Source organism: Carcharhinus amblyrhynchos, chromosome 3 (assembly GCF_965287045.1).
Source record: "Carcharhinus amblyrhynchos chromosome 3, sCarAmb.v2.hapA, whole genome shotgun sequence".
NCBI classification, from domain to species: domain Eukaryota; kingdom Metazoa; phylum Chordata; class Chondrichthyes; order Carcharhiniformes; family Carcharhinidae; genus Carcharhinus; species Carcharhinus amblyrhynchos.
The window spans coordinates 84735015-84879193 of record NC_137326.1 but is presented as its reverse complement, the minus strand read 5'-3'; the positions used below and the strand labels follow the sequence as shown (position 1 = coordinate 84879193).

The following is a 144179-nucleotide window of genomic DNA, read 5'->3' as shown; positions in this document are numbered from 1 at the left end:
GTCAGTAACGCAACCAGCAACCCAGTGACTGTCGACTTAAGTAACAGAGCTAATCCCAATGGTGAGAAATTGGAAAATAATCTGTACCGTACTACTGCAACAACTCTTTCCTTCACATGAATTCAGCTGAGAACATGGAAAGATGAGTGAATTAATTTATATCTGTCCTGAATACAACTGCAAAATCTGTCCTTCTCTCTGTGGGGGTTTCAGGGAATGTTCATCTCACTGAAAAATGTATCTAACTAGTGGAATAATGAAGGAAAACCCAGCCTGTTATTGCCTCATTCACAAATCCTTCAGGTCTTACTGATTAGTCCCCATGTTAAAGTTTGTACTAATTATCTTCTAAAATGATCAAGTACAATATGACAATAACATAGTTCATAGATCCATTCAGAACTGATATTTAAACATGTTTCTTCCCATTAAATGTCATGTAGTTCATTTTTTGAGCTGTTTGTGTGTGGTGTCAATCTTCAAGATGTTAATGAGAATTGATAGGTTAGACAGAGAACAATTCTTTCTGCTGGTTGGGGAATTTAGGAATGAATGACATTCCATAAAAATTAGAGCCATCCTTTCCAGTTCAGAAGTTCAGAAACGCTTTACACACAAAGAATGGTGGTTGTTTTGAATTGTTGGTTGAAAACATTCTGCAACCAAAAGATATGAAGAGATGTGGGACAAATGTGGATATATAGAATAAGATCACAGATAGGCTAGGGTCTCATTTAATGGTGGAACAGGATCAAAGGGCCTATTCCTGTTCCTGTGTCGTCATAATTTCAAAACTCAAATTTCATTTGAAGCAGAAATTTAAACTGTTCAAAGTATATCAAATTGAATTAGTAGCTCAGAGAGAATTCACTTACCCTGATTCAGAGCAATGCGCTGATGACATTGCTCAACAATCTTTCTACAAACCATTTTGTTCAATACAATTCAGGTGCAAAGGGATGGCCTATGAACTGTTTGATATGTAATTTTATGACCGTGAATTGAACCCAACTTCAAAAACATTTGCCTGAATTATTTAATCTAATTTTATCCATAATGCCTCACAAGTCAGTTTATCTGGTCTATGAAATGTAAATTGACAGACCTATATGGGATATATTGTAATAGACAGAAAATTCAGACCCTTTCCCTTTTCCATAGTTGAATTGTGGTTTTACAAAGGTTTCAGTACAAGGTTCTGTCGGTGTTACTGTGTCTTAGCTGTGAATCTTCCCTCCTCTTCTGGCTGGCATAGTTTCTGTGTATTATAGACAGTTTCTATTTTCATATCACCAGGCCATCGTTGGACTTATTCTAACCAGTGTTCAACCTGTCCTCACAATTTTTAGCACATTCCTTGAGAAAGCAGCTAGGGAATAGTTTGCAAGTAGTGACAAGAATACTCTTTAGTCCCTGGATAGAGGGATATGGTGCATGCCTTTCTCTTGCTCTAGTTTATCCTATCTTTTTCCCTCAGTCTTGGCTGAGGCCCTCACTAAAAGATTAGAACTCTGCCTCTCTTAAATGCTGCCTGCCTTTTTTACATTGCAGAGCTGGTTTTGCTGAGCAAGAGCAGAAACCTCCCCTGTGGTGGGGATCCCAGCACTGCGCCCGTTTCCTGCCACCCCCACCCCCCGAATCCCACATGAAGATATTTTTACATCTCAGCACTAAGGAATGTTCCAATAATTTCCTCTGCTCAGCCATGAATTAAGGTGGTTTTTTGCTTCACCTATCCTCTGTGTCTCTCACCCTGCTTGGCAGCTCTGGATTTATTGTGAGCAATGCAATGGGCGATCACGCAGTGATTTTGTAGAAAGTATGGTGTGATTTCTTTTTCCGAGACATAATGTTGTGTATTAATAAAATGAAATGCAATGGGTATTGAGTTTATCCATTTTGATAAGGTACCATGCAGGAAAGAAAATGAAGGCAAATTGAATTAAAAGCTGGTAGCTCAGATATCAAGTTGTACAAAGAACACAGAATGAAAAGTCATGTTAATATATTTTTCAAACTGAAGGATCAATCCATTTACAATGGAGAGCTCCATGTCAACAGTTGAAGACAAGGAAAAAAAATAAGGAAAACGGTTACGTTTTAAAAATGGAAGTCAAATTGACAAAACTACTTTTTAAAGAGAAAACAAATGGCTCCTAGGTATATAATATGTGATAAATGCAAATTACTGTGGATGTTGGAATTTGAAACAAAAACAAAAAATGCTGGAAAATCTCAGCAGGTCTGACAGCATCTGTGGAGAGAGAATAGAGCCAATGTTTCTAGTCTGGGTGATTCATCATCAGAGCTGATCTGGCAGAGTAAAGTCAGAGCTCTTGACGAAGGTTCAACCTGATTTAAAACATTGACTCTATTCTCTCTCCACAGATGCTGTTAGAATTGCTGAGATTTTGCAACTTTCGTGTTTTTGTATTATCAATATGGGTAAAGGACACATAAACAAATGGGATAATTTAAATCACTGTTCGGACCAAGATTAGAATACTGAATCAGTTTGTGCACCTTGCTTTAGGAAAGGTGACAAGGGGGCTGATTTGGCAAAGAAAAAGTGAAAATTATGATGGATTTCGATGTGAAATCAGGAATAAGTATTTCCACTCAACAGTAGACACATGTATTTATCATCAATAGTAAAGTCAGAGACTAGAAGATTTATTTTTATGCAGTGGGTGTGTAATGATGTGGATTTCCTCACCAGAAACAGTGGTGAGAACAGAATGCATAAAAAATTTAAAAGAGAAGTGATTGGAAAGAAACATGTAGAAAAGTGTAACGAGAATATAGTTCTTGAAGTATGAGCTGGACTGTCACCTTCCATTTCATAAAATTCTGTTAATTTATTTTAGGTGAAAGAAAAAATTTGGTGCTGCTGATTCCTGTGGTGACAACAATTTTGGTTTTAATCGTTGTGTACCTTTACACGGTTCATTGTAAAACAGTAAGTATTACATTTCAAATCAGCATAAAAACCAGAACAAACCTACAGACACTGCTGAACAGTGATCTGTTCCTTCATTATCTGACACTTTTGGAGACAAACTGGATGCTTTTACTTGAAGAATGTTTATCAATTAAAAGAGCGATAGCATTTATCAACCGATTGAAAAAAAAAGGAAGAGATTATTAAGTTGGGAATGTTTTATCTCAGCAATATTCTAATACATATCGTGGAATTCTACCACCTCACCTGCCATTGGATTAGAGTAGGCAAAGAGCGGACAATGGAAATGTCCGTGAACCGCGGGTGGGAACTACTGATCTCACTTGAGTGAGGCCGTAAAATCCCACCTATAATTTCTAACAATACAGAGCATTAAACCACACCATTGAATTTAGGCATTTTAAAATAACTAGTTTAAACTTAATGGTTCTGGCTGAAATGACCTGATGTAATGTACTTCTGCTTAGATGCATCATGTCTCTGACAACTTGTCGGCGTTTTGCTCTTTGGTCAACAGAATTAGGTGCAGCCCTGATCAAATCACAGTGGGCTGTTCATTGTATTTATGGAGCATTCCTGCCTTGTAAACATATTCATTGATGTTCGTTACATGTTTTTCAGATAAACTGATAGAATGGCCAACCAGCAACAATGTTCTACTGTGAATTTTTTGTTCATCTCCTACAATTCACTCAGTGGAGTGAATATATATTATACTTATTGTGGGAAGTGTTTGATGAGCAGTTTGCAGTCCTGTTGAGTTATCAGTAGCTTTCTGCATTATTGCAACATAAGTGCTCAAGAATTTCAGATAGAAAATTGCTAATTAATTTCATATGATAGTTAGCAACAAGTGTCATCAAGTTCATAGAAGTTTCATTGAAGCTGTACAGTGCAGAAAGAGGCAGTTTAGTTTGCATTGACTCTTCAAAAGAGCATCCCACCTAGGACCCACGCTCCACCCTATCTCAGTAACCCCACGCATTTACCATAGTTAATCCACCGAACCTACACACCTTTGGACACTAAGGGGCAATTTAGCATGGCCAATCCATCTAACCTGCGCATCTTTGGACTGTTGGAGAAAACCAGAGAATGTGCAACACCCAAGGCTGAAATTCAACCTGGATCCTTGGCGTTGTGAGGCAGCAGTGCTGACCACTGATGCAGAATTTCAGCGAAATTATAACACACACACACACCATTTGTCCAAACAAAGCTTTCCAATGTTTCTGCTGCAAACAGATCTCCTCCCACACAACTTCATTTCCCCTTCCTGATGTAAGCATGTATTTCTTCCTCCATTATTCCCCTTAAATGTATTTCTTTCTCCATCATTCCCCTTAAATGTGTCAGTACCATTGTCAACAGCAAGTTTCACATTCTCACTCCCAAGTAATTCAAAATTTCCATTTGGCTTCTTATTAAGCTACTGTTGAGATCAGAGGCCCCAAAGTATATTATGAAATTAGACTAGACCCCAACGATTTGTTATTTTGTCATTAATGTGAGGATAAGGCACTTCAGTCCAGGCACAAATCTACTGATACACTTGAAAGTTTTTATCAAAACAAACTTTATTGAACAATACAGTTTAACTATAATGAATGAATTAACATTTACCAGTTGAACAACACTTAACGTGACAAGATATAGTTCTTAACTTCTAACCTATTTCTGAGTTCTAATTCAGGCTTACAAGAAACAGGATAACAATACATTTCTTCAAGGCAGAGCATCATCATACCGCCTTGTGGTAGATTTATTTTCATTTGATGATTATTCTAATTTAATACCAGAAATACAAGTTTGTTACAAGTTTGGGTCTGTCATTGATAGATAGTACTTTACATATTTGTATTTTCTTTCAGAAGGACTCAACCTGCAACAGGAAACATGCACTTGAAACTAACATCAATGATCGTCTGTTCCAACCATAGTGCCATAAATGTGATTCTCATTTCTGAACTCTCTTAAATTTTCCATAATCATCATTATTGTATTGATTTATTTTGCTTTTCTGGCTTTGTATTTTTTTACGACTGTTTTGTTACTTTTAATTAAAGCACTGCTTGATGGCAGAATGGTAAGCATTACTCCCTCAATGCCAGGGACCCGTGTTCGATTCCGGCCTCGCATGACTGCATGGGGTTTACATGTTCTTCCCATGTCTGTGGGTTTCCTTCAGTGCTCTGGGTTCCTCCCACAGCCCAAAGATGTGCAGCTTATGTTGATTGGCCATGCTAAATTGCCTCTTAGTGTCCCAAGATATGTAAGTTAGGGGGATTAGTGGCTAAATATGTGGGTTATAGGAAAGGGTCTGGGTAAAATGCTCTATCAGAGAATCAGTGCGGTCTCAATGGGCTGAATGACTGCCTTCAGCATGGTAGGATTCAATGATAACACGGGCTGGTATTCACCCAAAAAAGCTCTTAGTCCCCAACTTCTGGGAAAATGGCAGTAAATAACACTAGTTTTCTTAGCATGATTCCTACAATGAATCTCCAATACTCCGTGCATCACAGAGTGCCTAGCATGATTCACCCTGGAAATCTGGAGGTAGGGCCTATTTGTGCCTGGGAGACTGGCAGCATAGCTGTTAGCAGGCCATTGTGCATTAGCCGATGGCCAGCCCTGACCGGCCCTCACTCCCTCCCCCACGAATCGTATTGTAGAATGGCAGCGGCCACTCACCACCAACAATGGACCCTGTCCCCAGTATGGCCCAGGCCTCTCAGCACTTCCTCCTGCCTGGTGGGAAATTGGCGCAGAGCTGATTATTCTGAAAAAAAGGGCCCGGCTGACTCTCAATCTGCCGGACTCCAGTCGCTAAAGGCCCCCAGCTGTCAACTCCCGGCCTGCTGCAGTATTCAAGCAGCACAACAGCTGGGAGAATCACAACCATGACAAACTGCAGTGGTTTCATTGTTATCAGTAGATTCTTAATTGTAAATTTTTTTTATGAATTCAAATTCCATCATCTGCTGTGGTGGGATTTGGACCCAGCTTCCCAGGACATTAGTTGAGTTTCTGGATTAATAGTCTAGCAATAATACCACTCTGCCATCACCATCATTAACTTGGAAGTGTGGAGTGTCTAGCCACAGTTTGCCGGTTAGTTCATATTCTCAAATCACAAAATTAAATACGTTTAATGTGTAAAGTTTAGTTGTAATTGTGTTTATTTATCAATGATTGGCTGCAGCTTGACCAGATGTCAAATATAAAACAAACACTTTAAACCTTTTAGATACTGAAACCTCAACATCACAATTCATTTGAAAATACTTTAAAACATTCCCCCAGGTGTATCTAGTTTAGATGGTTTGGACCAAAGTCCAAAGATTTACAACACTTGAGTCACGATTTATCTCTAATTCAAAAAGTGGCGGTAATATCCTTCATTTTGGGCGCAGAGTTCACCTGTAGAAACTGCTGCTTGTGAAGCTCCAGCCCAGTCTGAGTTCAATCAGATGGAAATGGGAAAGTAGGTGAGTGTGTGGAGATTGGGAAACAGCTCCTGGACAGGAGGGAACCGATCCCCTCAAACACGAGCTGGTGAGTTTGAACAGACAGTAGTGAATGTGTCTGAATTCAGCCTGACCGTCACTGAGACATTGCTCAGTTGCTGCTAATCACTGATTGTTCAAAGTTTCCACAAAGGAGCTGACACACAACAACTATTGGGAGGAGAGAATTTCAGGAAAAGATTCAGGGGCGTTTTTATGTTAAATCTGATTTCTTATATATGGGAGAGGTGGTGATAGTTGGAGGGATGGAAATTGTGTATGGGAGGAATGGGGTGGAGGGGCGGGGGGGTGGCGGTTGGCTATGATGGTGAATGAGGGAAGGGATCTTAAAATATCTGCATTGATGGCAGTGCCAGCATGCCAGGAGTGGGGTCTGAGTGAGGCTATGCAAGGGTAATAGGGCTGGATTCATTGGCCTGTTTCACAGCCAATTTTAGCTTAAGCAGGTATCATGATAGGCACAGTCTCGGAGGGCCGAAGGGCCTGTTCCTGTGCTGTACTCTTCTTTATTCTTTGTCACAGATAGGCCAGTATTTCATTTAATAGTAGAATAGGAACAAGGGCCTACTCCTGTTCCTGTGCCACCATAATTTCAAAACTACAATTTCATTTAAGGCAGAAATTTAAACTGTTCAAAGTATATCAAATGGAATTAGTAGCTCAGAGAACAAAGAGATAATTCACTTACAGAGCAATGTGCTGTTAACATTGCCTAACAATCTTTCTACAGACCATTTTGTTTAATCTCAATTCAGGTGCAAAGGTATAGTCCGTGAACCTTTTGATGTGTAATTTTATGAGCATGCATTACACCCAAGTTCAAAAACATTTGTCTGAATTATTTAATCTAATTTTATCTTTAATGCCTCACAAGTCAGTTTATCTGGTCTATGGAAGGTAAATTAACAAACATATATGGGATATATTGTAATAGACAGAAAATTCAAACACCTTTCCCTTTTCCAGAGTTGCACTGAAACAAAGGTTTCAGTGCAAGGTCCTGTTGGTGTTACTGAACTTTAGCAATGACTCTTCCCTCCACTTGTGGGCAGCTTGGTAGCACAATGATTAGCGGTGCTGCTTCAAAGTGCTAGGAACCTGGGTTTGATTCCTGGCTTGGATCACTGTCTGTATGGAGTTTGCACATTCTCCCCATGTCTGCATGGGTTTCCTCTGGGTGCTCCAATTTCCTCCCACATTCTAAAAGAAGTGCTGGTTAGGTGCATTAACCCAAACAGGTGCCGGACTGTGGCGACAAGAGGAATTTCACAGTAACTTCATTGCAGTGCTAATGTAAGTGTTACTTGTGACTAATCAATACATTTTTAATTTCTGTGCATTATACACAGTTTCTGATTAGGTAGTTTCTGTACCAGGCCATCTTTGGACTTATTTTTAACCAATATTCAGCCTGTTCTCACAATTTATAGCACCTTCCTTGAGAAGGCAGCCAGGCAATAGTTCTCAAGAAGACCCTTTAGTACTTGCATGTTCTCCTCATGTCTGTGTGGGTTTCCTCTGAGTGCTACGGTTTCCTCCCACACTCCAAAGATGTGCAGGTTAGGTTGATTGGCCATGCTAAAAAATATAACTAACCCTTAGTGTCAGGAGATTAGAATGGTACACACATGGGGTTACAGGGATAGGGCCTGGTGGGACTGTTGCTGATGCAGACTCAATGGGCTGAATGGTCTCCTTCTGCACTGTAGGGATTTACAAAAGAAAACAGGAAGAGATTATTAAGTCTGGAATGTTTTTTTTCCCTGCAATGGTCTGATACACAATTCCGAACCTCACAGAGCACTAAATCACACCATTGAATTCCAGCATTTAAAGTAACTAGATTTAGCCTTAATGGTTCTGGCTGAAATGACCTATACTTTTGCTTAGATGTATCATGTCCCTTACAAACCTGTCAACGTTTCACTTTCCAACCTGCAGAATTAGGTGCAGCACTGGTCTAATCACAGTGGGGGATTCATTGTATTTGTGGAGCATTCCTGCCTTGTAAACATAGTCATTGATGTTGGTCACGTGTTTTTTAGATTAACTGAATGAATGGCCATCCAGCAACAGCGCTCTAGTGTGTCATTTGTTGTTCATCTCCTACAATTTGTAATGAATATAAATTATACTTTTTGTGGGAAGTGTTTGATGAGCAGTTTGCAGTCCTGTTGAGTTATCAGTAGCTTTCTGCATTATTGCAACATAAATGGTCAAGGATTCAGGTGGAAAATTGCTAATTAATTCCATATGACAATTAGCAACAAGTGTCACCGGCTTCATTAGAAGCTTCATAGAATCCCTACAGTGCGGAAACAGGCCATCCAGCCCATCTAGTCTCCACCGACTTTCCGATAAAGCATCCAAGACACGCCCTCCCCTTCACCCTATCCCAGTAATCCCATGCATTTATCATGGCTAATCCACCTAATACACATCTTGGGACTGTGGGAGGAAACCGGAACACCCGGAGGAAACTCACGCAAACACGGGGAGGATGTGCAAACTCCACAGAAACTGTCACCCAAGGCCAGAATTGAACCCAGATCCCTGGCTTCATGAGGCAGCAGTGCCATCCAAAGAAGGAGGTCATTTGGCCCATCATTTTCTGACCTCACTGTGCCTGGTGCAGATTGTGTTGATTCTAATAAATAATGTGCGGGCCTAAAACTCGGTTCCACGCGAGGCACCAAATTGTTTGCAATTGTCCCAGTTCCTTTCTACTGGCGCAAATCAGATCATGCCCAGAAAGCCACAATGCTGATTAGCATGAGATTGACTGGATTTCAATCTCATTAGTGAGTTCAGCAAGTGATCGTTCCCCGCTCCTGGGATGTTCCAGTAGGATATTACAAGGACACAATTCATTACTGGTCTCTTCAAGTGTAGTTCAGGGGCAACAGGGTGAATGAGGAGGAGAGTACCACTTAGCACCAACCTCCAGAATGCAAGCTTGTGGGTCAGCTGTTGCCATGTTGCTGAGTGGGATGGGGGCCCGGCAGTAGGGTGGGGCTTGTCTCGCGAACATTCTCCCTTACCTTAACCACCTTGCTGGCCGAGGTTCTCCCCAGCGAGATCGCAGCTAGTCTCCACCAGTGGAGAACAGATGTGATGGTCTCACTGGGAGGATCGGAGGCCATTGAAGCCCCCTGGTGGTGGGGGCAGGGCTGAGCAGTGCCCATGGCACAATGCCGGACTGGCAGTGCCTACTTGGCACTATGGCACTGCCCACTGGGCAACCTTGCACTGAACATTAGGCACTATTACTATCCCAGGGCAATGCCAACGGGGTAGGACCTGAGTTGGGGCGGAGATTCAGGGTGGACCTATGACAGCCCCACAGAGTGAAAGGGGACACCACTGCCAGGGTGAGAAGGAATGGGAACTCTGCCAGCATTGATGATTGGCAGGGGTGGGGAGGGCGGGGGAGAGGGGGGAAATCTCTGCAGAAGGGGTGGTAAGTGGGGAGGGAGAGAGGGAACACTGAAGGAGGGAGGCGATCGGCAGGAGTTGGTGGGAGGGAAGGGAACGCTACAGAAGCGGTGTTGATCAGGGTGGGAGGAAGGGAATACTGAAGGGGGGACAATGTCTGTGAGATGGGTGGGGAGCGAGCGGCAGATCAGTACAGGATGCAATTGAAGGGATCATATGGAGTTTCTCATAGTGAGGAGGAAGATGTTCTATAATAATGAAACAAATGCTCATTACTTGAATCTGCTGCTCAGATAACCTAAACTTTTACAGGCTATCTGTTCAAGGAAACAAAATTTAATTGTTGGAAATGAGGAATTTTGCAGTTGAATTAGGAGCTCAAAGTTCCAGTTCCATGTCCAAAACCAGCATTAAATGAAAAATATTTCTGATAATTTATTGTTTAGGTAAAATTTAAAATGCATCTCTGGGGAAGATTCTTTTTAAATCTATTTAATCAACTATTTGAGATGTTTAGTTTTATATTGAATGAAATATTTATTGTCTGACTTCTTTCCAACTGAATTATGCGCTTGTAAACATTCTCTCCCTCGGATGTTTTTTCTCTATAAACCTGGTGATTACTTATTCAATAAACACATTGAGGTGAATTTTCCCATTCTGCTTGCCATGGGAATCAAAGCGGGTGAAGGGCGGACCATGGAAAAGTCCATTGATCTCGGGCAGAATTTTCTGGTTTCGGAGTGAGCCCGGCTGGAAACTCACACCCATTTTTGATGCAGTCCCTATTAGATTTGATATTGATGTGATACTTCTGGTTCGCAAATGATATAGCTTGTGACTTTTACATTACTCTTCCCATTTTAATAATAAAAGTTGCAATACAGTATAGTTAGAAATAAATTATGGAGGTACAGAGTAATCCTTTGCAAAAGAATAGCATTCTTGTATTTGTTAAATGGCAAGAATAGACTTTACTATTAATCACTGATGCTTCCATGCAAACAGCAGAGAATGAAGGTGCAAATTAAGTTATTGTCATATAGTGACTGTGGAGAGAGATTTCTAACCAACCAGTAAGATTTCTGGGCAGAATTCAGTCTTTTAGAAGACAAATGATCAGTAAAGATTTAAATAATTCATAAAACAGCAAACACAAACTGTTTTACAGATATGTGAATGCAATAAGACAATCAAAGTAGGTTATGATTTCATAACATATATGTTGATAGTTTATGATATTTTAACATATTTCAAATGCATCATTCACTTTGGTCAAAGCTAGGTTACCGAAAGGCATGATGGTAGAAGTCAATAGTTTTAAAGCCAAAGGTCTGGGAACCAGTTAGTCAGCAGTAGTCTTGTCAGGAAGATTCCTAAAAGGGAAGATACATTGCAACAATAATGAATAGATGCATTCATTGTCCAGGCACAAGGATCAATATACCCATGGACATGGGAACACATGTCTATTCAACTTGGCAGTGAACCAGTGGGAACGTCCACTTTGACCTTACAGTAGAGTCTGCCATTACCAGGTAACAAGGAAATAGTCAGAGCCAAGGAGGTGCCACATCCGAACTCGAAGGATGAATAAAATATCACCATGCTATTAAATATTGGTTGTCTGAAGTACTTGACAGAGATTAGTATTGATGCATGACTACAGAATTAAATTGATTTTAAGTTAATGACAGCTGGAATTATTCATTAGAAAAAAGTATAATTGATCTGAATTTGACTGTACTTCAGATCTTTCAGAGAGATTCTGTCATTCTATTCCCAGAGCTAGATTTAATCCTCCATGAGCCTCTGGTCAGCTGTATGTTTGTTCTGTCTTATTTGTTCAATAAATTTTGTTCCGTTTTTGCACAGAGATATTTGCCTTGTGAGTTTTGAATTGTCTGAGTTAAGACACAATTGGCCACCTTCAAATTTCCCCACAACAGTGACCAATTGGGCCAGTTTTGCTGAATTCACTGACAATCCAAACATTCCCAATTTGGGTATGATACCCTTCTTTGGGTTCTACTTTGCTTGTATCAGCACACACTTTCCCAAGATTACTTTGTGATTATTGCTGCATAAATACAATGGGGGCAAATCTTTTACCAGATGGGCAAAGCAAGAAGTGGTTTTCTTCCAGGATTATGTCAAATCTGCCTTGAGGAAATGTTGGAGGGGATTTTGTTGCCAATGTTTGCCATGGGCACAAACAACAACACGGGTGCAAAATCCAGTGAGAGTAGGGAAATGAGGTCTCACTGCCAGGCTGGGTGAGGGGGCGATGGATGTAAGGGCAAGCCCAGGCAGTGCACTGGCATGTCCTGGCATGATTGGCTCCTCACTGTGTACCAGCCTTTATCTGCTCTGGACTTCACATACACTCTGTGCACTCCCATGAAAATCTCAACATCACCCATTATCAAGCTCTTCAGGAGCTCCTCAATCACCTTAATGTCTTTACCAGAACTTGGAAGGGATCATGATCCTGCCCTGCCCCCATTCTAACAAAGGGTCATCCAGGCTCGAAACATTGGCTCTATTCTCTCTCCATTGATGCTGTCAAACTGCTGAGATTTTCCAGCATTTTCTGTTATTGTGACCAGTATTTTCCATCCTGACTTACTTTGATATCACCCCTGGCTGTACCTGAAAGTTCAGCCCTACATTAGCAACAGGAAACAGATAGACTTACAATCAGCTCCAGGTCTCACTTGAAGAAGATCACTTACATTGATATTAAATTATCAATAATCTATCTGCACGGCAGGTTAATTCCAGATCTAATAAAGCAAACACTTCAACAAATCATTTCAGAAAAACAAGAATATTGATTCAACCTCCAACATTGAAAACGACAATTCATTTTAAGCTATTTTAACAAATGTGCCTTTTTCACTGCGTATGGACAAATGCCAGTCAGCTATTGAAATGAAGCCCTGCAAAAAATAAACCTCCAAACAATGCCAAGCTCCACCTTGAACCACATCATGTTTAGGACAGGTACTTTTCATTTACTGAAGGCAAGTTTAAGAAAAGAAGTTGCTGATTGTTGAGTTCCTTAACAGTAGCAATGATACAAGGCAGATTTTTACACAGCGTAGTGGTGCCTGGAACTCATTCCCAGAGGAGATAGTGGAAGCAGATACGGTAGTGACTTTTAAGGGGCATCTTGACAAATGCATCGATAGAATGGGAGTAGAGGGATATGGTCCCCGGAAGGGTAGGGCATTTTAGTTAAGTCGGGCAGCATGTTTGGTGCAGGCTTGGAGGGCCTGTGCTGTAATTTTCTTTGTTCTTTGTTCTTTGATATACAATTGGATGAAAATGGGAAAGTAGATGAGTGTGTGGAGATTGGGAAGCAGCTCTTGGAGAGGAGGGAACCAATCCCCTCAAACATGAGCGGGTGAGTTTGAACAAACAGTAATGAATGTGTCTGAATTCAGCTTGACTGTCACTGAGACATTGGCTCAGTCACTGCCATTCAGCATTACGGTGGCTCTGCTGCCTCACAGTGCCAGAGACCCAGGTTCAATTCTGGTCTTGGGTCACTATCTGTGTGAAGGTTGCACTTTCTTCCTGTGTCTGTATGAGTTTCCTCTGATCTTCCTCTGCACTGCATTGGAGTGCAAGTCTTGATTTGTGTTCTCCTGGCCTGGGCTGGGACTTGTAGCCAGAACCTCATGATTCAGAGACAAGGGGTGGGATTTTCTGGCCACGCTTGCCCCGAAGCCAGGAAATCCCACCCAAGATTAACAGACCTTTCAATGGTCTGTCCCTCGCTTGCTACAATTCGCATAATGGGCGTAACATGAAAATTCACCCCGAGAGCTTTACCAACTGACCCATGACTTAGAAATGCAGCTTTTCAGCAGCCCTTAATTTGACTGTGGTTTGTACACAAAGGAGTTAAAACTAAGCTGCATTTGTTCAGTTTTCTATGTGGCTGCATGTCAGAGGGAAAAAGCAAATCATTTTCAAACATGAACAGACTGGATTTTGCACTCAACAGTGCAGCAGCAGCATTCACGTTTGACAAGTAAAACCACTTACAAATATCAAGCAATCCCAGCAAGTTAACATATAGGTACTGCAAGCAAAGAGGAAGGAAAATAATACGTTGTCCTCTTTTGAAAATGAGTTAGGTGTGAAAGGAATGAAGTTTTGCTTCAATTGGACTGGACTTTGGTGAGATCATATCTGGAATACAATGCGCTGTTTTGTGGTGTTGTGCCTGCCGCACAGTCTGTTTGAACTCTTATATGGTAGACAAATAACTGCGAGTAGACGCCTTACTAGTACAACCAATATTTATTTAAACCCACACAATGAATAACGACCTATCCGACTGACCGTAAGTTATCTTACAGAAAATACTAGAATTCAAGTCCAATACAAGACCTTGACTTAACTTCGTGTGACTGGCAAGTACCCAAGCAGATGTTGGCCTTTATCTGTGTGTCGGTCTCGGTAGTCATCTGTGTAGTCTGGTTCTTTGATCTGGTCTGACACTCTGGCTCTGGTCTTCCTTCCTTCCTTCTTGGGATTGGTGGCTCTCCTCGTGCTGGTCGTCACTGGTGATGGTCACCGCTGATGTAGCCCATTCATGGGGTCACAGAGAGAGAGAGATTCCTGGTTGCATAGCACCCTTTATACCCTGTTGGGGTTTCATGCCTCTTTTTGGCCATTGCCAATCAATTGATCAGGACCTGATCCCCCTGATCGACAAGAGTCCAATCAGGTGATACCAAACCGATCTCTGGGTGTGTCCCCAATGGCCATGTCTGTAGATGCTAGAGGCACAGTGCTCTTATGTCTGATACATAACGCAGAGTGACCAGAAAGTCTCTTTCATCCTGGAGATGACTCATATCCTGTTTATTCACTCATCAGGATTACTGCCTGTTTGTCTCTATCTTTAAACTGCAGCCTGTCATTTTAGTTCTTGCCCAATTGTCCCAGAGTGCTTTACAAATCGTTATTTACATGGCCTGTTTGGCCACAGTGGACAAACTTGGTGCAATGAAATGTTCATTCTATTTGAGTCCTGGGATGACAGGGATTTCTGCAAATAATGATTTAGCAAAATGAACCTATGTTTCCTGGGATTTTGAAGAATAAGAGATTATCACTTTTGAAATACATCAAATTCTTCAAGGGTTTGTTCGGGTACAATGAGATACTGCTCCCCCTTGCTGGAGAATATATTCTTAGGCTATTGAGGCTGAAATGAGGAGAAATGTCTACAATCAGAAGGTTGTGAATATTTAAAATTCTCTAATGCAGAGAGCTATGGATGTTCAGTTATTGAATATATTCAAGGCTAAATTGATAAATTTTTGGACATTAAGGAAAATCAAAGGGGAAGGAAAATGGCATTGTGAGGGAAAATCAATCTTGATCCTTTGAATAGTGGAGCAGTTTTGAGGGGCTGTATGGCCTGCTCCTGCTATTCATTTTGTTCTCAGACAGGAAATTTATAATGGCAGTTGAAGTATTTATGAGGTTGGAGTGGGCAAATATATGAATGCGGAAGGAGCTCCACAAAGTGTGGTTGGGATCAATAGCGTGAATCCATTTAAAGAGAAATTAGATAAGTAGGTGAAAGAGAAAGAAATCGAAGGTAATGTTGATAGGCTTAAATAAAGTAAGCTGAGCAGAGGGTCACGTGGAGTATATAAACTTGCATGAAGCAGTGAACTGCAAGGCCTGTTTTTGCACTGTAAATATTGTGTCCCACAATCAAATAACTGATCTGCTGTGCTGTTGCTCCCAAATATCCAGGACTGGGAATTTACAGAAGATGAACCTCTGCTTCAAAGCTGTCAAAAGGATTGTTGTGTGGGTGTTATATTTCTAGAATTTCATCAGTATTTGCTCCATGGTCAATCTCGTGTCGTAAAGTTCACAGCTATTGAGCAGGTGGCAACACAGATGGTGAGCTTGGCCATAGTACAGTGGGACCAAATCTCAGAAGTGCTCCCACTGCCGCCATATAGATTTTCTTGTCCTAACTGTAAAATGGAGTAAAATTCCATTTTAACCTAAGAACTATTAGGAAGGAATTTTAAAACTCACTGGATAACCATCATTCCAAATTCACACTGCAGGACCTTGTGATAGGAACAATGAAAATTAACGGTGATCTTCACTGCAATTGGTACCGCATAATGTTTGGCTTACTATATTTCCAAGATTTTGTGGATGTTAGTATATCTGCGTTTCATTCTTTTTGGTGAGAGTGCACCCCCCTATGCATTTTTTTTTATTCATACCCCATTTCCAGTCCAAATGTATGTCTGGCAAATATTCAATCCCTCGACCAATATCACCAAAAGCAGATTATCTGGACATTAGCCCATTTCTGTTTGTAGGATCTTACTCTTCTAATTTGCAGCTGTTTTTCTTTGTTGAATTGTTTTTCAAACGCTCTTAATTTGTAAATTCTTGGAAGATGATATGTCAGTGCAAGCTAAAAGCAAAATACTGCTGCTGCCGGGATCTGAAACAAAAGCAGAAAATGCTGGAAAATCTCAGCAGGTCTGACAGCGACTGTGGGGAGAGAATAGAGCCAACGTTTCGAGTCTAGATGACCCTTTGTCAGAGTTAAGAGCAAAGAAAATGTGTAGAGGATCATCCTCTGCCAACTCCAACATGATACAACTACTCAATACATCTTCCCCCCACCCCCACTGTCAGCATTCCGCAGGACCATCATCTCCAGGACACCCTGGTTCATTCCCCCATCACACCCAACACCTCACACCCTGCCCACGACACATTCCCATGAAACCATAGAAGGTGCAATACTTGCCTCTTTACCTCCTCCTTGCTCAGCATCCAGGTTAAGTTAAAAGTGAGAAAGAAGGATGATAAAATGGGTGAATAAGATGAAATAAAATAATTGGGAATGGGGTGAAGGTGGAGGAGAAAGTTCATGCCCTGAAATTGTTGAACCCAAAATTCAGTCCAGAAGGCTGTGAAGTACCCAATCGGAAAATGAGGTGCTGTTTCTCCAGTTTGCGTTAGGATTTGCTGGAACATTGAAAATGGCCAAAGATGGACATGTGGACAGGAGAGCAGGGTGGTGTGTTGAAGTGATAAGTGACAGGAAGGTCTGGGTCCCGCTTGCAGATGGACCAAAGGTGTTCAGCAAAGCTAATGATTATTTTTTAAACTGTGTATTAAGTAAACTTTGGATCAAAAACTTTGATTAGAATCGGTAATGAATACACATATTTGCAGTGGCTTAATATTTGGAATTCCCCTAAAAAAAAATTTGTTTAATTACTAATGCCTCACTGAATCTTTTCTATTGATTTCCAGGCAGGATTAGCAAAATTTCAACTTATCTGTGGAAAACTGGAGATGTTACCATAACTATAGAACTACCTTGATAAGGGTCAATGACAGAAAGGAAACAGCGATTGTTTTGTTCACCAACAGCTTGCTCAATTTTAAATTACTCTGTAGCCTAATGCAGCGGTCTCCAAACTTTTCAGTACAAGGGCCACATTGTATATTTTACACATTTTCATGGGCCAAAGAAAAAAATTAGCGTTATAATTTATTTTTAGTCAGGGGGAACGAGGCAATAATGGATAGGAACCACAGTCATGTGGAGATCCCAGAGCCTAGGGGGGAATGGGTGGGTTACTGTTAGGAAGGGGAAAAAGAAGAGGAATCATGGTCCAAAGACTACCCCAGAGATAGTCTCCCAAAATATCAGGAGTAAGGCGACAACTGAGGTAGAAAGGGCAAGAGAGGAAGACCAGAATGCCTCAGAGGGAAGGAAGGGGGCTGGATGTGAGATAGTGGTGGGGACGGGAGGGTTAAAGGAATTGATAGGCGGTTCTGTGGGCAAAAGCGGGACTCCAGGATGGTGGTCTGCCTCCCTGGAGCAGGGGTACAGGATGTGTTGGAGAGGGTAGAGGGAATCTTGAAGGGCCAAGGGACCCAGGCTGCTGTAATTATGCACATAGGAGAGAAGGACGTAGGAAGGATGAGCAGGGGGGATATACGTAGGCAGTTCAGGGAGTTGGGGGCCAGGCTGAAGTGCAGGGCCTCCAGGGTGGCATTCTCTGGGCTGCTGCCAGTGCCCACTAATAGCAGGGCTAAAAATAATGAGATCCTACAGCTGAATGCGTGGCTGAAGGATTGGTGCAGGACAGAGGATTTTACTTTTGTAGACCATTGGGAAGTCTTTGTGAGGGAAGGGCACCTGTACAAGTGGGGTGGGGAACATTTGAATGGGAAGGGCACAAATATTTTAGCTGGGAGGTTAGCTGGAGTGTTTCGGCAGGGTTTAAACTAATATGGAGGGGGGGTGGGGAGGAGACAGACAGCTCAGTAGGCACTGGGATTGGGAGCGAGTTGGGTGAGAGGGTAAGTCTAGATGATAGGAAAATCTCCCAGGAGAAGGAGGATCCGAGTGGGTCTGTAGGTCTTCAGTGCGTCTGTTTTAATGCGAGGAGTGTGACGGGTAAAACAGATGAACTTAAGGCCTTAATGTTCGCGAGGAATTTAGATGTGGTGGCAGTGACGGAGACGTGGTTAAAGGAAGGGCAGGACTGGCAGCTAAATATTCCTGGGTATAAGTGTTTTAGGCATGACAGGGGAGGGTCGAAAAGAGGAGGGGGAGTGGCGCTGTTAGTTAGGGAGCACATCACAGCAGTACAGAGGGAGGATAATATAGAGGGGTTAGGAATTGAGTCTCTGTGGGTGGAGTTGAGGAATAGGAAGGGAGCGATTACTATGCTAGGGGTGTACTACAGACTGCCCGACAGCCCGCGGGCAGTGGAAGAGGGTATATGTAGAGACATTTTAGATAAGTGTAGGAAGAACAGGGTTGTTGTAGTGGGAGATTTTAATCTCCCTGGGGTGGATTGGAAGGTGCCTAGAGCTGGGGGTTCAGACGGGGAGGAACTCGTAAGATGTGTATTGGAAGGATCCTTGGAGCAGTATGTAGATAGCCCGACTAGAGAGAGGGCTATACTGGATTTAGTTCTGGGAAATGAGCCGGGTCAGGTGGTTGAGGTTGCAGGAGGCTAATGTGGCTAATAGTGACCACAACTCTGTCTACTTTAGGATACTAATGGAAAAAGATGAGTGCTGTCCTAAGGGGAGGGTGCTAAATTGGGGGAAGGCTAGATACAGCCGGATTAGGCAGGAGCTCAGGGATACAGACTGGGATAGGCTGTTGGAGGGCAAGACCACGTTAGGCATGTGGGAGTCTTTCAAGGGAAAACTGAAATGAGTGCAGGAAAAGCATGTGCCGGTTAAGAGGAAGGATGGGAAAGGTAGGATTAGAGAGCCATGGATTACTAGAGATATTGAGGACTTGGTCAGGAAGAAACGAGAGGCGTATGTTAGGTCTAAGCAACTGGGAGCGGAGAGAGCGGTGGAGGAATACAGAGAGGGTAGGAGGGATCTCAAAAGGGGAAGTAAGAGGGCAAAAAGGGGGCATGAAATGGCTTTGGCGGGTAGGATTAAGGAAAATCCAAAGGCGTTTTACTCCTATGTTAGGAACAAAAGGGTGGCTAGGGGAAAAATCAGTCCCCTCAGGGACAGAGGAGGGGAATTGTGCTTAGAGTCCAAGGGAATGGGGGAGATCCTGAATGAATACTTTGCATCGGTATTCACGAAGGAGAGGGGCTTGATGTCTGGTACAGTCTTCAAGGGAGCTGTAGACCAATTGAAAGAACTATCCATTACGAGGGAAGAAGTGTTAGGGCTTTTAGGTAGCATTAAAACTGATAAATCTCTGGGGCCCGATGGCATTTATCCTAGGCTGCTTAGGGAGGCGAGAGATGAAATTGCTGGGCCTCTGACGCAAATCTTTGTCCCTTCTTTGGACACAGGTGAGGTCCCAGAGGACTGGAGGATAGTGAACATGGTACCGTTGTTTAAAAAGGGTAGGAGGGATAACCCTAGTAACTATAGGCCAGTGAGTTTGATGTCAGTGGTAGACAAATTGATGAAGAGGATTCTTAGGGATAGGATGTATGAGCACTTAGAGCATTGCGATCTGATTAGGGATACGCAGCATGGCTTTGTACGAATCTGGTAGAATTTTTTGAGGAGGTGACAAAAACGGTCGACGAAGGATGAGCCATTGATGTCATCTATATGGATTTCAGTAAGGCATTTGACAAAGTCCCTCATGGTAGGTTGGCTGCAAAGATTAAGGCTCATGGGACACAAGGCCAGGAATCTAGATGGATTGATAACTGGCTTGCCAAAAGGAGACAGAGAGTAGTAGTGGAAGGGTCCTTTTCTAGCTGGAGGTCTGTCACTAGTGGTGTGCCGCAGGGCTCAGTACTGGGACCTCTTCTTTTTGTAGTATATATAAATGACTTGGAAGAGGGAGTAAGTGGTGTGATCAGCAAATTTGCAGATGACACTAAGATGGCTGGATTGGCGGGCAGTAAGGAGCAGTGTCTGGCAATACAACGGGATATAGATAGGCTGGTATATTGGGGTTTAATCCTGATAAATGTGAGGTGATGCATCTTGGCTGGAATAATGTAGGGGGGAGTTATATGATAAAGGGTAAACCCATAAAGAGTATAGAAATGCAGCGGGACCTGGGGGTGCAAGTGCACAAGTCTTTGAAGGTGACAGTACAAGTGGAGAAGGTTGTGAAGAAAGCTTATGGTATGTTAGCCTTTATAGGAAGGGGTATAGAGTATAAGAGCTGGAGTCTAATGTTGCAGTTGTATAGAACGTTGATTAGGCCGCATTTGGAGTACTGCGTCCAGTTCTGGTTGCCTTACTACTGGAAGGACGTGGAGACTCTGGAGAGAGTGCAGAGGAGGTTTACCAGGGCGTTGCCTGGTATGGAAGGACTGGGTTATGAGGAAAGATTAAGCAAATTGGGGCTGTTTTCCCTTGAAAGACGGTGACTGAGGGGGGATGTAATAGAGGTAATTAAGATTATGAAGGGTATAGATAGAGTAAACAGTGGTAAGCTATTTCCTATGTTAGAGACACACAGTACAAGGGGCCACGGGCTTAGGGTGAGGGGGGAGAGGTATAACATGGATATGAGAGGGAGGTTTTTCACACAGAGGGTAGTGGGGGTATGGAATGCTCTGCCAAGCAAGGTGGTGGAGGCAGGCATGCTGGAGTTGTTTAAGAGTTACTTAGACAGGCACATGAGTGGGTTGGAGATGGGAGGATATAGGAGATGGTTTTAAATAAGGTTCATTAGCATTGGGACATCCCTGGTAATGTATAAGGATGAGGAATGATACTAATGTTTTTCTCTTTTAATCTACAGGTTTTAAGTCGGTCCGCCTTGTTGTCCAACGAGGGGCATACACGCGATGGGTCGTACTAGGGCTGCTCTTGGATGTTCGAGAGTAGCCTAGTGCTTCATGTCATTAGTGTGCGCTTAAACTGGACCAGATGCTGGGCAACACAACAGCTCAGTGACTGTCACTGTTTGCTGTGCAGACACATGGATTTGGGCCAGTGTCTGTGGGAGTTTGCGCATTCTCCCCGTGCTTGCGTGGGTTTTCTCCGGGTGCTCCGGTTTCCTCCCACACCCCAAAGATGTGCTATTAGGCTGATTGGAGGTAATAAATTGTCCCTAAATTAGTTTCCCTCAATGGGGATGGCCATAAAACAATAGATAAGGGTCATGGGTGGAGGGGGGATTGGTAATGTTAAAATAGCAGCGCGGGCTCGTTGGGCCGAAGGGCCTGTTTCCCGGGCTGTTTTTGTTCTTTGTTCTTTATATATGAATGAATAAAATTCAAATGAATGAATAAGTTTTATTTGGATCTTTTTTGTAATCAGCATGATATGAATCAGAACAAAAGAGAAATGTGACAATTCCAAAGAAACAATGCCGTGCTTACACTGAGAAATGATATATAATATATAATGGTCACAGCCATTAAAGGGATCCTGACACAGGATTGTGGCAGCTGCAACAGAATTCCTTCCTGTAGGCTGAGGGGTGGGGACTGAAAGTTTTAATTTGGAAATCGCCTGACTCATTGGAGCGGCAGCAGCAGGTGAGAACTTGCTTTTAAATGCGGCTGATAGTAAATTACTTGGGATCACTGCCAAGGTGGAAATAACATTGAATCCATCTGTCCCATTCTCTACACCAAGCATTTATGAAAGGACTGATATTTTAATTCTCTTTGTCTCACAGATGGGTGAGGGAATGGAGCCTGCAGTTGCTGAGGAATCATGATGTGGAGATGCCGGCGTTGGACTGGAGTAACACAGTAAGAAGTCTCACAACACCAGGTTAAAGTCCAATAGGTTTATTTGGTAGCAAAAGCCACTAGCTTTCAGAACGCTTGCTGCTCCTTCGTCAGGTTAGTGGGAGTTCGATTCACAAACAGGGCAAATAAAGGCACACACTCAGTTTACAAAATAATAATCAAGTCTGAAAGGTACAGGCAATGTGAGTAGAGAGAGCATTAAGCAAGGGTTAAAAACACATGTATTGTCTCCAGACAGGACAGTTAGTGAGATTTTGCAAGTGCAGGCAAGTCGTGGGGTTACTGATAGTGCGACATGAACCCAAGATCCCAGTTGAGACCGTCCTCATGTGTGCGGAACTTGGCTACCAATCTCTGCTCAGCGACTCTGAGATCAGCTACTCTTCAGAAGCCTATTGCTTGCTGCAGAAGCCTGGAGTTTAACATGCCCGAAAGCCTGCCAGGGGAGGTAGTGTGCACGTGCAGGCCTCTGACACTACACATGGAGAAAGGCCTACGGGGAGGGTGGAGGGGCCTAAGGGGAGGGATAGGGCCTGAAGGGAGCGATGATCGGCTGAGGGGGGATATATTAAATTGTTAATACATTGTGAGTCCTGGACGCAGTTGTCTGGGCTCACTTGCCTTAACATCCTTGATGGTGGAGGTCCTGACAGGCAAGGATCACATATGGTCTCCACAAGACTTCGTAAGACTACCACCTCTTTCTCTCTCTCTCTCTTTCAACAAGATTAAAAATAGCAAATAAATATTAAAGCCAGTCTTCTGCCATTCCCGGGCACAAGGCTGATTATGTCGGCAGAACTGGGCTGGTAACATCACAAGAGGCAAGAAACCAGATGCAAATTCAATTTTTTACCTCTCATGAGATCTTATTGGCTCTCCATACCATTTGACCAGCATGGCCAGCTGATAAGATTGGCCTTATGAGAAAGATGCATGATTGTTGGCTAAGGGAGCTAATGATCTTATCAAATTGAAATAAAAGTTTTCCAATGCTGTTGCAAAGATTAGTAGTGACCCAGAATCATAGAATCCCTACAGTGCTGAAGGAAGCCATTCAGCCCATCGAATCTACACAACCACAATCCCACGCTGGCTCCATTCCCATAACCCACATTTATCCCATGACTTAGATTCAGAACCAAACTCTGGAAGAAAAGGAGTGAGTGACTGTAACAAATATCGTATTGAAATAACATTCTTAACTTTACAACTATTGAATTACCATTAATGATTAAAAGAAAATGAAGGAAAGATAACTTTATTAAAAAGAAAGATATGAAGAAAAAACATTTCATATATATATACACAGATAGAAAGAAACTGAGAAAGATAATTTTGCATTGATACCATACATACTTTATTTCAAATACGCACAAGTTCCCACTATCTTATAAATGTTAAGTCTTAATTGATCTGTTCGAGACAGCTCCCTAAAATGGTGAAATTCTCCTTCGTTCACACATCACCCAAGTCTCTGAATAACTTTGCACGGGTATGAGTACTTCAGCCAGTCATTCCATTGATGACTCTTCCTATCATAAAGCAGGATTCTCCAGCCTGGCATGCCCCACTCTCACTGCCAACGAGAACAGAGACCTTGGCGTTCAGCCAAATCGCCATTCTCAGTGGTGGGACTAGAAAATCCCAGACGCCGGTAGGATTTTCCCATCCCATTGCAGTGAATGGAGATTAGGCTGGGCTTGTTGCAATGGGAACATGGTGTAAACGGCCAATAACAATGTGCCCCAAGAAAGCAATTCCACAATTAATTGTATCACAACTGATTAGATGGTTAGTTATTTGATTGATTCAAAACACTATCGCTTTTAGTTTTATATTAAGATTGTCAAGGTAACTTTAAGTATTCAATACAATCTTTAAATCAAAAGCAAAGCAGAAATGAAATGGAAGAGTACAAAATTTCAACAATGAATGGTGCCAGCCTCAGGTCTACAATACGTCTAGTCTACTAAAATTCCCTAGATTCTGAAAAGGTCCCAGTGGATTGGAAAAAGATCCAATATTGTTTCATAAATGTGAAATCTAATTTATTTGACTAATTCATTAGCATTCTTTGAGAATGTAGCAAGCAAGGTGGATAAAAGGGGAACTAGTAGATGTATTTTGATTAGCAAAAGTATTCAATAAGGTACCATGCTTTTTAAATTAATTTACAGAGTGTGGGCTTCACTGGTTGGGGCAACATTTATTGCTCATCCTGAGTTGCCCTTTTGAAGATAGTGTTGTGTTGCTTTTGAACCATAGGAGTAGGCCATCTAGCCCCTCGAGCCTGCCCCGCCATTCAATAAGATCATGGCTGATCTGTCGTGTCTCAGTTCCACATTCCCGCCCTCTCCCCATAACCCTTAATCCCTCTGCCTATCAAAAACCTATCAACCCGCGTCTTAAAAATATTTAGCGAGGCAGCCTCCACCACTTCAACGGGCAGAGAATTCCAGAGATTCACCACCCTTTGAGTGAAGAAGTTCCTCCTCAACTCCGTTCTAAACCGCCCCCCCTTTACCTTGAGGCTGTGCCCTCTAGTCCTACTGTCCTTTCTGAGCGGGAAGAGCTTCTCCACCTCTATCCTATCCATCCCATTCATCATCTTATATGTCTCAAAGAGATCTCCCCTCATTCTTCTAAACTCTAACGAGTACAAGCCTAGTTTATTCAGCCTCTCCTCATAGTTCAACCCCCTCAACTCCGGTATCAGCCTAGTAAACCTCCTCTGCACTCCCTCCAAGGCCAAAATATCCTTGCGTAAGTGCAGCGACCAAAACTGCACACAGTACTCCAGCTGCGGCCTCACCAGTGCCCTGTACAGCTGCAGCAAGACCTCCCTACTTTTATATTCAATCCCCCTCGCAATGAAGGCCAGCATCCCATTAGCCTTCCTGACCACCTGCTGCACCTGCAGGCTGGGTTTTTGCGACTCATGCACAAGGACCCCGAGGTCCCTCTGCACCATCGCCTGCTGCAGTTTTTCGCCACGTAAGTAATAATCCTTCCTACCATTATTCCTACCAAAGTGGACAACTTCACACTTGCCAACATTAAATTCCATTTGCCAGTTCCTGGCCCATTCACCACTGCAGTCTCTGACATGTAGGTGCATGCACAGCACTGTTAGGGAGGAAATTCCAGGATTTTGACTCAGCATTAGTGAAGGAATGACGATACATTTCTATGTCAAGATGGTGGGTGACTTGGAGGGGAATGGCCAGGTAGTGGTGTGCCCAGGTATCTTCTGCTCTTGTCCCTCAAATGATAGTCGCCATGGGTTTGGGAAGATGCATGAAATAAGAATTCATGGTGCTGGGGATGATATACTTGTATGGATAGAAGATTTGATAATTAACTAACAGGAAACAAAAAGTTGGGCAAAAGCATTATTTTCAGGCCAGCAAACTGTTATCTGTGGAGTGCTGCAAGGATCAGTGCTGTGATTCACTATTTACATTAGTGACTTGGAGAAAGGGACCAACCATATTATCTTTAGATTTGCTAATGATACAAAGATAGGTAGGAAAGCAACTTGTGAAAATGATAGAAAGCATCTGCAAGGGGATACAGATAGGTTAAATGAGTGGGCGAACATTTGGCAGATGGTGCATAATGTGGGAAAATGTGCGACTATCTACTTCGGTGGAAAGAATCAAAAAGCAAAATATTATTTAAATGAAGACAAATTGCAGAATACTGTAGTACAGAGGGATCTTGATGCCCTTGTACATGAATTACAAGAGGTTAACACGCAGGTATAGCAAGAAATTGGGAAGGCAAATGGAATAGTATCCTTAAGTGCAAGGGGAATGGAATATAAATTAGGGAAGCCACACTACACCTCGAGGACTGTGTACAGTTTTGGTTTCCTCAAGGAAAGATGGTAATTACACCAGAGTGCTAAGAAAAATTTGGCAGGAAATTACTGAGGCACTGAATCATTAAGAGGAACTCATTAAGTATTGATGAAATATCAAAAGATAACAAAAAGATTCATCTGGCGTTCATATTCAAAAACAATGACAAAAACAAGCACAGCTAATTACATACCTAATAGTCTCCCTTTCAATCCATGTAAAATTTCATAATTCGTAAATAAAAATCTCAAAGGTCATCTGTACAATTCAAATCCAGTGAACTGCAGACAGCATGGATTCTGGATGGAAAGACTTAACCTCCTTGAATTCCTTCAGCATGGCTCTCAAATGGATTATGGTAATCCCAATTACATGATGCATCTCAAATTTCAAAGGTTTTTGACAATGTTCCAAATAAAGGCGAGTAAAAACATTCAAGGAGAAATATAGGGTACTGATATGTGTTATTGTGATATCAATATGTGATATTGATGTGAAACTGATTGAAGGTTGGGAAAGAATGAACTCTCGTTAGAGGAGCTATGTTAGAATTATGAGGGGGGGAGTTGGGTAAAGGGGGAATAGACATTGCGTGGTGGGGACGCAAAGAGACTCAAGTGCAGAACCTGTGGGCTCAGTAATGGGAACATTATTATTGCTGACTTACATAAGTGACCAGGAGATAGAAAAAGAACCCAGGTTTGATTCCCAACTTGGGTCACTGTCCGTGCGGAGTCTGCACATTCTCCCCATGTCTGTGTGGGTTTCCTCCAGTGCTCTGGTTTCCTCCACAGTCTGAAAGGTGTGCTGGTTAGGTGCATTGGACATGTTAAATTCTTGCTCAGTGTACCAAAACAGGCACCAGAATGTGATGACTCGGAGATTTTCATGCTAACTTCATTATAGTGCTAATGTAAGCCTACTTGTGGCACTAATAAACAAAGAAATAAAACTGAATGTACCAGGTGAGGTGGGAAGATGAAACCTGAGAAGGAAATATAAGAATTCCAGACAGTGGATTATAATGTATGAGTAGGCAGAAGAACCACTCCCAAAAAATAGTTTTTGTTAATTAGCACTTAAGTGTTCACTTTTCCACCTACAACAGTGACTGAAGAACTACGAGTTGGTGAACATTATATAAATGTAAGTCCCTTTTCTAAAACCCATTTTTAAGAAATAGTTGAATCTTGCACAGCGAAGTGAAGCATTAGGGTCAGCGATTAAAATGTGATGTTAAACATACCTTGTTTGGAATTAATGCAGTACCTTTGCAATGGCAAACGCTGACTTTTAACTGTGAATTTCTCTTAATGTGTACAAAAACACACAGGTTAGATGCTTTTATTCTTTTTGTCATGAAATTAGAGGTTTAGAATCTCTGAACTTCTTTGTGAGTTGCTGTTTAGAATTAGAGACAAATTGGTACTTTCTTACATTGGGAGTAAACTACAATATGGTGAATTTTGAGCAGACTCAGACTCTTGCTGCCATCAGACTTTTGAATGCTCTCCCCTTCTATTAAGTTAATCTTTCTCTACACCCAGCTATAAATGTAACACTGCATTCTGCACCCATTCCTTTCCTTCTCCCTGCGTGTTCTACGAACGATATGATTTGCCTGTGTAACATGCAAGATACAATACTTTTCACTGTGTACTAATACATGTGACAATAATAAATCAAATCAAATCAAACAATCTGTCACTCAAAAAGAGGAAGAGTGTGTCTGAAACTGAATATTGAGTCACAAAGTAATTCCTGTTTTTGGAAAGTGACTCCTTCCAGTTACTCCTCGCTTCAGGTAAATGGGAGGGAGGAGCAGGGATAAGAGGGAGAATGGATAAATACGGAACCTGGGAAGGTGGGTGAGTGAAAGGGAGATCGAGATGGATTGTTGAGAAATGAAAGGGGGATGAATGTGTGTTAGAGAGTGAGGGGAGAGGGGTTGGGTGCAGAAAAACCTTTGATGATAATATGCTTTAGGTATTAATTGGCGTAGATCAGCAGAGAATTTTTCAGGTGAAGGGACAAAAATGAACATTTTTTCTACTTTTGACTTGATGGTGGATAATACATGCGGAAAATAAAAGCAATAAACGCAGAAAATCCTGGAAATATTCAACAGCCCAAGAACTGGAGTGTGTTATCAACTATTTCAATCACCTTTTGGTTTTATGTTTTAAGCTTCATTTCTGCTTTATTTTTGTTTTGGCTGGTTCCCATTTAAGGGGCTACCCTTCTTGCTTTGTCCTTCAGTTTATTTAGTTTAGTTTAATTGGTTAACCTAAAGGAATGACAGCATCTATGGAGAGAAACAGGCAGCATTTCTGTGATCCCATGACTTGTATCGCAGTGGCAGAGATGATTCATCACTGGAGAGTGACACGTCTTCCTGATCCTGCCACTGTCAATGGACTGTGTTACCTCTACCAATGGGAAACCCGCTGTGCTGTTTCGCCGTCAGCAGGATGGGAAGATTTTGCCAGTGAGAATGGATGGAAAACTTTGACCCAAATTAATGGGCCAGATTTTACCATTGCGTTGCGCCCATTTTCAGGCACGAAAACTTGGTAAAGTTAGGTGTGAGGCAAATAGTGCGATCCGCACCCACCTCCATGCCGGTTCCCTCTTTACCAAGGCCTGAAAATGGCAGCAATCTGGACTGTGCCCGAAACAGGCACAACGGCCATTAAAATGTATTTGTATGCATTTAAATTGACTTAATGTGCTGCACACCCAATCTTACTGGCACTTCCCCCTTTACCACTGCGTTCATCCATCCAAAATCGGCATGAAATAGACATGCTCTACAAAAGTCTGATTTGGGCGCTCTGCTGCCACTCTGCTTGAGATCAGTGAGGAGGGAGGGGAGTCGACTGCCACCTGCCTGGGATCGGAGGGGAAAGGTGGGGAGGGACCCACAATCTGCCTGGATAGCAGGAGGGGGTGGGGGGACAAGGGGGTCAGTAATGATGTGGGGCTGGGGCAATGTCTCTGGTGGCCAGAGTGAGGCATTATCCGGCCCAGGAGGGATGTGGCAGGGGAGCTGCATTCTATCTTTTCTTTCGTCTGCACATGCGTAGTTGGAGGTGTCAATCAGAGCTGCAGGGTTTGGGTGCGTTAAGCCCCAACCACAGGCTTGTGCAGCATGATTCGGAATTGCTGATATTTTTTCAGGCAGAGTGCATATGGGGGTGCCTGAGAACAGATCTAAAAGTTGAATCTGAAACACTCCCAATTTGAAGTCCACCCAGCACTTAGAATCAAAATGGCAAACTGGGGCTCTGTGTTTCAGGTTGAAACGGCTTTTCATCGGAACTGATTTCAGTTTCCAGCATCTGTAATATTTTGCTTTTGTATGAGCAAAATTTCCTCTCCAAAGATCTCCCGAGTAAAATCAATAATTTAACTCTAAATAAAATGGGAGCCTATGTATGGCAAAATTCCACTAAAAATATCCCTAGGGAAAGATAGTGTAGTGTGGGAAGACTATTGTGGTGTTTATTAAGGTACTGAATCATGAGGAGGGAGTCACTGGGCATTGATGAAATATCAGAAGACTTGAAACTAATTAATGCTGTGTTTGTATTCAAATGTGGTGACAGAAACAGGCACAGTTAGTTATGTGCCCAAGTCTCTCTTTCACTCCACATAAAATTTTAAAATTGTTCAAAAAATAAACTTGAAGACTATCTGTATAAGAATAATTGAATTAACAGCAGAAAGCACAGATTCAGAATTGGAAGATCCTGACTACGTAACTTCCTTAAATTCTTTAAGCATAGCAGTCTAATTGGATTGTAGTAAGGCAAAATATATAGGCCAGGATTTTCCAGCTTTTTACACCACACCAGGGCTGCCAGTAAAAACAGAGAATTTGGGCTCAGTCGAATCTCCATTCACTGCAGCGGGACTGGAGAATCCCAGCTGCAGGCAAGGTCAGAGAATCAGGCCCATGACATACCTCAACCTCCAAAAGGGCTTCTGACATAGTTACACATCAACACTATTAATTAACTTCAATAAATTGAATAGAAAGTAAACTGTGGAATTGATAAGAAACTGGTGAAGATTAGGAGGTTATAAGTACTCATTGCAGGAGCTATGTTACAGTGGGAAGGAACAGAGGGCACAATGTGAGATACGTCAATTCTGGGGCTATTAGTATTGCTGATTTACATAAATGATCTATGAACAGAAACATGAAGAAATGTGACCAAATTTGCCAGAGGACTGGAGAATTGAATATGTTACATATTTTTTCAAAAGAAGCAAGAACAATCACAAGCCAGTCAGTTTAACCTTGGTGGTAGGAAAGTTTATAGATATGCTTGGTGGGATTTTCCAGCTGGTCCAGCTGGCTCCCCCACCACAGACCCCCAGAGAGAAGGGTGCGAACAACAAGAAACCCTGTGGACAGTGGCAGGACTGGAAGATCTTGCCACTAGCCAATTGTGCGCCGCCTCTGCTATCACTGCAATACATGACATAGGAGTGGGGGTGCAGAAAGTCATGCCCGTTATTACAGGACAGAGCAGATGGAGAGAAAAGTTCCTATTGGCAAAAGGGTTGAAAGCCTGAGGACAATGATTTAAAGTAATTGGCAAAAGGACCAATAGCCATATGAGGAGAGACTTTTTTAAATAATGGATGGTTAGGGTCTAGACTGCACTACTTGAGAGTACGGGTAATGCAGATTCAGTCGTGGCTTTCAGAAGGAAATTGGATCTTTATTAGAAAAAAAAATAATGCCAAGCTACTGGCCACAGATGGGGAAGTGGATCAAACTGATTTAGCACTTGCAGAGAGCTGGTAGTTCACGATGGGCCATATGGCCTCCTGGGCTTTAATCATAGAATCCTGACAGTGCAGAAGGAGGCCATTTGGCCCATCAAGCCTGTACCATTTACCATTTACCCTGTTAATTCCTCTAAACTACGCATCCCAGGACACTAAGAGGCAATTTAGCATAGCCAATCCACTTAACCCACGTATTTTTGGACTGTGGGAGGAAACAAGAGCACTGGAGGAAACCCACGCAGACATTGGAGACAGTGCAGACTCCACATAGACAATGACCCAATCTCGGAATCAAACCCAGATCCTGGAGCTGTGAGACAGCTGCTGTAACCACTATAGCACGATGCCACCCAATTCAATGGTTCTATGATGAATGGAACATCTTTTGAAAACCCTTTTCCTCAGCTATTAAATCTCTGCTGCACCTTATGTTTCAAATGGTTTTAAATAGATTATCGTCACAATACACAATCTTGGACCAGATTCCCTGGCATCCCCTCAGTGCGTTTCTTGGCAGTGGAAAGCTACACATTGTTTGCTGCAGCAGGATCTTCTGGTCCCATCGTTGTCAATTGGAATACCCTACATTGCTGCCAAACCTATAGGAGGGGGTATGCCAGCGAATCCTGCCAGCGTGAACGAAAGGAGAATTCTGGCCCTTGATTCAGACTTAATTGAGCAAACTAATTGACTTTAAATAATTAGTGATTTGCATAGATAGGTATATCATTTAGTCATTACATTTATATTTGTTCATTACATATTGATTGATTCATTCCCTATTTTAGTCTGAGCAACTTTGGTGTCTAATTGGATCCTTTGATCTCTTTGACTATTCCAAATGACTCAGTGGTTTGAACATTCCAACCTTATGAATAGGCTGACAAATAAATATTTTAAATCAATAAGAGCATGGGAAATAAGAGTAGACCAGGTCATTCAATTCCTCGAGGCTGCATTGCCATTCAATAAGATATATGTTGCTTTTTCTATTTCATCTCCACTTCCCTGTTTTATCTCCATATCCCAAACATTTCTCATTGTCAATCTTGAATATACCAATAACTGAGTATCTACAGTCCTCTAGGGTAAATAATTCAAAGATTCACAAACTCCAATATGATAAATTTCTCCTGTCAGTCCTAAATGATAATCCCTTATTCTGAGACTGCTGCCCTTTATTTCTGCACTCTCCAGTGAGGGGAAACAGTCACTGAAAGCTCATGAGAGGGTAGGACATAAGAATTTTTCACATTTCAAGTGAGAATACATAATTCTTTTAAACTCCAAATTAAACCTTGTCTGTTCAATCTCTTCTCATAGGACAACTCCATCATCACAGGACCCAATACAGTGAACCTTTGCTGCACTCCTTCTATGGTAAGTATATCTTTATTTAGGTCCAGAGACCAAAACTCTGTACAATTTTGGAGGGAGACCAAAACGATCAACTATCTGCCACAATGCTGCTGACAGATATCCAGGGTTGGCAAGAACAGAAATTTAGAATAAATAAATGTCTGCTTAGAGGCTGGCACAAAGGTAGCAATATAGTTCAGTGAAATGCAGCAGAAGAGCTCCCTTTACCTGACTATGAACCACCATCATTTGAAACGCATTTGTTACAAACTTCACAACATGGTCATGTTTTAAAATCTTTCCTTTAACTGAAGGTGAAACAGAATATTCTAGATAGAAGGTTGGTGCTCACACCAAACCTTTGCAAGATGACAGATCCATGTGACCTGCTTGCCATAGGGAAAGAAACCCAAACAAAGACATTTAGAGTATCAAACAAAAGCATTCACACTGTGACAGAGAAAAAGGGGACAATTGCTCTTTTGGAGACATGCAGAGAGATGCAAAAGAAGCTTCAACTGTGAAAAGCAAAGAAAATGCTGTTTTCATGTTAGCGACCAAGCAGGATGGTGGTAAGAGTTATTTTTGCTTGAAAAGTAGACATAAAAGGTGCCACCAAGGAATGAGGAGTCGCTGAAGTGGTTCTTGCTGTGGAGGTCAGTTCTAGAATAGTCAGAGTGAGGTAAATCATTTTTAAAGAATATTGGATGACTTGACCTTTCATGTCTGGGAGACTGAGTCTACTGGAAATGTGGATATAACTTGGGACTTAATCTATATTTCCACACATCCTCCAGGAGTGCAGTGCAGTTAACAGCAAAGGGACCAGTAAGATGCATCTTGATTATGTTAATAAGTTAATGCAGAAGTACCTTTTCTTTAGTCGGTGTATTATTTGCCTATTAAGTAATGTTTGATATGTGTTGATTTCAGATTATTTGTTACAGTAAAAGTGTTAGTTATGAAATTTTATCCAAAAGTTGTTCATGTCAGTTGCTGGGAACTTCATCTATTTTAAAGAGCTATCAAGTTCTTTGGCGATCTTAACAGTATTAATGTGGATTTATTTTTTAGTTAGTCAAACACCTGAAATACCTGAAATTCAAACTCACCATATCAAACCAAGCTGCTGAGAACATACATATGTATAGTTTCTGTTTTCATGACATTAGGTTCACAGGCTTCAACCTCATAGTGTGGACTTTGGGCAGGATTTTCCAGTCGCACCCACCCTGAGACCAGAAATTCCTATCCGAGAACTATAGTCCTATAAATGGTCCGTCAATTTTCCCATCCTGCCCATGACAATTCCCACAGTGGGCAGTATTGAAAAATTCACCTCTTCATTTCCCAAAGTTTAGGAACTTAGATGGAAGTTGTGATAGTCAAGGCACAAGTTCCTCAATTATTTTTAGCAGTACAAGAAAACACTAATAAATTGAAACAAGCTTCCAGTTGTTTCTTCAACCAGAACTGACCAATTTTCTTTAGATTTTTGTGACACAGTGGCATAGTAGTATTGTAACTGGACCTGCAATCCAGGGAAAATCCCACCATGGCAGATTGTAAGTTCAACTCAATAAAACCTGGAATTTAAGTCCAATGACTGTGAGATCATTTTTGATTATTGCAAAACACTTTAGAGAAGGAAACGTCCTTACTTGGTCTGGCCAACCTGTCACTCCAGATCCATAGTGTGGTTGACTCAAGAAAATTAGGGATGGGCAACAAATGCTGGCCCACTCAGCAACATCCATGTCTCATCAATGAATAAGAAAAACCTTCACTCTGGTACAGATATTGGTTGGCATTATCTCCATAACTAAATAGAATTATTTGCATTGAACACTGGGATCAAATTCTAGGAGTGCTTCCACATCATCAGACTTCAGGATTCTGAATAGAATAAAAGCATCATTTTATTTGAATAATTAAAGAATGAAACATACCAAAATGACCATTGTTCTATGTTCACAAAGAAGGACATAGTGACTGGAATGATGAAAATCAATTATGAGTTTTCATAGCAATTGGCTAGCGCTTTGTGGATCAGTTAATACACCTTGGTCACAATTTCATTTGTATCTGTAACTCTGAGTGTACTACTTTTCCATTGAAATTCCATTTCCAAATATAATCCCCAATATTTTTCCCTCATTACAATAGGAAAAACAGACTATTTTGTCACGATCACATTGAGCTGTGAAATCTTGCTGTGTGAAAATTGTCTGCATTTCTACATTACAACAGTGACTAAATTTCACAAGTCCTTCAATTATTTTTATTTATTCAAGGGATGGGAGCTTCACTGGTTAGGCTAGCATTTATTGTCCATCTTTAATTGCCTTTGGGAAGGTGGCGGTGAGCTGCCTTTTTTGAACTGTTGCAGTCCAGTTGGTAGTTGGTGCTGGGTGGAAGGTGAGGTGGGAGGGGAGGGGGTCGTCGGTCAGCAGGTGAGTCACTCGCTGCACGATTCCTAACCTCTGATCTATTCTTGTAGCCATAGTATTGAACTGGCTAACCCAGTTCAGTATCTGGTCAATGGCAACCACCCAGGATGTTGGTTATGAAAGATTAAATGATGGAAGTGACATTGAATATCAAAGGTCAATGATTAAATTATCTCTTGGTGGAAATGGTCATTGCCTGGCACTTGTGTGATGTGGAAGTTAACTTGTCACTTGTCAGCCCAAGCCTGAATATTCTCCAGGGCTTTCTGCATTTGGACATGGACTGCATCCGTATCCAAGGAGCCGCAACTGGTGCCCATCGACAAATAACCCCTTTTTCTGACCTCATGCTGGAAGGAAGGTCATTAATGAAGCAGTTGAAGATGATTGGGCATAGGAAATTACCCAGCGGAAATCTTGAGGTAATGTCCCGGAGCTGGGATGACTGATCTCCAACAACCAAAACCATCTTCCTTTGTGCTAAGTATGACTCCAGCCAGCTATAAGGTGGGTTGGGTAGGATCATGGTTAACAACCCTCAGACACTGAGGATACAACATGAAAAGAGAATGAATTGGGAGGCATAAATGTGCTATAAAAATGCAAATCTCACTTTATTCATGTTTAGGTAGCTGATCACTGCTCAAATAGTCTGCTGAGAATATTGCCTTGTCAGGATACTTTTCTCTCTCCTTTAGGATCAGCCAATCTTTTCGAAGAAAAAAGAAAAGGGGCATTTGGTGCAGTACGTACAATGACATTTTCAAATTCATTTCATGTTCACATCTTCAAACTTGCCTCAGGTAATACATGTTAATGATAGCCACCTTTTCTTTGTGTTCAGTTCAGGGAGAAGGGGTTGAATTCTCCACACTTTTCCCACTCCCATTTTAACTGTAACAGGATTTTTCTGAAAAGGATGTGCTTGAGAATTCATTGAGCATTGAATGTGCTGGGATCATGAAAGGCACAATCAGCCAGATTTTCTTGAGTTTCGCAAAGAAAGACGTTAGTTTTATTATGGTTAACTCAATCTAACTAAAACAGTAAAATACGATCCGAATTTTATGCATACGCTTTACACAAGCAAACTAACAGATTACAGAATGGGGAAGAATAGATTAATCAAATTAAGAGTCCAGATAAATAAAAAGGGTATATGTCTCATGGAGTTTAGTGACTTGACTGGCTTCAGGATGAATTTTGTGTTCCAGATGGTTTCCATGCCCATGTAGTTTAATGGTATGGCCAGCTGATTTGGTTGTTCTTCTGAAGACAGTAGTTTGGAGTTAATTTCCTTCAACATGTCTCTGTCTGCATCAGGGACATCTCAGGTGGTCATGGTGATCTCAGGCAAACAAGGTTCAAAAACCTGCAAGCTGGTTGGAGCAAGAGGGAGGAAGAATGAACTACAAAATGGTCTGGTCGTGTCAGCCATCTCAGCTGCTTGCCCTCCTATTGCAGAGAAAGCAGAAGCTTAAACACACACAGGGAAATCTTGTATAACTAATTTGTTAGAGTTCATTAAAGGTGCTCTGAACAAAGAACCAATGGGTATACGGTACATAGATTTTCAAAGATCATTTGATAAGGTACCTCATCAAATGTTGCTGCAGAAAATAAATACTCATGGTGTAGAGATAACGTATTGACATAGATAGAAGAATGACTAGCTAATAGCGTGTGGAGATGCCAGCTTTGGTCTGGGGTAAACACAGTAAGAAGTCTCACAACACCAGGTTAAAGTCCAACAGGTTTATTTGGTAGTAAACGCCACTAGCTTTAGGAATTTACTATTCCTTCGTCAGGTGGATGGGAGTTCCGATCACAAACAAAGCATATAACGACACAAACTCAATTTACATGAATAATGGTTGCAATGTGAGTCTTTACAGCTAATCAAGTCTTAAAGGTACAGACAATGTGAGCGGAGAGCATTAAGCACACGTTAAAAAGATGTGTACTGTTTCCAGAAAGGACAGTTAGTGAGATTTTGCAAGCACAGTGGGTAACAAATAGTGTGACATGAGCCCAAGATCCCAGTTGAGGCCATCCTCATGTGTGTGGAACATGGCTATCAGTCTCTGCTCAGTGACTCTGCACTGTCATGTGTCGTGAAGGCTGCCTTGAAGAACGTTTACCGGAAGATCATAGGCTGAAAGTCCATGACCACTGAAGTGTTCCCCAATAAGAAGAGAACACTCTTGCCTGGTGATTGTTGAGCAGTATTTATTCATCCATTGTTGTAGCATCTGCATGGTCTCCCCAATGTACCATGCCTTGGGACATCCTTTCCTGCAGCGTATCAGGTAGACAACATTGGCCGAGTTGCAACAGTATGTACCGTGCACCTGGTGGATGGTGTTCTCACGTGAGATAATGGTATCCGTGTTGATGATCCGGCATGTCTTGCAGAGGTTGCTGTGGTAGGGTTGTGTGGTGCCATGGTCACTATTCTCCTGAAGTAGTTTGCTGCAGACAATGGTCTGTTTGAGGTTGTGTGGTTGTTTGAAAGCAAGAAGTGGGAGTGTAGGGATGGCCTTGGCAAGATGTTTCTCTTCATCGATGACATGTTGAAGGCTCCAGAGAAGATGTCATAGCCTCTCTGCTCGAGGGAAGTATTGGACGACGAAGGGTACCCTGTCCACCATGTCCCGTGTTTGTCTTCTGACATGGTCGGTGCGGTTTTTGGCTGTGGCACAGCAGAACTGTCAATCGATGAGTCGAGTGTCATATCCTGTTCTTACGTGGGCATCTTTCAGCATCTGGATTTTTCTGTTGCAATTCATCTCATTTAAGAACATAAGAACATAAGAAATAGGAGCAGGAGTAGTCCAACTAGCCCTTCGAGCCTGCCCCGCCATTCAATAAGATCATGGCTGATCTGTCGTGGCTCAGTTCCACATTCCTGCCATCTCCCCATAACCCTTAATCCCCTCTCTTATCAAAAACCCATCAACCCGCGTCTTAAAAATATTTAGCGAGGTAGCCTCTACCAATTCAACGGGCAAAGAATTCCAGAGATTCACCACCCTTTGAGTGAAGAAGTTCCTCCTCAACTCCATTCTAAACCGCCCCCCCCTTTATCTTGAGGCTGTGCCCCCTAGTCCTACTATCTTTTCTGAGCGAGAAGAGTCTCTCCACCTCTATCCTATCCATCCCATTCATCATCTTATATGTCTCAATGAGATCTCCCCTCATTCTTCTAAACTCTAACGAGTACAAGCCTAATTTATTCAGCCTCTCCTCATAGCTCAACCCCCTCAACTCCGGCATCAGCCTAGTAAACCTCCTCCGCACTCCCTCCAAGGCCAAAATATCCTTGCGTAAGTACGGCGCCCAAAACTGCACACAGTACTCCAGCTGCGGCCTCACCAATGCCCTATACAGCCGCAGCAAGACCTCCCTACTTTTATATTCAATCCCCCTCGCGATGAAGGCCAGCATCCCATTCGCCTTCCTGACCACCTGCTGCACCTGCAAGCTGGGTTTTTGCGACTCATGCACAAGGACCCCGAGGTCCCTCTGCACCGTCGCCTGCTGCAGTTTTTCACCACGTAAGTAATAATCCTTCCTACCATTATTCCTACCAAAGTGGACCACCTCGCACTTGCCAACATTAAATTCCATTTGCCATTTCCTGGCCCATTCGCCCAGCCTATCTAGATCCTTCTGTAGACTCTCCACACCCTCCGCACAATTTGCCGTTCTACCAATCTTGGTGTCATCAGCAAATTTCGACACCCTACACTCGGTTCCCTCCTCCAGATCATCTATATAAATGGTAAATAGCTGAGGCCCCAGCACCGACCCCTGGGGCACTCCACTAGTCACCATCTGCCAATCCGAATAGCACCCATTGACCCCCACTCTCTGCCTCCTATTTGACAACCAGTCCTCTATCCACGCTAACACCCTACCCCCAACTCCATGCCCCCTGACCTTCTGCAATAACCTCTTGTGAGGTACCTTGTCAAACGCCTTCCGAAAATCAAGAAAGACCACATCCACCGGCTCTCCTCTATCCACCGCCCTAGACACATCCTCATAGAACTCCAGTAAATTTGTCAGACACAACTTCCCTTTAACGAAACCGTGCTGCGTCTGCTCTATCAAGCAGTTCTCCTCAAGATGCCTCGCTATTTCCTCCTTGATGACGGATTCTAACATTTTACCTACAACAGACGTTAAACTAACAGGCCTATAATTCCCTGCCTTTTGCCAGGCACCCTTCAGATCCTGTATATACAGAGGACTTGTCCATAGGTAATGGCTTCTTTAACGTGTTTAGGGTGGAAGCTGGAGAAGTGGAGCATCATGACGTTGTCCGTGGTCTTGTGGTACAGTGAGGTGCAGAGGTGACCGTCCTTAATGGAGGTGCGTGTGTCCAAGAATGTAACCAATTCCGAGTGTAGTCCATGGTGAGTCTGATGGTGGGATGGAACTTGTTGATGTCATCATATAGTTGTTTCAGTGATTGGGGACTAAATTCACACCTCAATATGCCAACATCTTCATGCACAGGTTCAAACAAGAATTCTTCACAGCACAGGACCTTCAGCCGATGCCATACACTAGATACATCGATGACATTTTCTTCCTTTGGACTCATGGTGAACAGTACTGTACCGCAAGCCCACAGAAAACCTCACGATGCTCCACTTCTCCAGCTTCCACCCTAAACATGTTAAAGAAGTCATCCCCTTTGGGCAAGTCCTCTGTATACACAGAATCTGCTCAGATGAGGAGGACAGCAACAGACACTTCCAGATGCTGGAAGATGCCCTCATAAGAACAGGATATGACGCTAGAGTCATCGATCGACAGTTCCAAATCATACAGCCAAAAAGTCCCCAGGACCGGATGGAATGCATCCGAGAGTTCTGAAAGAAGTGGCGGAGGTGATAGTGGATGCCTTGGTGGTTATTTTCCAGATGTCGCTGGATTCCGGGGAAGTGCCGGAAGATTGGAAAACGGCTAATGTTACGCCGTTGTTTAAGAAGGGTGCCAGGCAAAAGGCAGGGAATTATAGGCCGGTTAGTTTAACGTCTGTTGTAGGTAAAATGTTAGAATCTGTCATCAAGGAGGAAATAGTGAGGCATCTTGAGGGGAATTGCTTGATAGAGCAGACGCAGCATGGTTTCGTTAAGGGGAAGTCATGTCTGACAAATTTATTGGAGTTCTATGAGGATGTGTCTAGGGCGGTGGATAGAGGAGAGCCGGTGGATGTGGTCTTTCTTGATTTTCAGAAGGCATTTGACAAGGTACCTCACAAGAAGTTATTGCAGAAGGTAAGGGGGCATGGAGTTGGGGGTAGGGTGTTAGCGTGGATAGAGGATTGGTTGTCAAATAGGAGGCAGAGAGTGGGGGTCAATGGGTGCTATTCGGATTGGCGGTTGGTGACTAGTGGAGTGCCCCAGGGGTCGGTGCTGGGGCCTCAGCTATTTACCATTTATATAGATGATCTGGAGGAGGGAACCGAGTGTATGGTGTCGAAATTTGCTGATGACACCAAGATTGGTGGAACGGCAAATTGCGCGGAGGGTGTGGAGAGTCTGCAGAAGGATCTAGATAGGCTGGGCGAATGGGCCAGGAACTGGCAAATGGAATTTAATGTTGGCAAGTGCGAGGTGGTCCACTTTGGTAGGAATAAGGTAGGAAGGATTATTACTTACGTGGAGAAAAACTGCAGCAGGCGACGGTGCAGAGGGACCTCAGGGTCCTTGTGCATGAGTCGCAAAAACCCAGCCTGCAGGTGCAGCAGGTGGTCAGGAAGGCTAATGGGATGCTGGCCTTCATAGCGAGGGAGATTGAATATAAAAGTAGGGAGGTCTTGCTGCAGCTGTATAGGGCATTGGTGAGGCCGCAGCTGGAGTACTGTGTGCAGTTTTGGGCGCCGTACTTACGCAAGGATATTTTGGCCTTGGAGGGAGTGCAGAGAAGGTTTACTCGGCTGATGCCGGAGTTGAGGGGGTTGAGCTATGAGGAGAGGCTGAATAAACTAGGCTTGTACTCATTAGAGTTTAGAAGAATGAGGGGAGATCTCATTGAGACGTATAAGATGATGAATGGGATGGATAGAATAGAGGTGGAGAGACTCTTCCCGCTCAGAAAGGACAGTAGGACTAGGGGGCACAGCCTCAAGATAAAGGGGGGGCGGTTTAGAACGGAGTTGAGGAGGAACTTCTTCACTCAAAGGGTGGTGAATCTCTGGAAGTCTCTGCCCGTTGAGGTGGTGGAGGCTACCTCGCTAAATATTTTTAAGACGCGGGTTGATGGGTTTTTGATAAGAGAGGGGATTAAGGGTTATGGGGAGAGGGCGGGAATGTGGAACTAAGCCACGACAGATCAGCCATGATTTTATTGAATGGCGGGGCAGGCTCGAAGGGCTGGATGGCCTACTCCTGCTCCTATTTCTTATGTTCTTATGTAAAAACCGCACTGACCTCCTCAGAAGACAAACATGGGACACGGTGGACAGAATACCCTTCGTCGTCCAGTACTTCCCCAGAGCGGAGAAGCTACGACATCTTCTCCGGAGTTTCAACATCTCATTGATGAAGACGAACATCTCGCCAAAGCCATCCCTACACCCCACTTCTTGCTTTCAAACAACCATTCAGCCTCATTGTCTGCAGCAAACTCAAAATGTTAAAATGGGTGGTATGGGCATGTAGGGCCGAAGGGCCTGTTTCCTGTGCTGTGTTGTTCTTTGTTCTTTGTTCCTTGTTCAAACTACCCAGCCTTCAGGAGAACAGTGACCACAACACCACACAACCCTGCCACAGCAACCTCTGCAAGACATGCTGGATCATCGGCACGGATGCCATCATCTCACGTGAGAGCACCATCCACCAGGTATACGGTACATACTCTTGCAATTCGGCCAACGTTGTCTACCTGATACGCTGCAGGAAAGGATGTCGCGAGGCATGGTACATTGGGGAGACCATGCAGATGCTACGACAATGGATGAATGAACACTGCTCAACAATCACCAGGTAAGACTGTTCTCTTCCTGTTGAGGAACATGTCAGCAGTCACGGGCATTTGGCCTCTGATCTTTGGGTAAGCGTTCTCCAAGGCGGCCTTCACAACACACGACAGAGTCACTGAGCAGAGACTGATAGCCATGTTCCGCACACATGAGGACAGCCTCACCTGGGATCTTGGGTTCATGTCACACTATCTGTCATTCCCTGGGCTTGCAAAATCTCACTAACTTTCCTGTCTGGAAACAATGCATACCTTTTTAACCTGTGTTTAATGCACTCTCCATTCACATTGTCTGTACCTTTAAGACTTGACTAGCTGTAAAGACTCACATTGCAATCATTATTCATATAAATTGAGTTTGTGTCATTATATGCCCTGTTTATGATCAAAGCTCCCAACCACCTGATGAAGGAAGAGCCAGTTCTGAAAGCGAGTGGCGTTTGTTATAAATAAACTGTTGGGCTTTAACCTGGTGTTGTGAGACTTCTTACTGTAGCTAACAGGAAACAGGAGCATAAATGGGTCATTTTCTGGTTCACATAATATGATGAGTGGTGTGCAACAGAAATCAGCGCTGGGACCTCAATTTACATTAATGATTTGGATGAAGGGACCCATCGTATGGTTGCCAAATTTGCTGATAAGACGTCTCATGAAGACACAAAGATAGATAGGAGAGTAATTTGTGAAGAGAAGCTACAGAAGGATATGGATGGTTTGGATAACTGGGCAAGATCTGACAAATGTAGATGTAACATTGACTTTGCAATGTGTGTAACCTCTCTATCCATAAGAACACATCCACTTAGCTAAACCTGAAGAATATAGGTGCTGAATAGAAAGACAGAGGGTCAGAAATCTTCCCCACTCACAATTGCCAGGGCATTATCGTCAGAATTGAAATTGTGGAATTAATGTAGTTGACCAGTACAGAATTTCAGACTCCATTAACCAGTGAACCCCTTGGTTAAATTGATAGATTACTAAATCTGTCACAGGGGATTGAGGTTTTTCCTAACTTCTTATCTTTTGATATTTTGTCTTGAAGAAAGCTCAACTATGAGAAAGATCCCAGATGCCTACCTTTCATTCCACCCTCACTCATTATGAGTCAATGCATTTTATTATTTTAAAACCAGCAAAAAAAAATGATGTTCACAATTTATGTTTGTGTTTTCCAGCATTTCATATATTTGTAGTGTGTGGAGAAGCATTACTTGCCAAATCTGACACCATCACTAATGCCCATGCAGGAGACCAGGTCTTGTTCCCAATAGAGCATCAAGACACTGATCAATATGACGTAACATTTAAAATGAAATTTCCGGTGCCCTTTAAGATTTTTACATGGAAATCCAATAATCCAGTGAAGCTGCACATTGTCCACCCACTGTATCAACACAGAGTTGGAATCTATGGCGGTTTTGTGATGCTGAATGATGTACACGTTAATGACACTGGGGATTATGAAATACACATCAACTACTATGGGACAGAACTGAAAAATCGTGATGAAAGTTTTTTCCGAATACAAGTTTTTGGTTAGTACTGGAAATTCTGTTAATTTTGAGGTTGTAGTAACATTGAAACATTACACAATGTTTTGTTTTGAAGTTTGAAAGAACTCATGATGTAAATTGGTTTGATTGTTCGCAAATAGTTTCTCTATTAAAAACTAGATCAATTACTTCACTTAATAGCAGTAATTCAGTATGGACATTTGCACCAATTTATGATTTGCAACGTACTTAAAAAAATTAGGTCATCATTAATGTCCCGCTGATCCACTGATCTAAATAGGTTCCGCCACAGACAAATCCGGCCAGATTTCAGTTTACTCACGCAAAGCTAGCAAATGCTGATACAACCACCAAGCAAATCTGAATGAGGCCTATAGCATGTGAAAACAGTTTGCTAAAAGTTATAGCTAGTTGATGATAGTAGGGCAGTACAGTGGTTAGCACTGCTGCCTCACAGCTCCAGGGACGTGTGTTCAATTCCCAGCCTGAGTGACTCTGCAGAGTTTGCACGTCCTTCTCGTGTCTGCGTGGGTTTCCTCCAGGTGCTCCGGTTCCACCCCCACACTTCAAAGATGTGTGGGATAGATTGATTGGCCATGCTAAATTGCCCCTTAGTATTCCGAGATGTGTGGGTTAGATGGATCAGTGTGGTAAATATGTGGGTTTATGGGACCTAGGTGAGATTGTTGTTGGTGCAGACTCAATGGGCCGAATGGCCTCCTTCTGCACTGTAGGGTTTTTGTGATTCTGTGATGAGCTGCCAAAGAGTCAAAGTCTATAACTGTTAAAAAAAATACACATGACCCTCAGCCTTTACCAGGTAAACATGTTGAAATAATCTTGTCTAAGAGGAAGTGGAATGTAGAAAACATTGAAAATGAAAATATTTCACTTCATTTTGTTTTGTTCTATAAATATTTTCCATCTCTTTCCCAAAACTGCTGCTTGAACATTACCTAAGTTGATAATTTTACCATCTCATGTTTTATCATTTGGTTCCTTTCCCTCTCATTGGAACAATCTACTCATAGGGAATTTCCTCTGGTAAACTCCCAATCAATTGCCATTACTATCAGAATTTTGATGGAGTTCTGCATATGTAAATGAAGTTTATATCTGCCAAAGTCGGCTGTGGAGTGGGAGAAGCTCAAGAAAACTCCTTGGGCATTTAACAATCTTGGTGGCATGTTCTCAACAGATCCATTGCCTCTTGCATAAAGCATCAGTTGGATGCATTTGTAAATTCCAAAACCATGAATGAGTTAATGTCTAGGTGTCTGTTAAGGTGGAATTTCAAGCTATAACATGACTCCACTTAAAACACAAAATAAAACGCCTTGCATTTGTGTTTTCGTTAATCATCGTCTCAGCAATGTCTCACAGAGCAACATACAACATTAATTAAAGTGTAATGACTATGTTGTGTACTTTAATTATTGTCTATTTATTGCAGAGCCAGTTTCCCAGCCTGTCACAGCGATTCTTGGTAACTGTGTGAGTTCACTAGATATCACTTTGAACTGCTCTGTCTCCAAAGGAACAAATTATTTGATTCACTGGGAAAAGCTGTCTTTCTCTGGAGTTCTCAGTGAGACACATAACGTGACAGTGCTTGTGATAGACTGTGTTACTGAAGAGGAGCAACATGTGTATAGATGCATAGCAGAGAACCCAGTCAGTAATGCAACCAGCGACCTGGTGACTGTCAGCCTGTGTAACAAGATCAATTCCAATGGTGAGAAATTGCAAAAATGACCTACACTATGACAGCAACTTTACTTATGGTTTTCCTTCAAAGGAATTAAGCTGAGAATGTGTGGTTATGACGTTATGATGCATACATGCCTTGATATCCATGGCTACAAAATCTGCCTGCTTCTATAGTTGGCAGGCACAACAATACCTTGCATTATATAGCACCGTAAACACTATAACACACCACTGCCTGACTTTAGGACAAATGTTGAGGATGCAGAGAGGGTTCATTCAGGATTAACAATGATGAAAACAGGAATAAGAACTTATAATAATGAAAAGAGACAAGGGAATCTGGAGCTATTTTCTTTAGAATAAAAAATGCTAGAGGAGAATTTCACAATAAAGTTCACAACTATGATGGGCTTTAGGAAGAAATATTCCCACTCATCAGCAATGGAATAAATTTATCATGAACAGAGTAAAGGCAGGGGTTAGAAGATTTTTTAATGGTATGCATTTTCAACATGTGGAATGCTTCACCAGAAACATGGGTGAATGCAAAATCTAGAAAGGCTTTTAAAAGAGTAGATGAATGTTAGAACAATAAGGAGACGAGGAGAGGGCAGGGATATGGATTAAGTGGATTGTTCTAACAAAGCCAGCATTTACAATGATTAGTTGGATTGTATACTCCTGTTTTGTTAAATATATTTTAGGTAAAAGAAACAGTTTGATGGTCCTGGTCTCTGTGGTGATGACAGTTCTGGTTTTAACTATTGCGTACCTTTGGAAAACTCCCTGTGCTAAGAAGTGGTAAGTGCTACCATTCAAATTAACATGAAACCCTTGAAAAATGCAAAGATGCTTCACTGTGTGGTACTACTTGTAAAGAAACTGGAGATGTAATTCATAAACGTAATTACAACAAAAAGTGATGAGAACACTTATTGACTGATTAAAATAAGACATGAAGAGGTTATCATGTCAGGAATGTTTTTTTCTTACAGCAAATGATCTGATACTCAATTCCTAATTATACAGAGCTTTTAGGTCCCACATTTGAATTCTGACAATGTTTTTTGAAAAAAAACTACAGAGGTGTAAATTTTATAGCCTTGTTCACCCTAAAACTGTAAAGTCTTGCCCAAGGTCAACGGACATATCCATGGTCTGCCCTTCACCCGCTGCAATTCCTGTGGTGGGCAGGACAGTAAAATTCTGGCCTGATTAAACTTAGTGCTTGTGCTTGTGCTTACCCCAGTTCAAAGCCCGCACCTCCACATCATGGCTAATTAAACTTAACAGCTCTGGCAGCAATGATCTGATGTTAGCTTTCTAAAATGTGAATCATAGCTCTTACAAACAAATCTCTGTGATTTGCTTTCTGATTATTGCAATTAAGCGTAGTCTTAGTCTGATTATTCACTGTATTTCTGGAAGACTCCTGCCTTAGTCAGAGACATGACAAGATAGCTTTATTCAGGAAAAATAAGTTAACCTAATTCATTGTTAACACTGAAATTATTAAGAAATCATCACTTCATACAATAAGTAAATGTATAAAAAATGTCTGCAAGGAGTTAGTTTCACTTTTTTAATTAGACGAAAAAGAAGAAAAATCCTACAGTGCAGAAGGAGGCCATTCAGCCCATCAAACCTGTACCACCACAATCCCACCCAGGCCCTATTTCCATATCCCCGTGCATTTACCCTAGCTAGTCCCCCTGACACCAAAGGACAATTTAGCATGGTCAATCCACCTAACCTGCACATCTTTGGAGTGTGGGATGAAACTGGAGCACCCGGAGGAAACCCACGCTGACACAGGGAGAATGTACAAACTCCATATAGACAGCGACCCAAGTCGGGAATTATCAGGGTTGTTCCGGTTAAAATCAAATAAGTTCCACAAGTGGTGCTTAAATGTTAATAATAAGGTTTCCTCTAGTGTTAAAACTTCAATTTCATTAAGATAATCATTAATCAAATGAGTATGTAATTCTTGCTGTTCAACAAATTCTGGAAACCAAAACACCAATCCAGAAAGCTCAAGATCCTCTTGTTTTATATTCTTAGTTCCATCAATGATACAGCATCAAAAATCATCACACATGCATTAACACAGTTAAGGCGAAGCAATGTAAATGGGAAATTGTGTGGAAACTTAGATCTCTTCACATTCAGTGTGGACTGATGCTGCACACAGATTTGGGGTACAGACTCTTCACCGTAGAATTCCTACAGTGTAGAAGTTATCAAGTCTGCACATAATCTCTGAAGTAACATCCTACCCAGGCCCACCCCTACCATCTCACCTTATCCCCAAAACCTCATGCATTTGTCATGGCTAATCCACCTAACCCACACACCTTTGAAAACTAAGGGGCATATCAGCATGACCAATCCACATCTTTGGAGGAAACCAGTGCACCAGGAGGAAATACAGGGAGAAAGTGTAAATTCCACACAGTCACCCAACGCCAGAGTCAAACACAGGTCCCCAGTGCTGTGAGGCAGCAGTGCTAACCACTGTGCCACTAGCTGCTATGGACAGCTGTTATCAACACAAAACAACAAAGACAGATATATATCAGACATTAGTCTATTTTCAGAGATTATATAAACAAGATACTCAATAGACCAAATTGTCAGTTGTGACAAGATACTAAATTTCATACTACTGAGACTTATTTATTCCCTTCAAATGGATATGAAGTTGATTAAACAGTGGACGGGCAGATAAGCTGCTTTAAAATACAGTCAATAGATTAAAAGCACAAAAGTAATTCATTGTTGACAGATTATAGCTGTGATTTTACATTTCAAATTAAACTACACAAAAATGTCACAATTTGCAATCAAAACTAAGACTGATATTCAGGATAAGTATATGGGTATGGCCAGGAATAGTATCATTATACCTGAGTTACAATTTTGTAAGGCACATTTTATTCCTTTTCTGGTTCAAAGACTAGAGTAAAAAGTCTGACAACACCAGGTTTTAGTCCAACCTATTTATTTGATAATATACTCACTAGCTTTCGGGGTTACCCCCTTCGTCAGGTGAATGGAGAGTTCTGGCCTCAGACAGAGCATATAAAGCACAGACAGTTTAGAGATTACTGATTAAAATGCGAATCCTTACACCTAACCTGCTGTTCAAGACCTGAGGTGGCTGATAATGTGAGTGGAAGGAGCACTGATCACAGTTTAAAGAGATGTGTATTGTCTCCAGACAGTACAGTAAGTGAGGTTTTGCAAACCCAGGCAAGTCATGGGGGTTACAGATAGTGCGACATGAACCCAAGATCTGTAACCCCCATGACTTGCCTGGGTTTGCAAAACCTCACTTACTGTACTGTCTGGAGACAATACACATCTCTTTAAACTGTGATCAGTGCCCCTTCCACTCACATTATCAGCCACCTCAGGTCTTGAACAGCAGGTTAGGTGTAAGGATTCGCATTTTAATCAGTAATCTCTAAACTGTCTGTGCTTTATATGCTCTGTCTGAGGCCAGAACTCTCCATTCACCTGACGAAGGGGGTAACCCCGAAAGCTAGTGAGTATATTATCAAATAAATAGGTTGGACTAAAACCTGGTGTTGTCAGACTTTTTACTGTGTTTACGCCAGTCCAACGCCGGCATACCCACATCAAAGACTAGAGCCATGGGGAATATTAAACTAGCGTGTCACAAAGGATGCAGTGGCTAACTGGAGGTCAATTCAGGCAAATGAGGTGGTATAAAAAGGGAGAACAATACATTTTCCTACTGGCTGTTGGAAAAGGAATAGTTTGGTGTCATCCTGACTAAATCAGACCAACTGGTTCTTTATGTCAATCAAGCCTGTGCAGTGTTAGTCTAGAAGAATTTGAGTAACAAGCTAGTTCTTCATCATTACCTAAGAGGCAGCAAAGAAGATTTAACTATTGAGGATTTTACCAAACATTAAAATGGAATGAGTAGTTTGAAAACTTAAATTTCTTAGGAATTGCATTTTATGATGAAGATGTTTAAAGTAATTAAAATACAAAGAAAGCAGTTAATATCCTAATGATAAGATTGGTTATTCCACAGATGTAGCATTTCTAGAATACATTAAAAATGAGTGATTTTCAATTCTTAATTTTTATCTTGCAGAACACCCTTTTTGGGGGAAGTTTGAAGGTGGCCAATTACGTCTTAACTTAGACAATTCAAAACTCACAAGGCAAATATCTCTGTGCAAAGCTGTAACAAAATGTATTTTACAAATAAAACATAGCAAACAGACATATGTACAGCCAACTGGAGACTCCAAAGGGTTAAATAACTCTGGGAATAAAACGACAAAACTTCTCCAAAAGATCTGATGTACAGAGTCAAACACAGATCAATTATAGTTTTTTTCTAATCAATAATTGCCCCTTTCATTTGCTTAAAATCGATTTCATTTGGCAGTCATACATCAATACAAATCTCTATCAAGTACCTCAGCTAACCGTATGATACTTAGTACCATGGTGATATCCTTTTCGTCCAACAAGTCTGGACGTTGCTTCCCTTCTTGGTTTTAACTATTTCCCTGTTGACTAGTAATGGCAGATGCTAATATAAGGTCAAAGTGGACATTCTCACTGGTGCACTGCCAAGTTGAATAGACATGTGTTCCTGCATCCAGGGGCATATCTATCCTTATGTCTGGGCAGTGAATGCACCTATGCATTAATGTTGCAACACATGTTCCCTCATAGAAATTCTCCCAATATGACTACTGCCAACTATCCAGTTCACAGACCTCTGGGTTCAAACTATTGACATTTACCACCACGTCTTTCAGTAACTTTGCATGGCTAAAGTGAACAATACATTTAAAATATCATAAAATATCAGCATATATGTTTTGATTCTCTTACTGCTTTCAGATATGTGTAAACTGTGTTATCTTGTCTTAAGAATCATCTAACTCTTTACTGATCTTCTGTCCTCTGAAAGACTGTATACTATAAATCTTATTCTCTGGTTAGAAATCCCATTCTTCATGCTGAAATTTGGAATAGGAAATATCCATTTGAAATTAAATGAATGATGGCATGTCCCAACATGAGCTGCATAAATAGAGTTATTTATGGAGGATTCCTGCTAAATTTTTAATGTTGTTTCATAAATGTTTTAATCTGCTGTTAATATGCGACTATTGTTTTGACTTGTTCCTTTAAAGGCACATTGCATTGTTGCTCACAAACAATTTTGTGGATCAGCAATTATGCATGAATTCCCATGACCAAAAACAGCAGGAAATCCCTGCCTTTGACAAAAAAACTACTTTTGTTACTTTGTCTTACTGTGTAAGACATGTGTTAGGTACATGACCTTTTTTTTTACACATTAGATATTTAATCTTATGTTCATGGGCTATTTTTTTCACAATTTAAATATATTTTCATTTAAATGGAATAAAGAGCCAGTCTCCTTTTTTACTAAAGTATGGGCTTGTAAATCATTCTCTGATAACTTTTTCTTATAAAGAGTGGATATTTATAAGAGCTGTACATTTATTTTCATTTGAACCTATGACTATTGGAGTTGATTTAATAAGAGATACTGATATAGGTTTTAACTTTTCCTTTACTCTTCCCATTTTACTAATCAAACTTACAACATAAGCATCAGCTATTGAATAACCCATGGTTAAAAAAAGAGTTTCTATTTGTGTTCAATGCTTTCACGCAGACAATGGAGACCAGGAAAGGAGGGATGACTTAAATTACTGCTAAAGCAACCAATTAGCCAGTTTTGGTGAATTTGGAGACAGTGTCAAGAAATTGATATTTAAAGTTTGGTTTTACTCTGGCTTGCACACAGTCAACATCAAGCCAGTGTAGTTTAATGCTGAATTCTTGCACACTAACTCATCACATGCCTTGGTCTTAGAATCACTCTCAATCTCGACAAGGGGAAAAGAACATATAGCCTTAAGGCAATGATGCAAGACATCAAGATTAAACAATTACAGGGACAGATCTATCCAACTCCCTCACAATTAAAATGGTCATCTCCATTCTCTAAATTCAAAGCCCTATTGTGCAAAGAAAAACATGTATTAAAACATTCAGATAAAAGCAAAATACTGCAGATACTGGAAGCTGAAACAAAACCAGAAAATACTGGAAAATCTCATCAGGCCTGACAGCATCTATGAGGAGGGAATAGAGCTAATGTTTTGAGTCTAGATGACCCTTTGTTAGAACTGGCAAAAAGACTCGAAACATTGAACTTAAGAAGATAAGAACTAGAAGCAGGGGGAAGCCGTCTAGCCTCTTGAGCCTGCTCTGCCACTCAATAACATCATGGCTGATCTTTTCATGGACACAACTCCACTTACCCGCCCACCATAATCCTTAATTCCTTTGCTGTTCAAAAATTTATCTATCCTTGCCTTAAAAACATTCATTGAGGTCACCTCAACTGCTTCACTGGGCAGAGAATTCCAAATTCACAGTCCTTTGTGGGAAGAAGTTCCTCCTCAATTCAGTCCTAAATCTGCTTCTCCTTATTTTGAGGCTCTGCCCCCTAGTTCTAGTTTCACCTGCCAATGGAAACAACTTCCCTGCTTCAATCTTATCTATTCCCTTCATAATCATATACGTTTCAATAAGATCGTCCCTCATTCTTCTGAATTCCAATGAGTATAGCCCCAGTCTACTCAGTCTGTCCTCATAAGCCAACCCTCTCAACTCCGGAATCAATCTAGTGAATCTCCTCTGCACTCCCTCCAGTGCCAATATATCCTTGGAGACCAAAACTGTACACTGTGCTTCAGGTGTGGCGTCACCAGCACTTTATACAGCTGCAGCATGACCTCACTGTTTTTAAACTCCATCCCTCTAGCAATAAAGGGGCAAAATTCCATTTGCCTTCTCAATTACCTCTTAATTGGCTCTGTTCTCTTCCCACAGATGCTGTCAGGCCTGCTGAGATTTTCCAGCATTTTTTGTTTTTGTATTAAAATCTTCAGCCTTGTGCATTAAATTAGTGCAGTTTAAAGGAAGTCTCTACATTTCACACTATGTGACTATTGTTGATTTTGTAGGTTTAGAATTAAGTTCTGCAATTAGTTTCTGTAACGTTGCAGTGCTCGCAAATTTTAATGTCTGATAGTTGAATGCATTGCATTATCCACACCGATCACTTCCAACCACTGATGTGTATTTTTGTATTTTATATGTAACTTTATGTAATTGCTATAACTTTTATGTTTTACAAAACTATTTCAAGTTCAGTTGACTTATACCAGGGACTGACAGATACAATAAAAACATCTATAACAAAGCAGTCGTCTCAGCATTGATAAATGCCTGTTTTAATGAAGTCCTGATCGCTGCCCGCCCTGTGACTTCCGAAATGCTGGCTCTCTGCCCCCACCTTCCCACAGCCCGATCGCTGCCCCCCCCCCCCGACAATTCCAAGGCCCAACCCTGAGCACCCCCCCACTTCTCAGCCCACCCCGATATCCAACCCACCTCCACTGATGTCGCCCAACAATTACTCCTTCAAGTCATGAACCCCCCCCTACAGTGTTGACCTCCCCCCAGAGGTCTGACCACTGCACCTCCACAGCACGTCCCGATTGCTGGCCTCCCTCCTTACCCCACCTATCCCTGTACAGAATGGCAGTGGGAACCCCCACCCTTATCAATCGCGCCATAGGCCCCGACCCCATCAGGCCCTACCCCCCATTTGTTCCACCCCCTTGGCACTGCCCCATGTGCGATGGACAGTGCCACGTTGCCCCCTGGGTATTGGCACTTTGCCTTGAGCAGTACCGGGGATTCATGCTGGTACTGCCAGGGTGCCAATGCCCAGGGGCACACCTCACTACCTGACCCTCTGCGGGGGCCCAAATTACTCCCCCCCCCCCACCACCACTTCACTCCAGAGGAGTCGGGCTGCTAGGTCACGTTTGTGGGGAGCTATTCTAAACCTCACTGAAGTGAACTACTCCGGCGGTGGGAGAGATGCTTGTGGGCTCAGAGGCTTCAGTCCTGGTCTCGCTAATTGTATTTAAATCACATTGAATGACCATTTAAATGTACTTTGCGCCTCCCCACCGATTTCCAGTGTGGAGCAGGCGCCGCCGGAAATCCAGCGCTGGGAGATGCTAACAGGGTATGAACGTGCACGCAAACCCCACAAATTGCCTGCCATGGATTCTCCTGGAGTCTCTTCCGCTTTGCTTAAAACGTTAATGCAGTGGGATGAAGGAATCACCTCCTACATGTCTAAATTCTCTAATAGTGGTTATGTGTGCCTCTATGCAAACAGTATATTTCAGGCACTTTGTAACTCTTCTGTATGCTGTTCACTCTGATCTTATCTGCCCTGATCTGCTGGTCCTTCATCCCAAGCCATTCTGAATTGGCCCTTATATATTCCCCATTTTGGCCCTCGGCTTTCCGAGACCAGGCCACTAAATGATGTTTTCAAATTAGTATTCTCAACTCCCGGAGAATTATTTGGCATCAGGGATGCTCCTTTCTCCACATGGACTGCCATTATCATTGCCGCACACTGTGTGGATTTGAGTGTTTGTGCACAGTAGCATTTGAACATTTGCAAGGAATGCTAAGATAACAATGTAAAAGAACATGATCCCTTGTACGATTGATGTTCCCAGGGTACCTCGTCAAACTGAAGTCCAACTCTAGACAGTCGATGATAACTTCTCAATCTCCTTTTTGATGTGATCACCCGAGTTAGTTATGGACTCTGAATTATCAGGTGTGTATGTACAGCACTCTGACCCAATCAAGGCACATGTCCCCCCTTTGGCTGCCAGAACAAAGTCTAGTGCCGTACGATGTTGGGCTACCACGGTGCGTATAGCAACCATCTCATCATTGATTTTAGCAAGGACAGAGGATGTATCACTGGCAACCTTTTTCAAGACTGAGACCATGTTAGTGCTTTCTTGTGCCAACCTCCCGATCCCACACTAGGGACACATGATGGCAAAGAAGCGCTCCACTCCCATAATGGCACATTGGCATTTCGCCAGAGAGGGAATATGGGGAAAATGATAAATTATGGGACTACCTATCCAAAGTAACATGATCCCTTCCACCTGGCAGGGAGCCAAGGGTATGCCTTATTGCTGCAAATCTAATACATGCCATTAAGAGTCGGGTATGTGATATTCCCATTGAAGCAATAGGAAACATTACAAAACTGATCATCAGTTGGTCAGATTCACAAAGTTGTGACATTCACTTATGCTTAAGTCACTTGCAAGGCCATCTCTACTTTCAGCTCACAATATCCCCTTTTCTTTTGGTACCATTTGCTTCAGGGTGAAGCTGGGAGCTGGGTTTGATGTGTTAAAGATGGGCGTATACCTCTGCTTGCTACACAGCCTGCCAGTGCAGGGTGTATTGCAGTAAAATTTAATCCTTCCGTAAGCGCTGGTGTAACCTGATGTCGCTTTACTAGGGTCCCTAAAGGACTGGGCAAGTTGGTCCCACTATATTAATTTGGACCGTGGCAAGGGTACTGGTCGCAAGGATATTCCTCCCTCAGTATTTGTGGGGACATACGGGTGGAGTGTAGTCCCTGTTGAAATTACAGTTGTGTTCATCCAGAAGCAGATGGACAAGAAGAAGTTAAAGACTGGGTCCTTAGGTTTATCAGGAGATAAATGATTCAGAGAGCCAGGTTTGTATTTTAGGGTCAGGAACTGAGCAGTTAGCTACAATATTGCAACAGCAGAGGAGATCTAAAATCCAGGATTCTCTGGCCATTCATGCCCAGCTGCCATTGCCAGAGAGAACTGAGAATTTAGCATTCAGCCAAATCTCTGTTCACTGCCGTGGGACTGGAGAATCCCAGCTGCGGGCAAGAGAATCCAGCCCCTAGTTTGTATGCAAAGGTGGCCTCAGTTGTGGTATAGTAGCTCAGGCAGGAGCTCATAGAAAGTAAAAGGACAAATGAGGAACTTGCTCAGGAGCTGTGATGCTTTAAGGGAAACAGTCAAGCAGCATCACAAAGGAGCTTGTCACTCCCATTTGCCCTATTTTACAATTTTGATTCTAAGTGCTGGGAGGACTTGAAACTGGGAGTGTTTTAGATCCAACTTTTAGATCCGTTCTTTAGCGCCTCCATATGCACTCTGCCTGCAAAAACATCAGCGATATCTGAATCGCACTGCACAAGTTTGTCAGTGGGGCTTAACACACCTAAAACCCTGCAGCTCCGATCGGCGCCTCCAAGTGCGCATGCGCAGAAAAAAGATTGATAGAATGCTGCTTCATTGCCACATCCCTCCCAGGCCGGATAATGTCCCCCCCCGACCCCCACAGATATTGCCCCACTCCCATAACATTACTGACCGCCTTATCCCGCCATCCCCTCTGCCACCCAGACCAATCATGGGCCTCTCCCCCTTTTCCCCCCACTGATCTCAGGCAGAGTGGCAGCTGACCCCCCTTCCCCCCATTGATCTCAAGCAGAGTGGCAGCGGATCCCCCTTTAACCCTGACTGATCACAGGCAGAGTGATCCACCTTCCCCCTTCCCCGCACTGATCACAGGCAGAGTGGCAGCAGGCTCCCCTTTCACCACCCCCCCACCCATCGATCTCAAGCAGAGAGCTGTCAGACCCACCTCCACCCCTCCTGCCCACTGATCTCAAGCAGATAGCCATCAGACGCTCGGTACTTGCATCCTCACTAACCCCTCACTGAAGAAGTGCCCAAAATGGACTTATGTGGAGCATGTCAGTTTCATGCAGATTCCAGATGGGCGAACACTGTGGTAAAAGGTGAAGTGCCAGTAAAGTTGGGCATCCAGTCCATTAAGTCACTTTAAATGTATGCAAACGCATTTTCGGGCCTTGGTATAAGGGGAACTGATGTGGAGGCAGTTAGCTACAATATTGCAACAGCAGAGATCTAAAAACCCAAGTTTTCGTGCCCAAAAACAGGCACAAAGCGATGGTAAAATCGGGCCCCCTGTGTGGGCCAGACCATGTAAGGGGGGCAGATTTTCTTCCCTAAAGAACGTTAGTGAACCAAATGGGTTTTTACAACAATCGCTGATAGTTGTCATGGTCACCATGACCGAGACTAACTTTATATTGCTAAATTTAAATTCCACCAGTTACCATGGTGGGATTTGAACCAGTGTCCTCAGAGCCTCGGCCTCTAAATTGCTGGTCCAGTGACACTATCACTATACCACCATCTCCCCCTTGGGGAAATGTACAAAGGCTATTTTGTCAACTGAAACAATTTCACCTGTTGAGTCTTCCAACCTGATAGATAAGATTAAAATTTCAGATTTTAAATTCTGTCCATTCACTTCCTTAAAAACTCTACACCAAAAAAATTATTTCACTGCCATTCCGAGTGGCCAATTGCTGGTCCTATGGAAAGATTCTTTAGATTGCTTACTGTCCTAGTTGCTATTCTTGCTCTCATAAATTGATTAAATTTATCTGACAAAAGTTAGAGAATGAAGTTAAATACTTCTGCATAAAATAGGGCCAGAACTATTAAGCAGAAGAATGTCCTCAACGTTCTTTCAGCATGACAGTTATTGAAACTCATCATAGCACAAATCTGTTTCCAGTTCTTCATTCTGAATATGTGTGGGCAACATCAGTATGAAATATAGACATTTCTATACTAGAATACTGCTCAGTGTGTTTCTCTTACATCGCTGGAGTGTCTGGAAATAACCTATATTTTCCATTTGCATTACTTGTCTCAAGCCATGCATGCAGCATTTCGAGACACTGTGGAAAATTAACCAGGTGTATCCAATGTATAAAAAGCAGGACAAATCCATTTCAGACAATTAAAGCCTGATTCATCGGTCTACTGAGACTTAGCAGCAAGCTGATAGAATGTGTCATTGTTAGTGCTATCAAGTAACGTTTACTGCTAATCTGCTCACTAATGTTCAGTTTGGGTTCTGTCAGGACTAACTATTCCAGATTCATTACAACCTTGGTTCAAATGTGGACAAAACAGCTGAATTCCAGGGGTCATATCAGGGAGCCTAACAAAATTGAAGTCAATGAGAGTCGTGTAAAATACTCCACTGCTTGCAGTCAGACTTAGCTCGAAAGTAGATAGTTGTGATTGTTGGGACTCATAAGAACATAAGAAATAGGAGCAGGAGTAGGCCATCTAGCCCTTCGAGCCTGCCCCGCCATTCAATAAGATCATGGCTGATCTGTCGTGGCTCATTTCCACATTCCTGCCCTCTCCCCATAACCCTTAATCCCCTCTCTTATCAAAAACCCATCAACCCGCGTCTTAAAAATATTTAGCGAGGCAGCCTCCACCACTTCAACGGGCAGAGAATTCCAGAGATTCACCACCCTTTGAGTGAAGAAGTTCTTCCTCAACTCCGTTCTAAACCGCCCCCCCCTTTATCTTGATGCTGTGCCCCCTAGTCCTACTATCCTTTCTGAGCGGGAAGACTCTCTCCACCTCTATCCTATCCATCCCATTCATCATCTTATACGTCTCAATGAGATCTCCCCTCATTCTTCTAAACTCTAATGAGTACAAGCCTAGTTTATTCAGCATCTCCTCATAGCTCAACCCCCTCAACTCCGGCATCAGCCGAGTAAACCTCCTCTGCACTCCCTCCAAGGCCAAAATATCCTTGCGTAAGTACGGCGCCCAAAACTGCACACAGTACTCCAGCTGCGGCCTCACCAATGCCCTATACAGCCGCAGCAAGACCTCCCTACTTTTATATTCAATCCCCCTCGCGATGAAGGCCAGCATCCCATTCGCCTTCCTGACCACCTGCTGCACCTGCAAGCTGGGTTTTTGCGACTCATGCACAAGGACCCCAAGGTCCCTCTGCACCGTCGCCTGCTGCAGTTTTTCGCCCCGTAAGTAATAATCCTTCCTACCATTATTCCTACCAAAGTGGACCACCTCGCACTTGCCAACATTAAATTCCATTTGCCATTTCCTGGCCCATTCGCCCAGCCTATCTAGATCCTTCTGTAGACTCTCCACACCCTCCGCACAATTTGCCGTTCCACCAATCTTGGTGTCATCAGCAAATTTCGACACCCTATACTCGGTTCCCTCCTCCAGATCATCTATATAAATGGTAAATAGCTGAGGCCCCAGCACCGACCCCTGAGGCACTCCACTAGTCACCATCCGCCAATCCGAATAGCACCCATTGACCCCCACTCTCTGCCTCCTATTTGACAACCAATCCTCTATCCACGCTAACACCCTACCCCCAACTCCATGTCCCCTGACCTTCTGCAATAACCTCTTGTGAGGTACCTTGTCAAACGCCTTCTGAAAATCAAGAAACACCACATCCACCGGCTCTCCTCTATCCACCGCCCTAGACACATCCTCATAGAACTCCAGTAAATTTGTCAGACACGACTTCCCTTTAACGAAACCGTGCTGTGTCTGCTCTATCAAGCAATTCCTCTCAAGATGCCTCGCTATTTCCTCCTTGATGACGGATTCTAACATTTTACCTACAACAGACGTTAAACTAACCGGCCTATAATTCCCTGCCTTTTGCCTGGCATCCTACTTAAACAACGGCGTAACATTAGCCGCTTTCCAATCTTCTGGCACTTCCCCGGAATCCAGCGACGTCTGGAAAATAACCACCAAGGCATCCACTATCACCTCCGCCATTTCTTTCAGAACCCTCGGATGCATTCCATCCGGTCCTGGCGACTTGTCCACAATCAGCCCCCTCCAGTCTGTCGAGCACCACCTCTCTAGTAACAGTAATGTCATTAAGACCCTCCAATCCTACTACCTTTCCATCTCTAACACCCGGCAAATTATTCACGTCCTCCTCCGTGAAGACAGAAACAAAAAAGTTATTCAGGACCTCAGCCATATCCCCATCCCCTACCACTAAGTCCCCCTTCTCATCCTCTAAGGGACCAACGTTCACCCTAGCCAGCCTCTTCCTTTTTATATATTTATAAAAACTCTTGCTATCCTTTTTTATATTAAGCGCTAGCCCAGCTTCATAGTTTCTCCTAACCCTCTTTATCAACTTCTTTGTCTATCTTTGTTGACATTTAAACCTCTCCCAATCCTCTTCTCGCCCACTACTCTTAGCTACTCTAAATGCCTCCACTTTTAATTTAACACTTTCCTTCACCTCCTTCGTTATCCACGGCTTATTACCTCTCCTCCTACTGTCCTTTTTGACCATCGGAATAAATTTCTGCTGAGCACCAAGAAAGATCTCCTTAAAGATCCTCCACTGCTCCTCAGCAGACCTACATTCCAACGCGCTCCCCCAGTCCACATTCGCCAATTCTTCTCTCATCCTACCGTACTCCCCTCTGTTCAAACAAAGGACGCGCGTCCGGGAACCCACTTTCTCCTCCTCCATCTGCACCAGAAACTCCACCATACAATGATCACTCTCCCCAAGAGGATCCTTCACCGCAAGGTCATCTCAGCTCCAGAACATCAGTGCAGGAGTTCCTCAGGGTAGTGTCCTAGGGCCAACTATTTTCAGCTGCTTCATCAAGCACCTCCCACTATCATAAGGTGAGGATGTTTGCCAATATTTGCAATGTTCAGCCCTATTCACAACTCCTCAGATACTGAAACAGTCCATATCCATATGCAACAAGTCCTAAACAACATTCAGATTTGGGCTGATAAATGGCACGTAACATTCACACCACATAACTACCAGGAAATGACCACTTTTCACAAGAGAGAAACAAACCATCTCCCCTTGAAATTCATTAGCATTACCATCACTGAATCTCCCACTATCAAGCATCCTAGGTATTACCATTGATCAGAAACTTAACTGGACCAGCCAGGTAAATACTATGGCTACAAAATCAGCCAGAGACTTAGGAAGGAATTTTCCCATCCTGCCACCATGAAAATTGTAGTGGGTGGGACATAGATCATGCAAATGTCCTTTGGCCTTGGGAAAGGTTTTCCAGTCTTGAAAGGGTTGTAACTGGAAAATCCCACCCTTAGAATTCTGTGGCAAGCAACTCACTTCTGGACCATTACATGCAGGTTTCTTTCTAAGTCACACATTGCCCTCACTGATATCCCACTTCTTTCATTGTCATTAGGTCAAAGTTTTGGAACACCTTCCCTAAAAGCTCTGTGGCTGTACTGACACTACAAGAAGTGCAGCAACTAAAGGAGGTAGCTCACCACCAACTTCTCAATGATAACCAAGTTTGAGCTAAAAAATGCTTACATTCCATGGACAAAGAAGAAAACAATCTGTTAATGATAGGCAATGCTAGAAAGATTCTTATCATGGTGACAGCAACAAGCTCAACATGTTCCAGAGGATGATAAAACAATTTAAGACCTGAATGAAAAACAAATTTCAACATTTTTTGTTTTAGTTCAATGAAAACAGCTATTTTCTTTAATTTTTTTTGCTGTACTTACAGGCTGGATTTACAGTAGTTTAATTGTTTGTTCCTCATTCCTTTCTCCTCAAGCCCTCCACTTATTCTTAGAATTAATCTGATGATATTTTTCCTTTTACCTCATGTAGTGAGTTTTATTGTGCTGCTAGGGATGGGAGCGATGTAGCACTCTGTCAGGAGCTCTACCTCAGTTAAATCTCTGTCAACCAACACCATGAACAGGTAATTATTTATCATGGTTCAGCTTGACTAATTGGGAGGCATTGGTCATAGCAGTGTCAACGTGCTTGCTGTTCTTGTTGCTCAATAAAGGCAGCTAACTTCTCCTTTCTTATTTCAAATCCAGCTTCATGTTCCCCTCCTTCTTTACATCAATCTGGCCTGTGTTATTCCACTCCAAAGGTAAGTCAACTTGTGTCGAGTCCCAAAATTACACTAACTCAGAACATAGTAGTGAGCTACCTTCTTAAAGTACTGCAATCCATCTGGTATCAGTGCAGCTACCCTGCTGGTTCCAGAAATGTCTCAAAGACATCATATACGAGTTATTCTAAGATGAAAAGACTTCACTGCACAGGACCTTCAAGTGACACTACACACTAGATACATTGATGACACTTTCTTCCTTTGGACTCATGGCAAACAATCACTGAAATAGCTATACAAGTCGTTTCAACAATTTGTTGACACCAACAAGTTCCATCCCACCATCAGACTCACCATGGATTACTCTCCAGAATCAGTTGCATTCTTGAATACACGCATCTCTATCAAGGATGGTCACCTCAGCAATTCACTGTATCGCAAGCCCACGGATAACCTTATGATGCTCCACTTCTCCAGCTTCCACCCTAAACACATTAAAGAAGCCATCCTCTACAGACGAGCCCTCTGTATACACAGGATCTGCTCAGATGAGGAGGATCGCAACCAACACCTACAGACGCTGAAAGACACCCTCGTAAGAACAGGATATGGAGCTCAACTCATCGATCTACAGTTCCAACACGCCATAGTGAAAAACCGTACTGACCTCCTCAGAAGACAAAGACGAGACACGATGGACAGAGTACCCTTCATCATCCAGTATTTCCCCGGAGCGGAGAAACTACAACATCTTTTCTGGAGCCTTCAACATGTCATCGGTAAAGACGAACATCTACCAAGGCCACCCCCACAACCCCACTACTTGCCTTCTAATAACTGTGCAACCTCAAACAGACCATTGTACGCAGCAAACTACCCAGCCTTCAGGAGAACAGTGACCATGCCACCACACAACCCTGCCACAGCAACCCCTACAAGATGTGCTGGATCATCAACACAAATACCATCATTGCACGTGAGAACACCATCTACCAGGTACACGGTACATACTCTTGTGACTTGGCCAATATTGTCTACCTGATACGCTGCAGGAAAGGACATCACAATGCATGGTACATTGGCGAGATCATGCAGCTGCTATGACAACAGATGAATGGACATCACTTGACAATCACCAGGCAAGAATGTTCCCTTCCTTTCGGGAACACTTCAGCAGTCAAAGGTATTCAGTGTCTGATCTTTGGGTAAGTGTTCTCCAAGGTGGCCTTCATGACACACAACAACGCAAAATCACTGAGCAGAAACTTATAGCCAGGTTCCACAAACGAGGACAGTCTCAACCAGGATCTTGGGTTCATGTCACACTATCGGTAACCCCCATGGCTTGCCTGGGCTTGCAAAATCTCATGAACTGTCCTGGCTGGAGACAATTCACACCTCTTTAACCTATGCTTAACCCTCTCTCCACTCTCACTATCTGCACTTATAAAGACTCGGTTACCTGTTAAGACTCGCATTCTGACCTTTATCTTGTAACTGAGTTTATGTCTATACATGCCCTGTTTGTGAAACAAATCCTGCACTCACCTGATGAAGGAGTGGCGCTCTGAAAGCTCGTGCTACCAAATAAACTTGTTGGACTTTAACCTGGTGTTGTGAGACTACTTACTGTGCCGACTTCAGTCCAACGCCGGCAACTCCACATCAAAGCGAAAAGGCAATGTTGAGTAGATTAATTATCTGTGTGCTTAAGAACCAGTTGCCAAGCCTGTAATATCAATTCTTAGTAACTGTGCAAATTCACCAAATATCATTTTGAGTTGCTTGGTCTCCAAAGGAACAAAATGTTCTGATTCACTGGGAAACATATGAGTCTGGAGTTCTCATGGAGATATACGATAGGACACTGCTTGTGATGGCCTGTGTTACTGAAGAGGCACAATATGATATCGACGCATAGCAGAAAACCCAGTCAGTAATGCAACCAGCAAGTAATTCACTGTCGGCCTATATAACAGGAACAATCCCAAATGTGCAAACTGACAAAATGATCTAAACTCTGACAGGAACATGTCCTTTATGGTTTCATTCGCAGCTAAGAATGTGTAGTGATGATATTCTGATATATACATTCCTTTATATCCATAGCTAATTCAGCTGCCAAATCTGTCAACCTCTGTAGATAGGAGCACAACAACAATAATTGCATTAATATAGCCCACCTTAAACATTAGAACACTCGCTAGTGTGTCTAGATTGTGTAATTGACTTTACAGAAGACATTCAGAACATAGATGTGCAGTAGAGATTACCAAAGATAATGTCAAGGTTTTAATTATGAAGAGAGATAAGAGAATCTGGAACTGTTTCCTTTGGAAAATAACAGACTAGAAGATGGTTTGATAGTACATTTCAAAATTATGAAATATGATGTTGAATACATTGATATATATTGAACAGCTATTATTGACACAAAACACTAGAAGCAGATTTATGTTGGATCAAAGTTCAAATAAACAAGATTTCTGCTGGACAAGTTTGTCCTTGTGACATGACATAAAATTTCACACTACTGAGGGCTCTTTGTTCTCTTTATCAGCTGCTACCCATAAAAAAGTAACTTATCAATGAGAAGAAACTGTTTTGAAATACGGTCAAAAGCCTCAAATGGTGTGACCAGCCTGCAAACAAAGAGTATCTAAATTTTGAAGTTGGGTCGTGCACGCAAGGGGAATTGAATGGTTGTTGTTTGAATAGCATGCTGGAATGCTGGCTTGTTAGGCTGGCTGTAATCAGGTAACTTGTTTGTTCAACATTACTGCCTTAGGAATGAGAAAGAAAACTCAACTATCAAGGATTTTATTAAACTGAAAAGATGAAATAAATAGTTTTGCAGCTTTAATGTAGTTAGGATTTTAGATTTTACGGAAAAAGTGCTTTCATACACTGATATTAAAAAAATAAAACTGCCACATAGAAACCATTGAATCTGTCACGATCATGTCTTGTTTTAAAGCATTATTAATGCTGCTACTGAAAGGTTAGCTAGTTCCATTAAATGTGGAGATCCTTTACCCCCTTAATAAATTATTTTCCAGTCGGCATTTTTACAGTTGATGCAACACACTACTAGTATGAAGTATTCCATTTTCTGTTGGGGTGATTCAATGAGGCATTTTTAAAATTGACTACAGAAAAGTTTACATGCTTCCTTGGATGATGCTATGTTGTGTGGGCAGCACGGTAGCACAGTGGTTAGCACTGCTGCTTCACAGCTCCAGGAACCTGGGTTCGATCCCCAGCTCATGTGTGGAGTTTGCACATTCTCCTCATGTTTGTGTGGGTTTTCTCCAGGTGCTCCAGTTTCCTCCCACAGTCCAAAGATGTGTGGGTTAGGTTGACTGGCCATGCTAAAATTGCCCCTTAGTGTCCTGAGGTGTGTAGGTTAGAGGGAGTAGCAGGTAAAATATGTAGGGATATAGAGGTAGGGCCTGGGCGGGATTGTGGTTGGTACAGACTCGATGGGTTGAATGGTGTCTTTCTGTGCTGTAGGGTTTTATGATGGTGTTGCACAATACCTACAAGAACAACTTGTATCTTTTATTTGGATAGTGCCTTTAACATAGTAAAATGTTCCAAAATCCTTCCCACGAGAAAAACTTGGGACAGATTCATGGATGAGAGGGGTGTGGAGCGATATGGTTCAAGTGCAGGTCAGTGGGACTAGGTAAAAAAAATGGTTCGGCACAGACAAGAAGGGCCAAAAGGCCTGTTTTTGAGCTGTAATTTTCTATGGTTTTCTATGAATGTTCTTAATTAACATTTAGTCCTGATCAGCTCTAGAAGCTATTAAAGCAGATTTGGTCCCTAAAGATAAATTTTAAGGAGTGCCCTTAAAGGAGGAAAATAAGGTAGAGAGAACGAGAATGGGATTCCAGAGTTTAGGGCATCATCAGCTGAAGCCACAGTGATCAATGTTGGATCAATTAAAATCAGAGACAATCAAGAGCCCAAATAGGAGGAGTTCAGATGTTTTGCAGTGTTACAAGACTGGAAGTAAAGAGAGGCAAAACCTTGAGAGATTTGAAATGAGAATGAGATGTGAGAATGGACTTCTTACTTGACCAGGAGCCAATACATACCAGTAAGCTGAGATGTGATGAATGATCAGGATATATAACCATAGAACCATAGAGCCCTACAGTGCAGAAAGAGGTCCTTCGGCCCATCGAGTCTGCACACAATCCCACCCAGGCCCTACCCTCATATCCCTACATATTATACCCACTAATCCCCCTAACCTACACATCCCTGAACACTAAGGGACAATTTCTTAGCATGGCCATTCAACATCTTTAGGACTGTGGGAGGAAACCCACGCAGACAGGAGGAGAATGCAAACTCCACACAGATATGGTATAACTTAGGACATGCAGCAGAGTTTCAGATGAATTTGTTGACAAAATAATAGCCAGTCATGAATGAATTGGAATGGAAATAATAAAGGCGACCAATTTGGCTTAAACCACCTCCAAAATCTCCTAATTGTTTTACATTTGCCAACAGATCACTGCTATCGAGATAAATGTATATAATTTTAAAAGAATTTTGCTTCTTTTGCTGTTCTTCACTTCTATGCAGTTTTTTACTAATTCATAGAATAGAATCATAGAATCCCTACAGTGCAGAAGGAGGCCATTCAGCCCATCAAGTCTGCACTGACCATAATCCCACACAGGCGCTATCCCCATAACCCCATGCATTTACTCTAGCTAGTCCCCCTGACATGGAACGGTATTGTGAGCTTGGTGACCTTGGAGATCCTGGGTTTGAAACTCTATTGTCAGAGAATGCTACTGCACAGCAGGAGGCCATTTGGCCCATTGTATCCATGCCAATTGTTATCCAGTACTCCCCCTGCCTCCAGCCCCCCTCCTCCCCTCACTGAGAGGGCAGGCAGCCTGGAATGGTGAACCTTGTTTATCATCCCAACTGGCCTGGGATAAGGGATTCTGAGTGTAAAACTATGAGAAGGGCACAGGAAAACCATGTCAGCTACTCCTTCCTGTACTGAGAGACAGGTGACCTCCTGAATGAGATTGAGTGAAGCTCAGCATGGACACAACAAACCACAGAACAAATAATCTCTTGGACAGCTGAGTGCCAACAAGTTGATGTTCTCCCTCGGCCTCCCGACCCTTCCCTCCTCCATCAGTCTTTCCACCTCTCACTGGCAGGGGTAATTTAGCATGGCCAATCCACCTAACCCGCACATCTTTGGACTATGGGAGGAAACCAGAGCACCCAGAAGAAACTCACACAGACACAGGGAGAATGTGCAAATCCCACACAGACTGTGACCCAAGCCGGGAATTGAACCTGGGTCCCTGGCACTGTGAGGTAGCATTGCCAACCACTGTGCCACCATGCTGCACATAATTGACCACCCTTATTGAAACATTATTTATACATCTATAGTTTTTTTAAATCAATATTACTGGTCCTCTTCCTTCCCCAATTCCTATAGGGGAGGGATGAATCAGGGCGGAAAGAGGATTAGATGGAGAGGGAGGGATGGATGGAGGAAGAGAAACAGATGAAGTGAAAAGGCCAATGAGCCAGGGAGAGAAAAGGAGGAGACACAGAAGGGAAGAGGAAATGGGCTAAGAAAGGAAAGGGAAAGGTTTAGGGGGAGGGGGAAGATGTACAGGGGAAAGTAAAAGGAAGGGAGGAAGGGATGGGAGGCAAGGAAGGGTGATAGATGAAGGGAAGGAAGGAAGATGGATGTGGGAAAGGGAGGGGCATAGGTAGGAGAGGAGAGGGGTTCAGAAAAATCTGTTTTGATGACAATATTCTGCAGGTATAACTAACTGTGACGATCAACACAGAAGTGTAACCTTTTGACTGAAAGGAGAAAAATGAACAGTCCTATTTTTGACTTGACAGCAGGTTATGCACACTGAGTTCATTTTTGATGCAGCTTGTTTTTTAATATCCTCATCTTAGCTCAAGATAAATATTGTGAAGATTTGTTCAGTTGCCTCTGTTGCTGCAAAGTGTTTTTTTTCTGGGAAGGACACAGCTCTTTTAATTTGGCTGATAATTATATCCTTCACTGTTGGAATATTTAGGAGATTGGGGTGGTTTCAAATTTTCTTGGAGTTACTTCCAGCCAATTGACTCCTACAACTGCTAACAGTGCAAGAGAAAATCAACAGCAAAATGCTGGAAATGGTGGGTGATTTTTCATATCTTGGGCACCTTGCCTTGATAGCAGCAGACGTAGGCATCAAAACTCACCAGTACTGTTAGCAAAATGAAGAAGAGTATTGGAGGATCAAGATCTCGAATCTGAGATTAAGGTTATGGTTCACCAGATAGCAATGATCACTTAATTCCTAAAGCTCCTTCACAGGCCTGGACAACCTGCAGCAGGCACGTCAAAACAGTGGGTAACTATCACCAACGGTACTTTTGCAAAGGGGCAACGAAAGAAGAAACGAAATAAGAAGCGAGGCAGTTGAGGCTGTGCAACACAGTGGAAGTGAAATCCATAAAAGCAACAAATGATTTTGCAACTGAGCTGTAACCTAAAACTACGGGTATTTTGAATGTGCACTTTCTCCAAATATCCACAAGAAACAAATATCAGCAATAATTCTTGTCATTATCAACCGCAGACTTTCTCTAAATTTGAGGACTTATTGCCCAGCGTGGAGTTGCTGTTAATGTTAAGAAGTTACAAATTTAGAATCCTTGTGAGCTGATATTTAGAAATAGGACAATTTGAGAAGAAATGCCAGTCACTTGGTGCTTTCCAACATAGGAATAAATGGTATTGTGATAAATCCTGAGCGGACTGAGTGCAGGGGGAGCGTGTCTGAAATTGAAATCTCCTGTGAATACTTATTCTTTCTTCATGTTAGCCAGAAAAATCAACTCTGTTTAATTTGCAAAGAAAGCCTTCCGGGACACTCTTAAATTGTGAATGATATATTTGAAATACATTTTAATGTGGCAAAATGCTTAATTACATTGATATTAAGTTATCAATAATCTATTAACACTCTCCCCTTAACTCCGGACATAATGATCACATGCGTGTTAATCTCAGATTTAACATGCAAAATGGCAATTCTGCGTTAAATTCCTCACGCTTATTTGCTGGTTTCAACACGGGTTGAATTTTAAACCAGCTACTGGATGGTGCCTCGCTCCGGAAGTTTGTCATCTGTAACTGAAAGCTCCATTTCTTTGACGCTAAATCGCGGTCGCTGAGAGTCCAGTTGCAGAGCGCAGTAAACATTAAGCGAATGGAAATGGGAAAGTAGGCGTGTGGGTGGAGATTGAGAAGCAGCTCCTGGACAGAAGGGAACCAATCCCCTCAAACAGGAGCTGGTGAGTTTGAACATGATGTGGAAATGCCGGCATTGGACTGGGGTGAATAAAGTAAGAGGTCTCACAACACCAGGTTAAAGACCAACAGATTCATTTGGTAGCAAGCGCCACTATCTTTCAGGGTGCTGCTCCTTTGTCAAGTGAGTGGGAAGTTCTGATCACAAACAGGGCATATAAAGACACACACTCCGTTCACAGAATACTGATTAGAATGCAAGTCTTTACAGATGATCGAGTCTTAAAGGTGCAGACAATGTGAGTGGAGATAGCATTAAGCATAGGCTAAAGAGATGTGTCCTGTCTCCAGACAGGACAGTAAGTGAGATGTTGCAAGCCCAGGCAAGTCATGGGGGTTACAAATAGTGTGACATGAACTCAAAATCCCGGTTGAGGCCATCTTCATGTGTGCGGAACTTGACTATCAGTCCCTGCTCAGTGTCTGCATGGTCTCCCCAATGTACTAAGCCTCTGGACATCCTTTCCTGCAGCATATCAGGTAGACAACGTTGGCTGAGTTGCAAGAGCATTTACCGTGTACCTCGTGGATGGAAAGTCCCACGTGAGACCATGCAGACTTTATGATAACAAATGAATGAACATCGCTCAACAATCACCAGGCAAGACTGTTCTCTTCCTGTTGGGGAACACTTCAGTGGTCACAGGCCTCTGATCTTCGGGTAAACATTCTCCAAGGCGGCCTTCGTGACACGTGCCAGCGCAGAGTCACTGAGCAGAGACTAATAGCCAAGTTCCGCACACGAGAACAGCTTCAGCTGGGATCTTGGGTTCATGTCACACTGTCTGTAACCACCATGACTTGCCTAGGTTTGCAACATCTCACTTACTGTCCTGTCTGGAGACAATATACACCTCTTTAACCTGTGCTTAATGCTATCTCCACTCACATTGTCTGCACCTTTAAGACTTGATTAGCTGTAAAGACTCACATTCTAATCAGTATTTTGTAAACTGTGTGTGTCTTTACATCCCCTGTTTGTGATCAGAACTCCCCACTCACCTGATGAAGGAACAGCGCTCGGAAAGCTCGTGGCGTTTGCTACCAAATAAACCTGTTGGAATTTGAACAGACAGGAATGAATGTGTCTGAATTCAGCTTGTCTGTCACTGAGACATTGAGCAGTCGCTGCTATTCACTGACTGCTCAAAGTTTCCACAAAGGAGCTGGCACACAACAACTATTGGGAGGAGAAAATTTCAGGAAAAAGTTCCATAGTAATGTTTCTCTTTTTGCTCCGGGGGAGAGGATAGGGGTTTTTAGAAGTTTGTTTACATGTCCATATTTTGTAAGCACACACCGTAATGAACATTTTCATTCTACATTTGTCTTGATGGTGGCTCATAAACGGAGAAGTTGAGGGGATTAATCAAACATAAACATGCTGCCACTTGTTTCTTGGATCTCAGTTTCAACAGCCAACAACATGTTGGGAGTATTTGAGAGGTTGGTGAGCTGTTAGATCATATTAGTTCACCGCCGTCATCAAGATGAAATGAATCGGCCAGTATGTGCTGCTGTGTGTCTGTCTTCTGATCCAACTGCGGGGGCGGGGCGGGTGGGCGGGGGGCTGGAGGTGGACATGGATTCGTCCGCCTTTTCATTCCCAGGTTGTGCAGCGGCGGATCTAATGAATGGAAATCTGAACTCCACACCTCGGAGTTAGTGTAAATCTCGCAAATCCGCCAGAGCCACACTCGAACCGAAATGTCTGCAACAGGACAGAGAGACGGGGAAATGGGACAGGAGCAGCAGATGGTCTCAACGTTATATACATTTCATTTACTAAATGTATTTGAATGCTGAAACCAGTTAGGCTGCTGCTTGTTGAACACGTGCTGCTTTATCCAAACGGATTTCAGTTAATGTGGATTCTGGCCGTTCAGACACCTGCTTCACCAGGTGAGAGTATCTTTTGTCAAAGGACAAGTGCCTTCACCGAGCTTGTAGCCCAGTGTGTACAGCAGGCTTTTGAACTTCAAAGTATTTTCAGTCCATTGTGCAATTGTGAAATATGTAAATGTTTTACTTAGTTAGACTTGGCACATTAGATCATAAATACATAGTTATAAAGTTACTAGCAGAGCTGTGTTTGTGTTTCTTTGCATTAACCAAATAAACTAAATCAACAAACTGGAATACATTAAAAATGCAGTTACTTAAAGGGATACTGTGTGAAAGTAAACAGAGGATGCAATCTTACCAGCTCACCGCGCCAGTCGATGAACGTGGTGAGCTGGGAAGATAAACGGCAGGATTTTACGACCTTGTGCCCATTTTGCAAAGGGAAAATGTGATAAAATTGGGCATAAAGCAGCTAGCGGGAATGGCACCCGTTTTCACACCTCACGATTTTATGACACCTGGATTTCTGGCGCAGTCAGCCTCTTGTCGGAATGGGCAATATTACTGTCAGTTCCCACCCCACCTATGGCAAGGAAAACCCCTGCTCCCCATGGGCAAGGAAAACCCCTGCTCCCCATGAACAAGGAACAGTCATGTTGGCCTCGCCGGTAGAAGCGGAGGTCATTGAGGCCCCCCTGGGGAGGCCGAGTGCAAGGTGGGTGGGGTGTTCCTTGAGCAGTGCCAGACCAGCAGTGCCAGACCAACAGTGCCACCCTGGTATCTTGGCACTGCCAGCCTGACACCTGGATGATGCCCACAGGACACTTGGCACCATCCAGTGGCTAGGGGTGGGGCCTTTGGGGGCAGTGCCAGGGGGCAGGGCCTGTGGGGGCAGTGCCAGGGTGTGGGGTCAATGGGATTTGAGGACTGTGGGGCTGGCCAATGGATGTGGGACCAATGGGAGGTGGGGAGGTCTGCTGCCACTCTGCCTGTGATCAGTGGAGGAGGGAGGGGAACCTGTTGCCCTTCTGCCTCTTCCTCTACAGGCTGGCTGGCGAATTAAGTCCAGCCTATAGCCTCTCTTGCTAGAAACCGACTAGCCTATCTTAAGGGCATAAGATTGAATGTGAAAACTCAGCCAAAAAGCGGATCTGCAACTCTCCCATTTTCACGCTAGCTGGACAGTTAGGCTGTGATTCTCCCATCCTGACCCACTAATTCTGTAGCGGGTCCAGCCAGGAGGATCACATGTGTCCTGATTCACGAGATTCATGCATGCATTCCTGACACGTGTACATCTCCCAGCGACGTATGCCTGGTGGAGCTCGGGACCACACTGGAAACCAGAAGGAACAAAGGTAAGTTATTTTAATCTTATTTAAATGGCATAATCGGGTCCGGGACTGAATTCTCCAGGCCTGATTGTATCTCCCTCCCTGCCGGTACAATTTCACTCTGGCAGGATCTACAGTAGATCCCTACTTTTGGGGAACTAACAGGAGACCCCACTGGAGTGAAGGGGGGAGCAATCAGTGCCCCTCCAGGAGATCAGATGGCGGAGGTTGGGCTCCTTGAGCATGGGCACGCTGGCAGTGCCCACCCAGGCATGGGGCAATGCCAAAAGGGTGTGGCCTGGGGGTAGTGCTTAGGGGGCATTGGTGTGGGTGGTGTGTCCTGTTGCCACTCTGCATGGAGATTGGTCAGGACTGGAAGAGCGGGCTGGGACTGGGGGGTTCTGCCAGGTTGGGGGGGGGGGGGGTCACCCTCCCATGGGGGGTGATTTGTCACTGCTGGGGGAGCGGTACTGGTGATCAGGGCACTCTGGGATGGGGGGGATGTCGGGACTGATCTGGGAATTCTCATGGGGGTTGCAATTGGGTTGTGGGAGGGGTGCAGGGGAGACAGCACTGTGAGGGCCCCAGGCTGGCCAGCGATTGAGCTGGCCTGCAAACTGACAGATCGGGGCCACTGTGCATGCGTGGAGACCAGGAACTGTCAGACTCTGGCATGAATAGGCCCTGCCTCTGAGTTTTTAATAATATTCATGATTGTGACCACTGCATTGCACAGAGTTTGGGAGATTTGAGTCTGAATTCCCACTGAAAAAATAATCGTGATTTACACCAGTTTTCCTGCAAATTCAGCACTTAGAAATTTTTTGGGAGAATTGCCCTTGAAATCAATCTGGTAAAATTCCAGCCAGCAGCTGAGGATAAAAAAGATTTATGATCCTCCCAGCCCTATGTAGTGTAGGGAAGTGCCAAGGGTGTGCAGCTTGAGTGGGGTTGGGACAATGACAGAGGGTATGCATGAGGGGGTGCTTATGCAGGGACTAAAGGTGAACTCTGCAAAGGGGTTGGTATGCAGGGGTCAGCTCTGCAAGTGGGATGGTATGCAGGACGGAGCTCTGCAAGGGGGTAGCATGCAGTGGGGGATTGTGCAGGGAATGTTATGCAGGGGAAGAAAGCATGTTTAATGCTTGAATCTATCATCGAAGAAGAAATAGCGAGGCATCTGGATATAAATTGTCCTTTTGGTAAGACGCAGCATGGCTACATGAAGGGAAGGTCATGTTTGACTAATTTGGTGGAATTCTTTGAGAACATTACACGTGCAGTGGATAATGGGGGACCTGTGGATGTGGTGTATCTGGATTTCCAGAAGGCATTTGACAAGATGCCGCACCAAAGACTCCTACATATGATAAAGGTGCACAGTGTTACGGGTAATGTATTAGCATGGACAAAAGATTGCTTTAGTTAACCAAAGAGTGGGGGGTAAATGGGTGTTTTTCTGGTTGGCAATCAATGAGTAGTGGTGTGCCTCAGGGATCAGTGTTGGGACTGCAATTGTTTACGATTTAGTTGGGGACCAAGTGTAGTGTGTCAAAATTTGTAGATGACACTAAGATGAGTGGCACAGCAAAGTGTGCAAAGGATGCTGAAAGTCTGCAAAGGGATATAAATAGTCTAAGTGAGTGGGCGAGGGTCTGGCAGATGGAGTACAATATTGGTAAATGTGAGATCATCCAGGAATAACACCAAAATGGACCATTATTTAGATGGTAAAAATTGCAGCGTGCTGCTGTGCAAAAGGACCTAGGTGTCTTTGTGCATGAATCACAAGTTGGTTTGCAGGCGCAGCAGGTAATTAAGAAGGCAAATGGAGTTTAAAAACAGCTGCAACATAACCTTGCTGTATAAGGTCTTGGTGAGGCCACACCTGGAGTACTGTGTACAGTTTTGGTCTTCTTACTTGAGAAAGAATGTACTGGCACTGGAGGGAGTGTAGAGGAGATTCACTAGGTTGATTCTGGAGTTGAGAGAGTTGGCTTATGAGGAGAGACTGAGCCCATACTCATTGGAATTCAGAAGAATGAGGGGAGATCTTATAGAAACATATAAGATTATGAAAGGAATAGATAAGGTAGAAGCAGGGAAGTTGTTTCCACTGGCAGGTGAATCTAGAACTAGGGACATAGACTCAAAATAAGGGGAAGCAGATTTAGGACTGAGTTGAGGAGGATTCACAAAGGGTTGTGAATCTGTGGAATTCTCTGCCCAGTGAAGCAGTTGAGGCTTACCTCATTGAATGTTTTTAAAGCAAGGATAGATATATTTTTGAACAGTAAAGGAATTAACGGTTAAGGTGAGTGGATGGATAAGTGGAGCTGAGTCCACAAAGGTCAGCCATGATCTTATCGAATGGCGGAGCAGACTTGAGGGGCCAGATGGCTTACTCCAGCTCCTAGTTCTTATGTTGGGGATCCACCAGGAGACTCAATGGGAGGGTTCTGATGCCCATTGCGGGGAGACAGGGAAGGGGGTGTAACTGGGAGCCCTCCTGCTCATTCTTCAAGCTCTCCTCAGCTGGCTTCACTGGCGAGTTTAGGCTCTGCCCTTCCCCTCTGTACTAGTGAGAATCATGTCCGGGCTGTTTTTGTACTAAATCACTAAGGAAAAGGTTCTAGGGAAACTGAAAGATCTGAAAGTGGATAAATAACCTGGACTGGATGGATTACACCCCAGAGTTCTAGAAGAGATAGTTGAGGAAATTGTGGAGGCATTGATGATGATCTTTCAGGAATCACTGGAGGCAGGGAGGATACCAGAGGAGTGGAAAGTAGCTAATGTAACACCACTGTTTAAGAAGGGAGGGAGGTAGCAGACAGGAAATTATAGGCCAGTTAGCGTGACTTTGGTCATTTGCAAGATCTTAGAGTTCATTATTAAAGAAGAGATCGCAGAGTACTTGGATGTGGATGATAAAGTAGGACTGAGTCAGCATGGCTTTGTCAAAGGGAGGTAAGGTCTGATAAATCTGCTGGAGTTCTTTGAGGAGGTAACAAGGAAGCTAGATAAAGGAGAAGCAATGGACATGATTTATTTAGATTTCCAGAAAGCCTTTGACAAGGTGCTGCACAGGGGACTGTTAAATAAGTTAAGAACCCATGGTGTTAAGGGTAAGATCCTGGCATAGATAGAGGATTGGCTGACTGGCAGAAGGCAGAGAGTAGGGATAAAAGGGTCTTTTTCAGGATGGCATTTGGTGATTAGTGGTGTGCCTCAGGGGTCAATGCTGGGACCACATTTCACAATATACATTAACAATTTGGAGGAAGGAACTGAAGGTACTGTTGCTAAGTTGCAGATACAAAGATCAGGTAGTATTGAGAAAGCGGGAGGGAGCAGATGGACTTGGACAGGTTAGGAGAGTGGGCAAAGAAGTGGCAGATGGAATACATTGTGAAAAAGTGTGAGATTATGGTCTTTGGGAGGAGGAATGGAGGCATTGACTGTTTTCTGAAGGGAAAATGCTTAGGAAATCAAACACAAAGGGACTTGGGAGTCCTTGTTCAAGATTCTCTTAAGGTTAACATGCAGGTTCAGTCAGCAATTAGAAAGGCAAATACAAAGTTAGCATTCATGTTGAGAGGGCTAGAATACAAGTGCAGAAATGTACTTCTGAGGCTGTATAAGGCTCTGGTCAAACACCATTTGGAATATTGTGAGCAGTTTTGAGCCCCATTTCTAGGGAAGGATGTGCTGGCCTTGGAAAGGGTTTAGAGAAGGTTCACAAGAATGATCCCTGGAATGAAGAGCTTGTTGTATGAGGAACAGTTGAGGACTCTGGGTCTATAGTTGTTGGAGTTTAGAAGGATGAGGAGGGATCTCATTGAAACTTACAGAACACAGCAAGGCCTGGATAGAGTGGACATGGAGAGGATGTTTCCACTAGTAGGAAAAGCTAGAACCAGAGGGCACAACTTCAGGCTAAAGGGACAATCCTTTAAAACAGAGATGAGGAGGAATTTCTTCAGCCAGAGAGTAGTGAATCTGTGGAACACTTTGCCACAGAAGGCTATGGAAGCCATTGAGTGTCTTTAAGACAGAGATAGATAGGTTCCTGATTAATAAGGAGATCAGGGGTTATGGGGAAAAGGCAGGATGGAGAATGGGGACGAGAAAATTATCAGCTGTGATTGAATGGCGCAGCAGACTCGATGGGCCGAGTGACCTAATTCTGCTCCTTTGCCTTAGTCTTATGGCTTACCAAAATAAAATGGTGCCATTCACTCCTGTTTTCTTGATGATCAGCACTTAGAATTTTTTTCATAAGATTGCATCCTTAGAATTTTATTGGGAAGATTCTGCCCAGAATTCTCCCACCCTCTCTGTGCAGCTATACCATTCCTGCTTCTATGGACTTGGCTTTAGCTGCACTCCTAGAAGAACCAGCACACTCACCAGTATTCAGAACTAGGCCAAATACAGGTTGAAAAATGAGAAGCACTTGGGGAATATCTACACTGCATGTGATGTGTCTTAACTGCGTTGCAACCTCTTTGCCTGCACATCCTTAAGCTGCAGGGTGACTGCATCCAAAGAGTGTTAGCCATATAACTCTCACGATGTGCAGATGCACCAAAGTGACACAAGCTGCTGTCCAATCTCCAAAACCGAGAGTTCAAACTGTTCCAGCTGATGACATTTCATGCACGTGGCTATCCAAGTCACAAGAAGAATCTTGGGGTTCCCACATGGAACAGTGTGTGTGTTCCACTGAATTGAAGTGCCCTGTTTTTTTTTGTTCATAGGCCAGCATTTGTTGCCCATCCTTAATTGCCCTTGCAAAGTGGGGGGTGTACTGCTTTCTTGGAATGCTGCAGTCCATGTGGTGTAGACATTCCCAGAATGCAATTGGGGTGGGAATTTCAGGGTTTTGTCCCAGCAACAAGTGAATGAACTGTGATACATTTCCAAGTCGGGACGGTGAGTGGTTTGAACGGGAGCTTGCAGGTTTCCATGTCCTTCTAGATTGTCATGGTCATGGGTTTCAAAGGTGCCGTCTAAGTAGCCTTGGTGAGTTTTTGTAGTGAATATGGACTCACTGCTGTCACTGTTCATGATGGTGGAAGGTGCAATTGTTTGTGGATGGACTCCCAAGCAAGTGCTGCCTTGTCTTGGATGGTGTCAAGCTTCAAGTGTTCTTAGAGCTATATTCATTCAGACAAGTGGAGAATATTCCATTACACTCCTAACTTGTACCTTTTAGATGGTGGACTGGCTTTGGGGCGCCAGGAGGTGAGTTACACAGCACAGGATTCTTAGTCTCTTGCCTGTTTTGGAGCAAAAGTATTTGTGGCTAGTCCAGTTCAGTTTCTGGTCAATGGTAATCCCTCAACTGTTGATAATGGAGAATTAAGTGAAGGTAACACTATTGATTTTCAAGGGGATTAGATTCTCTCTCTTGGATATGGTCATTGCTTGGCACTTGTGTGATATAAAATGTTACTTGCCATTTGTCAGCCCAAGCCTCGCTGTTGCATTTGGACAAGGATTGCTTTGGTAGCTGAGGAGTCATGAACGGTACTAAACATTGTCAGTGAACATCCCCACTTCTGACCTTATGATGAAAGGAAGGTCATTGAAGCAGCTGAAGATGGATGAGCGTAGGGCACTACCCTGAGGAATTCCTGCAGTGATGTTCTGGAGCTGAGATGATTAACTTTCCAACCAGCACAACCATCTTTTTTGTGGCAGGTGTGATTCCAACCAGAGGAGAAGTTTCTCCTGATTCTCATTGAATCCAGTTTTGCTAGGGCTCCTTGATATTACACTCAGTCAACAGCAGCCACTCTCACCTCAACATCCTGTTTTTATTTATTAGTCTAAGGAACCTTAAAGAAATAAGCAAAAAGTTTATGAAAGACTTGTAAAGAAAAAAAAACATACGGATCAACACCTTACCTTGTGCTGACAACACTTTCAGTTTTACCTTGATTTGATTTATTGTCACGTGTTAGTATATAGTGAAAAGTATTGTTTCTTGCCTGCTATACAGACAAAGCATACTCTTCATAGAGAAGGAAATGAGACAGTGCAGAATGTAGTGTTACAGTAATAGTTAGGGTGTAGAGAAAGGTCAACTTAATGCGAGGCAAGTCCATTCAAAAGTCTGACAGCAGCAGGGAAGAAGCTGTTCTTGAGTTGATTGGCACATGACCTCAGACCTTTACATCTTTTTTCCAACGGAATAAGGTGGAAGAGAGTCCAGGGTACATGGAGTCCTTAATTATGCTGGCTGCTTTGCCGAGGCAGCGGGAAGTGTAGACAGAGTCAATGAATGAGAGGCTGGTTTGTGTGATGGATTGAGCTACATTCACTACCTTTTGTAGTTTCTTGTGATCTTGGGCAGAGCAGGAGCCATATCAAGCTGTGATGCAATGAAAAAGAATGATTTCTATGGTGCATCTATAATCATTGGTGAGAGCCGTAGCTGACATGCCAAATTTCCTTAATCTTCTGAGAAAGTAGAGGCGTTGGTGGGCTTTCTTAAATATAGTGTCAGCATGGGCAGATCAGGACAGGTTGTTGGTGATCTGGACACCTAAAAACCTGAAGCTTTCGACCATTTTTACTTCACCCCCGTTGATGTAGACAGAGGCATGTTTTCCACTACGCTTCCTGAAGTCGATAATGATCTCCTTCATTTTGTTGACGATGATGTCGTATCAGTTCACTAGATTATCTATCTCGTTCCTGTACTCTGTCTCATCATTGGCTGAGATCCGACCCACTATGGTGGTATCATCAGCAAACTTGAAAATCGAGTTGGAAGTGAATTTGGCCACACAGCTCTAGCTGTATAAGGAGTATAGTAGGGGGCTGAGAACACAGCTTTGTGGGTCATCGGTGTTGAGGATGATCGTGGAGGAGGTTTTGTTGCCTATCCTTACTGATTGTGGCCTGTGGGTTAGGAACTTCAGCATCCAGTTGCAGAGGGAGGAGCCGATGCCCAGGCCATGGAGTTTGAAGATGGGTTTTGTAGGAGTAATGGTGTTGAAGGGTGAGCTGGGGTTTCTGATTGTGCTCATTCTGTCCTGCCTCAACCTCATGCAGCTCTGCACACCTTACCACATATCTCTGAGAAATTCATCACTTTGTTAATTTCTTTTTACTAATTGTTATATCGGGACTGCGTTCTCAAGATCCCTGCTGCTTTCACAGCGCTGTCTCTCTTTCCTTCATTTTGCGGCTAAATGCTTAAGGATTGTTCTTGTTAATCTACAGGACTGTATTTATAATGAAGCAGCAAATCAGTTTACTGTAACTGCTTATGACTTATTCCACTACTCTGGGTGCAATTTATTTATCTCCAGAAGTGGTTTCACTACAGCATTACCGTCTGAGTTCCCACCCCACCCCTGCTCTCAGTTTTATAGACTTACATTAACATTGCAATGAAGTTACTGTAAAAATCTCCTAGATGTTCTGTCTTTGACCTGATTCTCTTCATTATCCACGTGCCAGTTATTGGTAATCTGACCAGTAAACCTGAGATTGGTTTCAATAAATATCCGGATGGTTTTTACTATTTTGAGTCCACTTCTTTATCAGCCCTTCAACTGCCGACATATTGTCAACTTGCTGTTTCAAAATCAGTGAGTCACAGATTGTTCCAGTTCAATACCAAGAATACTGATAACATTGTTTGCAATTCCCACCATAATCTCAGCTCTCTTGATACCAACTCATTTTTACTGCCAACTAATTACTTAGCCTGAACCAAAACCTGTTCTTCCTCTACCCTGCACCCTGGTGTTCCTCCTCTTGTCCCTTTTTAGCCGTTATACTCCTTTGTTCTGGAATGCCCTATCTAAACTTCTCCCCTTAAAGATTGATCTCGATAAGATTTTTATTGTCCAAGCTTTCAGTCACCCTGTTTCACCCCTCCCTTCCTCAGTCAGTATCACTTCATCACTTACCATAATCTGTTAAATCTATGGGACTTCAGTTAAAGTTGCTATATAAATTCAAGGCATTGTTGTTATGTGTCTACAGCCCTGAGAGTGTTTGGCACAGAGTAAGACCTCATAGATTGATATGAGTTTTTGACTAGTTTGATTCTATGAAACAGCCATAGTGCAGAAGGAGGCAATTTGGCCCATCAAATCTGCATCAATTGCACCCCCCATCCCAATCGACATAATATCTTACCTTGGCAAAGATATCCCTGTAACCCAGTGCATTTACCCTGGTAATCCCCTAATCTACCCATCTTGCAATTTAGCATGGCCTATCCACCTAACTTGCTCATTTTTGGACCGTGGGAGGAGACCAGAGCACCTGGAGGAAAACCACAGACAGACAATCAGCTAAGACTGGAACTGAATGCGAGTCCCTGACGACGTCAGGCAGGAATGCTAACCACTGTGCCACCCATTCTATATATAAAAAAGCAAAAGATTTTTCAAATAATATTCTGGCGGGGTCTCCTGTTAGTCTCCCGAATGTGGGGAGCTAGTCAGAATCCCGCTGGAATGAAGTACTCCTGGTGGGATGGGCAACTCGATCGGTACCTGAAAGATCCTGATAATGAGCTAATAAACATATTTCAAATACATGCAAAAAAGATTTAAATTACTTGCCTGCCTTCCCACTGGTTTCCAGTGTGGTCTGACCGGCAACTGTTCGCCGGCTCTGGGAGATGTGTACGCACTCCTGGCACGTGTAAATCTCCGAACAAGGCTGGTGACACGCATTTCCACCTCGGTCCGACAGAAAAGTTGTGGATCACAATGGGAGAATCGTGGCTGACATTTCCAAATGTATTCTGAGCTAATATCTATCCCCTGAGTTGCTTTTAGTAATGCAGCTCATCTGATAATTATCAAATTGCTGTGACTAATTGACTAATCGATCTGCTGTAATGTTATTCATCAGCATCCAGGATTGGGAAGAGCAGAAATTTAAAGGAAATAAACCTTTGCTTTGAGACTGGCTCCAAACCAAGTTGTTTTAAAAACAAAATACATGTTCCCTGTTGGTCCAAACACCATTTACCAAAGTTCAGCAACTTAGACATTGCAATTATTGAGCGTTCTTTAGCTTTGATAATGTATAAAGATGCAAATAGACTTGAGATGATAAAGGCTTGGTTTCTCTACCTAAGTATGGTGTTAGAGACCAGATCAGAAACTCCAATGGACTGTTCTATGTACAAATTGATTGTGTTTACTAAACTTCAGAAGTGTTTCATCAGTTGCAAAGTGCATTGGGTAGGGTTGGTGAGCTCAGGTAGCTGGAGCATGGTGCTTAATGCCAACTGCACAGTTTTAGTCACTGCATAGACTGAAATAGCTTTTGGGTCTGTCTCTTCTTGCCCCATTATGATATCTTGATATCATGGCATAGAGACATACGGACAGCCATAGTTAGCAAACCTAGGACACATGAAGACTGAGTGCATTGGAAAGTTATGGAAAATGCTCTGTAAATGCAGGTCTCTCTTTGGTCACGTTTCTATGGCCAATGTCAGCAGGAAGAGTCTGCTGACCCTATTGCCTTAATTTTTTCTCCCTTTGTTTTAGGAACAACTATGTTCATGAAGAAAAAAAAGGGGACATTTGGTGCAGTATATGCAATGATATTCCCATATTCATTAAGTATTCATCTTTTCACACTTGTCTCAGGTATTACACGATAATGGTGGCAACATATTGTGTTAACAGGAAAGTAAATTACACGTGTAGATGTTACATTATCCTCGTCAACAGTGAATCTCCCTGTCTATTGGATTGTAATGACTTACCTGAGCTTTGATAGGATGTAGGCGCTGAGTGGAAAACAAATGGTCAGAAACCTCCTTCACGTAGTGTTACTGTTGGAGTTGAAATTGACCAAATCGTATAACTGAACGAGACAATTTCAGGCTCCTTTAACTAGTGGATCCCTTTGTTCAATTGATACCCATTTTGCAGTGCCAACTCTCACCCCAACACACAGCTAAGGCCCAAGCTGATCAGAACCCCCTATCACACTGCAAGCTATTTCTCTTCTTGCAAGTCCAACTCACCATCCCTGCAGATCCAACCCAATCCTGTCTTCAATGGATATCAGACCTCACCTACCCTCCACACCCCTCTGAGGTCCACAATCTGCCATAATGAATGAAGCATATTATCATCTCCCATTTCACGATGTTCTGTCTGGAAGCAAATTAAGTTATAAAAAGCTCCCTCCACTCTCGCTGATTAAAAGTTGATTTATTTTATGATGGCATAGTCACCTGAGGTAGTAATCCTGAGATCAGGTGTGGGGGATACCTCTAAGATGTGCTGGGGAACTCATCTTGGAATTCACAGGTAAGGGTTTGCATGGCAATTGAACTGCAAACTTCCACAGGGCAAATGCTCTCTGCTGGAACCATCTGAAAATGAGAGTTAAACCACAAACTTCAGATTCGGGTAGTTCCAAATAGTTACTCAGAAAAAGTTAGAAGAATTAAAACCTCTTCTAACTTCTGAATAATCATTGTGAAGATCTAAACCGTAGTTGAGAATTCTGATTAATTCTAAATACCCAACATGAGGATAATTAGCAGCTAATGTTTTAATATGTGGTTTGAGAATAATACAAAATATTTAAGTAACATCTTAATAATGTCTCTAAGAAATGAATTTGTAACATGCCAGTAAAATGAAAGGTATATTCATGAAAGATATCAGCACAAGTCAGGCACAAATTATGCAACAAAGTAAATTACCCAGGCTGGGTGATGATAAAGAAAAGGTATCTTTTACTATTAGAGCTGGTTTAAACTGGTTAGAGAAATGCTGAATCGTAAGAAGTCATTTTTGGGAGAGACCTTCCATGAAACGGACAAATGACAGATCAATATTTGAAGGTGTCAGAGAATTATTGATTGAAAGACATGTCATCAGTAGACTGACAGATCAGTGAATGAATAAAATTGCTGTTAAGTAAGTGTTGGTAAGATTTTTAAAAAGTATAACTATTCTACTACTTTGGCATGAAATCTGATCTTTTGTGAAAACTGCTAGCTCATTAGATGTGTTGGTGCAACTATAGATCTCCCATTTTGGCCAAAATGAGATTTGTCTTGTCCTAATTGTATGTTTTTCTGAATGTTGTTGATTTGTAATGTTTTTGATTCTAATATTTCAATGTATTAATAACTGAATAAACTTTGTATTTGCCCTTGTGAAATGAAATGTTTAATGAAAAGATTTTGTCTTTAAATGAATCAGTCCACCAAAAGAATTTCCCACAACAATTTGGGGATGATACAGGATGATCTTGGAGCCGATGGTCGAGTGAACACTTCCCCTGGAACAGTGAGTACATGCTCACCTTGTTTAGTAGAGGGAGAGGCACTCTGAATCATTGGATCCGTTAGACATCTGGACCCTTTGTGGGTCACAAAGGCAAATAAAAATAAATTTTTATTAAAGAAAGAGGTTTACTGGCGCCAAAGTGGGGGTGAGGATTGCAACTTACCCAGCTTCAGCAGGTTCCGAAAAGGGCGCGCTGATTAGTTTTAAAAAGTATCGGCGCAACGGTGTGGGTCGGGATAGCAACTTACGCACGTCCAGTAGTTTCTGCAAGGACGCGCTGATTATATAGTGAAGGGTGCGTAAAACAGGAAACTAAGATAAAGGGAGTTAGTTTCGCTGAGATAGTGGTGCAACAGTGCCGCGCTCTTATTAGTTAAAACAGATCATTTAGAAATATTGGATAATTAATTGGTAGTCAAAAGACAGATAAGTTGTAAAATATAGAAGGTACAACTTGAAGAAAAAGAGAAATAAGAATTAAATAGTAATTTAACAATGCAGAACTTGTCAAAAATTGTAATTAAAAAGTCTTTTTTTAATGGGTTTAAAAAGACAAAGCATTTTTTGACCTTGGAGCTGTCCTATATAAAAATGACATATTGCCAAGTTTGGAACAAGCAGAAAGTTAACCCATTCAGTCCTAAACAGGATGAATATTTGTGTTTTAAAATGTGCAGCAATTAATATGAATTGTTAATCCAAATGAAAATAGGAAAAGGGGAAAATGTCTCGTGGAAATTGCACAAAATAGAGTGGGTGGGGAAGTGTGAAGTTTACATTTGCCCCATTGGATATTTTGTGATATCAGCTCCAACTAAATTAGGGCTATTCAACAATGGCAGTGGCCTAATGGCATTTTTCATTAGATTGTAAACTTCCACTCCTCTCAATCAGCAAACTAATTATGAGAATGAGATAAGCAGTGCAAAATGCAGAGTACATTTAGGTATTAATTTTAAATATGGCAAAGTTGAAAATCACAATAGAGGTGGGCTCAAAAGAGAATTAATTCAGCAGAATAAATAAACATTGAAGGAGTAAACAGTGTGATTAACATTAGAAAGCCCATATCACTAACGTAGGAAGCAGATGTTAAAGCAAGCTACTTTTAATACAACAATGTTATTTGAGATGAAGAATGAATAATCAAAATAAGTTACAACCTAGAATCAAATTGAAATGTTTGATTTCTGTTTCAAAGGATTTTATTATGTTATAGAAGTCAATTGCACAGCAGAGAATCTTAGTAAATTGTTAACTGCAAAATGACAGTTGGCCCCCCAAGAGTCTGATGGTGATATGGATTTCTGGATGTATATTAGAGACAGTGCCAGAAGAACAGAATTATATCAAGTTAATTGATACGAGGACAACTATATCACTAACAGACTTAAATTTACCAACCATTGATCAAACAGTAGAATAAAATGGAGTTACTGTGGGGGTTAAAGTCACACTGCTCTATATACCAACAATTAAAAAAATGTTCAAATCTGAATGTGTCAAAATAAAGAAGGAAACATTCTGGGGATAGAGTTACTGTCTAGTTAGGGTGATAATTGATAACAGAACAGGAAACATCAAATGGCCCCACATATTCAGACAGAATAAATAGGGAAAAAGGAAGTATTGTAGCATTTTTAGGTTAGCAGCATTTCAATCAGATTGGGAAAAGAGGTCAATCTGGAAAAAGATGGCTGCACAGTACTCTCAAATTTGGGCTAGAAATATACAAGATTCTGGAAGTTTAAATGTCCCACCAGAAAAGATTCAGGGAGACGTTCGAGCTATTAGATGCATTATTGCATCTAAAAATAAGGAGTAGTGACAAAGACAGTGTCTTTAACTAATTCGCTACAATGGCCGATTTTAAAAAAGGAGTAATAGGTTAATTGTGGATTACACATTTCTAAACAGATATACAATATGGGCACACTCAATAGTTGTAAATCCAGCTAGCGATCTAATCACAATTGGGACAGATCAAATGATTTTTTACTGTATTAGATGTGGCCAATGGATTTTGGCCTATTCCAATAGCAAAAGAACACTAGTACAAATTTGCCTTCACAGTGCGGAATCAACAATACACTTGGACTTGTCTACCAGAAAGGTTTTATGATAATCCAACCATTTTTCACAAACACATGGCACAAATAATCAAACCCATTAGATTTGTAGAAACCACCATTCTACGATATATAGGTGATGGTTTGATTGCTTCACAAAGCAGGAAAGAAATTCCAGAAGATTGAAAGAAGGCTTACCACAACCACACACAGTGAAAGGAGAGAGACAAGTATAGGTTGGGCTAGCACTTAATATAAAAAAGGATAGCAAGAGTTTTTATAAATATATAAAAAGGAAGAGGCTGGCTAGGGTGAACGTTGGACCCTTAGAGGATGAGAGGGGGGACTTCGTGGTAGGGGATGGGGAAATGGCTGAGGTCTTGAATAACTTTTTTGTTTCGGTCTTCACGGAGGAGGACGTGAATAATTTGCCGGGTGTTAGCGATGGAAAGGTGGTAGGACTGGAGGGTCTCAATGACATTATTGTTACTAGAGAGGCGGTGCTCGACAGACTGGAGGGACTGATTGTGGACAAGTCCCCAGGACCGGATGGAATGCATCCGAGGGTTCTGAAAGAAATGGCGGAGGTGATAGTGGATGCCTTGGTGGTTATTTTCCAAACGTCGCGGGATTCCGGGGAAGTGCCGGAAGATTGGAAAACAGCTAATGTTACGCCGCTGTTTAAGAAGGGTGGCAGGCAAAAGGCAGGGAATTATAGGCCAGTTAGTTTAACGTCTGTTGTAGGTAAAATGTCAGAATCCGTCATCAAGGAGGAAATAGCGAGGCATCTTGAGGGGAATTGCTTGATAGAGCAGACGCAGCACGGTTTCATTAAGGGGAAGTCGTGTCTGACAAATTTATTGGAGTTCTATGAGGATGTGTCTAGGGCGGTGGATAGAGGAGAGCTGGTGGATGTGGTGTTTCTTGATTTTCAGAAGGCGTTTGACAAGGTACCTCACAAGAGGTTATTGCAGAGGGTAAGGGGGCATGGAGTTGGGGGTAGGGTGTTAGCGTGGATAGAGGATTGGTTGTCAAATAGGAGGCAGAGAGTGGGGGTTAATGGGTGCTATTCGGATTGGCAGTTGGTGAGTGCCCCAGGGGTCAGCGCTGGGGCCTCAGCTATTTGCCATTTATATAGATGATCTGGAGGAGGGAACCGAGTGTATGGTGTCGAAATTTGCTGATGACAGCAAGATTGGGGGAACGGCAAATTGCGCGGAGGGTGTGGAGAGTCTGCAGAAGGATCTAGATAGGCTGGGCGAATGGGCCAGGAATTGGCAAATGGAATTTAATGTTGGCAAGTGCGAGGTGGTCCACTTTGGTAGGAATAATGGTAGGAAGGACTATTACTTACATGGCGAAAAACTGCAGCAGGCGACGGTGCAGAGGGACCTCGGGGTCCTTGTGCATGAGTCGCAAAAACCCAGCTTGCAGGTGCAGCAGGTGATCAGGAAGGCTAATGGGATGCTAGCCTTCATAGCGAGGGGGATTGAATATAAAAGTAGGGAGGTCTTGCTGCAGCTGTTTAGGGCATTGGTGAGGCCGCAGCTGGAGTACTGTGTGCAGTTTTGGGCGCCGCACCTGCGCAAAGATATTTTGGCCTTGGAGGGAGTGCAGAGGAGGTTTACTAGGCTGATACCGGAGTTGAGGGGGTTGAGCTATGAGGAGAGGCTGAATAAACTGGGCTTGTACTCATTAGAGTTTAGAAGAATATGGGGAGATCTCATTGAGACATATAAGATGATGAATGGGATGGATAGGATAGAGGTGGAGAGACTCTTCCCGCTCAGAAAGGACAGTAGGACTAGGGGGCACAGCCTCAAGATAAAGGGGGGGGTGCGGTTTAGAACGGAGTTGAGGAGGAACTTCTTCACTCAAAGGGTGGTGAATCTCTGGAATTCTCTGCCCGTTGAAGTGGTGGAGGCTGCCTCGCTAAATATTTTTAAGACGCGGGTTGTTGGGTTTTTGATAAGCGAGGGGATTAAGGGTTATGGGGAGAGGGCGGGAATGTGGAACTGAGCCAAGACAGATCAGCCATGATCTTATTGAATGGCGGGGCAGGCTCGAAGGGCTAGATGGCCTACTCCTGCTCCTATTTCTTATGTTCTTATGATTGTTCAATTATTGTAGGAATTTTGTGGAAGATTATGCAAAACTAGCAAAACCACTGCAAGGTTTGATCAACAAAGGCTTAATGGAGGAAAAGATAGATGGGAAAGATGAGGAAAAACAGGTTTTTACTGACATAAATTCAGCCCTATCTAAGACTCAAGCTTTAGGATTACCAAATCCCAGTAAATCATTTCACATTTTTTGTCAAGAATGTGATGGAATACAAGCAGCTGTGATCAAAGTTCAAGCAGACAAACGAATCACTAGAAAGGACCAAGAAGGGAATTACAAAGCAGATTTAGAGCTAAAAGATTACTAGAACAAAAGTTAGAGGAAAACCAATTAACTGATATAGACCACTACACAAACCAAAGATGACACTGAATTAGACATAAGGCAGATTCAAGAACAGGTCTCAGAAGAAGAGAAAAACAGATGGAAAGAATTGGGAGGAAAGGAAGAATGGGATGGAATATGGAGGAAAGATAAGAAAATAATAACTCTGGAAGCAATACACCAAACACTGAATTTATATCAGGAGTAGCACACACTAGCAGAGATAAAATGACCACCTAATTAAGAATTGCTGCTTGTGGAAGGGTATGGAGAAATGATCGCCAAGTTCTGCAAAAATGCATTCAGCGTGCTCAAATAGAACCAGGACGACATTGCAAAATAAAAAGGAAAACCAACCCAGACCCAAGGGACCATGGGAAAATATACAAATGAATTTCACAGGACCTTTACCAAGGAAGAAGGGAAAAAGTTCTTGTTTAATGATTATTGATCAAATCTTTCAATGGGTAGAAGCATTCCCATATAAAGATGCAACAGTTAAAACTGTGGCTTTGATATTAGCCAATAACATCATATCCTGATGGGAATGCAATTACAATTGGACTCAAATCAGGGAACTCACTTTACTGGGAAAGTTCTGAGAGAAGTATGTAGAATGTTAGGAATTAAACAGAAATTTCATTTACAATATCATCCAAAGAACATTAAAAAACAGTTTGGCTAAGCCACATTAGAAGGAGGAAATAATTGTTTGCAGGCTTTACCTGCAATTTTATTAAGACAAAGAGCCACTCCATCTCAAGGAACAGGGTTAACTCCACTTGAACTGATGAGAGGTAGAGCAATGCGTCTCCCAGAAGATGTTATCATAGTGGATGGGGAGTTAATATGTGGAAAAGAAGCAGTCTATCAATGCATGAGAGGCTTAAAACCCGATTACATTCCTTTAAAAAAAAATAAGTAGTAATTCAACAACAATATAAAGAAAGAAATATGAGAAAGAATATCCAAATTTACCAATTGCAGGATATAGGGTTATGGTACAACTAATGTCTCTAAAAAAAAAGGGATTTAAGCACTAGATGGGGGAGGCTATTTGAAATAATCATTGCAGGAGAAACATATGTTTTGGTAGATGAGAAACTTGGTCCTAGATGGAGACACTGGACACAGCTAAAACCTTACCTCAAGGATTAAATTAGTAAAAAGAATCCGGATGAATTTGTATAAAAATACTTTAGACTTTTTAGTCTAATCAGATGGTACAGTAAAGCAATCTAGAAAATGTTTAAATTTATGATTATTGATTCTAATTGTGAGGCCTTATAGCCATATTGTGTGTAAAATTACAGAACTATGTACAAAAAAAATCAACCATCCATTGAAGAAACAAAACATTAGAGAATAACAAGCTAGAACAATCTTTGTTCAAAGAGCAAAAACAGAGCATGGTTAAAATAAGCACATTGCTGTTATTGACATAAACACAATTTGAGTAATAAGAAATGATAAAATTATATTACATCTTATGTATGTTTTGTATAATGCAAGTAGATTATCAGGAGTTTAATAGAAACACTTATCTGTATTTGGTGTGCACTTAAACTAGAACAGCTGATGTATCTAAATGTTGGGTATGTGCTCATATGCCAATTAATGCAGGGAAGAGGTTTCCTTTGTGGACAATCCCTTTAAGGTGGGAGGAATTAATGATATGGGATCAATTACTCCAATTATTCAGGAAACCCAGAGGAGGGATAGTAGGATTTACAAAAGAGTGTGAAAGTGTAGATTTTTTACTTGAATAGATACTCACCTGTATTCAAATGAGCACCCAATTTGATTCTAATTGATAACAGGATTTTATGCATCAAAGTGATCAGAGAAGCATACATATTGGGATTAGTAAATTAAATCTACACCATAGATGTCAGGAGCAGGATTTGTTTAAGCCCACCGGAAGATGATCACATGTGCAACATTCAATATATCCAACACTTAAAAGATTTGTGGAAACAAAGCTTACCGAGGGATGGCCAACGGTTGGAGAGGAGTTTGTTACTTAGAATAAGAAGTTCCCCAACTTACCACACTGATCAATTACCAGAGGAAACTACCAGATGTTGATGTACTGCAGTGGGCATAGACTATTTCTTTGGAATAATGGTGTCAAGATATTCAAATGTAAGGCTGACAATGGAATTGGAAAAAATTGCTCATCTTAGAAAGGATAGCTAATGACACAGCTACTGCTTTATCACAAATCAATGTGTACAGTATGTTACCGAATAGGAGGCATTGGACTTCATTCTTGCAGCAAGAGGAGGAACATACATTTAGATTGGATCGAAATGCTGCACCTACAAACTAGATATTTTGGAGAATAACATCAATCTGGTAACTGATTTTCAGATGGAGGTCAAGAAATTAAAAAAACCAGAGCCATTCTCTCTGGAAAAATGGACAACAAGATAGATTGGAATATTGGGAAAGAACATATTAATTGGAGCTACTTACCTTTTTTGTTTATTTACTGATGATTATTGTGGATATATTGCTACTCAAATGTTGTTGCTCGACCACAAGCCAGACTGTTGCAAGAACAGCATTGGTCAAGGAAGAGAAGAAAGAAATAGCAATGACTTCAACTTCTTTAGATGCTCCATCTTATGGTAATAAGTACACTAGAGCATTCTTTTAAAACAAGAACTTTTAACAATTAATACTTTGAGCATTAATAAAGAATCAGTTAAAGATGCATTAACACATTGATTATAAAGGAAATACTTAAGTAGGATAGGGTAGATTACATTAATAGAATTTTTAGACTCAATTTTAGCCATGTATTGCTGTTAGCCAATACGGCCAACAGGGGCAATTGTAGTTGAGAATTCTGATTAATTCTAAATACCCAACATGAGGATAATTAGCAGCTAATGTTTTAATATGTGGTTTGAGAATAATACAAAATATTTAAGTAACATCTTAATAACGCCTCTAAGAAATGAATTTGTAACATGCCAGTAAAATGAAAGATATATTCATGAAAGATATCAGCACAAGTCAGGTACAAATTATGCAACAAAGTAAATTACCCAGGCTGGGTGGTAATACCAAAATATAAAGGTGTCTTTTGCTATTAGAGCTAGTTTAAACTGGTCAGAGAAATCCTGAATCGTAAGTCATTTTCGGGAGAGACCTTCCATAAAACAGACAAATGACAGATCAATATTTGAAGGTGTGAGAGAATTATTGATTGAAAGACATAAAATTACTGTTAATTAAGTGTTGGGCAGATTAATCTGATTTTAAAAAAGTATAATAATTCTATTTCTTTGGTATGAAATCTGAGATCTTTTGTGAAAGCTACTAGCTCATTAGCTGAGTAGGTGCACCTATTGTTCTCCTATTTTGGCCAAGAGATTTATCTTGTTCTAATTGTATGTTTGTCTGAATATTATTAATTTGTAATGTTTTGATTCTAACCTTTCAATGTTTTAATAACTGAATAAACTTTTTTTGCCTTTGTGAAATGAAATGTTTAATGAAAAACTTCAGTCTTTAAATTAATCATGCCACCTAAAATAATTTCCCACAACAAAATCCTGATAGGACACTCATTTATGATTGCACAATATTAGCACCATGCATGACTCCTCAGATACTGAAGCAGTCTATGTCCAAATTCAGCAAGACCCTGGAGAATATCCAGGCTTGGGCTGATAAAACACAAGGAGTATTTGCATCACACAAGTGCCACATGATGTTCTCCAACAAGAGAAAATCTTAACCATCACCCCTTGACATTCTCTGGCATTCCATTGCTGAATCCCCCACTATCAACATCCTGAGGGATTACCATTGAGTAGAAACTGAAATGGCCTAGCCAATAAATATGGCTACAAGAGCAGGTCAGAGGCAAGGAAACCTGCAGTGAGTAATTGACCTCCATCTCCCAAAACAATGTTTGTCACCTACAAGATGTAAGTCAGGAGTGTGATAGAATACTCCCACTTGCCTGGATGGGTGCAGCTCCAACAACACTCAAGAAGCTTGACACCATCCAGACAAAGCAACCCACTTGATTAATACCCATCTACCACTATTTTCAGTGACACCCACAAAGGAATTTTTAAAAGTTATTTAAAAATTAAAAATATTGTTCTTTGTTCAGCAACAAAAAAATTAATGTGTACAATCTATGCTTGTGTTTCCCAGTGTTCCATTTGTTTGCAGTGCATGGAGAAACATTACTCGCCAGACCTGATACCATCACAAACAGCCTTGCAGGAGAACCAGTCCTGGTCCCTTTACAGCACCAAAGCAGAGAGGATCACTATAATGTAACATTTTGATCAAGATTTCCACAAGCCATTGAGATTTTAACATGGAAATTGAATAATCCAGAGAATCTCCACCTTGTGCACCCACTGTACGAACACAGAGTTGGAATCCAGAAGGATTGTGTGGTGCTGTATAATGTCCAGGTTAATGACACTGGAGAACATGAAATACACATTGATTACAGTGGAACAGAGCTGAGAAAACATGATGAAAATACTTGCAGTATTTGGTAAGTGCCCAGATTGTTATTCCTGCAGCTAAAACTGCACAAATCATACAGTTTAACAGCACAGTGTGAAATTCAATCTCCATTAACAAATGAACCTTTCCCGCTCTCAACAGGCATCCTTTGACTTTGTCGACAGATTACTGAGTCTGTTGCAGAAAAGCAAGCCATCTTACTCTTCTATCAAACTGAACCTCAAAAAAAACCCTGTACCTGCCTTTCCCCTCCAACCTCACTCAATACGACAAACAAATAAAAATTAATATGTGCAATTTACGTTTGTGTTTTTCAGTGTTCCATTTGTTTGTGGTATATAGAGAAGCATTGCGCATCAGACCGGATATCGTCACTAATGCCACTGCAGGAGACCAGGTCCTGTTCCCTGTACAACATCAAAGCACTGATCCATATGATGTTACCTTTAGTTTGAAATTTCCGGTGCCCTTTAAGATTTTAACATGGAAATCGAATAAACCAGAGAAGCTGCACATTGTGCATCCACTGTATCAACACAGAGTTGGAGTCTATGAAGGTTTTGTGGTGCTGAATGATGTACAGGTTAATGACACTGGAGAATATAAAATACACATTGACTACTATGGGCTAGAGCTGAAAAACCGTGAACAAATTACATTCAGGATGCACGTATTTGGTAAGTGTTCAACACTGGAACTTCTCCTAGCTTTGAGGATTTACTGGAAGCAATATAAAAATAGGTTTTTATTGAGGTCTGAAAGGACACATGATGTAAACGTTTTTTGATCAATTTAAATAGGTTTTGTTTTAAACAAACAACTGGATCAATACCTTCACATAATATCACTAATGCAGTCTTGTACACTTATATCAACATTTCATTTGCAGCATACTTAAAGAACTAGTTTCACGTTAATACCCCTCTGAATCTACTGCTCTAACCAGATTTCTCCACAAGAACTCCTGAACTCAGCACAACCCACTGAAGGTCCAGTGGCCTTCAGATCTCTGTACCCCCATCCCCTGAGAGCCTGTGTGCCAGCAGCCCATCTTCTAACCATTACCTCTGCTGCCCCCTCCCACCCCCGTCAGTGGAAATATTTCCTTAGCAATCAAATATAGTCTCAATAATCAGCACCATTTCCTGCCACTGTTTTCAGACAAACGGGGTTCTGCATAACAAGTTGTACACAAAACCAGAAACTACTTGAATTTAATTCCTGCACTTCATACCATCTGCAATTTTCACGAGCTGATTTGGATTATTATGAAAATTTGAACAGTATCGTCCCATTATATCTTATATAATCCATAAACTGGATGCATTTGTGGAGCACAAACAGAAGACAGATGTTAATATCAGGATTTCTGTTATATTGTAGCTTCAGGCTTTAACATTAGCCTGTCCAAAATACAGAACAAATGGAAATATTTTCATTTGTATTCTGGTTTATTACATCACTCAGAAATAACTCACATCCAAAATGAATTACTCTAAAGTGTAATGACTATGTTGTGTGGGTTAATTATTATCTGTGTATTTCAGAACCAGTTTCCCAACCTATTACAGCGATTCTTGGTAACTGTGCAAATTCACCAAACGTCACTTTGAGCTGCTCTGTCTTCAATGGAACAAATGTCACGATTCACTGGGAAAACTTGTCCATTTCTGGAGTTCTCCATGAGACGTGTGATGGATTAGTGCTTGTGATCGACTGTGCAACTGAGTTGGAGCAACAGGTGTACAGATGCGTTGCAGAAAACCCAGTCAGTAATGCAACCAGTGACCCAGTGATTGTCAGTCGACATAATGGAGCTAATCTCAAGAGTAAGAAATTGGATAAATTATCTAAACTATAACGGGAACACTTTTATTTGTAGTTTTCCTTCACAGTAATTTAGCTGAGAATGTGGAGTAATAATGTTCTGACACAAATATTCCTCTATTTTCATGTCTAATGCAACAGCCAAATTGCTGACATCTGTAGATGAGGATACAACAACAATAACCTGCATTTATAAAGCACCTTAAATATAACAATAGATTCCAGTGTACCTAGTTTGTGATTTTAGAAAAGATGCCTAGTACATAGACATATTCCAGTCACAATTATAAAAGAAGACGTCATGGATAAGATCTTTTAATTATGAAAGGGGCAAAAGAATCTGGAGCTGTTTTCTTTAGAAGGGGAAAGAAGATTCGACAGTAAAGTTCAAAATTATGATGTGATTTGATAAATCAGGAAGAACTGTTTCCACTCATCAATTAAGTCATCAATTTATCACATAGAGTAGGAGATTTGTTATCTGCTGTAAGTTTTTTGGATATGGAATACCTCACTGTAATCATTGTAGAAGCAGAATCCGGAAAGCAATTTAAGTGAACCGTGGATGAATGTTGAAAAAAGTATATATATATATTATGGGAAAAGGAATAAGTAGATAGTTCTCTTAAAGGCAGATTGGGTATAATGAGCTTGATGTTCTCCTCCTGTTTCATGAAATACTATCCACCTGTTTTAGGTAAAAGAAGCCATCTGATGGTTCTGGTCCATTTGGGGATGGTAGTTCTGATGCCAATCATTGTCTACTTCTTCTGGTTTACTCTCAAATGCAAGCAGTAAGTGCCACATTTCAAATTAGTATAAACCATAGAAAAGTGCAAAGGTACTATCCAGTGATCTATTACTTATTGTGTATTCGTAGAGAAACTGTATGATTTTAGTGTAAAAATGTTTACCAATGAAAGGAGTTGAATTACTGCTGATCAAAAGAAAACTTGAAGAGGATATCACTGTTGGAATATATCTTTTGCTTTCCAACTATGGTGTAGTCCTGAATTCCTAAGTTCACAAAGCTTTAGGTCACACTATGGAAATCTGTCAGTATACTTGATAAATTAGAAACATAGAAGATAGGAACAGGAGGAAGCCATTTGGCCCTTTGAGCCTGCTCCACCATTCATTATGATCATGGCTGATCATCCAACTCAATAGCCTAATTCTGCTTTTTCCCCATAACCTTTGATCCCATTCACCCAAAGTGCCAAATCCAGCCGCTTCTTGAATACATTCAACGTTTTGGCATCAACTACTTCCTGTGGTAATGAATTCCACAGGCACGCCACTCTTTGGATGAAGAAATGTCTCCTCACTTCCATCCTAAATGCTCAACCCTGAATCCTCAGACTGTGACCCCTAGTTCAGGATTCCCCACCAGCGGGAATGTCCTCCCTACATCAACCCTATTTAGTCCTGTTAGAATTTTATAAGTCTATATGAGATTCCAACCCCCCCACCCCCCACCCCCACTTATTCGTCTGAACTCCAGCAAAAACAATCCTAACCTTGTCAATGTTTCCTCATTCATCAGTCCCCATCGCTGAGGTCAACCTGATAAACCTTTACTGCACTCCCTTGACAGCAAGAACATCCTTCCTCAGAAAAGGAGACCAAAACTGTACACAATATTCTAGGTATGGCCTCACCAAGGCCCTATATAATTGCAACAACACATCCCTGCTCCTGTACTCAAAACCTCTCACAATGAAGGCCAACATACCATTTGCTTTCTTTAGTGCCTGCTGCACCTGCATGCTTACCTTCAGTGACTGCTACACAAGGACTCCCAGGTCCCACAGCACACTCCCCTTTCCCAACTTGCAGCATTCAGGTAGTGATCTGCCTTTTTTTGCTTCCAAAGTGAATAACCTCAGACTTATCCATTTTTATACTGCATCTACCATTGATTAGCCCACTCACCCAACCTGTCCAGATCATTCTGAAGGATCTCTGCACCCTCATCACAGTTCACCTTCCCACCCAATTTGGTATCATCTGCAAACTTTGAGATGTTGCATTTTGTTCCCTTATTTGGCATAGTTTGGCTGAAATAATGTACTGGAGTTGTTTTGCACGAATCATGTGCCTACTGTTGCCCTCAGCGAGAATTCTTTATAATGATAACTTATCAGTTGGAAAATTAGCTTCTTTTGGACAAATCTAATTATTTTTGACTGACCAGAGCTGGAGGCAGAATCTTCCATTCCCACCAGCAGCAGGAATTGTGATGGTCATGGGCACAGGATTTGGCAGGAAGCCAAAAATCAGTTTCATGGTGGCAGGAAATCAGTTTGGAATCTTGTTTCCTGACTTTCTTCACAGCTTAAATTTGGGTCAAGTACTCCAGAGAGCTGTGTTGGGAACCCCCCATTTTCATTTCCTGAATGCTTATTACATTGCTAACATGCCAGATCATCATCCTGCTCAAAATTAAGTGCCCAGCCAATGGAAATTTAGAAAAATTATTTTCATGACTGTACGTAAGTTGTGTGCACTAGTGAGGCAGACTTCCTTGGACTTTGAGTTCACTAAATGCTACTTTCACTTCCTGTTACACCATCATAGAGAATTCAAGGTACATCAATGCTGGGCGCACTGGAGAATGAGATCAAGGCAGGACTTGTGGGTGCATTCAGGGAGCAGAGTGGCAGATTGAATGGCTGTTCAAGTGCAGTTTACATGTGGCATCCAGTTGTTGGAGCTAACGAGATAACAATTGGGTGGGCCACTAACTGCTCACCCTGTTACAAAATTAGATTTGTCCCTAGATGCATAATTAATTGCTGAACAGCAAGATCTTGTGGGTTCAATTGCTCAGCTATCCAGCAGACTTCACTCCAACTTCTGTTCTCACCACCAGTCTGCAGAATGGAAAACGTCTTTACAAATTTTCCATTGGTTTATTTTCAGTGTAATCAAAACCAACTAATATGCAATATGGGTGAATGGTGATGGCCAGGCCTAGTGCCACTATCCATTGTATCATTATGCCTGAGATACAATTCTGTTAAATCCACTTTGTTCTACCCTTCTTCAAAATCCGGAGCTCTGGGGAATATTGAACCGGCTTAGTACAAAGCGAGACAGTGGCTGAGGTCAGGTCATGGATACGAGGGAACAATTTGAAAGCAAGGAGTTTTTCTTGTGGCTGATGGGACATCAGTTAACAGTTTTATTGGGATACTGACTACATGGGACCAAAGTACCTCAGGTTCAATATGAAACCTGTGCAAGTTACTCTGGTAGTAATGGTGTAACTATCTGGCTGTTCATTACTGCCTTAGGGCTGGGAAAGAAGGATTAACTGTCAATGATTTTACCAAACTTAAAAGATAGAATGAAAAGTTGGAAAATTTAAATTTCTTAAGGTTTGGATTTTATGAAAAGAAGTATTCAATAATTGAGATACAATTGTAATTCCTTTATAAATACAATAATTTTGAAAAAAAGGGAATTTTATGATATGCTTATGGCACAATTTGTTAGCCCATGCAGGCCCGTCATGCTTTTAATAAATGCCTTCCTGTTTTCCAACTTTTCCCAAAATCAGAAGGAAGATGACGGGGAGAAAATAGTTGTGGTGTATTAGCATTTCTGGAAGAAGGTGCTACATATTAAATAGACGTGATTTTTATACTTTTCATATCCATCTTGCAGAATTCCCACATGTTCACAAGGAAATGAACCATTGGGATTTAAAGAATGATGGTGTGTGGAAACACGAGTGGTATAAACATATTTATTTTTGCTAAACACTCATAGGCCTCGAACAACATTGTATATGTTTGGTTCATTACTGCTTACCAATAAAGGGATCATATAGGGTTTCCCATGGTAAGGCTGAAGATACTGTTTCATAATTTTTCATTAATTAATATAAGGAATGTGAGTGCTGTTAACAAGACCCCTGAAGGCTTGTTCCAAGAGTCAATCACATTGCTGTGGGTCTGGAGTCACATGAAGGTCAGACCAGAAAAGGATGACGGATTCCATTCTCTAAAAGACATTTAACCACATGAAGTTTTATGACAAACAATGATGGCTTCATTGTCACCATCACTGAGACTAGCTTTCAACTCTCGATGTTTATTACTTGAGTTTAAATTCTGCCAGCTGCCTTGGTGGGATCAGGAATTTCGGAATTAGCTATCACTGCTACAAATAAAAATTCCTACAAATTTGGCAAACCTGATTTCCTTTCCATAGATCCACATTCAATTTGCCTGATTTTGCAATTCAAAAAAAAGTCGAGTTATCACATCCCTTCTAAGAATTCTAACATTTTTCTTACTACTGACATCAAACAGTTCCATAGTTCTTGATTCTCCCTGTGGGGGTTATATTTGTTACTTTCCAGTCCACATGAACCTTTCCAGATTTCTTAGAATTTTGAAAGATAATCAACAACATATCCAATACCTCTTTAGCTATCTCCTTTAACACTCTGGGATGAAGTTTGCCTGATTTGAACCCATATCCCCAGAGTATTAGCTTGAACCTCTGGATTACTATGTCAGGGATATTATCACTACACCACTTAGTACTTAGAGGCAACTGCTTTTCTGACTTTTTCCAACATTGAACTGATATAAATAAGGAATTTGGCAAATTAGCAGCTGTGCATAAATTTTTAGGTCCAAGACCAGCTAAAAATCATTGCCATTTAAAAAAAAATTTAGATACTTTTTTATATGTACTGTGAAAAATGTGCAAAACTGTTAATCCATAGAGATGAATGAGTTTTTGAGATGTTTATTCGTGTGTTCAAGATCAATTCAGCATGACCGATCAACCTAACCCATACATCTTTGGAGCGCGGGAGAAAACCAGAGCACTCAGAGGAAACCCACACAGACACAGGGAGAACATGCAAACTCCGCACAGACAGTGACCCAAGGCCGGAATTGAACCCAGGTCCCTGTCACTGTGAGGCAGCCGTGCTAACCACTGAACTACCATATAAATAAGGAATTTTGCAGTTTAGCAGATGCTTATAAATTTTCAAGTCCAAGACCAGTGTAAATCACTGCCATTTTTTAAATACTTTAGATACCTTTTTAGTCATTTGTGACACATGAAAATGTGAATCAAGGAAGATTCATCATGGATTTGTATCAATCATAAAAGAAGATGGTTGTCGTTGTATATCCAATCATCTCACATCCATGACATCATGTTGGAAATTCCTCTGGGTGGTATCTTACCCACAACCATCTTCTGCTACTGTAACAATGACCTTCCTTCCATTATAACAACAGAAGTGGGAGATGCTTGCCTATGTTTGCTCAGCATTTTGCTGAATTTGTAACTCTTCAGATAATGAAGCAATCTATTTCCAAATGCAGGAAGGCTTGGGCTGATAAATAGTATTTTTTTTTGCTTTCTGTACTGATTTGAGGTTGAGTTTTTACGCTCTATATTTCATTGTCATTCCTTCCTCTGTTACTTTCACAATTCTTCAATCTAATTGATTAACAAGATACAAAGTTCCTTCCCACATTTATTAATGTTGCACTTTCAGCAACTTGCATACATTGCCAGTATTTGATACCTTCCTGGGATGGGTTGGCCATTTAGGATGTAAAATTGGTCACCATGCCATAGCCAACCATTACTATACACTTTTACGCTGGGGGCGGGGCAGGGGTGGCAGGTGGGCAGAGATATTGGAAGGCCCAAATGCCAATGGGCCAATTGAGAGACTAATTAATAATCACTTAGACAACTCCTTCCACAGCCACTGGAGTTTTATCTGTGAAAGGGGGAGGCTATAGCCAAGTATTCACTGCTCAAGCTAATGTTGGGAACTGGGAGGTGGGATAAGGTACATCCTTTATGGGCCCCCTCTGCCCACTGAGAATGTTCTCCCAAGTGTTCCAGAAGTTGTGTTTCCCCTCCCTCTCTGCCCATCCACACCTGCACTGGGGCCTGTCCACCTGGCCCTGGAAATTCCCATACTTCACATCTGGTGGATGATTGCGATTGGGGACTGGATGCAATCCCAGCACTGCTCCCAGTGGTGCTGTTGGGACCAGTGACCTGCGACCATTTGACAGGAAACTCTACCCCAGTGTAAAATATAACCCATAAACTTTAAATGCTAAGCATCCAAGGGAAAAAGTACCAAATAGCAGATCGTGTTAGATTCACCCCTATATTAAACTATGGCCAGATGAAAGCTACTGTGACTTTGCATTGTGTGATTTCACAATAATACAAAAATTTTGTGTTGAATTGTCAATATCTGAAAGAATTTTACATTAAGATGTATTAGCTTATGTTAATGTCCAAGGATTTTTCAATAGGACATGTAAATGATAAACCATCCTCAAGTACGCATTGTTGATCAACTGCCACCATTCTCCTCAGAGGAACTTATTCTTGTGACAGCTGGTGACTAGAAAACTCTCCTGGTGACGAACAATGCAAGAATGAAAATTACACCCAAGCGTTGGGTCAAATCAAACATTTACTTCAGTATTTCCTCAGTACATTACTCAATTTTTAAGTCAGTACAAATTTATAGGATGTACTTAAGTTGAATTATTTTGTGGGAAGTATTTGATGAGTAGTTCATAGATTTATATTATATACAGATACTGTAACAAATGTTCACATACCTTCAGGTGAAAATTCAGGTCAAACTATAGGTAATAAAAGTATTGGCATGAGGCTTTAAGGAGATGGTTCACCTCTGAGCCAAATCAGGCAATTTATTCGAATCATTCTAGAACGTGCTTATTCCTCTCAAGCTACACCACACAATACTTCATCTCATCTAATCAGTTTCTCTTCCTTCCTCCCCGTGTGCTTATCTAGTTTCCTCCTGAATGTATCTGCTATTCACCTCTATCATTCCATATAGCAGCAGAGTCCATGCCTTCACTACTATGAACAGAAAGTAAATCAGCCAATTTACATTGAAAATACATGAGCAACAAAACAATACTATCATTTAAAACAAAATAAATTTGTGCAAATGTGAGTCTAGCATAAATTCCCTCTTGGGTTAAGAGGCATGTTGATCCTTTCAGTAGTTTGAGAATCCAAATTCTTTTGTGAGTTGAGTCATACTGACGCCTACTGGTATGATGGAGTAAACGCAGCAAGAAGTCTCACAACACTAGGTTAAAGTCCAACAGGTTTATTTGGTTACAAACGCCACTAGCTTTCAGGGCTTTGCCCTTTCTTCAGGTGAGTGGGGAGTTCTGATCACAAACAGGGCATATAAAGGCACACACTCAGTTTACAGAATACTGATTAGAATTCTAATCTCACAACACTAAAGTCCAACAGGTTTATTTGGTAGCAAACGCCAGCTTTCAGAGCGTTGCTCCTTCGTCAGGTAAGTCTATGTAACCAAGCAGTACCAGTAAACAAGACATTTTCAGGGCCCAGATGAATAGCTTGTATGCATGCAGACCTCTGTAATACTTACACGCCCTGAATTAGCAGACAAAGCAAGCAGGGCAAAGCAAGGCTGTGCCTGATAACAACAAGCACTAGGAAAGTGAGTACAAGGAGCTAAAGAGAGATAAGGAAGTTCTTGGGATAGTAGAACAGCCACAAATTGTTTAATGTAAAACCTAAAACCAGACAATGCTGGAATGTAAGTAATACTTGCCTATGTGACTTACAATGTATAAATATTTATGGTTCTTCAGCTGGATTGAGTTTGCCTCAGAGGCCCTTCTCTGAGGTGGTGCTCTCCCAACACACCAGCTGATAAATGATCATTCTGCACTGGAACTCCTGAGATTATTTCCTATATCACTCCACAACAATATACACCACAGAAAAATGCAAAGATACTATCCAGTGATCTGTTCCTTCATTGTTTCTCTACTGTTTGTAGAGAAACTGTATGATTTTAGTGTAAAAATGTTTATCAATGAGCTGCTAGGCAAAAAATACTTGAAGAGGTTATTATGTTGGGATGTGTTTGTTTTCCTTCCAGCAATGGTCTGGTACTGAATTCCTAAGTACACAGAGCTTTACGTCACATTATGGAGTTCTGACAATATTTAACAATTATTTTATGTAAGTTGGCTGAAATAATATGATGGAATTGCTTTATATGAATCATGTCCCTTATGAACAAATGTGCAAAATGCTTTCTGACGAGTATCGTTAAGTGCAAGTCTGTTAACAGTTGGTTGCTAAAAATAATCATGAAACACCCTTGATGTATTTATAATCTTTTGAAAGATGAAAAAGGTCACATGACAAGACAGCTTTGTATACAAAACAAATAATTCAATTTATAAAGAACAGTGAAATTATTAAGCAAATATCACTTAATGGAATAAGCACTAACGACTACTTAATAGAATTTGTCATATAGCATTACTAATCTTAATAGAATATTACCACTATTGTTCACTATTACAAATGGGTTCATTCAACTTGTTCAAGTATCGGGGTTCCTCCAGATGGGGCCCAAAAGTACTGCCCCCAGAGAGTGTCCCACAACATGCTGGTCTGTTGTTCCATACATAACCTGTCTGTGCAGCAAATGGCTGCCTTCATAAGGAAGATGTGGTGGAGTGGCACTTGTCCTTGAATGAGGAGGATGTTCAGGAAGAGGTTGAGAAAAAGGCCACTGAAGATTCAGAGTATATAGGTGAGGCGGGGCAGAGAGTGCACATGGACAACAGGGCTGGGGATGCTCTCATCACAGCCCCCTCTCCTCTTCATGGAGTAGGATGAGTATGTTGTCCTACAGTGCAGGACCTTCCCACCAGCCCCACCCACCCCCCCAACTACTTGGACCTAACTTCAGCCAGGACCCCTACTTCCCACCAGCATCCTCAACCCTCCCCAGCACTCCTCATCAGAACTCCATGCTTTGGTGCAGTGCCTACATATGCAAGGTATTATTAATCTCTGACCCATCAAATGTCCAGCTCACATTATCCCTATTTGTGTTCCTACAGGAGAAGTTCACCCACAACTGCCACGAGTCATTAAATTCATTTTACATGAACCCTCCCACTAATCTGGCTATCTTCCCAGGATGCACATCAGAGGTAGACATAGCCTGCTGCCTTTCACACTAAGATATCCTTGGTGTCCTCTGGGGAGCCTCAGCCTACTGTTGGTTGGCACTGGCATTGTGGTCTTGCCCTGTTCAGCCCATTGTGCCCGAGTTGCACTGGTCTCAGGAAGGGGAGATTCAGACTGGCTGGTATTCCCAACCCTGCCTTTGCAACTCTAGCAGCAGAAGAATGAAGCTATCCACAGGCACAGTGCCTGGCCAGGGCACAGCTGAGTCCTGGGATCCAGCAGATCTCTGACTGTCCGATCCCTTGGGACATTCCCACCTCCACCTTATGTATGTCGGAAACTGTGTGGTGCTCACCAGGGAGTGACCCAGAATCCTATCTGCTAATTTCACTCACTGATGTGACTATCACTGTTCTGGTGGATGGTGCAGATGATAACTGTAACACTTCATTCTTGTGCTCCTCCCAAGATGCTGTCAAAGGTAAGTGGTGGGACACTGCTGGCAGATGGGCCAGGTTTTTCAGGTGATGTTCCTGAAAGTTAAGGGACATGGTTTGAATTGTGGCCTGATCAAAAGTTTTGACTATGCAAAACTTACCTGAGACACATCATGTGGATGAAAGTGCAGTGGCTGCTCACTTTTGTCTTGCAGGCTCACCTCACTTTCAGCACAGGCCCTATCTCTGTTCCTGTCCTGCGAGCTACAGGGCTCTCTCCTTGTACAGAGTCTGAATCCTCAGCTCGGGCATCCCGCCATCTGTTCACTCTCACTTGTGGCAGTTGTGGGTGAACTTCTCCTGTAGGCACACAAATGGCTATAATGTGAGCTAGACATGTGATGGGTCAGAGATTCATGATACCTGGCACGTATAGGCACTGCACCAAAACATGGAGGAGTTCTGATGAAGAGTGCTGGGGAGGACTGAGGATGCTGGTGGGACATCAGGGTCCTGGGGCCCTGCGAGATAGAAGCATATGGGATCAAGATGATTTTCCAGGAGGTGAAGGAAGGGTAAAGTGTTGAGAGGATACAGGGAGCACTCACCCTGTCTGACCAGAGTAGATCATTCATCCTTTTTCTGCATTGCATATCCATCCTCTTGGACAGGCTGTTGGCACTGACTAGTGCTGACACCATCTCCCAGGCAAGATTTGTCACCTTGCTGGAGGTCTCCCAGCAGCCTGAGGGTATATTGTTGCCCATCTCTCCTCCATGGCATCCAGCATGTGGGTGAGGGCTGTCAAAGTCACCACTTCCAAGTTTGACTCTTAACAGAAATACACATTAACACAATATACTTGACCGTCAGATTATGTATTTATTTACTTGTTAGCAAGGGGAAGTGTCTAATCAAAGGTCAGGACACATCTCCTCAGGACAGAGAAAATCATCATGATTTATACAATTCTGCAGCTGGACAGAATCCAATCAAAAAGGGTTACAAATGACACACGTTATGTATCGATCCAATAGAATGAAATACTGAACATCCCAGGGCTGTGTGGATCATGGTATCTCATGGGACACCAGTATATCACCATCAAGCCCTATTAGCTGTCCTTACCTCAATTGTTCATTAGTCAGACATCTTTATCTAATTCTCTATTTTGTTAGCAATCTCACAAAGCAGCTTCATTAAAACAGTCTCATATGTGCCTGCTTCAATTGATAAAGTGGGAGGGCTAGTAAAGCCATTAGTATTTTGTGACCTTGTTAGTGAAGTTAACTGAATCTCTAAGGAATGTGGTCAAATCAACTTGCCTTTGGGATATTCCCTGATTATACTCCATTTTGACAAGTTTGTTCATTGCCAATATAAATAAAACAGATGTATACTTATATGTGGACTAATTACTGTGCTGCAAATAACAATTGTTATATGGTATTAAAACACCTAATTACAACTGCTGACATCTTGTTCACTATTGAACAAGTATAGCTTTTACTTCCAAGCTGATTAAAATAATATCCTACCTAGCACTCTTTTCATAGCCATTTCTTTCCTTATAGTCCTACAAGGCTCCTCTGCGAATTGAGGAGCTGATTTTGTGGCTGCTATCCGCCTGGCTTGAAAGAAAGCAATTGCTGTGGGACCATTTAAGTGCAGCACCTCCTTCATTGAAGTGCTCAGGTGATGCCTGGAGCTGCTGAATCAGACATTTAACACTCGGCGTGGCATTTTTCACATGGGGGGGGAATAAATTTCAATTTACGAAAATCGCTGTGTGGATAGTATCGCTAGGACTGTGGGAATCACACCAATTTTCGTGCTGAAAATGACACTTTGTCATTTCAGAAAATTCCACCCAATGTTCCAGGTTGAAATGACTTTCTTTCTGAACTAATTTCAATTTTCCAGCGTCCACAGTTTTTTTTTTGAATGAGCAACATTTCCTCTCGAAATTTCTTCCAAGTTAAGTAAGTAATTTGAATATCAATAAGATGGAATCATTAGTATCCCTACAATGCAGAAGGAAATTATTTGGCCCGTTGGGCTTGCATCCCGAAAGAGCCCCCCGGGCTTGCATCGACAACAGTGCCACCAGGATTATCCCCATAACCCCATGTATTTACCCTGCTAGTCCCCCGAACATTAAGGGGCAATTTAGCATAGCTAATCCACCTAACCTGCACATCTTTGGAGCACCCAAAGGAAACCCCTGCAGACATGGGAAGAACATGCTGACTCCATACAGACAGTGACCGAGGCCGGAATTGAACCCTGGTGCTGTGAGGCAGCAGTGCTAATCACTGTGCCACCGTAAGTCTCATTGAGTAAGCTAAAAAAAAAATTAGGGAAGGTGGTAACTACAGCGGAATGTGGAGAGACTATGCAGGTGCTCATTGAGACACAGAATCATTAGGGGGATTCACAGAGGATTAACGAAACACCAGAAGACTTGAAACTGATTAATGTTATGTTCATATTCAAATATGGTGACAAATAAATGCACAGCTAGCTATGTACCCAAGTTTCACTTTCACTTCATGTAAAATGTTAAAATTGATTAAAAACTAAACTCAAAAGTTAATCTCTATAATAACTTCATTAACGGCAGAAAGCATGCAGGCAGAATAGGAAAACCTTGCCTAGGTAACTTGCTTAAATTATTTGAGCATAGCAATCTAACTGTACTGTGTTAAGACAAAGGAGCACCTTAAATTCCAAAAGGTTTATTCACCAAGTTTCACACTAAACACTTAATTAAACTCAAAGCGAGGTAGAGGGATAAACTTGTGCAATTGATCAAAATCTGGCTGAAGACTAGGGAATTATAACCTAAAAGAAACTAGGGAATTATAAATGCTCATCCTTGAGTTAATTTGATTTATTTGTTTGGCCCTAAAAGAAAGAGGAGCTAGGCCAGAGTGAGAGGGGTACCTCATGGCATAGAGGTGGGATAAAATTACATATATGATTTGGAAGCAGAAGCATAATGTGGTGACCAAAATTGCAGGATATTCCAAACGAGGAGTGGATGTGGGAACTCAGGAATCAGCGTTTAGTGTGTTATTATTCCCGGGTGGCGGGGATTGGTGAGGGTTAACTTGCGAAGGGAGAGGGCAGTCGAGAGATGCGGGCGGGACGGAATTTTCGATTTCTGCTATTTTATAGTGAATGGAAGGTGAAATTCCTATTGCACAGCCAAAGTAGAAACTGGTGCTATTATTTTGAAGATAGAGGTTTAGAATTTGTTTAAGTGTTACTGTCTAGAAATAGGGCTATTTAAGAAACACCAGTCTCTCTTTGCTGTCTTACATTGGGAGTAAACTACAATGTGGTGAATCCTGAGCAGACTCAGGATTAGACTCTCACAAAGCGGCTGAGTGTTTGAACCTTGGGTTGCAGTCCTGCTTCTGAACGGCAAGTGACGTTCCCAGTTCTTGTTCATTTCCAAACTGCCAGAAAATCAGTTTTGGTTCTTTTGTAAAGAAATGTTCAATAATGGCAGTGTTAAACCTGAATGAAATCTTTGTGTAGAATTATTTGCACAGCGTTTATATTGATTTGTTAAAACTCACCCACGCGATCACGATATCATGAAATAAACTCCAAACAATAAATTTCAGTAAAGCATGAATTCCTCCTCCCACAACAAAACGACAAATTCATTTCAAAACACTTCGACAAAATCCCTCCCTTTTAGGGTTAAGTTTTTAGCAGCGCAAAGGCCGTTCATTGAAGTGAGAACCCGGTTAGGCACGTCAGCATGAAAAAGGCGCCAAATGCCAATATCTGAATTGAAGTGAACAAGGGAAAGTCGGCGTGTGACTTTGGGAGCTCCTGGCCAGTATGGAACCAATCCCCTCAGACACGAGCTGGTGAGTTGGAACAGACAGTAATGAATGTGCCTGAATTCAGCCTGACCGTCACTGAGACATTGCTCAGTCGCTGCGAGTCACTGACTGCTCAAAGTCTCAGTAAGAAGTCTGACAGCACCAGGTTTAAGTCCAACCGATTTATTTGATAGTAAACTCTCAAGCTTTCGAGGTTTGCCTCTTCGTCAGGTGAATGGACAGTTCTGGCCTCAAACAGAGCATATAAAGCACAAGACAGTTTACAGATTACTGATTAGAATACGAGTCTTTACAACTAACCAAGTCTTAAAGAGGCCGACAATGTGAGTGGAAGGACCGTTAAGCACAGATGCTCACTTACACATTTTTTAACTGTGTTTACCCCAGTCCAACGCCGACATCTCCACATCATGCTCGAGTTTCCACAAAGGAGCTGACACACAATAACTATTGGGAGGAGAGAATTTCAGGAAAAGGTTCAGGGGAGTTTCTACGTTAAAATTTTGTGGTTGGGATAAGGGATGTTGAGAGGTTTAGAAAAATCTTCTTTGATATTCCGCATATGTTTTGTCTTATCCATCATCAAAGAAAATGTATCTCTCCCAGTGACGGACAAAAATGAACATTTCTTTTCTCTTTTTAATTCAATAATGGTTCAGACGATAGATACGCATTTGAAAACATTTTGCATCTTAAACTTAATGTTCACCACAGGGTAGGTTTAGAGGAGAAATATTTTCATGTTTAGATCTGGAAGTTACTTTGAAATTTAGTTGATAATAAAATCTCAATGTCCGGAGTATTTAAGAGGCTGGATTAAGCAATTCGGAGTTTTCTAAGTGATGGATCCAGTCAATTTGCTCATTCAGTTGCTTGAGGAAATGGATTAGTTTGTACATCCTGCTCTCTGCGACTCGAATGAATTTTCTTTGCTGGGTTGGGAAACTACTAGAATTTTAATGAAAGTTTCGCACTTGAGCATTAGCAAAAACCAAGCAAGCTTTGAACATATATCCCTTGTTTGCAAAGACAGGTTCGGCGCTGACAGCTGTAACTCGGGAATGAAATCATTCAAATACTTTCCAATGTTCAAAAATTTAAACGCCTTGGTAACAATGTATCAATAATCCATCAATAGCGTCGGTTAACCCCAGCAATAAATAAAAGATTTCAGTGAAACATGAACAGATTCCACTATCAACATTTCAAAAAGGCAATCAGTTTCAAAATATTTTAACCAATTCCCACTTGTCTGTTAAATTTGAAACGGTGCCACGTCGGGCTTTAACGGAAACGAAACTACTCAAAAGTTACAACCGCCATCTAAACTGCAAAAACAGTTAATTATTTCTTCACTATAAAGCTGCAGACTGCTGTGAATATTTTTCCCCTCCAAACACATAGGCTCCGATTGGTAAAATTGGGCCCAACGGGCCTGATCCGAGGCCGGAATCCTCCTTCCAGCGGGCCTTTACACTGCTTCCCGGCCCCAGTCCAACCCGCACTGCCGGGCCATTCGGATCTCAAAAGTGCGCATGCGCAGTTTGCGGGGGCGGGGGCTGTTCTCTGCCCCCCGCCTGGGCTGGAGCGCGCGGCTGTGGCGGGTTTGTTCCTTCTGAAAGATTTCTTCCTGCTGTGTATCCTGTGTCAGTGTATCCAACTGGAACTATTCCAATACAACATCAGCAGTTAGCTTTGGAAGGCAGGTCTGTGCCAGTCTGTATCCTGTTTTGGTGGTTTGAGCTGATGTGTCCACTATCAATATCCGATACAAGGAGCTTAAAAACATTAATATGTTGCCAGTCGATGTTTCCCTTCTGCCAGAAGCTGAAAGGAAAGCAAGATTGCACAAACGTGTTCCCAAAAGAGCTAGAATGAAAGAGGAGCAATTTGAAGATGAATTTAAAGTTGACAATCATAGCAAATTCTGGACTAAGAAGTAGTCTTCAAAATTTTGGATTTTAGAAACAACCACCACTGGATTGCTTGGCTGGTGTTGACATCAGTGGAACTTTGAGAAATGCACGTATTATTGTGATGTTATTAATAAGTTGTGTTTTTTATTTATGATCAACTTCATTTTATTAAAATGTGTTTCTATAGGAAGGATACAGAGAATGAAAAAACAGCTTCCTGTTTTTATTTCTATTATTACATGGCTTAAATGCAAGGAGAAAGTGCTTTGAATGTTAATTACACAATACCAATTCGGATTAATTCTGTGCCTCCTGTTCCTGACTACATTTGTGTGGATTTGACTTACGTATACTTAGTTGTTTGTGTGATATGTTATTAAAACCAGTTGCAGGAGAAAAAAGCAGAAAGCGGAGAGAGCGGCTCTCTGACACAGATCGTCCTCTGGGGGAGGTGGGGAAAGGGGCTCAGATGGATCTCCGACGGGGGGGTGCAGGGGGGTCCACTGCCAGTCTGCGGGCAATCCCTCCTCCTCACTGGAGGAACGAATCCCTCCTCCCGGAGTGGACGTGCGGCTATGCCATCCCACCAAACTTTCAGGATCAAGTAATTCCTTGCGAAGAAGATGAAGCAGAACTGGCCAATTCCACAGTGGATCCATATGAAAACTGGCAACAAGCTGCAGAAGGACTAAGCAGGGCCTGTGAAGGGATCCACCATCACTAGTACACTACTAGCCACTGGCTCTCTTGCCCCTGCAGGGAAGAGTAACCTGTGGCTGGTAATGTACCAGTGATGGTGTATCCCTTTACAGGCCCAGCTTGGTCCTTCTCCAGTGTCCCTGATCTTGTTGCCGGTTTTCATACAGATCAACTGTGGAATCGGCCAGTTCTGCTTCATCTTCTTAGTGAGGAATTGCTTGATCCTGAAGGTTTGGTGGGATGGCATAGCCGCACGTCCAGTCCAGGAGTAGAGATTCGTTCCTCTAGTGAGGAGGAGGGATCGCCTGCAGAGTGGCAGCGGACCTCCCCCCCCCCCCCCCCCCCCCACCAATCTAGAGATCCATCTGAGCCCCCTCCTCGTCCAGCGGAATGGTGTGAAACCTGGTCACTTTAGCCGTGACTCCGAGTCTGTGGCCAGGAGGATGCTGCAGACTCTTAAAGGACTGAAGATGGTCAAGAAGCATGATGGAGAGAGACCAGCAATCGAGGTAGGTTAGGGGTTGTGCTCTGCCAAGGGGGGCCTGCCTCCCAGGGGCGTTTGATCCGGGTGTGGTGGGGGGGGGTTCTGCCAGGGTGGTTAGCGGGGGATCTGAGGAGGATGAGCTTCGGAGGCTCCCTGCAGAATAAAAATTGGCTTCAGATTTTTATTTTGCAAGTTGCTTACAGAGCTGATCCGGAGTGGACCTGAAGACGGTAAAGTGGGATGTAGTGGTAGAGTTGGGCGCGCAGTTCATTAAATCAATGTAAATGCATGCTAATGCATTTAAATCATCGGGCTGCCCGATTCAGGCAAGGACCGGATCCACGCCCAAATCGAGTGTCGGTAAAGTCACAATCTGCTCGGGTTCGGGTGCAGATCGCATTAAAGGCCAGACACCCGAATTTACCACGATTTTGTGCCCGAAAATGGGCATGAACTTTTGGTAAAATAGGGCCCATTGATTCGTTTATTCAGAAAAACTTGCAGGAGTTCTTCGATTTTGAGCTGCCCAGTTTGCCCAGAGCAGGCTAGAACGAGTAGAGGTAAAATAAATTAGGAAAACAACAAGAGGGATTTTTGTTTAAAAGTCATTTGCAGGATGTGGCCAGCAGTTATGCCTTTGAGAAGGTGGTGAGGTTCCTGAAACTGGAATGCTGCAGTTCCTGAAGTGTGGGTGCACCACAGTGTGGTAAGGGAGAGAATTGCAGAATATATGAAATGAAATTGGCAAACAAGATCAGGGTGAACCTGAATAATCTTTATCAATACCTTGAGTGTAAGAGAATAACTAAAGAAATTATTGTGGGTCAACCCACAGCAGCGTGGGTTGCAGCATTTCGAGAGAGTGGGTCACCACCACCACCTCAAGAGCAACTGGGGGTGGGCAATAAATGTTGGCCTGTCAGCAATGTCCATGTCCCACAAATAAATTTTAAAAAAAGACCAAAAGGTTTGTGTGGAGACAGAAGATGTGGGTGTAGTTCTTGCTGAGTACTTTATGTCATCTTCACAAAAGTATAAAGAGGAAGAGTACAAAGTATTGGATGTGATAAACATAAGGAGAAAGGAATTATCACCAGGGAGATGATGTGTTGGAGAGTTGGTGTAGACTCGCTCAGCTGAATGGCCTCTTTCTGCCTTGTAGGAATTCTGAGTCAATGGGCGAAATGCACCACAGGCTGTTAAAATAAGCTGGGGAGAAAATTGAAGGGTGTCTTATTGTTATTTTCCAATCCTCTTAGATATAGCTGTGGTGTTGGAGGTTTGCTAATGGTGAACCTTTTCTTAGAAAAGGGACCATGATATGGATTGAATAATTACCTACCAGTCACTTACCTTGTCATAGAAAAATCATTCTAATCAATTCTAATGGACAGGAATAACTTACCTAGAAAGGCATTGGTTAAGCAGAGACAGTCAGCATGGATTTGTTAAGGGAAGATTGTGTCTGACTAATTTGAATTTTTTGAGGGAAAAAAACAAGGAGCATTGCTAATGGATGGCCAGTTGATGTAATCCGCATGGGTTTTAGTAAGGCTTTTGACAAACTCCCAATTGGCACACTGGTGAGAAAAATAAAAGCCTTTGGGACCTAGGGGATTGTAGAAAGCTGGACACAAAATTAGCTCAGTGGCAGGAAGCAACGGGTAATTGTTGATCGATGTTTTTACAACTGGAAGGCAGTTTCCATTGCGGTTCCACAGAGCTCAGTGCTAGGTCCCCTGTTTTATTTGAACATAAATATAGGGGAATGATGAAGAAGTTTGTAGACCAAAAATTGGCCATGAGGTGGATAGTGAAAAGGATAACTGCTGATAGCAAGAAGATAGCAATGAATGGTCAGGTGGGCAGTAAAGTGGCAAAAGGAATTTAACCTGGAGAAGGATGAGGTGATGCGTTTAGGGAGGTCACACAAGGCAAATGGTTACATGATAAATGGGCGCATTTCTTCCTCCAGAGGCATGGTCTGAATTATGACGTGCAGCTCCTATTAATAGACCTGAGGGGTCTTTGAAACTCCTTGTAGGTGTTGTCTGCATTTTACCAGGACATGCTTAAAGTCTGGGACATGGGTGCCTCGCACCACAGCTTTCCCCAATCTGGAGTAGTGGCTGTCGTAAGGGAGGCGCTGCTTGGGGATTAGCTCCTCCACAAATACCATTTCAGACGGCTGACGAAGGGGTGGGCTGTGTAGCCAGGACGACCAGTATCGGTGACATGATGGGCAGAAGAGGATTGGGCTAAATGATACCCCATGAGTTGGCTTGTCATGTGATGGTGAACATCTAGCTCACGACTGATGCCATCCAGTCCTGAAAATGGTCATGCTTAGTTCTAATGGTACTCGTGGTGCAAGGAGGCATAGCGTGAGGTGGAGTCCCATCTGAGTGCAGCCCTGCTCGGATGGATTTTAACATTGGCCCCAAGACCTAACTTCGTCTATGGAGCACTCTTCCCCTTAACATTGGGAACCTGGGTGAAGGGTGTTGCACGCAGCAGTCCTATACAATTGTCGATTGCACCAATTCATGGATTCCTAAATAGCCTGGCCTTTTTGCAGTCTTGTGGAAGCCTCGGACCATGCGTATAGGGGATTTTAGGCTGCACTTCCATTTCAGTTATTTTAAAGAAACTTCTCTCACTATTGTTTGTATTTCAGGCTCATACTTCTGATCTACAGGCAATCGGTGTGGAGAGGGGCAGGGAAGGAGGAGGACCTCCTCACGAATCGGTACCTGGCCAAATTTGCCATAAACGGGTCCAGGCAGTGGGCGATTGAGGGGATCATCCAACCTGACTGTCTGCCTCTCTACTGCAGCTATGTTCACTGCCAAGTGTTCCTGGGGATGGGGATGCAATGTCCACAGGCACCATCGAGGCTTTCCATGCTCGTTGGGCACCGCAGTGAATGGGCTGTGTTATTGACCCCTCTAATCACCTTTTGTTTTAAGGTTTTAATTTTCATTTGTGATTTGTTTTTGTTTTGGGTGATTTTACCTTTAAGAGATGCCCATTTTATTTTACTCCTTTTATTAATTTAGTTGAACTGGTTTACTCAAGGGTGAGAGGAGAAAAGGAAGTGAGCAACCTTAGAATGAATGTCTTTTTGAAGGTAGTTGAACCAAATACCCATTTCTGTGTTGTGAATACAATGCACCTCAATTCATTAATCTACTGTAATGTTATTCATCGTTATTGTAGATTGAGAACAGCAGGAATTTGGAGGCAATTAACCTTGTCTTTGAGGCTGCCTCCAAACCAAGCTGTTTAAAAAAAGGAGTCCTCACAAAAGGGCTATTTGTTCTCATTCCATTGACAAGTTGAGAAACCTATATGGAGGTTGCAGGTACAAATTGACTTTAATAAACCGAACTTCAATGCGAATTAACCCTGAGTTTGTTTGGAGCATCAGTATATTTCTGGAATTACTTTTCCCCATATATACTGCACTGTAAACTTAACTGTCCTCAGTTAAGATCGTCTCAAAGAATCACAAGGAAGTAGTTTCAAGATATGCTAGATAACCATTATGCTATACTCTCACAGAAGGATCTTGTGACGAGAATGATTAAACTCAATGGTGACCTTCACTGCATGATAAATGGTTTACTGTATCACCTGGGTTTAGTGGATCAGTTAGTTTTTTAATTCTCCCTGTTGAATCTATGCAACCTTATTCTCTATCTTCCTGTTCACATTACATTTCCAAATATATTCATGGCCAATGTCTATCCCTTAAGCTGGTTTTAATAATGTAGTTTATCTGATAATTGTCATATGCTGCGGTGGGATCATTCTATGGGCAAATTACTTGTGTTTCTACAACGATGACTAAACTTCAGAAGTGCTTCATCAGTTGCTGCAAACTGCATTGGGTCTGGCTGGTTAGCTCAGGTAGCTAAATTGTGGTGCTTAATGCCAACAACACAGTTATAGTCACTGCATAGATTGAGAATTTTTGGGTGTGTCTCTTCTTGTTGACCCATTGAGATATCATGACATAGAGATACATGTTGAGCCATGGGTTAGCAATCCTCAGACACTTGGGGCACTACGTGAAGAGTGAATTGAAAGTCATCTTTAGATGCAGGTCTCTCTTTGTTCATGTTTAGGTAGCCAACACTGGCAGGCTGAGTCTGCTGAGCATATTGCTTTCTGTAAGAATATTTTTTCCCCTTCTTTAGAGTCAACCAGCTTCATGAAGAAAAGAAAAAGGGACATTTTGATGAGTTTATACAATGAAGTTCCTGCATTCAATATGTATTCACCTCTTCAAACTTGTCTCAGGTAATACATGGTGGCAACCTATCCTTGTGTTTACAGGAAAGTGTCTCTGTGTAATTTACAGAGAGTCTTACAGCAAATAAACAGGCCCTTGGCCCATCATGTCTGTGCCGACTATCAAATTACCAGTCTGCACTAATTAATCCCAGTTACCAGTGCTTGATCCGTAGTCTACCATGCATTGGTTATTTAAGCACTCTTCCAGATGCTTCTTAAATGTTGCAAGAATACCTGCCTCCACTTTCCTCTTAAGCAGTGCTTTCCATATTTCCACCACCCTTTGGGTGAAAATCGTTTTCCTCAGATCCTCTCTAAACCACTCAGTCCTCACCTTAAACCTATGTCCTCTGGTCTTAGACACCTCTATATAGAATCAATTGTGAATGTAACTTGTAGACGTAAAATTATCTTCCTAAACAATGAATGACCCTGTCCATAGAAACATCTCGATTTACCAGAGCCTTGATAGGATGTATACTGAATGGAAAGACAAAGAGTCAGAAGCCTTCCTCACTCAAGTGTGCACAGTATTAGTGCAGCAATTGACCAAAGCATCTAGCATGGAGAATTTCAGACTCTAACCAATCACAGACTCAATAATAATCTGCCATATTTTGACTTTAAGCAAATTCAGCCATAAAATGACCCAGCCATCCTCACTCATCACAAGCTGGTATGTTTTATGGTGGTATAGTGGTTAAGTCACTAGACTAGTAATCGTGAGATGAAATAAGAGTGATTTAAATTGCATTTAGATGGTTCCTAATACTTAATCAGGAAAGGGGAGAACAATTAAAACCTCTTATTACTTTTGGGTAACTATTGTAAAAACCGCCCCACCCCCGATCCCACCATCCATTCTAAGATCCCAAATCTCTCCCCCATACCCACCCAAGGTTTGACACAGGCCTGCCCAGCAATGCAAGCCCAACCTGACCCAATAATCCCTCCACCCTTGCAGGTCCAACCTAATCCCCCACCATTATCTGACTGCTCCCTCCCGCAACTGAGATCTCCTCCCCCTTCAGCTTGTGAATCAACATTGATCACAATGAGTACAACTTGGAGGAATTGCTGAGGGTGGCTGAATGTACTCTGCTTGGTGGACTTCAATGTCCATTTGCAACAGTGACTTGGTAGCACCACTACTGACCGAGCTGGCTGAATCCTAGAGGACACAGCTGGTAGACTGGATTTGCAGCAATTAGTGAAGGAATCGTAAGGAGGGAAAATCCTACTTGTTCTCATCCTCACCAACCTGCCTACATTAAATTCATCTGTCCATGATAGTATCAGCAGGTGTGACCACTGCACAGTCCTTGTGGAGACAAAGTCCTGCCTTCACATTGCGAATACTCTCAATAATGTTGATAGATTTTAACAGGTGCAGCAACTTAATACTGGGCAACCACGAAGCACTGTGGGTTACCGGCTGTAGCAGTATCGTACTCAACCAAAATCTGTAACTTTGTTGCCTGGCATATCCATACTCTACTATTAGTACCAAGTTAGGTGATCAAGCCTGATTCAATGAAGGATGCAAGAGAGCATGCAAAGTGCAATACCAGGCATACGTAAAAATGAGGTGTTAACCTGAAGGAGCTACAACACACTATTAGCAAACCAAACAGTGTAAGAAGCAAGTAATAGACAGAGATAAGCAATTCCAGAGCCAACAATTCAGATCAAGGATGGAATTCTCCCAAACAAATTCTAAGTGCTGAATTCGTATAAAAACTGGAGTAAATCCCGCTGCTCTTTTAGGGGGATTTTCAAACTGAACGTCCCACACTCTGTGCATCACAAAGAGCCCTAGCATCAATCGTGAAGAAAAGCTAGGGATAGGGCCTATTTCCACTGTACAGGCCAGCAGCAAAGCGCGCTACATGGGCCACTACACATATGCTGTTCTGTCAGCACAGAGGTTGGTGCAGTAGCCTGCACTACCGGCCTGCCAATCACTGGCCAGCTCGATCCCTGATCTCCTCACCCCCTTTAGATTCTGGCTGTGTCCCCTTGGCACTATCCAAAGCCTGGTGACAGTGCCAAAGTGCCCCCATGGGCATTGCCACAGCTGTTGTAAATCCCACTGGAGTGATACATTCCAACGAGGGGGGGGGTGGGAGAAAGAGGCTAGCAGACCTGGAGACTCAGTCACAGGCCCGCTAATGAGATGCTAATGAAGATTACCATATTTAAATCAATTCCACACCAATTTCCGATTTCTGGTGTGGAGTTGACGACACGAGTAATCTGGCGGCCGGAGACACGTGGTTACCGTGGCGTCCAGCGGCAAGCCCACTACACAGCCTTCGCTTATGCCTCCTGGCCCATAAACTTTGTAGTCCTGCCGAATCCAGCTGTGAATGGTGTTGGACTATCAACAATTCTCTGGAAGAGGAGGCTACACAAATAATCAACCTCAATGTGGCAAATAGAATTTAATCCTGAAATCTAACTCTGAAATTGTGAAGTGATACATTTTGGGGCAACTGACAAGGCAAGAGAATACACCATGAACAGTGGGACACTAGGAATTGCAGAGGTCGAGAGTGACCTTGGAATGCATGTCCAAAGGACATCTTGGGATAGGTAGATAAGTTGGTTAATAAGGCATATGGGATACTTGCCATTATTAGTTGAGGCATAACATTATAAGAGCAGGGAAGTTATGATTGAGCTATATAAAATGCTCGTTTGACAACAGAGTATTGTGTGCAGTTCTGTTTACCGCACAAAGGAAGATGCGATTGCACTAGAAAGGAGTCTCCAGGATGCTGCCTGCGTTGGAGCATTTCAGTTATGAAGATGGGCTGGGGTTATTCTCTTGAAGCAGAGAAAGCTGAGGGGGGAGCAGATTGGTGGTGGGGGGGGGGGGGTACAAAATTATGATGGACATAGGTAGGATAGATCAGAAGAAAGCTTTTCCCTTAATGAGGGGTCAATAACCAGAGAACGTGGATTTAAGTTAAGGGGCAGGAGATTTTGAAGGGATTGTGGAAAAGCTTTTTCACACAGAGGTTGGTGGGGATCTGGAACTTACGGCATGAAAGGGTGTTAGAGGCGGAAACCCTCAGAACATTTAAAAAACATTTAGAACATTTAGATAAGCAGTCGATCTGCCATAGCATACAAGTCTATGGACCAAATGTTGGAAAATGGGATTAGAATAGATAAGTGCTTGATGGCTGGTGCAGACACTATGGGCTGAAGGGCCTCATTCTGTGCTTTAAAATTCTTATGATTCTATGACTGTGATGGGGGAAGCCCAGCCCTGCAAAAGACAAGGCTGAAGCATTTCAATCATATTCAGCCAGAATTGCTGAGAGGATGATACATCTCAGCATCCTCCAGCATCACAGGTGCCAGTCTTCAGCCAATTTGCTTCACTCCATGTAATATTAAGATATGGCTGAAGGCACGGAGTACTGGAAAGGTTACGAACCCTGAAAATATTCCAGCAATAGTGCTGAACACTTGTGCTCCAGAACTTTTCACTTTTCCACGTTGTTGGCTAGTTCCAGTACAGATGGAACATAGACATCTAGCCAACAATGTGGAAAGTTGCCCATGTTTGACCAGTCTTTAGCCAATTTGCTTCACTCCGTGCAAGGGTGACTGCCCTTGACATCAAGATAGTATTTGACTGGGTTTGGCATCAAGGAGCCTTATCAAAACTGGAGTCACTGGGAATGATGGGGGAAACCTCAGCTGATTGGAATCATTCCTGGCACAAAGGAAGATGGGTGTGGTTGTTGAAGGTCAGTTATCATGGCTCAAGGACATGACTGCAGAAGTTGTTTTGAGAAGTGTCCAAGACACAGTCATCTTCAGCTGTTTTATCAGTCGCCTTCTTTCCATCCCATATGGTTCATTAATGTCTGCCCTCCTCACCCATTTTAGCCTACATGTGATCCCTAATAGCGTTGTGGGTGTACCTCCACCACATGAACTGCAACGGTTCAAGAAGGCAGTTCACTACCACCTTTCCAAGGGCAATTAGGAATGGCGAGAAACTGCCAGTCTAGTCAGCAACACCCACATCCCATGAGGAATAAAACAAAATAACTGTGCTTTGATCAGTAACAAAAAAATTGACATGTATAATTTACACTTGTATTTTCCAGTATTCCATTTGTTTGCAGTGAGTGGAGAAGCATTACTTGCCAGACTGGATACCATCACTAATATCAGAGCAGGAGAAAAGGTCCAGTTCCCTATACAGAATCAAGGCTGTGAAGCTCAGTATAATGTAACTTTTAGATCAAGATTTCCACAAACCATTGAAATTTTAACATGGAAATCGAATAATCCAGAGAATCTATACCTTGTGCATCCACTGTACCAACATAGAGTTGGAATCCAGAGAGATTGTGTGGTGATGTATAATCTCCAGGTTAGTGACACTGGAGAATATGAAATACACATTGATTACAATGGGACAGAGATGAGAAAACATCATGAAAGTACTTTTGGGATGCAAGTATTTGGTAAGTGTCCACATTGTTATTGCTGCAGCTCAAACTGCTCAAGTCACATAGTTTGCCAGCACAGTATGAAATTCAGCCTGTATAAATGGATAGCACTGCAGCCTCACAGCGCCAGGGACCTGGGTTCAGTTCCTGGCTTGGGGTCACTGTCTGTGGAGTCTGCATGTTCTCCCCATGTCTGTTTGGATTTCCTCCAAGCGCTCCGGTTTCCTCCCAGTCTAAAGATGTGCTGGTTAGGTGCATTGGCCATTGTAGATTCTCCCTCAGTGTACCCAAACAGGTGCCAAAGTGTGACGACTGGGGTATTTTCGCAGTAACTTCATTGCAGTGTTAATATAAGCCTACTTATGACAGTAATAAATAGACAAATGAACCTTTCTGATTCTCACCAAGCATTCCGTGGGCGGCGCTGCAGCACAGTGGTTAGCACTGCTGCTTCACAGCTCCAGAGACCTGGGTTCGATTCCCGGCTCAGGTCACTGTCTGTGTGGAGTTTGCACATTCTCCTCGTGTCTTCATGGGTTTCCTCCGGGTGCTCCAGTTTCCTCCCACAGTCCAAAGATGTGCAGGTTAGGTTGATTGGCTATGCTAAAATTGCCCCTCGGTGTCCTGGGATGTGTAGGTTAGAGGGATTAGGGATGTGTAGGGATATGGGAATAGGGCCTGGGTGGGATTGTGGTCAGGCAGACTCGATGGGCCGAAGGGCCTGTTTCTGCACTGTAGGGTTCTATGTTCATTCTTTTGACTTTTTTGACAGATTAGACAGGCACCATTTCACACCATCCTAATCTATCAAACTGAACCACAGAAAGAATATGCCGAGCATATCTGTTTCACGCCAAATCTGGATGGGCGAACATAATGGTAAAGGGGGAAGTGCTGTAAAGTTGGGTGGGCAGCCCATTAATTCAATGTAAATACATGCAAATGTATTTAAATTGCCATAGCACCCGTTTCAGGCGCGATTCGGATTGCGGCAATTTTTGGACCTTGGTAAAGTGGGCATCTGCGCAGGCATGGATCACGTTAATGGCCTCACGCCCGACTTTACCAAGTTTTCACGCCCAGTAAAATCAGGCCCAATATGAATAACAATTAAAAATTAATGTGTGCAATTTATGTTTGTGTTTTCCAGTATTCCATTTGTTTGTGGTATGTAGAGAAGTATTGCACGTCAGACCTGATACTGTTACTAATGCCACTGCAGGAGAACAGGTCCTGTTCCCTGTACAACATCAAGGCACTGATCCATATGATGTTACCTTTCAATTGAAATTTCCGGTGCCCTTTAAGATTTTAACATGGAAATCGAATAAACCCGAGAAGTTGCACATTGTGCACCCACTGTATCAACACAGAGTTGGAGTCTATGAAGATTATGTGGTGATGAATGATGTACATGTTAATGACACTGGAGAATATAAAATACACATTGACTACTATGGGACAGAGCTGAAAAACCGTGATCAAATTACATTCAGGATGCATGTATTTGGTAAGTGTTCAACACTGAAGCTTTTGCTAATTTTGAGGATTGCAAGTCACAACATAATAGTACAAAAAACATTTTTTGATTGAGGGCTGAAAGGGCACATGATGTAAATAGTTTGTGATCAAGTTAAATAGTTTAAGTAAAGAACTGGATTAAATCCTTCACATAATATGCAGACGATACACTTATATCAACAATTCATTTGCAACGTACTTAAAAACTAACCTCATCATTAATGCCCACTGAATCCACTGAGAACCAGATTTCTTCACAGGAAAGATTTCAGTTTACTCATGCAAATCAAGCCAACACTGACACAGCCACCAAACAAACCTGAGTAAGTGCCTATAACATGTGAAAGTAAACACTGATTATTTTCCCCACCAACCACTTGCTCTAATTTTTGTTTAAAGATTCTGATGTTCATAATGAGCTGCTACAAAGCCAAAGGTGTAATTGTGAAAAATAACCCGTACAACCAATGATTTTATCAAGTGAATCAGCTGAAACCATGGGCAGGCTGTCCTTCAATTCTGCTGCCAGAGAACATACTTCTGTGGAATCCCTACAGTACAGAATGGGGTCATTCAGCCCATCGAGTCTGTACCAATCACAATCCCACCCAAGCCCCATTCCCGTAACACCACATATTTACTCTGCTAATCGCGCTGACATGAGAGTCAATTTATCATGACCAATCAACCTAACCTGCACATCTTTGGCAGGACACTGGAGCACCCAGAGAAAACCCACACAGATATGGGGAGAAAGTGCAAACTCTGCTCAGACAGTGACCCGTGGCCGGAATTCAACCTGGTACCCCGATACTGTGAGGAAGCAGTGCTAACCACTGTGCCACCCGAAAGTGTTGTTGCAACTTCTGCCCTTAGTCTTATTCCTCCTGCATTTCTTCTTCAGTCCCTGCGGTGACTGTGTTACAGTGCACAGTAGAGCTGCCAGCCAGTTATACTGGTCAAAAGCTCCCTGAGGTGGAACTTCCTCCTGAGTGAGGAACAGAAGTCCTGCCTGCAACCACATAACATTCATTTGAGTGTGAAATGGCTTTGAGGCAATCGCACTCTGCAGAATAAGACACTATCATCCAAAGTAGCCAGGCTCCTGTTTAAGAGGAACTGCCTCTGAGGATGGCATTATAGCTTTAGTGGCTAAGTTCCTTCATAGAAAATTTTCTTTAGCATTTCAATTACCCAAATCAAATAAAGTCTATTTTCATTCGTATTCTGGTTTATTATATCTCTCAGAAATATGTCTAAGATGAATTACTCTAAAGTGCAATGACTATGTTGTGTGGGTTAATTATTAACTGTCTATTTCAGAACCAGTTTCTCAGCCTGTTGCAGAGATTCTTGATAACTGTGTGAATTCATCAAATATTACTTTGAGCTGCTCTGTCTCCAGAGGATCAAATTATACGATTCACTGGGAAAAGATGTCCTTGTCTGGAGTTCTCAATGAGACATATGATGAGACAGTGCTTGTGATAAACTGTGTGACTGAGGTGGAGCAACATGTGTACAGATGCATTGCAGAAAACCCAGTCAGTAATGCAACCAGTGACCCAGTGAATATCAGTCAATATAATGGGGTCAATCTAAAAGGTGAGAAATAAGAAAACTTTCTAAGTTATAACAGGAACACTTTTATTTGTTGCTTCCCTACGCAAGAATTCAGCTGAGAATATGTATTGATAGTTTTCTGATGTAAATATTCCTCTATTTCCTTGTCTAATGCAACTGCCAAATAGCTGACATCTGTAAATGGGAATATTACAACAATAGCCTGCATTTATAAAGCAACTTAAACATAATAACAGACTCCAATGTATCTACACTAAGTGCCTGCCTTTAGAATGATGCCTAGTACATGGAGATACTGTAGTAGTGATTATAAAAGATTAAATCAAGGATGAAAACTTTTAATTATGAAAGGGGCGAGAGATTCTGGAACTGTTTTCTTTAGTAGAGGAAAGGAGATTAGACAGTAAAATTGAAAATCATGATGTGATTTGACAAATCCTGAAAAACGATTTCTACACATCAATTAGGACGTCAATTTATCATGGATAGGGTTAAAGGATAGAGTAGGAGATTTTTTCTGTAGTGTAAAATATGGAATGGATATGAAACGCCTCATTGTAATCATTTGTAGAAGCAGAATCCAGAATGGATTTTAAATGAGCGGTGGGCATATGTTGGAAAAATAAACATTTACATTATGGGAACAGGAAAGTAGGTAGTTCTGTCTGAGAGTAGAGGTGGGTATAATGAGCTGGATGGTTTCCTCCTGTTTCATAAAATACTATCCATCTGTTTTAGGTAAAAGAAACCACTTGATCATTCTGGTTGTTCTGGGAATGGCAGTTCTGGTGCTAATCTTTGTACTATATCTGGTTTACTCTCTCCAGTTCAAGCAGTAAGTGCCACATTTCAAATTAACGTAAGCCATTGAAAAATACAAATACACTATCCAGTGATCTGCTACTTCATTATGAAATACTAACTACAGACACACTTTTATTAATTGTAAAATGAAAGGAACAATAACAACAATTATCAGTGGTCAAAAGAAAACTTGAAGAGGTTATCATGTTGGGATGTAATTTTTCCTTCCAGTAATGATCCAGCACTGAATTCCTAAGTGCACAGAGCTTCAGGTCACACTATGGAATTCTGACAATATTTTTGATAAATTACTTGACATAAGTTGGCTGAAATAAGGTGCTGGAATTATTTGATATGAATCATGTTCCATATGAACAAATTTGCAAAAAGCTTTTTGATGTGTATTAAGTGCAAGACTTGTCTGTTTACAGTTGGTTATTCAATGATCAAGAAGGATCCCTGTTATGTCTTTAACCTTTTGGAAGCTGAAAAATTTTGCATGATAAAACAGCTCTATAGACAGAACAACTAATTAAATTTATAAAGGACAGTGAAATTATTAAGGAAATTGCACTTAGTAGAAATACACTGAGTGTGGTCAGATACTATGGGGGCATTCTTACCCGCTCATCCCACAATTGATCAGCAAGGTGAGCCAGTATGATCCGGCGAGAGGTGCAAAATCAGCTTTGCCGTAATATTTTGCCTATTGCAATGTTACTGGCTCAAAGCCAATTTCAATAAATCAATTACTCATTTAAATGTTCTTACCTGCTGAGTGGTCAAGGTCCTGACTGGCGAGGATCACACATTGTCCCCATCTACGGGGACCAGACAAGACAGCCTTGCCAGAGGCCATTGAAGCCCCCAGATGGGGGCAGGGCTGGGGCGTGCACAGAACACTGGGAGATCGGGATGCCTGTGCAATGGTCCCCAGAGATCAGCAGCTGGCTTTATAGACAAGTTAGGGCTCTGTCCCTCCCCCTAATAACAAAAATCAGATCCTGCCCCTTTTTATCAACTAAGTGCCATATGATTGCAACTGGGAGCTCACCCATAAAATCGGTGCGATCCTCTTCTGTTTCATTCAGCACTTAGAATTCTTTTGGTAAGGTCACCCCCTATAAGTTATTGGGATATTGACTGCCTTCACATGTATTGGATAACTATTATTTACACAAAATAGTTCTGAGCAATAGATTTTCCCTTCAGGGATAGTCTTCTATAATGATGTTTATTTAATGTGAACTTCTTTGATTTACAATCAATAGGCTAAAAACACAAACCTAATTATTCTTAGATTGACCAGAACTGTTGGCAGAATCTTCCACTCCCACCAGCTGGAACCATGTCAGGCGGGGCACAAGATTTGGCAAGAAGCCAAAAATCAGTTTGTGATTATGAGAAACCAGTTTGGGGTCTTATTTTCCTGACTTTCTTGGCAGCTTAAAGCCACATCAGGTGTTTCACAGAGCTGTGTTGGCGACTCTGTATTCATCTCATGAATGCTTATTAAAAGGCTAACGTATCGGAATCTTTTTCTCCCTTCAAATGAAGTGCCCAGTCCATGGACACTTGGAATACGCTCTTTTGTGACAGTACATTAGTGGCACGCACTAGTGAGGTAGATCTTCCAGGACTTTGTGGTCAGTAGATGCTGCTTTCACCTTTCTGTTACACCATCAGAGAATGCAAGCCGCATCAAGACTGGAATAGCAGAGGATGAGATCAAGACAGGACTTATGAGTGCAATCAGGGAGCAGAGTGGCAGATTGAATGGCTTTCATGTGCAGTTTACATGTGACATCTGCTCTTTGGAACCGATGATGTAACAACTGAATGGGCCACTTGCTGCTCGCCCTGACATGAAATTCAATATGCTCTTTGTAGATGCATAATTAATTAGTAGATTAGCACTAGATTTTTTGGGTTCAGTTGCCCAGCTGTCTGCAGACTTCACTCCAACCTCTGTTCTTACCACTGGACTTAGTCGCCAGAATGGAAAATACTTTTACATTAAAAATAAACCAATGCAAGATTTCACAATTTGTAATAAAAATCAAGATTAATATGAAAGATGGGTGAATGATGATGTGTAGGCCTAACGCTACTATCCATTGAATCATTATGCCTGAGATGCAATCCTGTCAAACCCACTTTATTCTTCCCTTCTTCAAAGACTGGAGCTCTGGGGAATTTTGGACCAGACTACCACAAAGTGAGATAGTGGCTGAGGTCCAGTCATGCATATGAAGGAACGGTTTAAAAGCAAGAAGTTGGAACATTAGTTAACAGCTGTGTTGGAATATTGACTAAATCAGACCTAAATGGTTCCAGGTTCAATATCAAACCTGTGCAAGTTACTGTGGCAGTAATGGGGCAACTAACTGGTTTTCATTACTGCCTTAGGGATGAGTAAGAAGAATTGATTGTCAATGATTTTACCAAACTTAAAAGATGGAAGTTTGGATATTATGGAAAAAGTGTTTTTAAGTAATTAAGAGACAATTGGTATGTAATTTCTTCATTGAACAATTTTGTTTAAAGGAACTATTATTATTGGTATGCTAATAGGATAGTTTGTTAGCTCATGAACGTGCAGGCCCATAATCCTTTTCATAAATGCCTTCCGATTTTCCAATAGCTGCTAAAGAAAAGTGGAGCAAATAAATTGCGGTATACTAGGATTTCCAGAAGACATTTGAAAAGCTTCTACATATCAAATAGAAGTGATTTTTCTACTTTTCATATTCATCTTCCAGAAATCCAACGTCTGTATGAGGAATAACAAAGAATTTGTAAAGAATGATGGTGTGCACGATTACTAACAGTATAACTGTATTTATTTTTATTATACACTCATAGGCCTTGAACTACATTATGTAAATTTGCAGTTACAAGTGATGTACCTCAAGGATCTGTTTTGGGGTCACTGCTGTTTGTCATTTTTATAAATGACCTGGATGAGGGTGTAGAAGGATGGATTAGTAAATTTGCTGATGACACCAAAGTCGGAGGAGTTGTAGACAGTGAGGATGGATGTTACAGTTTGCAGAGGGACATAGATAAGCTGCAGAGCTGGGCCGAGAGGTGGCAGATGAAGTTTAATACGGAGAAGTGTGAGGTGATTCACTTTGGTAAGAATAACAGGGGTACAGAATATAGGGCTAATGGAAGGACTCTTAGTAGTGTGGACGAGCAGAGGGATCTCGGGGTACATGTGCATAGCTCCCTGAAAGTGGGCACCCAGGTTGATAAAGTTGTTAAGAAGGCGTACGGTGTGTTAGCTTTTATTGGTAGAGGGATTGAATTTCGGAGCTGTGAGGTCATGTTACAACTGTACGAAACTCTGGGGCGGCCGCACTTGGAGTATTGTGTACAGTTCTGGTCGCCGCATCATAAGAAGGATGTGGAAGCATTGGAAAGGGTGCAGAGGAGGTTTACCAGGATGTTGCCTGGTATGGTGGGAAGGTCTTATGAGGGAAGGCTGAGGGACTTGAGGTTATTTTCATTGGAGAGAAGAAGGTTACGAGGTGACCTGATTGAGGCATACAAGATGATCAAAGGATTGGATAGGGTGGACAGTGAGAGCCTTTTACCTCGGATGGTGATGGCTAACATGAGAGGACATAGCTTTAAATTAAGGGGTGGTAATTATAGGACGGATGTCAGAGGTAGGTTCTTTCCTCAGAGGGTAGTAAGGTCATGGAATGCTCTGCCTGCATCAGTTGTGGACTTGCCAACTTTAAGGGCGTTCAGATGGTCTGTGGATAGGCATATGGATAACATTGGAATAGTTTAGGTTAGAGGGTCATTGGATTGGTTCCACTGGTCGGTGCAACATCAAGGGCCGAAGGGCCTGTACTGCGCTGTAATGTTCTATGTTCTAAATTTGGTTTGTTAAGGGATTGTATGGGGTTTTTCATGCAACGCAAAAGATAATGGATGAAATCTTGCCAAAAAATAGCAGTATTGTTTCTGTCAAGACACATCCAATGTCCTCCCCAGATCTTATAACACACAACCAAAAAAATCAAGCGGGGTGGGGGATTTGTTTCTTAGTCTCCTGTGGGAGGGGTCCTAAATATGTGAACAAAACCTGGCTGCACTGAGATCAGAATTCTTGGTTAAAGAGCACCCCAACCAGAACAAGAACAAACTTTTCTGCCATCACGTAGGTCTTGAGTTCCCCTGTCCACCCCTGATCAGCACTTCTTTCCTCCTACCCCCACCTCTCCAAACCCTCTACCCTCAACACGCGCACACACGCATGCACATACACACACAAACGCAGTCAGGGGATGTTTCCAGGCCACTGCCTGGCCATGTCCTTCTTCGTTCATTATCTTCACAACTTACATTCCCATCCAGTTTGGTGCCAACAGCAAATCTGGAAATATTACAGTTGGTCTCCATATCCAAATCATTCATAATCATAAATTCCCCTACAGTGCAGAAGAGACCATTCAGCTTATTGAGCCTGCACTGACAACAATCCCACCCAGGCCCCACGTAACTCCATGTATTTAACCTGCTAGTCCCCCTGACACTAAGGGACAATTTAGCATAGCCAATCAGCCTAAACCACACCACTTTTTTCATTGTGGGAGGAAACCCATGCAGACATGGGGAGAACATGCAAACTCCACACAGACAGTGACCCAAGGCTAGAATTGAACCCGGGTCCCTGGCACTGTGCAGCAGCAGTGCTAACCATTGTGCCACCAAGCCACATATATTTGTGTGGATTGTGAATAGCTGTGGACCTAGCGCTGATCCTTGTCTGCTGTGGCTCTAAGTGCTCATTAAAATGCTGCTTAAATGTTGTCAGGTTTCATGCCTTTCCCACCAATTCAGGTATGAGTTCCTCCCCCTAAGCAAAAATGTTTTCCCTCAAATCCTGTCTAAATCCCCTGCTCCAATTCCTTCAATCCTATGTGTTCTAATTTTATTTACTAAACTGCTGTATAGAACCTCATGAAAAGCCTTCTGAAAATCCAAATACACCACATGCACTGGTTCTCCTTTATGAATGCTGCAAGTAGTATTTTCAAAAATATGTTTGTCAAAGCTGATTTCCCTTTCATAAATCCATGTTGACTCTGCCCAGTTTGACTCTGCCCAGTTTTACCATATTTTTCTAAATGGCCACATTCTTTCTAATAAGTTCTAACATTTTTCTGTACTACTGAAGTCAAACAGTAACAGGTCTGTCTCTTTTTCCTCCCTTCTTTAATAGTGAGATTACATTTGCTACTTTTCAGTTCCCAGGAAAATTTCCGAAATCTATCAGATTTTGAAAGATAACCACTAATGTATCCATTACCTCTTTAGCTACCTCCATCAGCACTCAGCGATGAAGTTCATCTGATCCAGGGGATTCATCATGGTTTGAACCCACGTCCCCAGAGTATTAGCCTGGACTTATTGATTACTAGTGCAGGGATATTATCACTACAACACTGAGTCCGCCAGTAATAAGAGGCAGCTACTTTTCTGACTTATTCCGACATTGAATTGAGCTAGAATCCCTACAGTGCAGAAAGAGGCCCATCAATTCTACACTGATCCTCTGAAAGAGCTTCCCAACCAGGCTCTCTCCCCTATCTCCAAAACACTATGCATTTACCATGGCTAATCCATGTAACCTACACATCTTTGGACACTAAGGGACAACTTAGCATGACCAATCAACCTAACTCGCACATCTTTGGAGTGTAGGAGGAAACCTGAGCACCTGAAGGAATCCCAGTGAGAAAATGTGCAACTCCACACTGCCATCCAAGGTTGGAATTGAACTTGGGTCCTGCTAACCACTGAACTGCCAAGTAAAGAATTTTGCAGATTAGCAGATGCTCATAAATTCCCAGGTCCAAGACCAGCATGAAATCACTGCCATTTTTTTAAAACATTTAGATATTTATTTTTAATTCATTCGTGAGACATGGATGTCACTGGCTGGCCAGCATCTTGCATTGAGTTATTTGATAGGACATTTCAGAGGGCACTTGAGAGGCAACCTCATTACTGTGGGTCTGGAGTCACCTGCCCAGATAAGGATGGAAGATTTCCTTGTCTAAAGACATTAGTGAACTTTCTATGCATATTATGATAAAAGTATGTTTACATTTTTTTACTCATACAGGTGAACAAATATTCAAAATGTTTAATTTTATATTCAAGACTAATTGTTTTACAACTTACATCTGTTTTCATTTTCAATGGATAAGGTTTTGATTGCCTGTCTGATTCAATTATAGTCTTGTATACAAACCTTTGAATTTATTTGTATATACATCACTTTCTTCTGATTGTTAGATTTGATTTTAATTTGAGATTTATGCTTGGGGCTTGAAATAGCTTGTGACTTTTACCTTAATCTTCCAATTTCGGTAATAAAACTTGCAAAGACTAACTTGGTTAGTTTTTTATTGTCATGTACTAAATAACTCCATTGCAAAACAAAAATTGCCTTTCTTGTTAAATCACAGGGAGAGTTATTTTTGAGCACTGATGCTGTCACATAGTGGAGAACCAGAATGGAGAAATCATCTAAAATATTGCCAAAGCTATCAATTAGACCAGTTTTATTGAATTTATATGCAACCCCAATTTTCCCAATTTGGGCAAAATGCTTATGTTTAGAGGAGTTAGAATCTTTCCAGAGAGTAACAGTAGCAAGTGGACTTCCCCAGGTTCAGTCAGCCATGTTTATAACTCTTGAGATGCAAGGATCACTGCCAACCCATCATCCCATGCAGTGACAATAAATTTTCACTTAGAGTATCTTACTTCATCCAGTTCACTGTGGGCATAATACTGTGATATGGGAACTATAAATTTTACCATACTTAATTTAAAAAATGTCTTTTATCTTTATTAGTGGAAGGGTTGGGGCTAGTGGATTTCCAATTCTTAGACAGTTTTGCAAAAATCCATGTCTTTCCACTTGAATTTCAGAGATGGCTAGGGATGACTAGGCTGAATCTGCTCAAAAATGCATCTATTTTATATTGGCAGGAATATTGTGAAAAATAATCCTTATCCAGACAGGAGACAGCTGCTCCTACATCTGTATTCTGTTTTTCCAGACATAATCCAAATGGTGCCACTTAGAGACATTCTGAAAACACAACATAATAGTTCTGTATGCGGTGCCAATCAATCTCTCCAAACCACTACAATACTCAATATATCTGAGTAGAACTGTTAACAACAAAATATCCTCAATGGAATTCTTTTAGCTGGACAGTTAAACCCAACCACAGCACAAACCCGTATTCAGTTCTTTATTCCTCCTTTCTATGGGACAGCATCACTGCTAAACATATGTTCTGTGCTGAAAAAATTCTCAATGTATTTCTTGTACTTGGTTGTCTGGAATTAACCTGTGATAGTGACTATGCTTGATATCAAGGGAGCTTTTGACTGAGTACACCAGCAAAGAGCCCCTGCAAAGTTTAAGTCAGTTGGAATCAAGGAAGATTCGTTGTGGTTAGCGGAGAATATGATTGTGGAGGTTGGCAGCTAATCATCATCCAGGACATCAGTTCAGGAGTTCCTCTGGTGGTATCTTAGGCACAACCATCTTCTGCTGCTGCAACAATGACCTTCCTTCCATCATAAGACGGAAGTGGGGACGTTTGTCTATATTTGCGCTGTGTTCTGCAAACCCTCAGATAATAAAGCAATCTATTTCCAAATGCATCATTCAGGCTTGGGTATCATTCAGGCTTGATCCACACAAGTATCAGGCAATGACCATCTCTAACAAGAGGAATCTAACCATCTCTCCTTGATGTTCAAAAGGATTACTATAGCTCACCATCAACATTCAGGGAGGTTGCCAATGATTAGCATCTTAACTGGACCAGCCAAATAAACACTGACTACAGGAGTAGTAAGAAGTCTCACAACACCATGTTAAAGTCCAACAGGTTTATTTGGTAGTAAATGCCACTAATTTTCAGAACGCTGTTCCTTCGACAGGTGAGTGGGAGTTTGATCACAAATTGTGATCAGAGCTCCCACTCACCTGATGAAGGGGCAAACCCCAAAAGCTAGTGGTGTTTACTACCAAATAAACCTGTTGGACTTTAACAGGGTGTTGTGAGACTTCTTACTGTGTTTACCCCCGTCCGACACCAGCATCTCCACATCATAACTACAGAAGTAGATCAGAGGCAGCAAAATGACTCACCTGCCTCACCAAAACATGTCCACCATAACAAGGCACAAGTCAGGAGTTTGCTGGATTAGTGCAATTCCAATATCACCTGAAGAAGCTTTATATCACCCAAGACAAAGCAGCCTGCTTCATCAGGACCCCATTCACCACCTTAAACATCCACTCCTTCCACTACTGACTCAAGGTGGCAGTAGTGTGTACCAGCTACACGTTGCACTACAGCAATTCACCAAGGCTCCTTCGACAGCATCTTCAAAACTTATGACCTTTAGCACCTGGTAGGACAAGAGCAGCAGAGAGATCAGAACACCAATGCCTGCAAGTTCCCCTCCAAGCCACACATCACCCTGACATGAAACTATATCACCATTCCTTCACTGTCATTAGTTCAAAATCCCAGCACTCCTTCCTAACAACACTAGTGTTTACCAATACTACATGGATTGATGCAATTCAAGAAGGTGGCTCACCACCACCACCTTGAGGACAGTTTAGGGATGTGCAGAAAATGTTGGCCTTCCCAACAACACACAGATGAACAAATATAACGGTGGGATTTTCCGGTTTTGCCCACCCTGAATCCGGAAAATCCCACTCACTTCCATCGCCTGGCCTTTGCACACTCCAATTCCAGTGATGGATGGGATGGTAAAATTCATCCAACATGTCAAATGCTTACACAGTTCTTGTATTTAGATTGAGTTCAGCAACTAAAGCACAAAATCAGAAATCTCAAAGATTCTCTTGTTCTGTACTCTTAATTCTGTTAAAGTTCAATGAATTGTGATCAAAGATGCAGTTGTTATTGAAATGCAAATGAAACAGTGTGGAAACATAATTCTCTTAATAGGATGTGTGGGAAGATGTTGTATGTTGATTTGTCTTCGCAAATATCACACAGCGTTTAAACATACAATACAAAGGTGAATTTATATCAGACATCTGTCTATTAACAGACGTTCAGATAAACAAGGTTCCAGATAGACGAAGTTGTCACCTGTGGCAGGGTCATAGAATCATAGAACCATACAGTGCAGGAAAAGGCCCTTCGGCCCATCAAGTCTGCACCAAACACAATCCCACCCAGGCCCTACCGCCATATCCTTACATATTATACACACTAATCCCTCTAACCTACGCATCCCAGGACACTAAGGGGTAATTTCTTAGCATGGCCAATCAACCTAACCCACTGTGGGCTGTGTGAGGAAACTGGAGCGCCTGGAAGAAACCCACACAGACACGAGGAGAATGTGCAAACACCATACAGACAGTAACCCTGGCCAGGAATTGAACCTAGGCTGCTGGCGCTGTGAAGCAGCAGTGTTAACCACTGTGCTACCAAGCAGGATGCATGACTAACGAATGACAGATACCACTAGATTCACTCCAACAGTCATTTGTGACTCAATAGGCCCAATTTTACCATTTTCATTCTAAGTGCTGAATCTGGATGCAATTCACATCCAATTTGGAAACCTGTTCTCAGGCGCCAATATACGCACTTAGCCTGGGAAAAAAAATCACAAGTCTGAATTGCGCTTATTGCACCCAAAACATGGGAACTTTGAACTGTGCATGTGCAGTGAAAAAAAAATTGAAAAACACGCTCCTGTCACATCACTCCTCGACTGCAAAAAGCAGATAAAGCGGTCCAAGAGCGATGGCCCCCATAGACATCACCTCACCCCCATCCATATCCCATTATCCACCCACCTCCCCGCAACACAGACTGATCGCGACCCTCTGCCTCCCTTGCCGATGCTCGCAGAGTGGCAGCAGTCTCCCTTTCCCCCCCACCAACTCCCCCCAACCCCCACCAGAGACCCATCTGACCCACCTCTCTCCTCACCAAAGAATGATCTGGCCTCCATCTCCCAGTCAGAAAGTGATCTGGCCTTCTTCCTCCCTCCCCCCACCAGAGAATGATCGGGCACCCCTTTACCAAAGAATGATTTAGCCCACTTCCCCCCACTCCCATCAATCTGCCTCAGAGAGCCGTTGGCAGCTCTGAACTTACCTCTTCAGAAGCTGAAGCGCCCGAAACAAACCTTTGCTGAGCAGTCTATCTCGTGCTGAATTTGGATGGGCAAACACAATGGTAAAGGGGAAAATGTTAGTAAAGTTGGGCGGGCAGCCTATTAATTCACTTTAAATGCATGTAAATATATTTAAATTGCCGTTGCACCCATTTCAGGCGTAGTTCAAATGACAGCCATTTTCGGGCCTTGATAAAATACACATCTGCGCACACACGGGCCTGATTTGTGCTAATCACCTCATGCCCAATTTTACCAAGTTTTCATGCCCGAAAATGAACGCAACGCAATGGTAAAATCGGGCACAATAATTTCAATGTTCGTATGAATTTGGGTAATCTGATTTCACAGCAGATATATAATATTTTTGTCTTGGTTTATCAACGTGAACAAATTTAGCATAAAAATCTATTGGAGTTTGTTAACCATTGTGTTTTCATTTAGCTATGACAAGTGAATGACTAAACAATTACCCTCAAGTATGAGTTTTTGATCACCTCATACAAATTTTTCAATGGAGCTCCCTCCTGATAATGAACTGTACAAAAATATGAACTATACCCAACTAAGGGATGAAATTAAACATTTACTTCATTATTTCCTGAAATGCTGCAATATGAAGTGAATTGTCTAAAAGGTAAGAAAAAGAATGTTTATTGCTGAAAGAAGAAACCTACTGTCAAAGCTTTTCGTCTTGCACTCATCTGGACAGATGCAAGAATGTCAAATTTCAAAAGGCAATAATTTGTACTCCATGATAAAAGGGTGCTGATTGATTGGCAAGTTGTCTCATATTTCAGAAAGCAAAGATTTGCAATTGGAAATATTCAGTGAAAAATAAAAGAATGATGGTATCCCAATACTGGAAGTGAAAAAAACATTTGTGTTGTTAAATACCCTCAAATTTCCTTGGTCATCATTATTTTTTGTATTTCAATTTGTAAGTTTGTCAATTTTGTTTTACTATTGAAGAGTTCACAGGGATTTTCTTCAGATAAATCAAAAGATATTGCGTGGAATATTCTGCGCTCTTCGAGTGGTATGTTTGGAAGCAGGGAAGACATTTAATTGGGATGGAAGAATATAGGATTAGCATCATTCTACCTTCCCAATTCCATCCCAATTAAATCTAGGATAGAAAGTCTCATAGTTGGCCATCCTGCCCCACTGCCAAATGAGGCCCTTAAATGGACAATTAATGATCACTTAAGAGCATCATCCTGCTGACACTAGGTATTAACCTTGCTGCAGGCAGGCCTATCGCCACATGAGGAGAATGACATGTCGACCTGTGGGGGCCAGGGTTAGGTCCTTCCTTCAAGACATTCATTACTTCATCAAGGAAACCAGCATTGGGAAGGGGGACCCCAGTGAGAACCATGCCCTACCCTTGCTGTCAACACCACCCTCACACTTTGCAACAACCCCTGCCAACACTTACTGACCTGAATCACTCTGCAATCATAGGCCTCTAGAAGCTGTGATTCTGCAGCCACTACCTCCTCACTGAAACTGCCTAGCAAAAGAGCTGTTGGCCTTTGATTCCAGCTTGGCCTTTGATAGAGTTGTGTGGGACTTCCATACCTGGGATCGTGAAGATAGGTCTGCCAGTAGTCTCTTAATTGTGTGATTCGAGCAGGTCGGCCAGATCACAAACCAAAGGAGTCAATGTAGTTCTCTCACCAGCTGTGACCTCCATCACCTCCACAAGGTTCTACCACTGATTTATAATAATGAGTGCAGTACATATTTTAATTTAAGATGCTGTTGTATTCCTGCACAATGTTGACTTGACATAATGCAGGAATTAACTGCTCATTAATTTCCAGATGCAATACCATCTTTTTTTTATTTTAAAAAATGATTTTTGATACTTAGGGGCATGTGTTGGCATGGAGGGTAAGGGGCCATTGGTGATGGGTAGGGAGCATCATCTGGGGTTGATCTTTTGGAGGCATCATTCAAAATCTTCCCATATCCAGACTGATTCCTGACTCCTCTGAGAGGCTGAGGACCATAGGTCCTTCAGAAACTGACCTGACTCCTTGAAAATTGCAGAGGGCTCAGAGATACCAAACTCTGCAATTGAATTGGCCAGGTTGGAAATGCAGGGTGCGGGCTTACTGACTCTGCTAAAATCCAGTCCATTGTCACAAATGTTCATTCATCTATAAAGAAATAAAAGTATCATGTACTCACTCATACCTCTTGTACTCTACATGCATAATGAAACTTGGCTGAGAGCCTTGACTTCCATTAGTTAAACAGGTACAAAGAAGGGAAAACATTACCTGATTGACAACTAGTACTTTCTTCTTAGGTTTCTTTTCTCAAAGGCTTAATGTTTATTGCACAAAGAAAAAGAGGTGTCAAGTTCCTGTTACTTAGGGGACTTTAGGGGCCATTACAGGGTTTTCACAGTAACTTCATTGCAGTGTGAATGTAAGCCTATTTGTGAATAATAAATAAACTTTACTTTTTGATACTTTAAAGGTATAATTGATTGGCACTATTAAAGTTAAAGTTGCCAAATTCCCTGATGACAATAGGCTGCTATAGCCTTCAGAAGAGCTATTGATGATTTAACCTGAGGATCATCACACCTCAGGTGAGGGGCAATGTTGAGAAGGCGAGCCATCATGAATAACCTTTGCTGGTACAGGAATTGAATCCACGTTGTTGGCATCACTCTGCAGTGCTAACCAGCTGTCCAGCCAACTGAGCTAAACCGGCCCTAATAATTGTCCCTATTATTGCAGCAGCATTTTTAAAGAAAGTTATGATGGCTGATTTTTAAGCTTTTCTACACATGCTGCGGTTATTACGGAATTCATTGGCTCTGCACCAATTGTATGCTGGGTGATTGGGCATGGAAGTGCTATGAGTTGACACAGAGGGTATGAGGAGCCATTGGGGGTGGGTGGGGACATAGCTGGCATAGATGGAAAGTGGGTGATGAGGGGGGAGGGCTGTGGGCCTAATATTCAACAAAACAACTGGGACAAGGTTGCATAGAACCAGCCTGCCTCACCACTTGGCAAACCCTATAGCTGTCTAATTTGGTCCAGGGTTGGCTGCAACATTCACCAGCATCACCTTCAGCCCCATCCCCCACTCCTACATCCCTTGTTGTCCCAAGACAGGAAATTTCTCAGCTTGAGCAACCCACCTGCATGATGAAACTCTGGCCATGTTTGTAATCCTATTCTTTCACAGCCTAAATGGTTGGTCACCAATCTCCTTAACAACATTAATTGTTTGTAGTCATTCTCTCTCTCTGATGTCTGTTTTTGTAAACTTTATGATTATTTGTACAAAACGCTCATTATTTTCCATCTTATCCTGTGACTATTGACTTTGATGTGAGGTTTACAGTTGAATACTGATATAGCTTGTGGCATTTCCGACTGACAAACTAAATTTTACTAATTTGGGTGCAATGCCCTTCACTGGGTTCTACATTACACAAGTCAATGCACACTTACTGTGTTATTACTTTGACACATTGGCAGAATTTTCTATTGGCAGAAATATCTTGAAAACCATTCTCAACTGAGTCCCTCCCATCTCTATGGGACTATCCATGAACTTTACCCACAAAGTTGCATACTCTATAGGGACCTTACTTTTCTCTACATATGCTTATGGTGAATAACTTCTTCGAACAAGGAGGAGTTACTCAGCCTGTTGTGTCGCGCTGGCTGTCTGTAAGAGCAGCCCAGCTAATTTCCCTGCCTTCCCCCTCCCCCATAGCCCTGCAATATTTTCTTTTCAAATAGTTATTCAATTCTGTTTTGTAAGCCACAATTAAATCTACCTCCATCACACCCTCAGGTAATGCATTCCAGATCCTAATTGCTCGCTGTGTATAAGATCTTTTGATCATGTTGCGTTGACTTATTTTGGTATTCAGCTTAAACTGATGTCATTTGGTCCTTGATCATCCCACCAAAGGAAACAGTTTCTCCCTATCTACACTGTCCAGACCTTCTTGATAGTGAACATTTCTATCAAATTTTTTCTAAGGGGAACAGCCCGTTCTTCTCTCATCGATTCAGATGACTAAGTTCTCTCATAGCTGGAACCTTCAATTTTTCCTGCACTCTCTCTAATGCCTTCACAATCTTGCTAAGATATGATGCCAAGAATTGGGCAAGTGACCTCATATGAGGTTGAAACAGCATTTTATAAAGATATATTGTAATCTTGTTTTTGTACTCTATGACTCGATATATAAAGCCTAGGATGCTATGTGCTTTATTAATTGCTTTCTCAATTGCCCCAGCCACCTTTAATGATTTGTGCATATAAGCTCCAGGTCCTTCCTGTTCCTGGTCCACCTTTAGAATTGTAACCTGTATCTTATATTGACTTTCATTCTTCCTGTTAAGATGTATCACTTCACACTTCGCTGCATCAAATTTCTTCTGCCAAATGTCAGCACGTTCCCATCAACCTATCCACAATCTCAAAAAGTAATTTTAATCTCCTCACAATTCAAAATAATTCCAAGTTATGCATCATCTGCAAATTTTGGAATTGTGCTCTGTACACCCAAGTTGAGGTCATTAATATCGATCAAGAAAAGCAATGGTTCTAATATGAAGCCTCACATACCTTCCATCAGTCTGAAAAACAACTGCTCACCACAGTTCTCTATTTCCTGTCATTCAGTAAACTTTGTACCCATTTGTCACGGTTCTTTTGTCCCATGGGTTTTAACTTTGCTGGCAAGCCTATTGTGTGGCACTTTAGCAAACGCCTTTTGGAAGTCCATGTACACCATGTCAACCACATTTTTTCATTAACACTCTGTTACCTCAGCAAAATATTCAATTAGTTATTAAACACAATTTTCTCTCAATAATCCATGCTGGCTTTCTTTAACTAATCCAAGTGACTGTTGATTTCTCAAAGTTTTTCCATCACTGAGATTAAACTGATTAACCTGTAACTGTTGGACGTTCTTTACACTCTTTTATGAGCAATTAAGGATGTAACACTTGCAATTTTCCAGTCCTCAATAAAGTTGGAAGATTATAGCCAGTTTGACTGCAATTTCTACCCTTTCTTTTGATGCATCTAATCTGGCCCTGGTGACTTTTCAAGTACAGCCAGCCTGTCTAATACCAACACTTCGCTATCTAGTGTTTCAACTACCCCCTCTTTCATCATGAATTAGGTACTATCTTTCTCCTTGGCAAAGACAGATGCAAAATATTAATTTAGTTCCTCAGCAATGCCTCTGCCTCCTGTAAATACCCTTTCTGGTTATTAATCGGCCTCACTCGTCCCCTTACCACCTTTTTACTTTTTTTTATATATGTCTATAGAAGACTTTTGGATTTCCTTTTATGTTAGCTGCCAGTCTCTTCTGATATTTCTTCTCATTTCTTTTTTCACTTTCCCACTGAATTTTACATACAAATATACATGCACATGAATTAGAAGCAGAAATAGGTGATTTGGCACCTTGAGTCTGTTTTGCTATTCAATAAGCTCATGGCTGTCCTTGTTATGACCTCTACATTTCAGTCTACCCCCTATTAACTTTGAGTCTTTTGTCAATCAAGAACCTATCTAAATCAGCCTTAAAACTATTTAATGTCCTACCTCCTCTGCTCTCTGGGGAAGAAAATTCTACAGAGTAACCATCCTCTGGAAGAAAAAGAATTCTCTTTATCTCTGTCTTAAACAGGAGACCTCTTATTTTGTGGCCTCTACTTTTACTCTCTGCCATTAGAGGAACCATCCTTTCAACATTCATCCTCTCAAATCCCCTCAAGACCTTATATGTTCCAATAAGATCACCTTTTTCTGCTGCAATGGATGTAGGCCCAAGCTGTCCTGCCTTTCCTTGCAAGACTACCCCTTCATCGCAGGAATTAGTCGAGTGAACCTTCTCTGCACTGCTTCCAATTGTATCCTTTCTCAAATAAAGGGACCACAACTGTACTCAATACTTCAGATATAGTCAAACAATGCAAAATTTGCCTACTTTTATGCTCCATTCCCTTTGCAATAAATTACAACATTCCACTTGCCTTTCCAATCATTTGCTGTACCTGCCCACTATTTATGATTCATGCATGAGGAAACCCCAATCCCTCTGTACGATACAGTTTCAACTTAGATAAAAGCAAAATATTGCAGATGTTGGAATCTGAACAAAAACAGAAAATGCTGGAAAATCTCAGCAAATCTGACAGCATCTGTGAGGAGAGAATAGAACCAACGTTTTGAGTCTAAATGACCCTTCATCAGACCACAACAAAACTATTGCCAGAAAAAATTCTTCAAGGCAGCTCATTTCAAATAAAGGCCATGATGAGTACAGGCATAAAACCATAATAACGGTGCATTAATATGACAGATTGACCATCAGAGGGCTCTGTGGTAGCAGCAAAAGAAGTCAAAAGATTTGACAGAACTTTTTTTTATTTGTCACTATAACGCAGAACATGTATTTGTATCTAATGTACAGTTATATTGGAATTAAATGCAATGCCATGTGGAGATGTTGACCACAGGCTTCATGACAATAATTTCCCATGATTTAATCATACCATTAAAGGGAAGAATGAGTAAAGTTTGGATATGTTGGAGTATCAAGCTCTTTTTGTTTGGATAGTAACCAGCTAGAGCTTTGCATTAATACAAAGCTAGCTTGGCAAGATATATTTAAAGCTTATTTATTAGTGTCACGAGTAGGCATACGTTAACACTGCAATGAAATTACTGTGAAAATCCCCTAGTTGCCACACTCTGATGCCTGTTCGGGTACACTGAGGGAAAATTTAGTATGGCCAATGCATCTAACCAACACGTCTTTTGGACTGTGGGAGGAAACCAGAACACCCGGAGGAAACACATGCAGACACGAAGAGAATGTGCAAACTCCAGAGACAGTGACCCAAGCTTGGAATCGAACCCAAGTTCCTGGCACTGTGAGACAGCAATGCTAACCACTGTGCCACCATGGAATGTCTCATTTTGGGTTAAATCCTTTTAATCAATCAATATTGGCTTAGTTTTCCATGAAGAGACAAGCAAGCTATTTATGGTGTGCACGCTGATCTAGTCATAACTTTGTTCCCGGTTTGGTATTAGAAAAGATTAAAAGATGGACATCTCTCTCAGCTTGGCTGGAGAACATGTGTAGATTGAAGCAATAGAAAACTGAAGGAGCTAAATTACACATGCATCAACAAATCAAGTTTGTTTCATGGATTTTGAAGTTCTGGTCTGACCTTCTTTGCTGTTCAGCAATGGAGGAGATCAGCAAGATCATGGTGTCGGAGAAATTATTTAAAGCTGTTCTGAAAATGAATTGTCAAACTGTTAGTTAAGAACTAATGTTAATGAATCATGAAGCCTTATATAAACGAAATGTTACTGATCAGGGATAGAAACCTCGGCTGGGATTTTCTGGCCCTTCCTGCTGACAGGATCTTCCGGTCCCACAGAAGGCAAACCACCCGCACACCCCCATCCCCCCATTTTCACCCTCCTCCCCATGGCATGTTCCATTGCGGCACAGCTGGTGAGCAATGCAAATGGCCATTAACTTCAGTGGGACTGGGGGTGGCTGGACAAATCCAACTTATGCCATCAAATTCACCAGCCCACAAGTGGCCCAGTAATGGGAACATAACAATACTTTTCTTTATCTGGACCTGTGCACAATTCCTTTGTGAACAAAGACCTGAGAAGGTAGGGACTAAACAAAACACTTGGGGCGGAATTCTCCCATCCTGCCACAGCAGGTTTGGTCACAGGCAGGAGTGCAAAATTCAATTAGGAGTCTTCTCCTCCCCCCCCCCCCCCCCCCCCGCCCACCCAGGCCCACCCCACTAACATCCCCCCCACCCCGGCCCACCCCACTACCACCACCTTCCTGGTGACACACACTCTCATCCTGACTTTGTATTATTTCCATCTTGTCCTATCAGAGGCCAGTTTCTGAGTGTATTTGCCGCTAATAGACTGACTACCGCGCCCATCAGTAGCCAACACAGTTAAAAATTGCTTTCTAATGGACAAGCTGGAAGGATAGCTTTCCTCAAATTTAAAATAGCCAGACGTACTATGGAATCTCTGTATGGGTCTGATGGAACCCTAGGAAATGCTCTCCTAATTCCTTTTGTTTCTTTGAATTCTGTATATTATCATGATTGCCCTAGATTTCCTGGTCCTACAATAACATCACACACAGGCCATTTTGACACTTTATGTGGAAACAAAAGCACTTCTACAAATTTTTCTGCAGAATCAATCTTTTTTAACCTATTCAGAATGTGGGCATCGCTAACATTGAAAACATTGCCCTTCCATTACATTTATTGTCCATCTCCAATGGTCTTTGAGGAGCAGGATGCAGAACCACCTTTTTAAACGCCAGCAGATGGAGGAATTTCCATGATTTTTGATCCACAGCTATCAAGAGATGGTGAAATGTTTCCAAATTGTTGTGTCACTTAGATAGAAGCTTGCAGGTGGTGGTGTCCCCATGAGTCTGCACATCTTGCTCTTCCAGAGGTTCGAAGTCATGGGCTTGGGAGGTTCTGTCAAATGAGGCTTCAAGACTTGTTCCAGTTCACCTTACAGACGGTATACCTGCAGCTGTGTTGCACCAATGGTAAAGGGAGTGAATGTTTAATGTGGTGGATGGTTGGCTCATCATGTAGGCTGCATAGTCCTGGGTGATGTTGAGCTTCCAGAGTATTTTTGGAGCTGTTGTGCATCAATTCCCATCTTACGTCTTGCAGGTATTGAAAAGGCTTTGGAAAGTCAGGAAGTGGGTCACTTACTGCACAATTGGATACAACATTGGCTTGATGACAGAAGCCAGAGGGTGGTTGTAGAGAGTTGTTTTTCAAACTGGAGGCCTGTGACCAGCAGTGTGCCTCAGGGATTGGTGTCGAATCCACTGTTATTTGTCATTTATATTAATGATGTGGATGAGAATTTATTAGGCATGGTTACTAAGTTTGCAGATGACACCAAGATTGGTGGCATAGCCGAGAATGTTATCTAGGATTGCAATGGGATCTTGATCAATTGGGCCAGTGGGCTGACAAATGGCAGATGGAGTTTAAGGTAGATAAATGCAAGGTGATGTATTTTGGTCGTTCAAACCAGAGCAGGACTTCCTCAGTTAATGGTAGGGCATTGGGGAGAGTTACAGAATGAAAAGATCTAGAGGTACAGGCTCATCACTCCTTGAAAGTGGAGTCACAGGTGGACAGAGTGGCGAAGAAGGCATTCAGCATGCATGATTTCATTGGTCAAAACATTGAATACAGGAGTTGGGACGTCTTGTTGAAATTGCTCAAGACATCGGTAAGGCGATACTTGGAATACCGTGTACAGTTCTGGTCACCCCATTATAGAAAGGATATTATCAAACTAGAAAGGGTGCAGAAAAGATATGTTGTCTCATTTATTAGTGCAGAAAACATGTTGTCTCATGTATTAATAATCTGTACAGGATGGCTGAAGGCTGCAAATAAAGACCTAAAATCTGAAATTTTCATGGATAGGATAGTTGTAGAAATTGCAGACAATGCACTTTCAGACATGCTACAAGTAAAGCAAAATCTAACCCTTGAGAAAGCTTGTAGGGCAATCTGGACACTATGTGCAGCACAGCTCCATTTTAGGACAATCACCATATCCAAGAAGAGAGAAACTGACTATTGGCCCTTGATATTCAATGGCACTACTATCACTGAATCCCCTACTATCAACATTCTAGGGGTTACCATTGACCAGAAAATGAACTGGACTACCCATATAAATACTGTGGCTACAAGGGCAGGTCAGAGGCTAGGAAACTTGCACAGCGTGACTCACCTTCTAACTCCCCAAAACCCATTCACAATCGACAAAGCGCAAGTCGGGAGCGTGACAGAATACTCTTTGTTTCCCTGGAGGAGTGTAGCTCCAATAACACTCAAGAAGCTTGACATCATCCAGGACAAAGCTGAATGGTTATTGCAGAAGGTCAAGGGACATGGAGTTGGGGGTAGGGTGTCAGCGTGGATAGAGGATTGGCTGTCAAATAGGAGGCAGAGAGTGGGGGTCAATGGGTGCTATTCAGATTGGCGGTTAGTGACTAGTGGGGTGCCCCAGGGGTCGGTGCTGGGGCCTCAGCTATTTACCATTTATATAGATGATCTGGAGGAGGGAACCGAGTGCAGGGTGTCAAAATTTGCTGATGACACCAAGATTGGGGGAAAGGCAAATTGTGCGGAGGGTGTGGAGAGTCTGCAGAAGGATCTAGATAGGATGGGCGAATGGGCCAGGAAATGGCAAATGGAATTTAATGTTGGCAAGTGTGAGGTGGTCCACTTTGGTAGGAAGAATGGTAGGAAGGACTATTACTTATGTGGCGAAAAACTGCAGCAGGCGACGGTGCAGAGGGACCTCGGGGTCCTTGTGCATGAGTCGCAAAAACCCAGCTTGCAGGTGCAGCAGGTGGTCAGGAAGGCGAATGGGATGCTGGCCTTCATAGTGAGGGGGATTGAATATAAAAGTAGGGAGGTCTTGCTGCAGCTGTATAGGGCATTGGTGAGGCCGCAGCTGGAGTACTGTGTGCAGTTTTGGGCGCCGCACCTGCGCAAGGATATTTTGGCCCTGGAGGGAGTGCAGAGGAGGTTTACTAGGCTGATACCGGAGTTGAGGGGATTAAGCTATGAGGAGAGGCTGAATAAACTAGGCTTGTACTCGTTAGAGTTTAGAAGAATGAGGGGAGATCTCATTGAGACGTATAAGATGATGAATGGGATGGATAGGATAGAGGTGGAGAGACTCTTCCCGCTCAAAAAAGACAGTAGGACTAGGGGGCACAGCCTCAAGATAAAGGGGAGGCGGTTTAGAACGGAGTTGAGGAGGAACTTCTTCACTCAAAGGGTGGTGAATCTCTGGAATTCTCTGCCCGTTGAAGTGGTGGAGGCTGCCTCGCTAAATATTTTTAAGAAGCGGGTTGATGGGTTCTTGATAAGAGAGGGGACTAAGGGTTATGGGGAGAGGGCGGGAAAGTGGAACTGAGCCACGACAGATCAGCCATGATCTTATTGAATGGCGGGGCAGGCTCGAAGGGCTAGATGGCCTACTCCTGCTCCTATTTCTTATGTTCTTATGTTCTTATGATTGGCATCCCTTCCACAAACATTCACTCTCTCCACCACTGACCTGCAGTAGCAACAGTGTGTAGCATCTCTAAGATGTATGGCAGACAATCACCAAGGAGGACAAGGATAGCAGATACCTGGGAATACTGGCTGTCTCCATCCAGGCCGCTCACCATCCTGATTTGGAAATATATTGTCATTTCTTCACTGTCACTGGGTCAAAATCCTGGAATCCCCTTCCTAACAGCACAGGACTGCAGCAGTTCAAGAAGGCAGCTCATCACCACCTTCTCAAGGGCAACTATGGATGGGCAATGAATGTTGGCCTAGCCAGTGAAGCCCACATCCCATGAATG

General features: G+C 42.2%; 4 protein-coding genes across 10 annotated transcripts in view; all 4 read left to right on the top strand.

Annotated features, from left to right (window-relative positions):
- Positions 1-6125, top strand: part of LOC145340906 (hepatic and glial cell adhesion molecule-like) — a 19387-nt gene extending 13262 nt beyond the window's left edge. Inside the window, exons 4-5 of one of the 2 annotated variants that reach the window (XM_080185466.1) lie at positions 1-61; positions 4837-6125. The exon at positions 1-61 is cut by the window's left edge and continues 221 nt beyond it. In XM_080185466.1, the coding sequence (XP_080041592.1) occupies positions 1-61; positions 4837-4868 (93 nt within the window). In that variant the 3' untranslated portion in view covers positions 4869-6125. Of the gene's footprint in view, positions 62-4833 lie in introns of both variants that reach the window. The other variant, XM_080185465.1, reaches the window with a different exon arrangement.
- Positions 6126-21985: 15860 nt separating this feature from the next.
- LOC145340905 (SLAM family member 5-like) lies at positions 21986-52173 on the top strand. Of its 6 annotated transcripts, XM_080185460.1 has the most exons (8): positions 21986-22009; positions 22097-22172; positions 32165-32221; positions 35349-35453; positions 42828-43187; positions 44620-44901; positions 45581-45677; positions 49009-52173. In XM_080185460.1, coding segments are annotated over exons 4-8 (789 nt in total). In that variant the 5' UTR covers positions 21986-22009; positions 22097-22172; positions 32165-32221; positions 35349-35404; the 3' UTR covers positions 49010-52173. The 6 variants fall into 6 exon arrangements, with proteins under 6 accessions (XP_080041586.1, XP_080041585.1, XP_080041587.1 ...); XM_080185459.1 differs by lacking the exon at positions 21986-22009 and having other exon boundaries at positions 22056-22172; XM_080185461.1 differs by lacking the exons at positions 21986-22009; positions 22097-22172 and adding an exon at positions 22191-22265.
- Positions 52174-69781: 17608 nt separating this feature from the next.
- Positions 69782-112572, top strand: LOC145341222 (hepatic and glial cell adhesion molecule-like). Its single transcript, XM_080186143.1, has 7 exons — positions 69782-69922; positions 91220-91556; positions 91846-92205; positions 93076-93357; positions 97028-97097; positions 109707-109800; positions 112453-112572. The coding sequence occupies exons 2-7, from the start codon at positions 91532-91534 to the stop codon at positions 112570-112572; spliced, it is 951 nt and encodes a 316-aa protein (XP_080042269.1). The 5' UTR covers positions 69782-69922; positions 91220-91531.
- A 5886-nt stretch (positions 112573-118458) lies between these two features.
- LOC145341220 (hepatic and glial cell adhesion molecule-like) lies at positions 118459-122993 on the top strand. The gene is made up of 4 exons (XM_080186141.1): positions 118459-118567; positions 119703-120062; positions 121397-121678; positions 122893-122993. Exons 1-4 carry the CDS (start codon positions 118459-118461, stop codon positions 122991-122993), a joined length of 852 nt encoding a protein of 283 aa, XP_080042267.1.
- Positions 122994-144179: the final 21186 nt, after the last annotated feature.

What these genes read in the sequence shown, in the direction of transcription:
- LOC145340905 (XM_080185460.1), top strand. Translation starts at nt 35,405, where the DNA reads ATGACATTTTCAAATTCATTTCATGTTCACATCTTCAAACTTGCCTCA. An exon ending in CATCTTCAAACTTGCCTCAG is followed by an intron (nt 35,454 to 42,827) that starts GTAATACATGTT and finishes TGTGTTTTCCAG; the next exon opens with CATTTCATATATTTGTAGTG. An exon ending in TAACAAGATCAATTCCAATG is followed by an intron (nt 44,902 to 45,580) that starts GTGAGAAATTGC and finishes AATATATTTTAG; the next exon opens with GTAAAAGAAACAGTTTGATG.
- LOC145341222 (XM_080186143.1), top strand. Translation starts at nt 91,532, where the DNA reads ATGATGAAAATACTTGCAGTATTTG. An exon ending in GGTGTGTGGAAACACGAGTG is followed by an intron (nt 97,098 to 109,706) that starts GTATAAACATAT and finishes TGGTCACTTTAG; the next exon opens with CCGTGACTCCGAGTCTGTGG. An exon ending in GAGAGAGACCAGCAATCGAG is followed by an intron (nt 109,801 to 112,452) that starts GTAGGTTAGGGG and finishes TTTGTATTTCAG; the next exon opens with GCTCATACTTCTGATCTACA.
- LOC145341220 (XM_080186141.1), top strand. Translation starts at nt 118,459, where the DNA reads ATGTATAATCTCCAGGTTAGTGACACTGGAGAATATGAAATACACATT. An exon ending in ATTCAGGATGCATGTATTTG is followed by an intron (nt 120,063 to 121,396) that starts GTAAGTGTTCAA and finishes TGTCTATTTCAG; the next exon opens with AACCAGTTTCTCAGCCTGTT. An exon ending in TAATGGGGTCAATCTAAAAG is followed by an intron (nt 121,679 to 122,892) that starts GTGAGAAATAAG and finishes GTCTGTTTACAG; the next exon opens with TTGGTTATTCAATGATCAAG.